Here is a 121,896-nt window from a genome sequence, read left to right on the forward strand (position 1 = left end):
TAAGAGTTATAACCCTAGGGGGAACGGCCAGGTAGAAAGGGAGAACGCCACCAGCTGGAAGACGGTTCGGCTAACTCTCAAAGCAAAGGACTTACTAGTAGCAAGATGGCAAGATGTGTTACCAGAGGCTCTGCACTCCATATGCTCTTTATTGTGTTCCACGACCTACGTGCCACCATATGACCATATCTTTTCTTTCCCAAGGAAAGCTGTGACACCGTGTGACATCTAGGCACCGTGCTGCCTAGATGGCTGATATCACCGGGATCGGCCCTCCTCTGCAAGCATTGCAGATGCCACAGGATGGACCCGCAGATGGAGCCCGTGGAAGTGAGGCAAGCGAACCTTCACTACGCCTACGTCGTGTTTGAGGGTGGACGGGAAGACTCGGTGGCCACCAGGGACCTCGCACCAGCAGGAGACGAGGGCGGTGCAGAAGAACTACAGACCCCTTCGGATCGGCAGGATGGGACGGCAGATGACGCAGGAGCACCACAGGCTCCGGAGGATCAGCAGGAAGAAACCACGGACGACGCGGGAGGGTTGCGGACACCCGTGGAGCAGCATGAAGAGCGGCAGATGAATACACCTCCATGGGCGGAAAGCCCTTCACCCACGCACCATACCCTTGCCCAGGGCCAAGACCCCCAGGCCCTGGCATCCCACACCTCCCCCGCCCCGGCCCCCCGAAGGTCCAGAAGGAAGAGGAAACCATGTCAAATACTGGACTTATGAATGGGTGCAAAGAGACAGGGGGTGGAGGTGGGGAGGGTCAGTCAAAATTTTTTAAGGGGGGGTGAACGTGGTAGTATGTTATGCATGATGTCATTTCACCACTAGATCACCAGGTGGCTCACCTGGTGACTTTGTATATAAGCCCGGGGGGGAATCTCTTCCCCTTCATTCTGGACTACGCTTGTACAGAGGCAAGACCGAGGCCTCAAAGCCTAGCTGTATACCAGTCTATTAAAACTAGTGTTTTACCTGCACTCTTCCTTGTGTGGTTTGATACTAGTAGCCTACACCCCTCACTTATCCTTCCACTTCCCTTTTCAGTATGTGACGTGTTGAGCATGTATGAGTGTTCTAATTGCACAGCAGTATCATGACTGCAGTTGAGTGAAGGGCCAAAGTTTGAGCATTTGTGAGATTTGCATAGTCTTAAAGCTTCAAATGCATTTGATATTTGCACAGAGGACTTGATGTGGGGTGTACAAAGTCCCAATCTGTGATAGTACAAATTCTATCACCAATGTGTATATGTACAGATTGTAGAATAGGGTGACTGTGATTGGCTGAGAGTGTAGCCACACCTACTGGCAAGTCTTAAAGGATTGCTCCGAGCCAGACCAGATCATTCTGGAACTGGTCGACCTACTTGTGATATGCTCCAGTCTTTTAGTTAATAAAAGCCTTGGTTTGGATCAACAAGTCTTTGGTTCTTTCAACGCGCTCTACACACTCTTTGGCAAACTGTCGGAACTTTAAATTGCAAAACTGGGATCCATTGTCTGTGAAGACCTCACTTGCATGCCATGTCTGGAGAATATGTCTTTCATACCTGTTATTACAGCATCTGCAGTGGAGGTGTTCAGCCTACACACCTTTGGATGCAGGGAGTAAAAGTCTGTGACTACCAGATAGTCCTTCCCTTGATATTCGAATAGGTCAGCACTTACCTTCTGGTAAGGTCTGTATGGTGCTGGGTGTGGCTTTAGTGGTTCTGCAGGATTGCTTTCTTGATATTTCTGGCATATTGTACAGTTTAACACTTCATTTGTTATATTATTGTTGATTCTTGTCCAGTGCATCACCTCTCATGCTCTTTTCTTACACTTTTCGATTCCAAGATGTCCTCCATGGATCCTTTTTAGCATCTCTTTTCTCATACTCTTTGGGATAAGGATTTTGCTTCCTTTGTAGATGATGTCTTCAACCACTGATAGATCCACCCTGCAGTTCCATTACTCTGAAACATCATGTTGGGCTATCCATCCAAGATGTTTTTTCTCAGTTGTCTCAGTGTTTCATCTTTGTTTGTCTCTGACTTTATGAGCTCCATTTTTGCATCTGATATGGGCAGTGGACTTGTGATCATGTCCATGAAAGCATTCATGACTTCATCCATTTTGGTGTTTGCGGGCTGTTTCATGTCAACTGCTCTAGATAACATGTCTGCTGTGTACATTAGCTTACCCGGAGTGTACGCCACATTCAGTGTATAGCGTTGCACCGTAATTATCACTCTTTGTACTCTAAGTAGACAATGGCTTTTGGAACAATGCAATCAATGGCTTATGGTCAGTCTCTACACTGATTGCTTGTCCTGACATAACCTCATCAAATCTTTCACAGGTGTATGTGATGCAGAGCAGCTCCCTTTCAATTTGAGCATTTTTTGTCTCCATGTCTGTCACTGAACATGATGCATAGGTGTGATAGTACAGACCTATCACCAAATGTATATAGTTACAGTATCTAGAGTATGACTAGCAGAGAAGGGATCGGACGGAGTCAACATGGATTTACAAAAGGTAAATCGTGCTTGACAAATCTATTGGAATTCTTTGAGATGGTGACAGGTAAAATAGATGGGGGAGAGCCAGTGGATGTGGTGTACCTGGACTTCCAAAAGGCCTTCGATAAGGTCCCGCATAAATGACTGGCTTCCAAAATCAAGGCTCATGGGATTGGGGGCAAAGTATTGATGTGAATTGAGAACTGGCTGGCAGGTAGAAGACAGAGAGTTGGGATAAATGGTTTGTTTTCTGAGTGGCAGGCGGTGACCAGTGGGGTGCCACAGGGATCTGTACTGGGACCCCAGCTGTTCACAATTTACATTAATGATCTGGTTGAGGGGATTGGATGTAATATCTCCAAATTTGCAGATGACACTAAGCTAGGAGGGGTGGTGTGCACGGAAGAGGGGGGTCAGGAAGCTCCAGTGTGATTTGGATAAATTGAGGGACTGGGCAGATACATGGCAAATGCACTACAATGTGGATAAATGTGAGGTTATCCACTTTGGTAATACAAACCGGAGGGCAGATTACTATTTGAATGGCAATAGATTAAGAGATGGGGAAGTGCAGAGAGACCTAGGGGTACTTGTACATCAGTCTCTGAAGGCGAGCATGCAGGTACAGCAGGCGGTTAAAAAGGCAAATGGTATGTTGGCCTTCATATCAAGAGGGTTTGAGTATAGGAACAAGGATACCTTACTGCAGCTGTACAGGGCCTTGGTGAGACCACACTTGGAGTATTGTGTGCAGTTTTGGTCACTTTATCTAAGGAAGGATGTTCTTGCAATGGAGGGAGTGCAGAGGCGATTCACCAGGCTGATACCTGAAATGGCAGGAATGACTTATGAGGAAAGATTGCGCAAATTGGGATTGTACTCGCTGGAGTTTAGAAGATTGAGAGGGGATCTCATAGAGACATATAAAATTCTGGCAGGACTGGACAGAGTGGATGCAGGTGGGATGTTTCCAATGATGGGAAAATCCAGAACCCGGGGCCATGGTTTGAGGATAATAGGCAAACCATTTAGGACTGAGATGAGGAGGAATTTCTTTACCCAGAGGGTGGTGAATCTGTGGAATTCATTGCCACAGAGGGCAGTAGAGACAGGTTAATTAAATATATTTAAGAGGGAATTAGATATATTTCTTCAGTATAAGGGTATTAAAGGTTACGGAGAGAAGGCGGGGACCGGGTACTGAACTTTAAGATCAGCCATGATCTCGTTGAATGGCGGAGCAGGCTCGAAGGGTCGAATGACCTACTCCTGCTCCTATCTTCTATGTTTCTATGTAATGACTGTGCTTACAGCGATTGGCTGTGAGCTTAGCCACGCCTACTGTCTGGGCCTTAAAGGGTTGTGTCCCTAGCCAGGTTGGATCATTCCGGACTGGTCGGCCACCTGTGAAGAGCTCCTGTCTTTTGCTAATAAAAGCCTTGGTTTGGATCAACAAGTCTTTGTTTCTTTCGACGAGCTCTACAATTTTATTAGCAAAAAGAATTTTTTTAAAAAGGGATGGAGCGTCTGACTCGGCCAGAAAAACTTGACATCGACCCACAGTCAGCTACAGCCTTCAAAGCCTTTAAGTTCTGGCTGTTGAACTTTGAAAACTTCCTAAGGCTCATTGAGGTGGAGGAGGATAACCAGCATCTAACAGCATTGCTGTCTATGGTGTCCTTGAGAGTCTACGAGAACATCCAGGATGAGACCACTTACACCGCAGCCATAAAGGTACTGAAAGAACTGTATGATCAACCAATGAACAGAGTTCATGCCCGGCTCGTGCTTGCGTCGAGGAAGCATCAGCCCGGCGAATCCAACAGGGCATATTTACAAGTAGTAAAGGCATTGGGCCAGGACTGTAATTGTGTGGACAAAACTGCTGCCGAGATCACAAACGATCTCATCCGGGATGCCTATGTGGCTGGACTCCGATCGAACGAAGTGAGGCTGTGCTTGCTCGAACAAGGGGTAGAAAAACTAGAGGACATGGCCCGGATTGCAGTCACAATGGAGGATGCAGCCTTAAAGTCAAACGAGTTCTCTAGGGACTGGACCCCACGTTCTGATGTGAGTAGAGTGCCCTTCTACCTTACCACTCCCCGATATACTGACGGCCTGTCGGCTGCTGCTACACTGCCCCGTGCGAACCCAAAATGTTATTTCTGCGGGAGGGACAAGCACAGCAGGTCCCAGTGCCCAGCAAGAAAAGCCAGGTGCCTTAAAAACAGCCACTTTGCTGCAGTCTGTAGGTCTAAAATGGCCACTGGCAAACACAGTGCCTCGTGTGAAGCCCAACCGCCACTATCCCATTCAAACTCTTCTTCCCCAGAGCTCTCGTCCAATGAGAGTGAGGGCTCCCCTGCACGGCAATGCCTGACGTCACGGAGACGTCAAACCCAGAAGGGGCAGCCCACCCTCGCAACCTTGATGTTGGCCCGCCTCTCGCCCCCGTGCGGAACACTCGACCTGGCCTCGGTCCCGACTGTAGCGCTCGCTATTGCCACGGCCACGACCACCCCCGGGGCCGACGCTACCACTACCACTGCCTGCTCCCCTGCTGCCGCTGCCCACGCTGTCGCCGGTGCGGCCACCACGACCAACTGGGGACCCACCACGGCCAACCAGGCACTCGCCCTAGCGTCCATCGCTGACGACCGCTGGGGTCCAACCGCCGCGACCAACGACCTACCCACCGCCAACCGCGAGCAACAATCCCCACTACTTATAAACCATATAACCATATATAACCGTATAACCACTTACAGCACAGAACAGGCCAGTTCGGCCCTACTAGTCCATGCCGTAGCAAATCCCCACCCTCCTAGTCCCACTGACCAGCACCCGGTCCATACCCCTCTAGTCCCCTCCTATCCATGTAATGATCCAGTCTTTCCTTAAAAGACTTACCGTTCATCCGCCGACGCCGCCACAACAGCACCTCCAACCTGCTCCTCCAGCGCTGACTGCGTCTATGACGTCATCCCATTGCGTGACGTCATCCTGTTGCGTGACGTCAACTCATGGAACTCCGCTGTCAACAGGATCAGTGGCTGCTTCTATAACACTAAATCAGCAATGCTCTCATCCCCTCACTAAGGCAATGGATCTGATTAAAGTGCATGGACACTACACCAATTGCTTATTTGACTCTGGGTCAACTGACAGTTTTATCCGGCCAGATCTGGCCCTCTGTTGCGGACTTGACATTATCCCCACTACCCAGAGGATCTCATTAGCGACTAGGTCGCACTCGACCGGGATAAAGGGGTATTGCATCACCACGCTGGAAGTACAGGGCGTAACAGTCACCCACTTCAAATTATTCATCCTTCCTTTCATTCTCTCCCTCGTTTTTTTTTCCTTCCCTTCTCCCTCTTCAGCCCTTCCACCCCAGGGTCAGTTCTCCAAGAAGGGGTGAATGTAATAGTACAGACCTATCACCAAATGTATATAGTTACAGTATCTAGAGTACGTAATGACTGTGCTTACAGCGATTGGCTGAGAGCTTAGCCACGCCAACTGTCTGGGCCTTGAAGGGTTGTGTCCCTAGGCAGGTCGGATCATTCCGGACTGGGCCACCTGTGAAGAGCTCCTGTCTTTTGCTAATAAAAGCCTTGGTTTGGATCAACAAGTCTTTGGTTCTTTTGACGAGCTCTACAATAAGCAATGGGTGGCCAGACATCATATTTTTGCAAAATCTCACTGAGCCCACTGTGTGATGCATCTGATGATATCTTGATGAGTCTCACTGGGTCATAAAACGTCAGAACTGGTTCTTCTGTGAGCAGTTTCTTTAGTTCGCTCCATGACTTTTCATGCTTATGGTTCCACTCCCATTCAATGTTCTGTTAGTCTTCTCAATGGAGCCATCTTTTCTGAGAGGTTGGATATGAATTTACCCATATAACTGACCACGCAATTAAACATCTGTATGTCCTTTTTGCATTGGTGGCCTTGGCATGTTCCCAATGTCGGACACCTTTCTGGGATCTGGTCTGATGCCCTCACTGCTAATAATATCTCCTACAAATGTTAGTTCTGTCACCCCAAGCTGGCATTTCTCTCTATTCAGCTTCAACTTTGCTTCCAGCACTTTCCTGAGTCTCTCATCATGCTCCATTCTCATAGTTCCCCATACTATGATGTCATCCATTGAGGTATCAACTCCAACCAGGTGCTCATAGACCATATGGATAGTTTTGTGATACACTTCAGGAGCTGAGGCAATTCCAAATGGTAACCTTAGGAACCTGTATCTACCAAATGGACTATTGAACGTGCACAGTCTCGAACTTGCTTCATCCAATTTTAACTGCCAAAATCCTGATGATGCATCTAACTTGCTGAAAAACTTTGCATTTGCAAACTGTGACATGTTTTTTCACACATCGGAAGCTTAAATTGTTCTCTCTTTATTACTCTGTTTAGATCTCTTGGATCCAGGCAAATTCTTAGCCTTCCATTCTTTTTGTCAACAACAACAAGTGAACTCACCCATTCCTTTGGCTCATCTATCTTCTGAATCACATTCAGGCTTTCCATTCTGTCCAACTCTGTCTTTAGTTGCTTTTGAAGTGCAAATGGAACTTTTCTGCATGGATGTATTATTGGTGGCACAAGTTTATCCACTCTGATCGTGTGTTCTCCAGGAAGGCAGCCTAGGCCCTCTTTCATAAGTTCATCATAAACTGTCTCTCCTTCGCTTTCCACAATTAGGTCTCTTTTTACCATGTTCAGTTTCTCACAGGCTGTTAAACCTCCTTGCACTGGTTTATCGGTACCTAAATATCATGTCACCTTCACTTTTGTTCCATACATCTTTGGACTGGGTCTAACCTTCTTAAAATCAGTCTCTGATATTACATTAATTTGTGCTCCAATCCAATTTAACTGAAATGTATATGTCATTCACTTTTAATCTCAACATCCAATCTCTGTTTTCTTTCTTGTTTTCAGTCACAACATCTACATAGAATTTTTCTATCTCCATTTCATCTACTGCATGAACCTTGCTTTGTTACCCTTGGTTCCTACAGCAATGGGTATAATGGTTGTTTTTGATGCACATATGCTGGACACAAATGTGTCCCTTTCATTTTTGTTTGCTGGCCACGCCTCTCTTTCCACTTTGGGATGCTTTTTGTTAAATAGTTTATATCTGTTTTTGCTCACTGCATCCACATTGCAGCTAGTTTCACTGAACAGCTCTTTTGCCTGCGTTTTTACAGTTTCTGCAGCTCTGCAGAGTGATATGGCTTTTTCGAAGTCATATTTGCTCTCTTAGGAGTCTTTCCTTTAGACTATTATCTGGAATACCACACACAAGTCTGTCTATTATCAGCGAGTTGGTCAGTCTACCAAATTCACATGTTTTGCTTCTGTTTCTCAATTCAGTCACATACTGATTAATACTTTCTTCCGTTTTCTGTACATTTGAAAAATATGTGCCTCTCAAACATCATGTTACGTTTAGGTATGCAATGTGCCTCAAGCTGTTCCTTTATTTTTTCCAGTTTCATTTTGTCTCTTTCAGTAGCAAATGTGAAGTTATTAAACACCTCCAGGGCTTCATCACCCATGACAAATAGGAAAACTTATGCTTTAACTTTATCAAATGCTGTTTAAATCTTCAGCCACATTACCTGTCAGCTGAAGATTTGCTGGTGAATGTAATCCTTCCATTTTTCATTGTGTTAGCTTCTCTTCACTGATCTGTTGCTGACTTTAGACTTTACCTTTTAAAGTATTTCCTTCTAATTTCCTTCATCCCACTTCTGACGCCATGTTTCGTCTTGTATTTGTATGTGTGAGTTCTTAGACAACACATGGATGAAGGAAAAGATTTTTTACTTTAAAGTTGATGTAAACAACACCATGAGGCTGCAAACCTCCATTACAGACCTTGCATACTGTGTGTCAGCTCCCTGCTGGCAGCCAAGTCTAATCAAACAATAACTATAATCAAGGCCTTGCTAGTGGCCATACAACCATGATCACTATCATTACAGTCTTCCAATGAGGAAGTCAGAGATCCAGTTGCAGAGGCCCAGGGTTTGGAACTTCTTGACCATCACTGTGATTCTTTGTTTGACAGTGTAATGATGGCTTCAATTACCTTTCTGCTCTATTCTGGTGATGGCTTTCTTTTGCAGAGAATGACAAGGAATCAATCCACGGAATGTGTCCCGTTCTCTGGCCAGGGGTTTGGACCATCTTTGTTCATCTCCGCCACTTATTAATTGTCTGGACATGGACTGTCTGGAACAAGCTCCTCATGTGTTCTGTAGGGTTAACGGTTCTGTCTTTTCTGGAATTTCTTCCATATCAATTTTTTTAATGGCATTCTGGTGCAGACTCACTTCTTGGGAGCTTAAATCACATAAAGAGGTTATCAGACTTCACCTACTCCCAACCCCACAAGGCCTTCAGATATATTTTATCCCAAAAAATTCCCTTTAACCCATTCTTGTTCTGTGTTCCCATTTATTTTACTTTCCTTTTTTCACATTCTTCTTTCTACTTCTCATTTTTATTTTTTTTAGGGTTAGTTCAGTGAAGGATGGTTCTGGGGAGGACATCACCTTGCTCACAGCTTCTATGTAACCCACAGTTCACCTAATTTCTAAGGCTAGGTCAGAGACCAGCACAGTCCATAATTCACCCCTTGAGTTAATTCAGTGGCAGGCACAGCCCATGAAGGGCGGGCACAGCCAACAACTGGTAGCCTACAGTTCATGGTGTAATGTGGTGGTCTGTTTTGTGTGAGGAAATGTGCCCCCCCCCCACTCTCTGTCTTCAATGTGTATATTGTGGGTGGTCACGTGTCCCCTCCCTGTCTGAAATGTATTTGGAAGTCACGTCACCAGTCAATCAAGGTTGGGCTGTTAAAGTCAGTCCCCACTGTAAAATAAATTGTGAACAGAGAACACCAACTGCTTCATATGAACCACGAGATACAGCAGAGATACAGAAAAGGGTTTCTTTACTATGCATTTAAAATCATGGTTGGAGAGGCCAGATCACAACTCAAAGTATATCTACATATACTGCAAGCTCTGAAAGTACCTCTCGAAGTAGATAATAAGAAGACATACATTTCTACAGTTCAAGCACTCAAACGATTACACAAAGGAGCTTGTTTTTCACTACTGATAGCATTACAACAGACCGAAAATTGACTCATAGTTTAAGATGAGTACTAACTGCCCTTACTTCCTCCACGGCTTAAAAGTGTCAGCAGAATAATTTTTATCTGGTCTTAAGCACAAGAACTTTAGTCAAGTATTTCTCAATGCTCTTCAGATTCTAGCCAAAGCGTAGCTAACTTCTATCGGGCTCGGTTGGGCTCTGGCCATGAATTAGTGCACATCTTGCCATTGGCTAATTCAAATCACTCAGTGTCACTATTGGCTAGACACATAGATTCCCAACCAGAGCACATTGCCCTCTCTCTGCCGTGTGGTGATAGCCTGGACACTGCTCTTTTTTTTATAATTTTTTATTTTTCACACTGTGAACCATATCAACCAAAATGTGTACAAGCGTTTCTCATTAAATATACACAGTGGGGCATTTTCTCCCTTTTCCCCCCTTCCCTCCCTCTCCCCTTCCCACCCCCTCCAAAACCAATAAATATTTAACATATACAATACAATAAAACCGTAAAACAATGTCTTCACACAAAGGAAAATAAACAAAAATGCGTCATCTACTTTTACACACTGAATCAAGTCGTTTTGTCTTCTTATCATTTAAGGGATGGAGGTCTGAAGCAAGCTCTCTCTGTTATGTTCCATGCATGGTTCCCAAATTTGTTCAAACAATGTGATTTTATTTTTTTAATTATGTTATTTTTTCCAATGGAATACATTTATTCATTTCCATGTACCATTGCCGTATTCTCAGGCTCTCTTCCATTTTCGAAGTTGACATTATACATCTTTTTGCTACTGCTAAGGCTATCATATAAATCTTTTTTGCGCTTTATCAAATTTGAGGCCTAATTCTTTGCCTCTTATGTTACTTAAAAGAAAGATCTCTGGATTTTTTGGTATGTTATTTTTTGTGATTTTATTTAATATCTGATTTAGTTCTTCCCAAAACTTATTCACTTCCGTACATGCCCAAATTGCGTGTATTGTTGTTCCCATTCCCTTCTTACAGCGAAAACATCTATCTGATAATGTTGGAACCCATTCTTTTAATTTTTGAGGAGTGATATATACCCTGTGTAACCAATTATACTGTATCATGCGTAACCTTGTGTTTATTGTATTCTTATGTTCCAGAACATAACTTTTCCCATGCTTCATTTTTTATCTTTATGTTTAAATCCTTTTTCCACTTTTGTTTAGGTTTATAGCTTATTTCATCATTTTCCTTATCTTGCAGCTTAATGTACATGTTTGTTATACATCTTTTAATTATCATTGTGTCTGTAATCACATATTCAAAGCTGCTTCCTTCTGGTAATCTCAGTCTGTTTCCCAATTTATCCTTTAAATAAGTTTCAGTTGATGATATGCAAACATTGTACCATGAGTTATTCCATATTTGTACTTCAACTGTTCAAATGTTAATAAATTATTACCCAAAAAACAATTTTCTATTCTTTTGTTTCCCTTTCTCTCCCATTCTCTAAAGGAAAGGTTGTCTATTGTAAAAGGGATTAGTGGATTTTGCATCAATAATAATTTTGGTATTTGGTAATTCGTTTTTTTTCCTTTCTCAGTTGATCTTCTTCCATATATTAAGTAAATGATGTAATACTGGTGAGCTTTTATATTGCACCAAATTTTCATCCCACTTATCAATTATATGTTCCGGTACCTTCTCCCCTATTTTATCTACTTCTATCTTAGTCTAGATTGGTTTTTCCCTTGTCTGGTAAAAATCTGATAAATACCTTAATTGTGCGGCCCTATAATAATTTCTAAAGTTTGGTAACTGCAAACCACCTTGGTTATACCTCTCTGTTAATTTATCTAATGCTATCCTCAGTTTCCCCCCTTTCCACAAGAATTTCCTTATTATTTTCTATAGTTCATTAAAGAATTTCTCTGTTAAGAGAATTGGTAACGTTTGAAATAAGTATTGTATCCTTGGGAACACATTCATTTTAATGCAGTTAATCCTCCCTATCAACGTTAGCGGTAATTCTTTTCAATGTTCTAAGTCTTACTGCAATTTCTTTATTAGTGCCTGATAGTTTAGTTTGTACAAGTGGCTTAAGTTATCATCTAACCTGATACCTAGGTAGCGGATTGCTTGTGTTTGCCATTTAAATGGTGATTCTTTTTTAAATTCTGTATAATCTGCATTACTCATTGGCATCATTTCACTTTTATTTGTGTTGATCTTGTACCCCGATATTTCTCCATATTCCTTCAATTTCTTATGTAATTCTTTTATTGATATCTCTGGTTCTGTTAGATATACTATAATGTCATCTGCAAATAAGCTGATTTTATACTCCTCCTTTATTTTTATCCCTTTTATTTTATTTTCTATTCTTATCAGTTCTGCCAATGGTTCTATTGCTAAGGCAAACAATGAGGGGGACAATAGACATCCCTATCTAGTTGACTTACTTAATTTAAATTGGTTCAATACATATCCATTTACTGCTACCTTCACCAAATTGTCCATTATGCAATGCTTTAATCCAATTAATATATTTTTCTGGTAGATTGAACTTCTGTAATACTTTAAGTAAGTAGTTCCACTCTACTCTGTCAAAGGCTTTTTCTGCATATAAAGCAACAGCCACTGTTGGCTTCTGATTTCTTTGGACTGCATGAATTAGATTAATAAGTTTACATACATTATCCGCTGTTCGTCTTTTCTTAATAAATACATTTTGATCTTGCTTTACTATTTTTGGTACACAATCGGCCAATCTGTTTGCTAATAATTTCGCTATTATCTTATAATCTGAGTTAAGTAGAGATATTGGTCTATATGATGCTGGTGTTAATGGATCCTTCCCCATCTTTGGTATTACTGTAATTGTTGCTGTCTTACATGAATCTGGCAAGTTTTGTGTTTCTTCTATCTGGTTAATTATGTCTAGGAGAGGAGGAATTAATAACCCTTTTAAATGTTTTATAAAGTTCTATTGGAAATCAATCCTCTCCTGGTGTTTTATTGTTTTAATATATCCTGTACTTCCTCTATTTCAAATGGTTTTATTAGTTTGTTTTGTTCCTCTTCTTGCAATTTCAGCAGTTCAATTTTAGCTAAAATCTCTTCTATTTTATCATCTTTCCCCTCGTTCTCAGTTTGGTATAATTGTTCATAAAATTCCTTGAAGTGTTAATTAATCTCTGTTGGGTTATATGTAATTTGTTTGTCCTTTTTCTTTGATGCCAATACAGTTCTTTTACCTTGTTCTGTTTTAAGTTGCCAGGCTAATATTTTATGTGTTTTTTTCTCCCAGTTCGTAATACTTTTGCTTTGTTTTCATTATGTTCTTCTCTACCTTGTATGTTTGTAATGTTTCGTTTTTTTTTTGTCCGCCAATTCTCTCTTTTTCGTTATATCATCCCTTTTTACTAGTTCCTTCTCTGTACTTACCATCTCCCTTTCCAACTGCTCTATTTCCCGATTGTAATTCTTTTTAATCTTAGTTACATAACTTATTATCTGTCCTCTAATGAAGGCTTTCATTGCATCCTATAATATACATTTGTCTTTCACTGATTCTGTGTTTATTTCAAAATATATTTTAATTTGGCATTCAATAAACTCTTTAAATTTCTGCCTTTTAAGTAGCATGGAGTTTAACCTCCATCTATATGTTCTTGGTGGGATGTCCTCCAGTTCTATTGCTAATAGCAGGGGTGAATGATCTGATAGTAGTCTAGCTTTATACTCCATTTTCCTAACTCTCCTTTGAATATGGGCCAACAACATAAACATATCAATCCTTGAGTATGTTTTATGCCAACTTGAATAATATAAATATTCCTTCTCTCTTGGGTGTTGCCTCCTCAATATATCCATAAGTTTCATTTCCTGCATTGATTTAACCATAAATTTGGCTACTTTATTCTTTTTGCTTGTCTTTTGTCCAGTTTTATCTAACATTGCATCCAAATTAAGGGTAAAATCCCCTCCTATCAATATATTTCCTTGTGTGTCTGCAATCTTCAAAAAAAATCCTGCAAAAACTTTCGATCCTCCTCAGTAGGCGCATATATATTGAGCAAATTCCAAAATTCTGAGTATATCTGACACTTTATCATTACACACCTCCCTGCTGGATCTATTATTTCCTCCTCTATTTTGATTGGTACATTTTTGTTAACTAATATGGCTACACCTCTAGCTTTTGAATTATGTGATGCTGCCGGTACGTGTCCTACCCAGTCTCTCTTTAATTTGTTATGTTCCACTTCAGTTAGATGCATTTTCTGCACAAATGCTATATCAATTTTTTCTTTCTTCAGTAAATTTAGTAGCCTCTTCCTTTTAATTTGGTTATGTATTCCATTAATGTTTATAGTCATATAGTTCAATGTAGCCATCTTATATCTTGTTTACACCTCTTTTCCGCTTCCTAGCCACCTCCATCCCCTTTATCCCATTTTCATCTCTTAGTCTTCCCTTTTTAAACTCAATGTACGACAACACATTTAAAACATAAAATACTCCAACAATTCCCACATCCAATAATACCTTAACCCCAAATGCTCACCCCACTCTGAGTTTCCCCTTGCTGGGCAACAACAACTCCCCTTTCCATTTGGATTGCAATCTTGCTTGCAAGTGTCAACTGATTTTGCAGTGATGGTTATTCCCTCCCCCCCAGCTCCCCCAGAAAACACTTTTTTTACACATATAACAAAGCTCTCTTTTTTCCCCCTTACTTCCTTCCTTCCCTTCTCTTTTCCCTCTTTAGTTCTTTACATATACATTGTTTTTACATCTTTATATATACTTTATCGTCATTCTTCATTCTTGTTACATCTCTTCATCTCTCCTTCTGTCCTGCAAACGTTCTGTGAATTCTTCTGCTTCCTCCGGATCCAAGAACAGCCTGTTTTGCTCCCCAGGTATAAATATTTTAAGCACGGCTGGATGTCTTAACATGAATTAATAACCTTTTTTCCATAAAATCGTTTTTGCTGTATTAAACTCCTTCCTCTTCTTTAAGAGTTGAAAACTGATGTCTGGATAAAACAATATTTTTTGTCCCTTGTATTCCAATGGTTTATTATCTTCTCTAATTTTATTTCTTGCCTGCTCCAGTATATGTTCTCTTGTTGTATATCTCAAAATTTTACTAAGATGGATCTTGTTTTTTGATGTGTCTGCGGTTTTGGAGCTAGTGCTCTGTGTGCCCTTTCTATTTCCATTTCTTCCTGCATTTCTGTTGTTCCCAGGACCTTCAGGATCCATCCTTTTATACATTCCTTCATGTCTATGCCTTCTTCACCCTCCTTCAGGCCCACTATTTTTATGTTGTATCAAAAGCTCCTGTACTAATCTATAGAAATAATGTATAAAAAACAAAAACAACATAAAAAAAATTGGAAAGCCTCGGAACAGCATTTATCAAACATAAGAAGCCTGGTCCTCACCCACAAGAGAAAATTGATGGTGTTGTAGCAACTGTGTCACAGAGTGAAACGAAGAACAAGAAAATGATCAGACGTAGTCGAGTTGAGGTTCAGTAAAAGTCATTTAGCTTTTTAAAACCCCATGCGTTCCAAACGACGTCATCGAATTGTGACATTAGGATGCCACTCAGAACCTCCCAAGCAGGTTCAATTAAGCCTCCAGTGATCCGCTACAGTATCAGGAAAGGACAACAACTCCAAAAGAAAAATGTTAGAACTTACTTGATATGAAAATATTGTAGGAATAGGTGCCAGGTTTCTTCAAATTTAATTGAAGAATCAAATGTGGCTCTTCTAATTTTTTCTAAATTCAAACAAGCCATGGTTTGAAAAAACCCTTGGACTACTGTAGGAGGAATTGGGTCCTTCCACCTGAAAAGAATGACTCTCCTAGTCATTAGGGTAGTGAAAGCTATCACCCGATGAACAGAAGCTGGACAATGACCTATATCTGCTCCGAAAACTTGAAAAAGAGCAGTGAAGGGATTTGGCTCTATATCAAATACAAGAATTACTGAAAGAGTACCAAAGATATCTTTCCAAACTTGGACAAGGCCAAAACATATAGGTCAATGAATAATGTACTTATTCACAACTTGTGAATTACACCTGTCACAGATTGAATTAAAATGAGGAAAAATATGGGCAAGTTTGTCCTTAGATATATGCATTCTGAGCCCTACCTTAAACTGAATAAGGGAGGTCAAATTATTTGATCTCTTTCCACATGCGTCTCTGTGGAAGAAAAAATTAGTAAAGAAAGTTTTAGTGGGTGACAAAGAGTTAAAAGTAAGCTGTGTGCTGCCACTTTTCAGTCTATTAATCATTACAAGGACGCTCAGTGCGTTAAGCTGTGCGCTGCTGAATAACACAGTAAACCCTCTTTATTCCGCCACAGACTTTGAATTGTTTCTTTTTGAATCAACCAATGACAATTGCTTTCTCCCTTTTATGTGTGTTGATATGTAATTACAGCCTCTAACGAGCCTGCAGCTGATGTGGACATTACCCCTCCATAAATCTTCGTCCGCGAAGCCAAGCCAAAGAAGAGAAAAGAAGACACCACTGCGTCACCAGGGGTCATCCAGAGCTACAGTTTAGCCTTCCAGGTTCGTCTTGTAGAGAGACAAGACCTCTTAGTGTACATATTAGTTTATTAAAGCTGTCTTATACTCGCACTGCTGTTGTGGTTATTGTCAGTACGATATGGTGGACGCTCTCAGAGCTTCAGTGTCTATTGTTTGTACCTTTGTATAAATTAAACCAGCTGGTCTGTGCTCAGGCAGAGCAGCACCAGTATTTTGGTGGGACTGTTCTCTAAGATATCTTGGAAATAAAAACTCCTTCTGAAGCGACTCCTTGGTGCCTCGGCCGAGTTATTTCATTATAAAACATTTTTCTCCGCAATAGCCTCATGTTGCCGATATTGCACAGCTATCTGTGGATCCTCAGTACCATGTGTTGCCTTTCAGATTGCACAGGAGAGTTCAGCCCTGGCTGATCTTGGTGCCATCTTATGCCCTCTCCTAAAGGCAGCATCACGAGCTCTGAGAAGTGCCCAGACCTTCATGTTTTCTGGTTAGCCCTGATTGTAAAGCATTTGATCTCAGTGATATCCTCAATGCACTTGCTGATGTAGCCAGTCACTGAACTTGAGTACTCTTCTGTTTATATGACTGTTGTAGGTGGCTGCCCCCCAGTCTGTGATCTCAAAGCAGACGTGTAGTGCCTCTCTCTCTGGAGGTGGGGGGAGGGGGGGTGGGGGGGGGGGAGAGATCCTGATTTCCCTGCAAACTGGCCTAGCTTGTTTTGCCAGTGGTCCCAACGTCAGGGTTAGCAGGACAGATATGTGATCTGAGTCACCAAGGTGGGGGTAAGGGGCAGCCTTGTATGCACCAGGGTGTTCTCACCTCTTGAGGCAAACTTGTTGAAACAATGGTAATTAAAGAGGCCAATGCCTGTCTTTATTCAGCATTCACTTATTGCCAGAGAAAGTGATAGAGGGTTAAAATTACTATTTTAAAAGATATTTAGATAAGTTTATGGATTGGAAAGGATTGAAGGCAAATGGCACCAGCTAATGGAGACAACTATTGGGTATGAGCCCACCCTCTGCTGGACATCATGAGATCCATGTCTCCCTTCCATATATATAACCCTGTGTCTCAGTAGCCATGTTTGTCTAATAGAATTAAAAGAAGAGAAAGCATCACATCTCCATCTTAATTGTGTGAGTTGTGACAAATTACATTATATTTTATATTGTATATAGGTATGTTTTAAAGGAGATAATTTGTGGCAGGTTTTTTTTAGTGTAGGTCACAAAAAAATACAAACACTTCAAAACAGATTTCATTAAAAATGCAAGAGATTGGCTCAAGTCAGAGAGTCCATCCAGGCTCTGAGTGCCTTTGCAAAAATTTTGAAGAATGCCTTTAAGGACCTCACAAATAGGTGTTAATTGGACATGGTGTGGAGTAATGGATTATTGTTTTGGAAAGCAATGAATGAACGGACTTGAAGATTGGTTCTGGTGCCGCAATCTGTCTGAATGCAATTTACTGTTCTAGGAAGGTCATGCAGTTTTGGAAGCAGAGAGAGTTAAACAGGTTTTTCGCTGAGAGAGAGAGAGAGAGAGAGAGAGAGAGAGAGAGAGAGAGAGAGAGAGAGAGAGAGAGAGAGAGAGAAAAAATTCAGTTCTACAGCAGAACATGACAAGCTGGCAAACTTGTGGAAAAACCCCTTTTTTAAGATGGGTTGTGAGTTCTTAGTTCAACCTAGTCCAAGCCCTTGTGATTCATACACCCTGTATGACTGGCTGTATAATGTTTCACTTGAAATAAGGGAAACAAAAAGAAACTCTGTGGTGACCTGAAAGAAAGAAGTTATCATCTGGAAAACCCTGATGGGACAAGTTTCTTCGGCAAGACACTGAAGTTGCTGATTAAATGGAATCTGCTGTGGTGTCCCACAAGCAACAAATCTCCCTCTGAAAAGCAACAAGAACCTTCCTGAATGGTAACCATTTACCTTTCAAGCACCAAAGCCTGGTGAACTTCATGAATGTTAAATTCTGTGCACAGTATAAGAATTGCCTGCAACCAGAAAACTTGGAGGAATGAGAAGTGAGATTGGACTGTGAATTTAAAAACATTTTTGTACTTATACACACAATGCATACACATGGCTTAGAATTAGAAGGTGGTTAAGTTAATAGGTTAGTTTGATCCTGTTTTTATGTTTAAAGAAAATTAAAAGCAACTTTTGTTGGCTGCATTGTCTGACATATTTTGCATTCTCTTACTGTTGTTTCAATGTCTGTGGAGGGCCACGCATCCGGGCCAGTGCCTTCATTTGTACCATTCCCATATGATTGTGGTGCAGTTCTGATAACATGGTAGTATGCCATTTGGCTGGAATAATTGTACAGGTACCCTATAGTAAACATCCTTCTTCAACTGATAGTTCATGGCGGTATGTGTGGTAGGTTTTAGATCTTATGCAATGATTTCAGATTCAGGCCATCCATTAAGGGTAAAGTATCGGATCTTGCTTAATATTGCCTCTTTTTGGCTTTCCTTTGCGATCATCTGGGCTGTAATGGGCAGTTGTTGAAGTTGTTCTTGGTTGGTGGCTCCTGCCTCTGCTGTCTATTTAATATTTCTTCTTGTTGTTCTGTCTTAGGTAGCGGCATGCGTGATAAGGCATCTGCATGGCTGTTGAGTGTTCCTGGTTTATGTTTTATATCATATTTATACACCGCTATTAGCATGGCTCATCTCTAAATTCTGGCCGCAGCTAATACTGGTATACCTTTGTGTGGCCCCAGGATTAAACTAAGAGGCTTGTTATCTTCTGTAAATATATTGGTGAAATTTTTTTACACCTAAAATTATTGCCAATCCTTCTTTTTCTAGTTGGGTGTAATTGTGTTCACTTGTGGTTAATGTTTGTGAAGCATACGCTACTGGTTTCTCACCTTTTTCTGCGATTTGGGATAGTCTCGCTCCTAGTCCCACTGGTGAAGCATCCAAAGCTAATGTAACTTCTTTACTAGGGTCATAGTGGATCAGCACCTTAGTTGTTGACTGTCATGATAATGAATATATATGAGATGTACCGGAAGTCACGTGGTATGAGAGAGAGATAAGAGCACAAGCAGGAGAACAAAGGAAATGGGAAAATAAAGACCCTGAGAAGTTTACCTGATAAAACTTGTGTTTAATGTTTTATTAACTTCACATTTCAGGCCACAAATGTGACATTGGCGACGAGGATGAAAGAAGCTTGAAGAAAATTAAAGACTAAGCAAGATTACAGAGGATTACAGACAACTTCAAGGTGATAAGAATTTTCTCTTTGACTCAGTACTTTTGGGGCTGGAATATTTCCTCATGGCTGGGCAGACGGTGACTTTCTAACACATAGTGGAATTGCTCATTTTGACCCAACGGGTGATGCAAGCACTGTAAGTGTGAAGTGGAAGGCATGGCTGGAAGAATTTGAATCCTATGCCGACAGTCGTGGCCTATTTCTAGATACCGGTACAATTGAACAAAAAGCGCAGAGAAGGGCGTTACTTCTTTTCACTGCTGGTCCCGCTGTTCGGGAAACATTTAAGACACTTTTGAATACTGGAAGAAAGGATGAGTACCAGAAATCGGTAGATGCATTAAATGCACACTGTGTAGTGACACCAAATGCTACATTTTAACGCCATTTGTTTCGGAGAACGAGACAAGAAGATGGCCAGACAATTGCTCAGTACATGACGAGACTACGCCAGCTAGCTGTTGGATGCAATTACATGCCAGCTGATTTGGACAACCAATTATTGGATCAAGTCGTACAGCACTGCAGATCAGATAAACTCAGAAGATGTCTACTGGAAAGAGGGAGTGAGTTGGAACTCACCGATGCTTTAACCATTGCTGCTGCATTAGAGGCTGTTGAAGGGCAATTTCATACCATGACCCTGAAAGACAACTCAAACCAGCAAATTAAGAGACTCTCACATCGCCATAACCAGCCAAGATATACGTCGACACATGATGTGGAGTGTTATAGATGTGGAAACCGAGGTCACTTTGGAAAAGACCCATATTGCCCGGCCAAAGGCAAAGTTTGCAGAAAGTGTGGAGGTAAGGACCATTTTGCAAAGAAGTGCAAAAGCAAGTCCAATGCAGACCAGAAGAGGAAGAGTACAACTTCCAAAGGCAAAGCCTGGGGGAAAGGAAAGTATCCTGGAAAGAAAGATACCATTCGCCAGATAGACGGTGACGATGATGATACCCAGGAGGAACAGAGTTGTTACCAATTTACGTTGAATGAAGTACATCATGAGAAGGTCCCAGTGATCATTGGTGGAGTGACAGTGCAGGTCATTGTAGACTCAGGCAGTGACAGTAATGTGATTGATTGACATTTATGGGAGAAGTTGAAAAGGAAAAAGATCATCCGTACCTCAAAGAAGTGTTCCAAGAAACTGTATCCATACACAGCAACCAAGCCATTGCAGACCATTGGATATTTTACTGCAACTGTTGAAGCTGGAGATAAGTACACCGAAGGAGAGTTTATGGTCATAGAAGAGAGGGGAAAATCATTGCTGAGTAGAAGCACAGCGCAAGACCTGGCAATACTTCATACTGGAGCTTGTGTCAATTCAATTCAGTCATACGAGGATATGAAGCAAGAATTCCCTGCAGTCTTCCAAGGAGTAGGAAAGCTGAAAGGTCGACAATTGAAGCTAGCGGTAGATGAAACGGTCAAACCCAAGGCACAACCAATGCGCCGAACTCCGTTTGGACTTCGTGGGAAAGTCGAAGCCAAAATTAAAGAATTGATCGAACAAGACATTATTGAACCAGTGGAACATTCGACACAATGGGTTAGTCCCGTAGTGATTGTGCCCAAACCAAAGGGTGACATAAGACTATGTGTTGACATGAGAATGGCCAATGAAGCTATAATTAGAGAACGACACCCTATACCAACAGTGGAGGAAATACTTCAAGATCTAACTACCAGCAAGGTATTCTCAAAAATTGATCTGAAATGGGGCTATCATCAATTAGAGCTGGATCCAGGTTCCCGAGATGTAACAACATTTGTGACTCACTGTGGATTGTATTGTTACAAAAGACTATCATTTGGAATTAATGCAGCTTCGGAGATCTACCAGTATGAAATCCATCGAATGATTCAAGGCATTCCTGGAATTGCCAACATTTCTGACGACATCATAGTCCATGCACCAACGAAGGAAGAGCATGACAAACGGTTGAGGCGTGTACTATCTAGACTACAGGAGGCAGGCCTTACCGTGAATGGAAACAAGTGCCAGTTCGGTGTGTCAGAAATGGACTTCATGGGACACAGACTTACACGGGAAGGACTAAACCCTGCAGAGGCCAAGGTGAAAGTTATTGCAGAGGCACGTGCACCTCAGAATGCAACAGAGGTGAGGAGTTTCCTGGGATTGGTCAATTTTTGTGCAAAGTTCATTCCTAATTTTGCTACAGTGGCAGAACCACTAAGGAAACTAACCAGGAAAGGTGTACCATTTCATTTTGGATCTGAGCAGAAGAAAGCGTTCACAGCGCTGAAGCAAAGCCTGACAGATGCAAAAACTCTTGGATATTACGATCCGGCGGCATCAACCAAAGTCATAGCGGATGCCAGCCCGGTTGGTTTAGGAGCCGTGTTGGTCCAGATGCATGATGGAGGACCAAGAATCATTGCCTATGCCAGTAGATCGTTATCAGATGTGGAAAGAAGATACTCTCAGACAGAGAAAGAAGCACTCGGACTTGTATGGGCCTGTGAGAGGTTCCATGCATATTTATACGGCATTGAATTTGAACTCATCACAGATCATAAGCCATTAGAGGTGATCTATGCACCTAGATCCAAACCATGTGCCAGAATAGAGAGATGGGTACTCAGACTACAACCCTACAAATATAAAGTAATCCACATTGCAGGGAAAGCAAACATTGCAGATCTGCTGTCCAGATTGGTGAAGGATGGTGGTCCACAATCTAAGTCAGAATTGGGAGCAGAAACAGAGAGCTTTGTACGCTTCGTAGCTATTCAGGCGACACCGAAAGCTGTGACTACGAAGGAAGTCGAGAGAGAATCCGAACGTGATCCAGAACTCATGGAAGTAAGAGAATACATACAGAGTGGACAATGGGACAAGTGTACTCACAAGGCTTACATTCCCATTAGAGACGAACTTTGTTGTATCGGACAGTTTGTCTTGAGAGGTTGCAGATTGGTGATACCGCAAAGATTGAGACCGAAGATCGTATCCTTAGCGCATGAAGGACACCTACGTATTGTTGGTACCAAGCAAAACCTCAGAACCAAGGTATGGTGGCCAGGTTGTGATAAAGACGCAGAGAAATTTGTTAAAACCTGTCATGGATGTCAAATCACAAGTAGGAGTAACCCGCCAGAGCCGATCCGGAGTACGCAACTCCCGACAGGACCATGGATCGACGTAGCTGTTGATTTTCTTGGACCTTTACCGACGGGTGAATCAATTATGGTAGTGATAGATTACTACAGCAGATACTATGAGTACGTGGTGTTGAAGTCCACAACCACTGAAAAAACAATACAAGCGTTAGCAGAGATATTCGCAAGATATGGATTACCTGTTACATTATACTCTGACAATGGTCCACAATTCATTTCAGAGACATTTGCAGAATACATGAGGACCACAGGTATCCACCATCATAAAGTAACTCCGAAATGGCCGCAAGCCAACGGAGAAGTAGAGAGACAAAATCAGTCCATTGAAAAACGATTGAGATTGCACACGCAGAAGGACAAAATTGGCGAGAAGCATTGCTATCTTATGTGGCTGTCTATCGAGCAACGCCTCATGCAACCACTGGAAAAAGTCCTGCAGAAGCATTTTTTGGGAGAAAAATCCGTACAAAAATGCCAGAAATAAAGGAAATCCGAGACGACCAGGAGATGAGGGACCACGATGCTGAAAAGAAAGGTGCAGCAAAGCTGTACACAGATTTGAAACGTGGAGCCAAGTACTCAGACATCATGCCAGGAGATAATGTTCAAGTGAGGCATGAAACTGGTGGTAAGCTAGACACACCTTATTACCATCAACCCTATACTGTCGTATCCAGAAGTGGCAGTATGGTGACAGTCAAGTCTCCGACTGGAGTCCTGTATAAGAGAAATGTATCAGGTGTAAAAAGGTACCAGTCCAGAGATACATCGAGCGAAGAGGTTGAAAGGCCAATACGAGATGCTGAAACTGAGAGACCTGATGATGTTCCAGAGGCAGTTACCAGCACTCCTGATGAAGTGACTAGAGCGCCAGAAACACCCGAAGCCGTGGCGAGCAGTATTTCCGACGCTGAGAGTGAACAACCGAGAAGCGACGACAATATCGCAGGCAGGCCGAAACGAAACCGGAAAGTCCCCAAACGATACGAAGACTTTGTGCCATAGTTTTAATAAGAACTTTGGGACAGTATTTTAATCTTATATCATAAAGTGCATGTATGAGTGCAGTAGGAAGTAAATTTTATGTAGTTGAGTTATAGTATTACCATTAGTTACGATGTTTGTAGGTTTCCGAGGGATATTGGTAAGTGAAGGTAAAGTTTATTTCTGATTAAAGGAGGGATGTCATGATAATGAATATGTATGAGATGTACCGGAAGTCACGTGGTATGAGAGAGAGATAAGAGCACAAGCAGGAGAACAAAGGAAACGGGAAAATAAAGACCCTGAGAAGTTTACCTGATAAAACTTGTGTTTAATGTTTTATTAACTTCACATTTCGGGCCACAAATGTGACATTGACGTTAGTATTTCCCTTTGTTGATCGACTGTGTTTTTAGTTTTGATGTTCTGATACCATGTTTGATCTTTCTTGAGTAATTGGTTCAGCGGGCGGCATAGGGTAGACATATTAGGGATATGTTTTCAGTAGTGATTAACAAGTCCCAGGAAGGACTGTAATTCCGATTTGTTGGTTGGATATGGGGCCTTGTGAACGGCTTCTGTTCCTGCTGGATCCATTTGCACCCCCTCGTTGTCTATTGTAAACCCAAGGTATGTTACTGAGTGGTGCATGAAGACACATTTGTCCTTTCGTATTCATATATTAGCCTGATTTTTTATATAACCCTGTGTCTCCCTTGATTTTTTTTGTTCAATCCTATCTGTTGATATACTTGTGACAAATCTAGTTTTGTGAATTTTTGCCCTCCGTTTAGTGCTTGGAATATTCTTTTGCCTTGGGCATGGGATGTTTGGGTATTTTGAGCAATTGATTTATGGTGATTTTGTAATCACCATAAATGCAAATTTCACTGTTTGCTTTTTGTACGGGTACGATGGGCACTGCCCAATCACTGTATTGTAATGGTTCTAATATGCCTTCATGTTTTAGTCTGTTTAACTCAGCCTCAGATTTCCCTTTCATAGCAAATGGGACTGTTCTGGTTTTGAAAAATTTTGGTTCTGCATTATCTTTTAATCGCAGTTTGGCTTGAAAACCTTTGACTTTCCTCAATTCTTGTCGGAAAACCACTGCATGGTTGTTGAGGATTTGGTTGAGTTCTGGCTGGCAGTTGTTCTAATGGTTTACATTTAGTGTTGAACTGATTTCCAGCCAGTCTAGGGGAATGTGTTGTAGCCAGTTTCTTCTGAAAAGTGCTGATCCCTGGGTATCTACGATGTAGAGGGAGAGTGTTTTTGGTTGCTTTTGTTTGTATTGTTCTTCGACTGTACATTTTCCAAACACTTTGATTCTGTCTCCTTTAAAAGATCTTAGAGTTATTTAATTTGTTTTTACCACGAGGTGTGGTAGCAAGCATTCTTTTACATTGTAATGGCATTAGGGATACCTCTGCCCCTGTATCTAACTCTATTTTCAGGCGGTGTCCATTTATTTTTAACTGTATAAAGATTGCTGTGTTTCCTCTGTTTATTCCTCGTATGTGTAATATCTCAGGAGCTGAAATTTCAGGAGCTTGAAGGTCAGCTGTTGAGCTGTTATCGTCATCGTTGCTAGGTTACCTCTCTCTCTCTCTCTCTCTCTCTCTCTCTCTCTCTGTGCAGTTGTTTTGACTTTAGCTGCCTGCTTATTTGCAGGCCACCTGCACTTTAGAAGTGGAAATTTAGCTTTGATAGGTCCTTCTATTTTGCAATAGTTGCATTTAGGACTTTTGAAGAAACAGTTTTCTGGTCGGTGGTTGTATTTCCTACAACATTGTTGGGGGGAAGACCTCTGGACCAGTAGGTCTGGTTGACCCACATCTAGATTTTTATCAGAACTGCAGGCATTTCTGTATGCAATTTGTAGTGTTATGTTTTCATCCACTGCTAATAAATTTTGCTTTGCTTGCGATTTGCCAGCCTCACCACTAATCTGTTTTGCAGTGCCTGATTTAGAAACTGCTCGAAATGACAGTCGTGACAGATTATAGATATGATTTTGGGAGATAAATTGGGGCAGATTTTTTAGTGTAGGTCACATACAAACTAGATCTCATTTAAAATACTGGAGCTCTGCTCAAGCTAGACAGGCCAGCTCCAAGAGCCTTTGCAAAAGCTCTGTAGAGTGCCCAAGAGACTTCACTAATGGATTGTTGTTTTGAAAAGCAACAGATGAAAGGTGTCGGAGGAGTCGGTTCGGAGCTGAAGGCTGTCTGGGAGTGCAGTTTGCTGTTCTATGAGGGTCATATGTTTTTTTTTTGCAAGCAGAGAGGAAGTAAAACAGGCTTTTCTCAGAGAGCGAGAAAGGGAGATCAGTTCTGCAGTTTTACAGTTAGCAGCAGCAGCTGGGACTGGAACAGGACAAGCTGGCAAACTTGTGGAAAACCCCCAATTTGAAGACAGGCTGTGAGTATTGGTTATAATTTTAGATTGTGGTTTATGATACAAAGTTCTTAATCAGTTTATAAATGTTCTGCTTATGCCAAATATTTAGTGTTTTAGATAGAAAGGATCATTCCAAACAATCAGATGCTTTTTACGTGTCCAGGGAGACTGTAATACTTAGATTCTGTTCAAACTTTTCCCTTCCAAAACCAAATCTTGGACAGAGACCCCACTCAAGTTTGGTAAAGTTGGTGTTCAACCTGGTCAAAGCGTTTATAGTTCATACAAGAGGAGAGGACTAGCTGCCTAATATTTCATTTGAAATAAGGGAAAAAAAGGAACTCTGTGGTGACCTGAAAGGAAAAGGTTATCGTCTGGAAAACCCTGATGGGGCAAGTTTCTTTGGCAAGACACTGAAGAGACTGATTAAAAGGAATCAGTTGTGGGTGTCCCACGAGCAATAAATCTCTCTCTGAAAACTGACAAGAACCTTCCTGAACGGTAACCATTTACCTTTCAAACGCTAAAGCCTAGTGAACTTCATCAATGTTAAATTCTGTGCACAGTATAAAAATTGCCTGCAACTAGTAAACTTGGAGGAATGAGAAGTAGGATGGGATTGTGAATCAAAGAACTTTTCTAAACTGATACACACCTTACATACATGTGCACTGAGAATTAGAAGGGAGTTAAGTTAGGTTAGTTGAGTTAATAGTGATAAGTTAAAGTGTGATCCTGTTTTCATGTTTAAAGATCATTAAAAGCAACTGTTGTTTTAGTAACCATTTGTCTTGGTGAATATCTATTGCTGCTAGGTTTTGGGGTCCTCTGGGCTTGTCACACAGTGCTCCACCAGTTTGCGCAATGATGCCACGTAGTCACTTACTGTTTCTCCTGGTCCTTGTCTTCTTTCATAGAATGGTTGCCTTTCTGCAATCACTGGTGGTCTGGGGCTTAAATAGTTCCTTAGAGCTGTGCATAATTCGTTAAATGTCTTCATCCCTGGATCCTCTGGGCCAGCAAGGTCTTAAGGACATTGAATGTTTTGCTGCCCATTCTACTGAGGAAGAGGCCACGTTTGCAGTTTACTGGACCTTCCCCAATATTGTGGGCTACGCAGTAGTGGTTAAACCGTTCCACGTCGTTATCCCAACTCTCTTCTACTTTGTTGAATTCCCCGAACCTTCCCTCCCGTCATCTTGGCGCGCTTTCGCCTTGATCTTTTGGCGGGAATTTGTTGGGGTTGTTAGGTCGTCATTTTCTTCTGTTGTTTTCATTCTCCCGGTTGGTGCATGGAGCACATGTCGGGTTTGTTTCGTTCCTCGTCGCCACTGTTGCATATGCACTCACACAATTAAGATTCGGAGACGTGATCCTTTACTCACCCGGCGGCTGAAACACAGGGTTAAATTTATGGAGGGCGTCATGATGCCCACCAGTTTAAACTGTGCAAGACTCCAGGACAGCCTCGCTGATAAAATTCCACTCGCCCTTATTCTTCTGAAATCATTTGACCTACAAGAATCGGGGGAAGTGAAACTGAAAGGACCTGGTTGGGGGAGGGAGCCAGGTCCACCAAATATTGCGACGTTGCGTAGCGGCCTGATGCCAAAATTGCTCTATACTTTTCAAAGGCTTTCCAGTTATTTCCCCCGACCAGTTTCCCTTTTCTGACCCTCCTGGTTATTTACCGTGTTGCTAATCGAACTTTCTCTCTTTAACTTTCCGAATTTGCCCTTCCCCAGCCAGACCCCACCCCCCTTCCCCAATTGAAATGTTAAGCCGTGGCTGCGTCCCCGCAGCGTGTATCAGAACACCCACCCAACCAGGATCAAGCCCTCGACTCTCCGCGACGAGGAGGCAGTGCGTGGCATCCTCTGATCAGGTCGCCTCGCACTTGAAACCATGGACAGGGAAACTCCAGGCAGTCGCCTCCAGGTTTTCCGAGGGACGTTCATTCACCCCACGGACGCGACCCCGGTGGAGAGTTTGGAGGCTTGTACTCTGGGAGTAAACGATGCGGGAAAGGTACCGACCCCGTTTCACAGTAACGTTGTTTATTGTTAGACACGGGCGGGGGACGCAGTTATTAAATGTGTTAAGGTGTTTGCTCCATGGGCAAAGTGCTCCCAGGGAGTTGCCAGATCCCTGCAGCGGGGCGTGAACGTGGATAGGGAATGACATTTTTACTTTCTCACTGAAAAGAGCGACGTCGAGGTCCTTTCGTATGAAATGAGTAAGCAAATGGCTAAAAAGGCAATTTAAACCAGGTACCAATAAGAATAAACTGTTGGGGGACTTCGGCGGCTCCATGTGTTGGAGGGAAAGAAACGTTTCGGTTCTGAATCCTTCCTTGAGCTGGTTAACGATTAAAAGTCAGAGGTTTTTTAAAAAATGTGAGGCGGTCAGGGTTGGGCAGTGTACAGCTGCGGTTCCTGGCTCCACTTCTATCCACACTTCATAAGCTTTTGTCACACCACCTATTTAATATTCTATTGCCCATGTTCACATTTTTACACATTGGAGCTTTTATTGATGTCCCTACTTTTTTCCCCCTACACATTCATTAATTTCTTGCCACGTTCTGATCATATGTATTAGTATGAGATTATCTGTCTTTTTCTAGAGATTTGACACTTCACTTAGAGATTAAAAATCCCTTGCTTCCCCCTCCCCCGTTGAGTGCATTCCCATCTGAATGGCATCTTCCACAAAGAAGGCTGCGAGAAATCTAGCCTGTGCAGCCAAGTCGTTTTTTTTTAAGTCCTTCCAGCTCTTAGTCCCATGTCAGTTTTTCCAGTGCATTTCTTGATACCTTATTATTCCATGGAAACTCTCTAATGATTGTTTAATAATTTAAACGATTTTTTAGGTAAATAGGCAGTGATTGAAAAATACACTGAGTCTTGGTGTTACTTTCACTTTGACACAATTAACCCTTCCCTTGAGAGTAATCAGTAAATTTCTTCATTTCTGTTGGTCCTCTTCTATCTTCCCCTAAAGAGGAACATAATTATACAGATTTTGTAAGTTGTCAGTTGGTATAGTGTATTTTATCTGTTTTCCATTTAAATTTACTTTTTTTTTGTATCTTCCATTTTCAAAATGAGTCATTTTTGCAGTTTTACAGTCAGCTGGCATGATCTCATTTTTGTCCATGTTTTTTTAATAACCAGATATTTTTCCATATTTTTCTAATGTTCCTTGTAATTTTTCCAAAATTTAGTATTGGGTATAGTAGCAAATTGATATCGCCTCAAACCGTACATCTTGGCGCCTCACAGTTCGGCGGGCAGCAACCTCCTTTGAAGAAGACCGCAGAGCCCACCTCAGTGACAAAAGACAAAGGAGGAAAAACCCAACACCCAACCCCAACCAACCAATTTTCCCCTGCAACCGTGTCTGCCTGTCCCGCATCGGACTTGTCAGCCACAAACGAGCCTGCAGCTGACGTGGACATTTACCCCCCTCCATAAATCTTCGTCCGCGAAGCCAAGCCAAAGACTGGCAAATAGACAAATTTTATGCTCTTCTTGTCCAACTTTGAAGCCTTTATATCCAGATCCCTCCTTATTATCTCTGCCAGCAGTTCAATTGCTAAAATAAAAAGTGCTGGGAACAGGAACATCCTTATCTACTTGACCTACTCAATGCGAACACTGCTGACATCTGTTTATTGGTTATAATTTTAGATTGTGGTTTATGATAAAGTTTTTATTCAGTTTATAAATGTTTTGCTTATGCCAAATTTTTAGTGTTTTAGATGGAAAGGATCATTCCAAACAATCAAATGCTTTTTCCGTGTCCAGGGAGACTGTAATACTTAGATTACTTTTCCCTTCCAAAACCAAATCTTGGACAGAGACCCCACTCAAGTTTGGTAAAGTTGCTGCGTTACCAAGTCAGATTTTTTTTAAAAGCAGTGGCAACCAGTGCGGAAAAGAGGGGAGCCCGAAAGAGATGGGGGGGGGGGGTAAAAGTCTTTTTTTTTTAAAAACCCTGATATTAGTTCAACACTTTTAAAGTCAAGGAAAGAGTTTGAACTGGTCAAAAGGCTGGTTAAAGCAAAAAGGTTATGAATGTGTGTTGCGTCACCCTGCCACCCTCAAAATAGTAATGGCGGGGGGGAGGGGAGGGAGGGAAACGGGGACAGAAAGTTTTTATCTGAGCTGGGAAAGGACAATTTGCAGAGGAGTTGCCAGTCCTGGGGGTGGGGTGGGGTGTAAATAAAGGTAATGGTAAAAATGAGAAATAAACTATGGCAAGTTAAGAAGCTGATGTAAATGGTCACAGTATTTTGGCACAATTACATGATATTATTGGGTTTATGGAAAGGGAAGGGAAAAGGAAAACAAAAAGGTTATGTGGTTTTTTTTTTTTTGCTACTCTCACCCTCGGTCCAATTCTTGCAGATTTATCTAGTTTTAGGTCTAAGCAAAAATTTAAATCTCCTCTGACCAATATGTGTTGTCTTCCCTCTACTGTTTTTAAGACTATATCCTTCATAAACGCTTCATCGTCATAACTGGGAGCATAAATATTCATAAATGTCCATGCTTCTCCATAAATTTTACAAGGTGTCATTACATAAATTCTGGCTTGGTCAATTGATTCATCTTCTATTAATACTGGTGTATTTTTATTAATTAGAAACGCTACCCCTCTTTCCTTTGAACCAAAGGAACATGATATTTGTCCTACCCATCCTTGTTTTAATTTATCATGTTCCAGTTTGGTAAGATGCATTTCCTGCAGAAAGATTATATCTGTTTTTAATTTCTTTAGGTATGCCAAGATCCTCTTTCTTTTCACTTTCCCAGTTAACCCATTAATATTAAGACTAATAAACTTTAGTGTTTTATCCATATTATTTTTCAAACAAATATTGTATAACAATAAAATCTTCCCAATTTTTTTCAGTAACACTGTAACATTTCCCCTTTTAAGAAACATACACATTTCCCCTTTTAAGAAACTCACACACACATCCCAAGACCTGACAGTAATGTAAGCAATTGAACCCTGAAGCCTGCGAAAAAAGCTCACAGAATTATCTGAAGATGAAAAACCCCTCCCTTTAGCAGCAACTTTAAAATCATTTCCTCTTAAATTGGGGTCCCCACCCTGCCACTTTCCTCAACACCTTCCTTTCCAGAGTTCTCCATGTATATCAATGATTTTTTTTTCACAGCAAAACAAGACAGCTCAGTACTACGAAATAGGAAAAAGATACACACTTCAGTTAGTCCTGTTTCAAAATGATCTTTTTTATCTTATCTGGCAGCTCAAATCTCTTCACAACTTTTTTAAAAAAACTCTTCCACTTCTTTATTCTTGAAAATTCATTGATTACCTTCTGGGACGTCAACCCTCAGTGTCAAGTTGGTTTTTGGATCCCAGTTATCTCTTTACTTCATCAAATTATTTTCTTTGTTTGACCAAGGAAGAGCTAAAGTCCTGAAAAAACATTGGCTTTCATTGTCCACCAGTAATGGGTCATTGATATTTTTTGAATATTCATATGCTGCTCAAGATTGCATCCCGCTCCGGTAACTTAAAAGTCTTACCAGGACTGGTCGTGGTTGCAGTTCGCTGGTTCTTCTGGATCCGAGGGTCCGATGAACCCTTTCAATTTGCAGATTTGTGTTTAACTTGTTTTGTCCCAGAATTTGTGGGATCCCTGTTTCAAATAATCTCACCGCGTCTTTCCCCTCAATTCCTTCTCTCAGTCCAATGATTCTTTCATTGCGTCTGGCTGAAGTTTTCCATATGATCAATCTTGTCCATCAGTCCTTTTCTGTCTGTGTCCCAAGTTTGTGCTTTTTCTTCTAAGGCCTTTAGTGTATCTTTTGTCCAGTTCAGCCTCCACTTGCATTATTCGTTCTGTTACAAGCCCAGAGGACCCCAAAATCCAGCAGCAATAGATATGCACCAATAAAAAGGGTTACTTAAACAAATGTTGCTTTTAATTTGAACATAAAAACCGAATCAAACTTTAACTTATCTCTATTGACTTACTTAACCCCCCTCTAATTCTAAGCATACGTGTGTGTAATGTGTATATAAGTTTTTAAAAGTTCTTTGGTTCACAGTCCAATCTCACTGGTTGAAGGCAATTCTTGTACTGTGCACAGAAGTTAGCATTAATCAAGTTCACCAGGCTTTGGTGCTTAACAGGTAAATGATTACCACTCAGGAGGGTTCTTGTTGGTTTTCAGAGAGAGAGTTTTCTCATTCCAGGGCAGCCACTCCAGTGTCTTGCTGACTAAACTTGCCCACTTCAGGATTCTCCAGATGATGACCTCTTTCTTTCAGGTCACCACAGAGTTCCTTTCCATTTCTTCTATTCAAAGGGAAACACCAGACAGCCAGTCTTCTCCTTTCACCAGGCTGTCTTCCAAAGCTTGCCAGCTTGTCCCTCTGCAACTGAAGTCTCTGTCTCTCCTCTCTCTCACTCCCTCCCACTCTGAGAGCAAAGCTTGTTCTCTCCTCTGCCTGCAAAGATCACATGCTCTTCCAAACAGCAAACTTTTCCAGACAAGCTGCTGTATGTTGCTACTTTGTTGCCTTTTGCAAATAGCAGCCCATCATAAGTCTCTTGCAAAAGCTCCTGCAAAAATTCTATGTTTTAAAGTGTTTGTGGGTGACCTGCTCCAACAAACCTTCCAATTTATCTCTCAAACACCCCTATATACTCTATCTCAGTTCCGTTAAATCTTCCATGATTTCTTTAATTTCTATATCATTTCCAATATGTCTCATTGCTGATTCAACGCTCGTAAAATAAATGCGCAAAGTTTCCATCTTATTCAGATTGTTGGCTGTTTCTTGGGTTGATTTCCCCCAGTTCTGTTGGATTCAGCTAGTCCCAAGGCCACTCCTGAGCTGCTCCTCGTTGGTCTTTCACTCGATGTTCCTGGCTGAGCTGAGCTGTTCTTGTTCTGTTTTTCTTTTTGGTTGCCTTGGTCATTCAGTACTAGTTTTATCCATTTTTGATGATGAAATTGATTTTTTTTGAGCTTTCAAACTTTTTTTCATACCTTTTAGTGGAGAGTTCTTTCAAAACAAATCTGCTCAGATTCTATGCATGGCCATGCCCTCCCGGATCTCTTATAATCTCAGCTAGAGGTTCAATAGCTAGGATGAATAATTCTAGTTGGTCGAATGCCTTTTCTGCATCTAAAGAAATAATTATGTTTGGATCAACCTTGATTTTTTTCCATGTGTATTGTATTGAATAATCTACCTAGACTATTTGAAGAATGCCTCCCTTTAACAAATCCCATCTGATCTGGATGTATTAACTTTGATAAATACTCCCCCATTCCATTGGCTCGAGCCTTTGCTAGAATCTTAACAGTCTTCATCCAGGAGTGATGTTGGTCTGTATGTTGAGGTTTTCAAGTGGGTCTCCACCTTTCTTCGGCAGCACTATTTTTCCAGATGAGTCTGGGTCTCCACCACCTGGTCTAACACATCCATCAACAAATCTTTAAATTGCCTATTGAACTCAGGAGGGAACCCATCTTCCCCTAGGGACTTATTAGCTTCTAAAGTACCCTGAGCTTTCTCTATTTCTTCCCTTGTAAAAGGTGCATCTCAGTCATCTTTTTCTCTCTCTTCTAATTTAAGAAGTTCAACATTTCTTAAAAATTCTTCCATCTTGTTTTCATCTCCTACTAATTCTGATTTTGTATAGGTTTTTTATATAGCATTGTCTCAATGTGTTTTTTATTTCTTTTTGATTATATGTTATAGTATCAGTTTCTGTCTCCATTGCATTTATCATTCTGGATGACTCCTTTGCTTTAACCTGCCCAGATAACACATTATGTGCCCATTCTCCTAAGTTCATAATATTTTTGTTTCATTTTAATATAATTTTTTTCAGTTCCATATGTTTGTAGATATTGTATTGTAACTTTTTGTTCTCTAATATTCTATATTTTTCTTGTATTCCTGATATTCTTTTCCAAATTTTTTCCTTCTCTAGACCTTGTAGATCTCTTGCATATTCTCTTAAGGTTTTTAGTATAAGAAATAATTTGTTCCCTCAAATAAGCTTTAAGCATATCCCATATTAGAAAACTGTTGTCAGTGTAAGGAAGATTGTTTTCACAAAATATTTCTATCTGTCTTTTAATAAATTCACAAAAATCCTTCCTATTAATAATGTAGCATTAAGGCACCATCTGTGCATACTTTCTTGCTTTTCCATTATGGTAATCGTTAACGTTAATGGTGAGTGGTCTGATAAAAGTCTTGCTCTGTATTTTTCCACTCTGCATTGCAATTGGCATTAAACATAGGCCAATCCTTGAATGTGAATTGTGTACCCTTGAGTAGAATGAACAGTGTCTTTCTAAGGGGTTGAGATGCCTCCATATATCAATTAAATTTAAATCTTTCATAAATAATAATGTTGTTTTTGCAGCTTTTGCCCTTGTTACTGTTCTTGCAGACTTATCCAATATTGGATCTAAACAAAAATTGAAATCTCCTCCAATCAATATATTTTGTCTTCCCCCTGCAGTTTTTAAAAAGATGACCTTCATATAGACTTCATTGTCATAACTTGAGGCATAAATATTCATAAATGACCATGATTCTACATAAATTTTATAGTCTGCCATTACAAATCTTCCAGCTTGATCAGTTAATGTCTCTTCTGTTGTTATTGTATATTTTTATTAAAATCCATTCACTTCTTGCTTTTGATTGAAATGAAGATGCTAGAACTTGCCCCACCCATCCTCTTTTTAATTTTATGTTAATTTTTTAGGCATGCTGAGACCTGTTTTCTCTTCATCTTACCATTAATTCCATTAACATTAAAACTAATAAATTTTAATGTTCTATCCATAATCTTAAAACTTTTTTTTAAACCGTAAAGTCTCAGAGTAATACGGAGAAGTTTCACGATTTAAGGTTAATTAGGATAAAATTGAAATCATGCCATTGACTTTTGGTGACTATACCCAATGTAGATAAAATACCAAATTTAAATGACCTGAATGTGGGATAAAATATTTGGGCTCAACTTGTGGCATGTCGATCTGAATAACTTGGTTTGTGATTTCCTGTGGAAACTGTTGGCACAATTACAAAATCCTGGTCTCCAATATTACAGGATCAGGAACTTCTTGCTTAACTTTCTCATCAACCGTTCCTCCATTTTAAGCTCAGTGTTTCATTGGAAGATTCTCTTCATTTCATCCTTCGGTGCTTGAACTCTCTCCAGCATCCCCCAGAGCTCAAGTTTTTCTTTCCCCATTGCTAATTTTATTAGTGTCTAGTTGCACCAGATGCTGATCAAGCTTCTCTTCACGAATTCCCAGATCTGCCTTTTGGAAGCATGAGTTTTCTGCTCTTCAGTCTCTGCATGCAATGTGTTACGCTGAGACATCACTTTCTGTCGTTCCTCCTGTTCTTGCTGTTTTTGTCTTTCCCGTTCTCCATGTGCCTTATCTTGTTCCTCTGGCTGATTTTTCATTCGCTCATGTTCCTTGAAGATTTTAAAGTTCATCTCATCTACCTTAAGTGTCCTGAAGCCATTAAATTCTTTGAGTTTCTTCCTTTCTACAAACTTTGCCCTTCTGCATTCCTTCAATGTGCTGCCAAAATGCATCTAGCTATTCCACACTGGGTTTGATGTCCACTTTTTTGGAATGTCAGACTGGATTTGCTTGCCATTTAGTTCCTGTCAAAGTCTAGCAATTTTGTCTCTCATGTTCTTCAGCATCTTTCTTCTTCTTGTGCTCAAATTTCTCTTGCGTGGCTTATTTTCCTGCTTTGTGTTTTTCAAAATCCTGCTCTTCTTCCTGCTTTTCTGTTGCTAATTCAAATTTCTCTTGAGCCATGGAAGGAAGCCTTTCTATTAATGACTGGTCTGCTTTCTTTGGTTGAAGTGGCTCACAATATACAACAAAATTAGGCCTGGCTTCAAAACATGCTGCTGCTTTTTGTTTTCTCATCACTTGTGCCCATTCTTCTTCTGGCACTCATGCATCCAAACTGAGTTCCTGACACATTGCGTGGAGCTCTTTCTGGCACACAGCTGTTGACTTAAATTTTCTTCCTCTGCAATCCAAAATATGCCTTTTAACAACTTCTGGTCTTTGATCCTCTGGAATTCCAGTCTCTTCCAGTAAGTAACTCACTGGCTTTACTTTTCCACGCCATCCTCTAGGCTGGCAGCATCTTGCCCCTTGTTGGGCATCCTGTCCCAGCTGTCTCAGCCTCTCGCTTGGTGTTTGGCCCCTGACTGACCTGGCCCTGACTGTTCCGGTCCCGGCTCTTGGTGTCTCACTTTCTTTTTCTCATATTCAAATTTTGTTGCTTTTCTCTTTAGTTTCTTCCTTTTTCTTGCTGCTGACCACATCCAGCATAGTTCCTTTCATTTATTTTAAACCAAATTCTCACCTCCTCCAAAGTCCATCCCATCCTCGTCACCACTTTGTTTTATATTTGACATTTGGAAATAACATTACTCAGGAGGAGAGGCATCATGTCTTTATTCTTTAATATGGCACCACACACTGAAATGCTCCTTACCATGCAACTCCACATATTTGACGTCACACATCCGTGTTTCCATTCACAACAAGAACCAGCACATGCTACTGGGTAGAGGCAACAGGTGGGAGGGTAGAAGAGAAAAGCTGAGAAGTGATGGGAAGGCAAAGGGCTAAGAAAGCTCAAATCGGAGGAGGAAGGACGAGGTGCGGAGCTGGAGAGAAGGAGATAGAGGGAAAGAGATTAGAGGAGGGGGACTGGTTGGAGACAGCTGAGATGGAATATAAGATGTTGTTCCTCCAATTTACGGGTACCCTCAACATGGAAATACCCAAGGCCGTGGTCGGACATGTTGGTGTGGAATTAAAATGGTTGGCCCCTGAGATCCTTGTTGTGGCAGCAGACAGAGTGAAGGTGCTCAACTAATCAATCTCTCTGATGTAGAGGAGGCCATATCGGGAACACCAGATGCAGTAGCACTTCTTGTGGTCACTTGCTAGGTACGAAGGGGGTGTTTGATGGGAATTGATGAGTAGACGAGGGAACAATCCTGAGGGAAGGTGGAAAGAGGGGGGAAATGTATCTGGTGGAAATTGCGGAGGTTGATATGTTGGATGCATGGGGTAGTGGGGAATCTTTCTGTCCATTATAAAGCTTTTGATTTGTACACTTTGAAGATTCAAGGAACTCCATCCTGAAAGTCTCTGTTGCAATAATTAACATAATTGTGCAACCCAGTCATTTGCTTCTTGCATGTGCCTGTGGAGGTACAGTCAGGAAATTGTGGATTCCGGTCCCGCGCCAGAGACTGGAGCACAAAATTCAACATTACCCTTCAGTCCATCACTTCCTCAGTATCTCTCCCCCCCCCCCCCACAAAAAAAATAATTCTACGACCTTGAGGAGTTAGAGGTACTGTACACCATCTGCGTTCCCCCTCAAAGTTACCCATTATCTTGGCTTGGAAATCTTTCACTGTCCTTTCTTTCCTGGGTCAGCAGACTGAACCAACTGCATGGGACTGTGGTGGCTTGAGAAGCTGGCTTATCACCATTTTGTCTATTGCAATTAGGGCTGAGCAATAAGCGAGGAACTGGCCAGCCAGCTCCCTGTCTTGTGAAATAATTTAAGAATAAATTTGATGTAAGTGTTGCATTGCTGGAGGTGCTACAATTCAGAGCTAAATCCCCACTTGGCCTACCAAGCTGGTGTGAGAAAAAGCGGGTAAATATGCTGCAGTATTTATCCTCTAATCAGCACACTAAAAAAAAACAAATCGTCAAATCATTTTTTACACTGCTATTGGTAGGTGCTTGCATAACTTGTTTCCTATGTGGATGCACCTTGCAGTACTTTATTGGTCATAATGATTTGAGATGATTTGAAAGTGTTGGGAATGCAAGTTTCCCATCCCTGCATTCCAAGTGTGACTTGTGATGAGAATGCAGCAGGATTTTGCAGTACCTTCAGATCTTCTTTCTTTGGCTTGGCTTCGCGGACGAAGATTTATGGAGGGGGTAAAAGTCCACGTCAGCTGAAGGCTCGTTTGTGGCTGACAAGTCCGATGCGGGACAGGCAGACACGGTTGCAGCGGTTGCAAGGGAAAATTGGTTGGTTGGGGTTGGGTGTTGGGTTTTTCCTCCTTTGCCTTTTGTCAGTGAGGTGGGCTCTGCGGTCTTCTTCAAAGGAGGTTGCTGCCCGCCAAACTGTGAGGCGCCAAGGTGCACGGTTGGAAGCGATATCAGCCCACTGGCGGTGGTCAATGTGGCAGGCACCAAGAGATTTCTTTAGGCAGTCCTTGTACCTTTTCTTTGGTGCACCTTTGTTACGGTGGCCAGTGGAGAGCTCGCCATATAACACGATCTTGGGAAGGCGATGGTCCTCCATTCTGGAGACGTGACCCACCCAGCACAGCTGGATCTTCAGCAGCGTGGACTCGATGCTGTCGACCTCTGCCATCTCGAGTACTTCGACGTTAGGGATGAAAGCGCTCCAATGGATGTTGAGGATGGAGCGGAGACAACGCTGGTGGAAGCGTTCTAGGAGCCGTAGGTGATGCCGGTAGAGGACCCATGATTCGGAGCCGAACAGGAGTGTGGGTATGACAACGGCTCTGTATACGCTTATCTTTGTGAGGTTTTTCAGTTGGTTGTTTTTCCAGACTCACCGAAAATCACCAAGTGGAATTTGCCTGGATTTCCAGTTGCTGATCACAAACTGGAAAGAAATTCCTTTTCACTCTTGCTGTGAATGTTCTTTGCAGGAATTTAAAAAAAAAATTCTCCTCTGTTGGCACATTTCAATCTTCCAGACATTTGCTGAGTTCCATGATTTGAAATAGTCAGCTTTTCTGGCATTTTTTAAATTTAAGATTTATTATATTTATCATTTGTTGCATTTATTTCCTGACACCTTAACCATTCACCTCGCACCTGCCTTCCATCTAATCTTAGACCCCCTTTTGTCCAATCACTGTGCGCGTGTAATGGAAGATTTAAACTGTGTTCTTTACTTCTGCAGCTGCAAGGCCGAAAACCTGCTTGTTTTTTAGAATTAGCAGACATAATCCAATTTACACATGAGGCCCAGGATGCATATTTAGTAGACACACTTAAATTCCACCATGGGGCCCAGAATGCAGTTGAATCAGAAGACATTATCTAATTTACACATGAGGCACAGGATGCATATTTAGTAGACGCACTTAAATTCCACCATGGGGCCCAGAATGCAGTTGAATCAGAAGACATTATCTAATTTACACTATGGGGCCCAGGGATGCATATGAATCAGTAGACATTATCCAACTTCCACCACGAGGCCCAGAGATGCAGTTTTCTTTTGTTGGTCGCAGACTGTCAGGAGACCTTGAAGATAATTAAATCATTTATTCAAAGAGATAAACTATGATAAACAATTTTTGGGTAATATAAGCCATGGTCCCACTGCTGAAGTTTGAGACTCTCCAAGAGGTGGCAGCATCTCTCAGCAAGAAGAAGAACTTCAAGAGTCCAGCTAAGGTCCCGGTCGAGGGAGGTAGAGAAGCTGCTACCGGCGCCCCGACAACCTACTACAAGTGTGCAGTCGTTGCCTCGCTTCGGCAGTTGGGACCAGTCCAGGCGTTGATAAGTATAATTGGGAAGGGCTTGCATATTGTAGTGTGAATTCAGCTTTAGATTTAGTAATAAAGCCTTGTATAAACTGAACTGCTCTCGGTGTGTGTGCGTGTGTGTGCGTGTGTGTGCGTGTGTGTGCGTGTGTGTGCGCGCGCGCGTGCGTGTGTGTGCGCGCGCGCGTGCGTGTGTGTGCGCGCGCGCGTGCGTGTGTGTGCGCGCGCGCGTGCGTGTGTGTGCGCGCGCGCGTGCGTGTGTGTGTGTGTCTATTTTCTTTTGGTAGCTCAAACACTGTGACCAATCTAAAATGAACAAAATGAGAGGTATAAGTTTACCAAGACAGCGCGCCTGTCATTTCCCCCCTTCCCCACTCTGCATGCCCATCCCCCGGGGTAGCTATTCAAAGAAGCAGGCATTTTAATTCAATGGTCAGTGGGCAGGCTTTTGCTTTAGACTCATACTTTTAAAGTGGGTCTAAATGGACAGATATGGCTTTAGCATATGTATGTGAAGTAGCTTCGAAAGGCCATTTGCCATGATTCATGCTTTTGGAAAAAATGAAACCGAAATTATGGCATTTCAGAGTAACATATTATTGAAACGAGAGACATTTTGAAACCAGAAGATGCCGCCTCATACTGTAAGGGATTGAAGAGGCTTGACCATCCTGTAAGTAAGACAGGATTGCAATGCGGTAACAAAAGGCTGCTTATGTTCTCCTTATGAAAAAGAGGAGCACTGGAAAAGTGGATTTGAAGATTTTAGCCACTGCTCTCTTTGGAAAAGAGGACACATTCTACTGGGTCCATTTTCATATGGTCACTTCATACAGCCCTTGTCTAGGTTTGTGAAATCATCAAGGAAGAAAATAGCCACTTCACTGTCTCTTTTGAAAAGAATCTCCATGCAAGGAGAGAAAGTCATTCATATGAGGAAACATTGTTCTGAAAACAACTCTCCATAAGAAATTTGTGAGGTTTAAAGAGGCATGATGACTTGATGTTTCGAAATACTTCATTATTGCTTTTAAGCAACAAATTAAAGAAATCTGATGCCTCACACAGTTTTGAACAGCAGTAAAGTCTTTGAGTTTCAACACAAAAGCTTTCTGAGACTGAACTTTAAAATCATCTCTCCAGAATCAAGCTTAAACTGTAATGGTTTGGGTTTTAACGTGTTGCGCAAACACACTGCACATGATAGTTTAAGTTTAGAATTGAGTAAGAAGGGTTGTGTTCTTAATAATTAATAATAAAAACTATTATTTTGAAAATACCATTGTCTGGTTTTTACCATTTGCTGTTGATCTAGTACGTAACAATAGATATTTTCTACAAACCCACAATGATCTCGACTGCACCTCTTCATTACCCTGTGGCCTGTAAGGATTTTATAATTCCTCCATCTCCTTTGCATCTGTTCCCAGGATAGGGTCTTCCATTCCAGAAAATCTGAGATGTCTTCCTTCTTCAATAAATGCACCTTCCTCCCGACTGATATCAACTCCATCCTTACCCGCATCTCCTCCATTTCCTGCACATTTGCCCTGGCCTGCTCCGCCCAAAGTTGCAACAAGGACAGGATTTCCCTTGTTCTCATCTGCCCCCTCACCAGCCTCTGCATCCAACATGTCATCCTTGCAATTTCCTCCACCCATAATGTGATCGCACCACTTGGCACATCTTCTCCTTTCTGCATTCCACTATAAGTAATCCCTATGCCCTAGGTGCTCTGTGATTAGTAAGGGATTGCTTAAGGTGGTATGCGAGTGGAAAGAAAAAGGTTTAAAAACCACTGTTTTAATCTTATCTAATTGATCCATTTTGTGCATGGTTTCAAAACTCCAAAGGAAATGGGCCAATTATGGTTTTTAGACTGCAGGCACGTAACGGCACAATCAAAGAATTTTGCTGCTACACGGACAGTCTAAAAAGGAACGTGCAGGAACTTTGGGTCAGTTCTAGCACTGTGATTTATCCTGCAGGACCCCTGCAACTTTTTGGAAGAAACCTGCAGTGTAAATCGTACTGGAAAAAAATTCAATGTCAGTCATCCACTCTGCTGCATGTCCAACTACCAGGACCATTGGACTCAAGTACTTGCAGTCTAAAAAGGTGCCCAGTGCGAATGACCACACAGGCAGTAATTGTTCATTTTTTCTGCAATTCTTTTCCTGACGTTGCAGTCTAAAAACCATAAATGTCAAATTTTCTCAAACAAAATATTTCAGTGACAATTGGATCTAGAGCAACCACATACCACCTTAAGCAACCCCTTACTAATCACAGGGCACTTGTAGCACAGGGATTGCTTGAGGTAGAATGTGAGTTTTGGGGGGCAGTTTGAAAACCACTGGTGTAAATGCTGCGTAACCTGCTGAGGTTCTTCAGCACTTTTCAGTATTGCATTTTTTTCCTCTTGTTCTTGCATTTAATTCCCAGCACCCAGCACCTGTTTTCTCTGCATCATAAACTTGACTGATTCAGCTATTCCCATTTCTGATGAAAGACCATCAATCTTGAACGTCAAATCTTGTTTCCCTTTCCACAGATGGTGACTGACCATTTATTTTTCTCAAAGCGCTACTCTAGCTTTTCAATGGTTTGGAGACTTGTGTTCTGTGCTGGGGAGTGAAGTGTCTTTAATCTAGCAGAATTAAACCTGATTTTTAAAAAAATTCTGTTGTAGATTGTTTTTATTGACTCTGTGGATAAAGAAGAAGAATTGTCGCAAAAGTGGCATTTCAAGAGAGAAAACATCAGGATTCTTAACCCAAGGTTAGAGTGTGTTGTATGTTATGGAGTCTTTGCCCACTAACTATGTGTTTCATAAAGTAGGGGGTAAATGGGGGGTCCACATTTAGGACCATACCCCTGGGACTTTCTGATTGGCAAAATCACTGATGTCATTTGTACATTTTTAGCACAGGTCTCTCAACCTTCTTGTGTTTGTGGCTACATTTCTCCATCATGCTGTTTTTTTCATTCACTACTAACCTCGACTGCGCATTTTAGGTTTTGCATCAGATGAAATTTAAAGTTTTCCTCAACTATCACCTGACAAGTGTCCTTAATTTTAGATTGTCAACCTTTGAAAGTGTCTACGATGTGTTTCAGTGGCATGTGTGAAACATTTAGGCTCTGCATTGATTCATCAAGTCGCACAGCAGAAAACAGGCTCTTCACCTCAACACATCCATGCCAATCAAGTTGACATTCTGGTCTCCCCATTTGCCTGCATTTGGTCCATAACCTTCTAAACCCTTCATATCCAAATGCCTTTTAAGCCTCATAATTGCACCCAGTTCCTTAGCTTCCTCTGGCAACTTATTCCAAAAATCTTTCTGGAAAGATTTGCCCCAGAGGCTCACTTTTTAAACCCTCCCCTTCATGTTAAATCTGTGCCCTTTAGAATTGTCTATCCTGGGGGGAAAAAAGGTGAGGATTCATGCCATTCACGATTTTATGTGTGTTTATAAGGTCACCCCTCAATCCCCTGTGCTTCAGGGGAACAGTGTCTCCTTATAACTCAAGTCCTACAGTCCCATTGGCATCCTGGTGAATCCCTGCATCCCTTCCAACTTATTGATATCCTTCCTAAAGCTGGATAACCAGAACTGCACGCAGTAGTACCAATGTGGTCACACCAGTGACTTGTACCAACAGCTGTATCATGATGTCCATTCTTTTGCACTCAGTACCCTACCTGGTAAATGGCTTCTTCACCACCCTATCCACCTGAAACACAACATGCAAACATTAAATCACTGGGTACCGTTCTGTCTGGTGAAAAGTGAAAAATTGCCATTTTAAGTTGCTTTAGGTTAAGCCTGAGGTAGAAAATGCCTCAGTGTTGCACTACAATAAATGGATTATTAACTCATTCAATATTGTTTTACGTGGTTTGTATAAAGGATAATCGGAAAGCATACTTGACTAATTGGCATATTTGGCTAACTGAGAACAATCCCCTCTTCCCTCCCCCTCCCTATCCCGTAAGAGAAAGAGAGCAGAGCTTTTATTGGATCTCCTTTTATGGATTAGTGTCAAATTTTGTTTGGTAACCACTCCTGAATGCCTGGGGGTTCCTGGATGTAAGATGGTTGGTATCATGGTGACCTGCACTCTGGGTTCTTCACCTCATCCTGGACCAGGACACTTCTCCTAGCTAAGAACATTTGGCCATGTGTTTAGAAGACATGTATTAAATTCAACATAGAATTCAGGGAAACCTTTCTTTCTGTGGATGCACAACTCGTACCCACAGGGGATGCCTGTGATTAATATACGAAATGCATTTAAGTACAAGCACCTGACTGATGAAGGAAAGGAAGGATATGGTGATCGATGAAATGGGTGGGTGGAAGCTTATGTGGTGGATAAGCACCAAAAGGAACTGGTGGGAATGGTGGGGGGTGTGGTTTACTTCTGAGCTCTCTGTTCAATGTAATTCCAATCTGAGTATTCCTCAAATTCACAGCATAATTAAGTTTTGCCTGCACCAACCCGAGAGATTTATTTTTTAGACATGCAGCATGGTAACAGGCCTTTTTGGCCCACAAGCCCATGCTGCCCAATTACACCCAATTAACCGATACTCCTGGTACATTTCAAATGGTGGGAGGAAGCTGGAGTCCCTGGGAAAACCCACGCAGACACGGGGAGAACATTCAAACTTGCAGACAGCGCAGGATTCGAACTCAGTCCCGATCCCTGGTGCTGTAAATTTGCGCTAACTGATGACTGTATTGATATGATGAGCCTTGGGTCACTGCTCTGCTGTTGTTTGCTAACTGATTATTGGTTTATCAAAGAAAAGTTCTTGCTGTTTGTTAACCTAACTGTATTGCTGTCCTGATGCATAGCAATGAATTAAAGTAAATGACCACAAATAACTTGTAGTAACTGTCCATATTCTCTTCATTCAGGAAGGAATTCTTTATCCCAGGACTGATTGACACCCACATCCATGCCTCCCAATTTCAGAACATGGGAATTGGCCTGGATCTGCCACTTCTTCAATGGTTAACCAAATATACATTCCCCATTGAAGCCAGATTCAAAGACCTGAATTTTGCAGAGGATATCTATACCAAAGTAGTGGTATGTACAATAGTGTTTCCCATGAGAACAAATTCAGCATTAGCCTATTTATCCAAAGATGAGATATGGAAGGAGATGCCAGAAGTTGCACTGTTTTACCTAACTAGCAGCAGGTATTCCTTGAACCCAGTTGCCATTGTTCTTCCACCCTTTCTCCCATAGCCTGTCTTAATTAACATTTTATTCTTTGTATCTCATCACTTGTTTATTCAGCAAGCATAATGCAAAGAAAAATTGTCAATCATCCAGTACCTTAATTTTGTTAATTAATTATCCAACTACTGCAACCGCTGCAACCGTGTCTGCCTGTCCCGCATCGGACTTGTCAGCCACAAACGAGCCTGCAGCTGACGTGGACTTTTTTACCCCCTCCATAAATCTTCGTCCGCGAAGCCAAGCCAAAGAAGAAGAATTTTGTTAATAACAGTTTTATGAACACATTGATCAATTACAATAAACTGCTGATGCTGGGATCTGGAGCCAAAAAATATTTGAAAGCTGGAGGATCTCAGTGGATTGAACTGCATCAGTGGGGCAAAGTGGAATTGCCAATGTTTCAGGTCAGAACTCTTCATCAAGATATTGAGTCTTGTCAAAGAGTTTCAGCCCAAAGCTTTAAATATTGCTTTTTTTTTTTACCACCATTGATACTGCGTTCCCCCAGCAGATTTGTTTTTTGACTAGTTTATATCTTCCAATATTTTCTCCAGTTTTATTGCCAGAATCATATGCATTAGGAGACTGTTACCTGCTGCTTTGCCACTTTTCAGTTGTTCGATTGCCTTATATGTCTCATCCAGGGTGGGAACCTCATCCAGCTCTAGCCTTAGGGGCTGTTGAGGGAGCTGGAGCAGGGCGGAATCTTGGACTGAGCGGTTGGTACTGAAAAGAGATTGGAAGTGTTCTGACCATCGGTTGAGGATGGAGATCTTGTCGCTGAGGAGGACTTTGCCGTCTGAGCTGCGCAGCGGGCTTTGGACTTGGGGTGAGGGGCCGTACACAGCCTTTAGAGCCTCGTAGAAACCCCTGAAGTCGCCAATGTCCGCGCTGAGCTGTGTTCGTTTGGCGAGGCTAGTCTGGAAGGCTGGCGGCAAAACTCTGCATGCCAAACTGCATGAGTTTTTCAAGCTTTGTTGGGACCAAGGTAAACTGCCTCAGGATCTTCGTGATGCCACCATCATCACCCTGTACAAAAACAAAGGCGAGAAATCAGACTGCTCAAACTACAGGGGAATCACGTTGCTCTCCATTGCAGGCAAAATCTTCGCTAGGATTCTACTAAATAGAATAATACCTAGTGTCGCTGAGAATATTCTCCCAGAATCACAGTGCGGCTTTCGCGCAAACAGAGGAACCACTGACATGGTCTTTGCCCTCAGACAGCTCCAAGAAAAGTGCAGAGAACAAAACAAAGGACTCTACATCACCTTTGTTGACCTCACCAAAGCCTTCGACACCGTGAGCAGGAAAGGGCTTTGGCAAATACTAGAGCGCATCGGATGTCCCCCAAAGTTCCTCAACATGATTATCCAACTGCACGAAAACCAACAAGGTCGGGTCAGATACAGCAATGAGCTCTCTGAACCCTTCTCCATTAACAATGGCGTGAAGCAAGGCTGTGTTCTCGCACCAACCCTCTTTTCAATCTTCTTCAGCATGATGCTGAACCAAGCCATGAAAGACCCCAACAATGAAGATGCTGTTTACATCCGGTACCGCACGGATGGCAGTCTCTTCAATCTGAGGCGCCTGCAAGCTCACACCAAGACACAAGAGAAACTTGTCCGTGAACTACTCTTTGCAGATGATGCCGCTTTAGTTGCCCATTCAGAGCCAGCTCTTCAGCGCTTGACGTCCTGCTTTGCGGAAACTGCCAAAATGTTTGGCCTGGAAGTCAGCCTGAAGAAAACTGAGGTCCTCCATCAGCCAGCTCCCCACCATGACTACCAGCCCCCCCACATCTCCATCGGGCACACAAAACTCAAAACGGTCAACCAGTTTACCTATCTCGGCTGCACCATTTCATCAGATGCAAGGATCGACAATGAGATAGACAACAGACTCGCCAAGGCAAATAGCGCCTTTGGAAGACTACACAAAAGAGTCTGGAAAAACAACCAACTGAAAAACCTCACAAAGATAAGCGTATACAGAGCCGTTGTCATACCCACACTCCTGTTCGGCTCCGAATCATGGGTCCTCTACCGGCACCACCTACGGCTCCTAGAACGCTTCCACCAGCGTTGTGTCCGCTCCATCCTCAACATCCATTGGAGCGCTCACACCCCTAACGTCGAGGTACTCGAGATGGCAGAGGTCGACAGCATCGAGTCCACGCTGCTGAAGATCCAGTTGCGCTGGATGGGTCACGTCTCCAGAATGGAGGACCATCGCCTTCCCAAGATCGTATTATATGGCGAGCTCTCCACTGGCCACCGTGACAGAGGTGCACCAAAGAAAAGGTACAAGGACTGCCTAAAGAAATCTCTTGGTGCCTGCCACATTGACCACCGCCAGTGGGCTGATAACGCCTCAAACCGTGCATCTTGGCGCCTCACAGTTTGGCGGGCAGCAGCCTCCTTTGAAGAAGACCGCAGAGCCCACCTCACTGACAAAAGGCAAAGGAGGAAAAACCCAACACCCAACCCCAACCAACCAATTTTCCCTTGCAACCGCTGCAATCGTGTCTGCCTGTCCCGCATCGGACTGGTCAGCCACAAACGAGCCTGCAGCTGACGTGGACTTTTTTACCCCCTCCATAAATCTTCGTCCGCGAAGCCAAGCCAAAGAAGAAGGAGACTGTTACCCAGTGATCAATAACACAACAAATATATTTATGAAAACTTCCCTTGCCACTGCTTTGTCATAACTTCCCAAACTTCTTGTAATACATTTGAGTTGTTACAAGGAAAATACAGTACATGAAGAGTTAACTTGTAACTCATTATCATAAGTAAAATTGCAAAAAGATGAGATATGATGGGTACCCTCTGGTGTATGTTAGCATTTAATGCTTAATTCCATATTTTATCCCACCAACAAGTTCCTTTTAAAGTGTCATCAGCCATAGTGGCATGTTGATTGATGAGCCATCCCAATGTTTATTACAGTATAGATGTGCTGAAGGACCCTGTTCCAAGCAGCCTTAAAATATGGAACTGTAAGAAGGTCAGTGCTAGACAATGTAAAGGCTAAAACCTTGTATTTTTTTTAATTCTTAGTCAATTTTGTGCCTATCACTTTAAGAAAAAGTATTGTTATGCTACCATAGTGACTATGACATCATGTGTTGTATTATCTGAGCAGACCAAGAGCTTGCATCTCATTCTTCGATGAACTATGAAAGAGACGAAAGCTCAAGATAACTTTCTTTGAATTCGTCTTATTTCCTTTTGTATATCTCTTTCAAGTTGAATATCGTTGTCTTTAAATATAACCAAATGTTTTGTTTATTCATCATTATGAAAATCTTAATGTAAAATTATAGCAAAATGTTTATCCATTTTACCAATGGCATCTACAAAATTTAATTTGTTGGATTAATAAGATAGTAATTCAGAATATCGTCCTCGCATTTCCTTGAAGATACATTTTGAAATTAGGATATATTAGAATCTGGAAAGTGTTGTCTATAGACAAGTGTATCGTTAATCAGGACCATCCAGGTAGATAGGGGAACTTAATTAAACATTTGGTTTGTATAATATTTTCCCACTAAGAACAAGGTCCATAGAAGCAATGGAAATAGTGATGTTCACACTCGACCATTTGCATTTAAGAGGAGCTTAAAAATATAGAGTATCCTATCAGAAGTAGCAAAATAATAAACAGTGTTAATTACAGTGAAATTCACCAATGTATCATTGTTAACAGAAATAATAGGGAATAATTACCGATAATCTGAGGTAAGACCAATCTGTCAATCACATGTGCGTCATCTGCACCCAATTTACAGTAAGTCATCACAAATTTAAGAGGTACATTCTGCTTCTGGACGTCCTGAGAGAGCAACTACAAATTAACAGTGAGCATAATCCCAAAGAATAGACTGTGATCTCAATTACTCTGTATTCTTGTACAGAGTAAAGGTTGGGGGTGGGGGGGGGGGGGGGGGTGGTGGGCGGTGGAAGGGAGCAGAGCTATTTCTGTACTTGTCTAACTTATCCATCAAATTATTTCAATTTAATGCTTCCATTTTCTGTTTTAATACTTCACTAATAACACCAGTGGGAGAAAGGAATATTCATGAAGAATCCATAACTCTTCATTGGTGCTTTGCTCTTTCTCAAAGTTTGTACAGAAATGGTTCAATTTATATAGTAATTTGACACCCAAAGTTTTTAATTACTTCGTAGCTTCAATCACTCATTCTAATCCATCACAGTTAATCTCTCTTACAGATGTGGAATGTTGCTCTTTTAAAAAAAAACACCATTTCAACTGATTTATGTGAGACCATATCTGGGGAAATGAAGGCGTAATCACATCTTTGGCAAATGAAACTTAAGGTTCATCTATAGTTACATTCCCATAATCCTTAGCAATAAGAGTTTGCTACGTGGAAAGCAAAAATGCCCAGAATTCTTTATGTCACAAGATAATGCTTAATTACCCACAAATCTTTACAGAGTTGACTGAAGTATCCCTGTTATGGGCCCAGAGGACCCCAAAACCCAGCAGCAATAAAAAGTCACCAAAACAAATGGTTATTTAAACAAAAGTTACTTTTAATTATTTTTAAACATGAAACAGGATCCAACTTTAACTTATTATTATTAACTTAACTCACTTCTCCAAGTTCACCAGGCTTTAGTGCTTGAAAGATAAATGGTTACAGCTTAGAAAAGTTCTTGTTGGTTTTCAGAGAGAGATTTGTTGCTCAATGGACACAAACTGATTCCTTCCGATCAGCCACTTCAGTGTCTTGCTGAACAAACTTGCCCAATCAGGATTTTCCAGATGATTACCTCCTTCTTTCAGGTCACTACAGAGTTCTTTTCCTGTTTCTCTTATTCACCACACAGCCAGCCATCTCCTCTTATGGACCTCAAGGGCTTTGAACAGGCTGAACTAATAACTCACAACCTTTATTCAAAATGGTTTTTTTTCCACCAGCTTGTCATGTTCTGATCCCAGCTGCAACCTATCTATATGTAATATAAAATATAACAATCAGTCATGCCCTGAAATGTACCTGTGAATCTAATTCAAAGTTCACAGAAGGGAGGTTTATCTTTTTGGGTCACTCTCCAAGTAATTAGTATTTAGGTGTGAGGATGTTTAGACCACATAGATGATGTGTATTATTCCCATGGCTCATATTCCATATGGGGGCAAGTGTAGTAAGTATGTGGATATGTCTGTTTGGGGTGGGATGAGGGGAGCCACCTTGCCCCTCGAACTCATTTATGGCATTAAACACCACTATGATTGATGCAATGAATCCTGGCATTCCTGGTGGGGTGATATCTGTTAGGATTTTACATTCCTCTAATATTCCAACTAAGAAATCTATTAAAAAAATCAAAGGTTTTCTCTCATCTGAAGCATTTAAAACCTAGTATAGTATTCTTACAAGAGACTAAACTTTGAGGCTATGGGATCCATGAGTAAGTCAACTTTTCCACTCAAATTTCAGTTCTGAACCATGAGGCGGGGGAGGGGGGAGGAAGAGAGGAGAAAATACTGAAAAAAAATCTATGAAGAATTGGAGGGAGTGGAAGAAGAAGCCCAACTTAGTTAAGGTATGGAGGATGAAAAGTTTGAACACCCTGAAGCTAAGTTTCAGAGTGAAGAATTTTAAGCTTTGAAAAGTTTAATTGTTAGTCAAGTAGAAAATTTGGTTAAATGTATGGATTCACAATTTGGGTCTTCTAAAAATGAATCTAAAATGCAATTTCAATAAAATCAAAGTTAAGCAAGTAATGGCAAAATATGCTAAAATTATGGAGAAAATTGAAACTAAAGTCCAGAAATTGAAGATGATATTCAAGATTACTGTGATGAAGTAAAACAATGCAAGGAAACAGTTAATAAAATGGAAGATTCTTTTATGGCTTGGGAGGTACAAAGAAAAGAACTTTTACATAAAAGATGTACTGAAGTATCATAGTCACAGAAATAACTGTGTAGATGGTTGGCTACCTGAAAATTTTGAAGGCTCTAATTCAGTGCAATTTTTTCAAAGATGGATTCCAGAAATTATGGGTCCTGAAAATTTTCCAATGGATTAGAATTGGATAGAGCGCATAGAGCAAATAGAAAGAAACCATTTCCGGGACAAAGGTCATGCTCGATTTTGATAAGATGTTTATGTTATCAAGATAAAGAAATGCCATTAAGATTGGCAGTTTAAAATGCTCAAAAACAACAAGGCTCCTTAATGGTGGGAAATAAGTGTCTTTTAATGTGGATTTAAGTGTGTCAATTGTTAAAAGAATTTAACCCTGCAAAATCAGTTCTTTGGAGTTTTTTGTTACTCAGCCATACTTAGTGTTCTAAATTCTTTGCCAAATCTGAAGCAACATCAAACTTCAAGTTTCAGTCAGGCTACTCAAGAGGTTTTATTTTATCAAGTGGCAAAAGTACAAGATGTACAACAGTTCTTAAAATGTCAAGAATTGATTGAGATTGATGATGACCAAGTGAATAAAGATCTCGAAGAAGCTGCTTATACCTGAATGAACTATAATTGAAGTTGTGTGTATTCTGCCTGGGAGGGGCAGACTTTTTGTCTTCTCCTTCCGTAGCCACGTGCCACTTTGTGGCGAAGGCCACTTCCCGCACAGTAGAGGAAATTAGTACATTTTTTAAACCGGTATTTTTTTGGGGCTTTTTTTCTTTTTTTCTGGAGATGTCAAATTTATTTGATTATGTTTTTGCAGAGGGGGTCCAGTGGGGCAAGTGGCAAGAGTTCTTTGGCTCTTAGATTTGAATATGATGGGTAATAATGTTTTAAATTTTGCATCCTTTAATATTAATAGTTTTAATAACCAAATTAAAAGGAAGAGGGGTTTCTATATATAAAAAAAAATTAAAGGTTGATGTTGCTTTTTTTAAAACAAGAAATGCATTTACCTAAAAAAAAAATCAAAAATTCAAAAGGAAATGGGTGGGTCAAGTGGTAGCTTTTTTGTTTAATTCTAAAGCAAGAGGAGCTGCTACTTTGATTAATAACAAAGTTCCTGATAAGATACAGTCTGTAGTTACGGATCTGCTGGGAGATTTGTCTTAGTACATTGTCAAATTTATTCAGAAATGTGGACACTTGTGTGTATTTATGCACCCAATGTAGATGATGGAAAATTTATTAGTGAGTCTTTTATGTACTTTGCTGAAGCACTTGAAAATGTTCTAATTAGAGGAGACTTTAAACCACTGATTCTCAATGTTTTTCTTCCCATTCGCATACCACTTTAAGTAATCCCTATGCCATCGGTGCTCTGTGATTAGTAAGGGATTGCTTAAAGTGGTATGAGTGGGAAGGGAAGGTTGAGAATCACTGCTCTGGACCAAATTGTTACTGAAATATTTTGCTTGAGAAAAATTGTCATTGGCCCATTTACTTTGGCGATATGAAATTATGCAAATAATGAGTTGATTATGTACAATTAAATTAATGGTTTTTAAACTTTTTCTTTCCACCCACATACCACCTGAAGCAATCCCTTACTAATCACAGAGCACCTATGGCAAAGGGACTACTAATAGTGGAATGTGAGTGGAAAGAAAAAGGTTGAGAACCACTGCTTTAATTGTTGTTTAGATCCAATTTTGGATAAGTCACAAAAATCAGTTACTAGGACTAAAACTGCTAATAGAATTTTGACTTTGATGAAGGATTTGAATTTGGTTGATAATTGGTGAAAGTTATTCTTTTTATTCTTGTATACATGACTCCTACTCAAGAATAGATAGGTTTTTAAGGTCAGATTTACAAAGAAGAGTTATGCAAGCAGAATATCAAGCTAGGATTGTCATTCTGTCATGTATAATTTCTGAAAAGGAAAAATGTCATATAGATGGAGATTTAATTCTTCATTGTTTTAAAAAATAGTTCATTTTTGTAATTTCATAAGATGACAAATCCAGAAATTTTTACATATTAATTTTGATTCAATGGATAACAAATTTATTTTATGGGATGATTTGAATGCTTATTTAAGATGCCAAATAATTACATTCAGTTAAAATTTAACAAGATTATGTTAAGGCTTTAGATAAATTGGGGAAAAAAAGAGAATTTTGAAATAGATTTACAGAAATATAAATCTGAAGTGAAAGAAGAGAATTAATAAAGAAGAAATTATATTATAATTTTATGCAAATTTGTATAACTGAAAAATTAATTGAAAGATCAAAACAAAAATATTATGAATTGGGAGAAAGAGCACATAAGGCTTTGGCTTGGCAATTAAAAGATGAACAAACTTCAAGAACTATTAATGCTATTAAAAGGAACTCTTTAAAAAAAAAAGTTACTTAAACCTCAATAAATAAATAAATAATTCCTTTGAAGATTTTTATTTTAAATTGTATACATCTCAGTCTGATAATGATAAAAGTAAGATTCAGAATTTTTAACTAAAATTAATTTATCTACTTTAAATTGCCAAGATGCTCCATTTACGGTGAGGGAAATTATTAATGCCCTTAATTCTTTAATTCCTTAATTCTTTACAAAGTGGCAAGTCTCCTGGATAGGATGGTTTTCCACCAGAATTTTGCAAGAAATTTAAAGATATAGTAATACCTCCTTTTATGGATGTATTGAAGCAGGCAAGTAAAACCCATTCTCTACAGGAATATTTTTTTTAATGCAATTATAACGGTTATATGTAAGAAAGATAGGGATCCATTAAAAATGGAATCTTATAGACCAATAACGTTATTAAACATTGATTATAAGATTATAGATAAAGTCTTAGCAAATAGATTGGCTAATTATTTACCAGATTTAATTCATATAGATCAGTCTGGGTTTGTTAAAGGAAGACATTCTGCAGATAATATTGGTAGACTGATTACTTGCATCTCAAAAGAAAGGTGAATTGGCTGTGGCAGTGGCTTTAGATGCTGAGAAGGCTTTCGTTAGGCTACAATGGAATTATTTAAGGTGTTGGAAAAATTTGGTTTTGGATGTTAATTTATTAATTGGTTTAAAACATTACAACCTTGGCAGAAGGATTTTTATATAACGAATGCACAAATTTCTTTTTTTTTCATTGTCTAGATCAGTGGTTCTCAACTTTTTTCTTTCAACTCACATACCACTTTAAGTATTCCCTATGCCATTGGTGCTCTGTGATTAGTAAGGGATTGCTTAAGGTGGTACGTGGGTGGAAAGAAGTTGTTTGAAAATACTGTTTTAATTGTACCTAATTAACTTGTTACATACACGGTTTCATAACGCCAAAGGAAATGGGCCAATTGATTTTTCTCAAGCAAAATATATCTGTAACATTAGAGTCTAGAGCAGTTATTCTCAGCTTTCCCTTTCCACATAAATCCCAACTTAATCAATCCTTAACTAATCACAGAGCACCGATGGCATAGGGAATACTTAAAGTGGTATGTGAATGGAAAGAAAAAGGTTGAGAACCACTGGTCTAAATCAAGTAGAAAAGGATGTCCATCAACTCCAGCTTTATTTGTTTTAGCAATTGAACCATTAATGGAATTAATAAGACAGGATATTAGTATTAAGGGTATAAAAGTTAGTACAGAGAAACAGAAGATTAATTTATTTGCTGATGTTTTGATTTATATGCAAATTTTATGTGTTCTTTGCATACAAGATGGAAATAATATGGTGAAATATCAGGTTATAAAATTAATTGGGACAAAAGTGAAATTGTGGCCTTGGTAAAAGGAGATTATATTCATTGTAAACAACTTACCTAATTTAAATGGTCAGAAAATGGAATTAAATATTTGGGGATAAGAATTGATAATGATTTAAATATTTTATATAAATTAAATTATTTACCCTTATTTAATAAAATTAAGGATGATTTAAATAAATTAAATAATTTGCTTATAACTTTAATGGGTAGAGTAAATTGTATTTAAAATGAATATTTTTCCAAGGGTTCAATATCATTTTCAGTCAATTCCTTGCGGTATATCTAAAAAAAAAGAATCCAAATTTAAGTATAAGGAAGTTTTTATGGAAAGATGTCTTAGAGTTTTAGAGAAATTAACTTGGAAGTTTGAATTAGGAGGTTTACAACTTTCTCATTTTAAGAACGATTATAAGGCAGCCCAACTGAAATTCATTAATGGAATGTTTGATTTGGAGAAATATTTAACTTCAGCTAAAATAGAAATGAGTAAAATAGGTGAAGATCATATACAAGATTTTATTTATAAATGGAATTCTAAATAATTAACAGGAATTAGAGATGCACTTATTTTGAGATATTTGATTGAATTATGGAATAAAATAGATGAGATAGGTGAAAAAGGTTGAATTTCCCGAAGAACATCTCTATATCAAAATAGATTTCTTCCTTTTTCTATGAAAAATCAATTTTTAAGGACGGAGTCAAATGGGAATAAAAATAATAGAAGATTGTTTTGAGGCAGGTCAATTTATTAATTTTCAACGAATGAAGGAAAAAATTAATATCCTGAATAATACTTTTCTCTGTTATTAAGTTAAAGCATTTTTGATTGATAAGTTAAGTCGCAATTTGAGATTACCTAGAAAAAATGAATTTGAATTATTAATTACTAGGGGTGGTATGAATAAATTTATTTTAGAGATGTTTAAATTACTTCAGAAAACAGTTCCTACAATAGGAATTCATAAATTAAGATTAAAATAGGAGGTTGATTTAGGTATACAAATAGATGAAAATGATTGGAAGCAACTTTTTAAGGATGGTATGAAAATTATTAAATAAGATATAGATTAGTTTAATATAATTTCTTGCATCAATTATATTTAACTCCCCAAAAATTAAAGAAGTTGAATTGAGTAGTATCAGATTTATATTTTAGATTCGGTCAAGAAATTGGTTCATTTTTCATTCTACTGGGAGTGTCTGAGAGTAAAACATTTTTGGTTAGAGGTAAAAAAAAATTTGGAGAAGATATTAAAGGTAAAACTCCCACTAGATCCCATGTTATTTTTGTTGGATGATATTAAAGTGATTAGTTTTAGATTAAAATTAACTATGTATCAAATTGAATTTTTACGATTAGCTTTGGCTGTTTCTAGAAAGTGCATTGCCGTTACTTGGAAATCAAATACAGATTAAGGATTGGAAAGATGGCCTGCTGAATTGCATTCTTGTATTCCACTTGAGAAAATAACTTATAATTTGTGTAATAAATATAATTTCTTTTTGAAAATATGGAGCCCATACTTACAATATATAGATTTGAAAGACTCCCTGAAAACTCACCCCACTGGTAACCCTTAGCTCCAGTATTATGTGTAATGAGATGTGTTTTTTTCCCTCATTTGGCAATCTCCTTACTTTTTTTTCTTGTGTAATGTTGGGGTGGAGAGGGAGGGATTAGGGTACATTTATTTTTTATATATATAAATATAAAATGTGCATGCCACATATGTTTTTTTTAAATTTATTCATTTTATAATTGGAGATATGGTTTTAAAATTCATAACTATCCTGTTAACCTATGTGGTGACCTTGAGGGATGTATGAATTCATCCACACTCTTGAACTAACCATTAATCCTGTACTCAGCCTTCTGGTTTGTCCTTCCAAAATGCATCACCTCCCAATTATCCATATTGAAATCCATCTACCACTTTGCTGCCCAACTCTGCATCCTGTCTATATCCTCTTGTAACCTTTGACAACCTTCAGCTCCATCCACAACTCCTCCAACCTTTATGTCATCTGCAAATGTACTGATACATCCTTCCACTTCTTTATCCAGGACATTATAAAAATCACAAAGAGCAAGGGGCCCAGAACAGATCCCTGCAGCACTCCACTACTCACTAACCTCCCCACAGAATTCTTTCCTTCACGACTGCTCTCTGCTTTCTTCCTACAAGCCAATTTTTTTATGCATACAGCATGATCCTATGTCTCATGATTTTCTGGATGAGCCTCTTATGGGATTCTTGTCAAATACCTTGCTAAAATCCATGTAGACCACATCTACTACCCTACTCTCATCAATTTCTTTTGTTACCTCTTCAAAAAACTGTGAGGCATGATATTCCCTTCACAAAGCCATGTTGACAATCCTTGGGTAGACTGTACTTCAAATGTTCATAGATCCTATCCTTAAGAATCTTCTCCATTAATTTGCATACCACTAACATAAGACTCACTGGTCTTTAATTCCCAGGATTCTCTCTATTACCTTGTTTAAACAAGGGGACTACATTTGCCATGCTCCAATCCTCCAGCACCTCTCCTGCGGCCAAAGAGGATTCAAAGATCATAGCTACTGCCCCAGCTCTCTCTTCCCACAACAGCCTGGGCTATATTGTGTCTGGCTCCAGGGACCTATCAATCTTGATGTTTTTAAGAAGATCCAACACTTCCTCTCCTTTAACCTCCACATCATCCAGCAGAAAGGCTTGGTCAATTTTGGCCTTACCATGATCAAGGTCTTTTTCTCTTGTGAATACTGACACAAAGGAAGAGTAGCATTACTGGTCAGGGACAGAGAGAAAGGGAGGGGACAATGTCAAGGGAGTGTCTACTGAGTCAGTGGTCAGAAATAGGAAGGGAGCAATCAATATACTGGGAGTAGTTTATGGCCCCCAAATAGCCCTCGTGATACTGAGGATTGGTGCACAAATTACAAGGAGGCTGTTGTGGGAGATTTCAACTTCCCAAATATTGACAGGCACCTCCTAAATGCAAGAGGGATAGATGGAGCAGAATTTGTCAGGTGTGTCCAAGAAGGATTCCTGACGGTATGCTGTCAAGTCCACTAGAGGAGAGGCCATACTGGATCTAGTACTAGGTAAAGAATCTGGTCAGATGATGGACCTCTTGGTTGGGGACCATTTGAGTGCTAGTGACCACAACTCCCTGAGCTTTAACATCGCTACGGACAAGGATAAAAGTAGACAAAATGGGCAAATGTCTAATTGGGGAAGGATTAATTATAAAGGGATGAGGCAGGAACCAAGGAGAGTAACTTAGGAATAGATGTTCAAGGGAGAAAGCACAAGAGTAATGTGGGGGATGTTTAGGGACCTGTTTGTGCAGGGTTCTGAATAGGTTTGTCCCATTGCGACAGGGAAAAGATGGTAGGAAAAGTGAACTGTGATTGTCAAAATAGGTGAAGCAGCAAGTTAAGAGGAAGAAGGAAGCATACATTAAATTTAGAAAGCAAAAAAAGAGGAAGGCTGTGAGAATTATATGGTAGCCAGGAAGGAACTTGATAAAGGACTTGGGCGAGCTCAAGGGGAGGATGAGAAGGCCGTAGCAAATAGGATTATGGAGAACTCCAAGATGTTTTATGTGTACGTGAAGAACAGAAGGATGACAAGAATGAAGAGAGGGCTACTTAAGGATGAAGAGGCAGTATGTGCCAAGAGGCTGAGGAGGTCCTAATTGAATTCTCTTGAGGTCAGAATAGAACAAGCTTGAGGACTCCTCCATGTTGAGATTAGAAAAGAAGTAGTACTGGATTTTTTTTTAAATTAAGATCACTAAATCCCCAGGTACAGACAAGATATACCCCAGGTTGCTGAGGGAAGGGAAGAAAGAGATAGCTGGAGTGTTGGCCATGAACTTTGTATCTTCCTTGGCCATAAAGAGGTGCAGGAGGATTGGAGAATGGCAAATGTTGGCCCCTTGTTTAGAAAAGATAATAGGGAGAATCCAGGTAATTATAGACCAGTGAGTCTTATATTAGTGGTGGATTCTTAAGGTGAGCATTTGGAGAAGTACAGACTTCTCAGGGATAGTCAGCATGGCTTTATGAAGGAAAGTTGTGCCTTACATGCCTATTTGAGTTTTTTTGAGCAAGTAACAAAAGAAATTGATGAAGTTGGGGCAGTAAATGTGGTCTACATGGATTTTAGTAAGGCATTTGACAAAGTCCTCCATGAGAGACTCATTCAGAATGTCATGAGGCATGAGATGCATGGAATCTTGGCTGTGTGGATTCAGGATTGGCTTACCTTTAGAAAGTGGAGAGTAGTAGACAGAAAGTATTTTGCCTGGAGGTCAGTGACTATTGGAGTTCCGCAGGGACCTTTTCTGGGACCCTTGCTCTTGGTGATTGTTTTTATAACTCACCTTGATGAAGAGGTGGAAGGATGGGTCAGTAAGTTTGCATATGATGCGAAGATTGGAGAAGTTGTGGATAATGTTGAAGATTGTTGTCTGGTTACAAAACAGTATAGACAGGATGCAGAGTTAGAAAAGTGGCAGATGGAGTTCAGTCTGGACAAGTGTGAGGTGATGCATTTTGGAAGTTCAAACTTGAAGGCTCAGTACAGGATTAATGGTCAGATACTTAAGTGTGGAAGAGCAGGGGTCCAAATCCATACATTGCTCAAGGTTGCCACACAGTTTGATAGGATGGTTAAGAAGGCCTATCGGACACTGGGCTTTATTAGTTGGGGGATTGAGTTGAAGAACCAAGAGGTCATGTTGCAAGTCTGCAAATCTCAGGTGAGATCACACTTAGAATATTGTGATCACTCTATCAAAACCTTTCAATATTTGAAATGTCTATGAGATTTCCCTCTCCCCCTCATTCTCCTATATTTCAAGTACAACCCAAAAGCTGCCAAACATTCCTTGCAATCCAGGATTCATCCTAGTAAATTTTCTCTGCACCCTCTCCAACAACATCACATCCTTTCTAAGATAGGGGGTCCAAAACTGTACATAGTGCTCCAAATGAGGTCTCACCAGTGCCCCATAGAGCCTCATCAACACTTTATTACTCTTATACACTATTCCTGTTGAAATGAATGCCAACATAGCATTCACTTCACTACCAATTTCACCTGGGCGTTAACTTTTAGGTTTCCCTGAACAAGGACACCCAGGTCCCTTTGCACTTCCAAGATTTGAATTTTCTCCCCATCCAAATAGTACTCTACCTGTTTATTTCCACTGTTCTAGAAATATTTGCTTTGTAGGGAATGCTTTGATCTGCTTAGGAAAGGAGACAACAATGACCAGAATACTGTTATCTAAACCCACCTCATGAAAGGGTCATTGGGCAGATCTAGTGAATTTGGAGATTAATCCATAGTCTTTCAATAGATCTTGTGTGTCTGAAAGCTGCTTGGTTGGCTTGTGTTGTATACAATTAATCAAATTCTATATCGCCTCAAAATCCTGGCCACTAACAAGTAGTTTTGCCACACTTTAGTGTTGTGTTACCAGTATATTATTGACAGGCAGAGCATGTTTGCCTTCATATAACACAATGCTGTTTTGTGTATGAATATCCTATCTCTACCACATGTACCCAATTCTTCTCTCTTCTGTATCTGAGTCCTGATTCTGAACTTGAGCTAAACCGATTGATACACACTGCTTTGCAGCATGTGCTATCACCCCTTCAACATTTGGGCTCCATTCTATCCCATACCTGGTCCCTAATTTCACTAGCTCTTCCTATTTTGTCCCTCCTGGGGATATCTTTGCATGTGCTAGCTTTTTTCACTCTACAAATCTCACTTTTCACTTCTTCCAGATTGCACTTTTGGAAAGGTGTCCCATCTAGAGTTCACTGTGGTAAGATGCTGACAGCGAATGTTTCCCATCGGACAAGATGGTTTGGATTCCTTTTTGTCATGTACATACTGCACAGTTTCCTTTTGCCCGTAAAGGTGCACGTAGATGTCACTAATCGGGTGTCCCTGCTATGGGTGTCCCTGCCATGAAAAGAACTAATAATATATCAGCTTATCTAATTTATCTATATTTAACCTCCAATTGTGTGTGGAAATATCAAACCATTACTGCTTTGGCACAATTCTGGAAAGTTATTCCAAAGTCATTCTTGGACATCCAGTATTGACAACTCTGAAATTGATTCAAAGAAATCATTACGAATGAGGTTGGAGATTCTGGGTGAAATCCTTGTCGAGGTGCTTCCAGAGAGAATGTCCTTTCAGGTGAGTGGTAGTCAAAACTCCCTTTTTCTTTGCGTAGGGGACATGAAGTGAGTGGTGTTCACAAATCTTTCAGAACCCTTTTGTGGGTCAGCCGAAATGACCGTCACAATGATCACGGTCTGGTACACTAATTCTCCTTACAGGGAGAAAACAACCAAATTGTCCATTACCACATGAGACCACTTCAGCACAGTATTCCTCCAAAGTGAAGATGCTCCAAGCTGCTTCTTTAAAAAAAAATCAAACAATATGTTGGTCACGTGACTCTGGAACCCTTCCTCTCTTTGGAAGTAGTGAAATGAGTACACATTGTCCTAGTCTGCTGTCAGCCACAATCCTGTCCAGGCTTGCAGCTTGATTTGTTAGTTCTTAAAATGACAATTCCATTCAAATGGAAATGGGACCATTTAATACCCATAAATAAAGATCTTTAGAAAAAAACTCTTCAGCTGAGACAGAAAATAATTCCTGTCAGTTGTTCTTGGCCAAGGTACTGATATTGCTCCTCCCAATACATTAAATTGTCAGCAAGCATGAAGGTATTGTTTACAAGTTAACACTATGTTTTGTCTGACCGTCCCATGTTTTATACATCCATCCATCAGTGGGTTTAAGCCTATGATGTAGGCAAAGTGGGTAACTAACTAAAAGTCAGTCAAAAGATGTCCCTCATATACATTGTATTCATATTCTGGTCGACTTTGAGAAGCGTGTGCTGCAGGTTCAACCAGTCATGTGTTCCTTGAAGTAGCATGGCTGAAGTAGTAGTAGTGCAGATATTGCTTTAGTATGTTCTGATCTACATTTCCAAGAAACCCCTTTCTTCAAAAGTTCCATAGGTGATACATCCTTGGTAAGAAACCCATCTATATGATGCCTACAATATACGACCAAGTCTAGAAGAGAACATTAACTCACACGTCTGTAGGTAGTGGTGGTTTAGCAAGTGTCCATCAGTACTCCTGAGTAAATTATACGTTGTTTTATTACCTGCACTTTCTTGGGATGAGCACACAACCCTAACTTGTGCAGTGACTATATCAGTTCCCCTAGCAATTCAACATGTTGTTTTCAAGAGCCAGTCTGAAACAGCAGCTTCACCCCTCCCACATTGTACCAGTGCCTACCAGCTTGCTATTGTGCCAAAGTTGAGCACTGTTTTCAGATAAGTAACTAATGGTATGGATTATAAATGCTAATTGGCTCGGGCTGGCCTGCCCCCTGATGACACTCTTACCTGGACTCCTCCCTGGGACCCAGGCCATAAAGGTCGGGCTATCATTCCCTTCCCTGCACTTCCCTAATTTGGATCCGGTCCAGCTCAAGTCTTTTGTACAATAAAGCCTATCGTTCCCTTTAAGTCTTTGTCATTGCAATTATTGGGGCAACTGATAGTGCCCAATAATCTATCGCACAGAAATTTTAACGTCTCCGGTAATGAAGAAGTTGCTGCACCCTAATCAGCTAGAAGTGGATCCCCAAGTCCCGGGTGCATTGGAGCTCTTCGAGCAGTGGGTCAACTGCTTTAACAACTTCCAGGAGGCCGCTGCTGGAGTGGTCGATTCGGATGAAAAGTGGCTAAAGGTCCTACAGACAAGAGTCAGCCAGAGGGCTTTCCAGGCCATCCGAAGCTGCACGACATACTCCGAGGTGATGGCTGAACTACGGATGCTATGCAAGCCCAAGGTCAACGAGATCGTCTCCCATTACCTCCTGGTGTCCAGAAAGCAGCAGCCTGGTGAGTCATTTGATGAGTTCGTCCGAGCCCTGATCACACTGGGAAAAGACTGTTTGGGGAACCCCATGGTTTCGGTGCCGGGGGCCCAGTGCATGGAAGACCTGGTCCGGGACACTTGCGTGTCGGGGTTGAGGTCAGACTATATCCGACAACGTCTCCTCGATGTGATTCAACTCCCGCTGAAATGGGCAATCCAACTGGCCAGAACCTTAGACTTGCCCCAGCACCATGTGGAGTCTATTGCGGGCAGAAGTGGGCCTACCCAGTACATGCCACCATGAGGGCTGCCATACTGGGAGTTGGCATTGGGGACAGCCAACCTAAGTGAGGCTGCAGTAGCACCGGAATTGTCAAGGTGCAACTTCTGCGGGCAGGCAAGACATCCACGACATCTCTGCCCCGCAAAAGAAGCTACCTGCTCAGGCTGCGGGAAAAAGGGCCACTACCAATGTGTCTGCAGGTCCAGAGCCCCATCTCAGAGCAGCATGGCATGTATGGCCGAGGAGATTCCAGTGCCGACCACATATTCTGTAAGGCGAGAGTCATTTTACCCGCTCCCGTCCTCTGTGCAGCAGCAGCCCTCACCAGCAACATCACTTCCGCCCCCGACGATTTAACTTCTACCTTCTTCACCGGCATTGACAGCGTGATCAACATGGAGGCCACCATCTTGGGCATCAGGTCTCCCCACCGACGACAAAGACTTGAGGGGAACGATAGGCTTTATTTCAAACTAGGGAAGTGCAGGGAAGGGAAAGGTGTCCCGACTTTTATGGCCTGGGACTCAGGGGAGGAGTCTAGAATAGAGTGTCATCAGGGGGTGGGCCAAACCAAGCTAATTAGCATATACAATCCATACCATTACAGTAACAACAAGTGGTTCTTGTCTCAAGCGTGCCGGAGCCTATTTCACTGAATTAGTCCATTCCAATTGGTCTGCAGTGCCTGTCATGACTGAACCTGTGGTGACCCCAAATTCATGAGACCTTCCCCCAGAGTGCTCAATCTTTTCTACTCTGCTCAATTCTCTCTGACCCTTCTTGGATTGATCCTTTGTCCACCTTGCCCTATCATATGACTATTGATTCAGGCACTGCAAGCTCAGATCTGTAGAAAAGATACATTGGTTACCTCGTGTCCACGTTGCCCTTCTTTTGATCTGCCAATGACGTGAGATGAAGGGAGTGGGAAGAGATTTGTGTTGACCATTAACTTCGATACAGATTGTTTGGGCCAAGTAGCCTGTTTCTGTGTTAGATATAAGATGAGGGGTTTAGTTATGTGGCGAGTTCCTAATGGCAGAGGAGTCAACAACCAGAACAACACCAAAGTTAACAGGAGGAAAACATTTTTTCCTCTCTTAGAAGTAATGCAGGAGGGAATAATGAACAGATTCAATGCTTCCTTTCAAGAGGTTGAAGGAAAAACAAATGCAGAGTTACAGGGAGAAGATAGGATAGTGAAACCATCTGAATTGCTCCTCCATAAAACCGATTATGGAATCAGTGGGCTAAATGTCTTCCTTGTGCACTGTAACCTTCCAGTGAAAGCTTGTGTAAATGCAAGGGTCCATCAATTCCTCCCCACTGGTATGTTCAGTGCATTATATCAACAAACCACAGAGAACCAGGGATGGAGTCTACTTTTTGGTGCATTTAATGTTTTGGACAAAGGAAGCATTTCCAGGTAATATTCTTTGCCTATTGGTGATGTTCTGTTTCTCGGATAAGGGACAGCTTAGAAAGAGGAAGAAAAATAAAGTTTTTTAATGCAAAAAAAACCCTGCACAAACTTCACACAAAGATCATCTTCTTTATTCAACAGAAAAGAACATTGAGAAATGGCACAACTACTGCGTGCTACTTTGCAACTATCCACACCGAGTCAACGTTAAAACTCTGTGACATCATTGGTAAGAGGCTTATCCAACTCTATTCATTTTAGACAATCCATGGATATCTGCACTGATCCACTTTGAAAGATGCAAAAGCAAGGCTGAGGACAATTTCCTTTTCTGCGTAATACAGCTCATAACTTTGGTGGTTGGCTCAACCCCCCTCACTGGGGTATATTTTGACGGAGTATCATGAATTACTTATTTAAAATGTCCATTGAATGTGCCTATATCCTTTTCTATTTGCCCACTGTGCTTCAAGCAACTCCTCTTTCTTCTGTAATTGCATTTAGGTTCAATATAATTGTTTCTAACCTAAGTTTCTTGCTCTCAAACAGGATACAAAAGTCTACTATGCTAATACCCAGGAGATCTTTTACTTTCAATTAATTTATTAAATCTTCCTCATTACTCATTATCCAACCTAAGATAACCTGTCCTCTGGTTGCAGCATAGTATATTGTTCTAAGAAACTATCCCAAAAGCAGACGGGTAGGTGAGCAGACAGGAGAAAGAGCTGTTTAACAGGAATACAGCACAAACAACATCAAATGCATGTAGCATTAGAAACAAAGTAGACGACCTGGTTGCACAGATTCAACTAAAAAAGTATGACATTATGGCCATTACTGAAACATGTCTCAATGAAGTGTGTGATTGGGAGCTCAATAATAAGATCAGCCATGATCTCGTTGAATGGCGGAGCAGGCTCGAAGGGTCGAATGACCTACTCCTGCTCCTATCTTCTATGTTTCTATCTGAGGATACACAGTCTATAGGAGTGATAGGCATGAGGGTGGAGGTGGAGGGGGGCTCTGATGATAACTTCCCAACTCCTATATTACATGCGATGACATTAAATCAATAGAAAGAAGGGACATTGGGTCTAAAGCGGTAGAATCAGTATGGGTTGAATTAAGAAAGGGCAAGGGTTTAAAAAAAAACCATATTAGCAGTTATATGCAGGCCCCCACACAGCAGCCAGAAAGAAGACTATGAGATACAGACAGAAATACAAAGGGCATGTCTCAACGATAATATCAAAATAATTATGGGAGATTTTAACATGTCCAGGGATTGGGAAGGACAGGAAATTACTGGATCACAGGAGAGTGAGTTTGTAGAAAACCTAATACATGGATTTTTTGATCAGTTGGTTGGGAAGCCCACCAGGGGATCTGCAGTTCTGGATTGGGTCATGTGCAATGAACCTGAGGTTATTAGGGAGTTAAAGGTCTTAGAACCTCTAGGAGGCAGTTTCAAATTTTGAAAAGGTAAAAATGTTATCAGATGTATCAGTTTTTCAGTGGAATAAAAGAAATTATGGTAGTATGAGAAAGGAATTGGCTCGTCGACTGGAAAAGCAAACTAGTCAGTGGAACAGAGCAGGATTGGAAGATATTTTTGCAAATAATAAAAGGCCTACAGGATGGATATATTCCAAGGAAAAGGAAATTAGTCAAAGGAAAGATGGTACCAATGTGGCTAACCAAAGAAGTGAAAGAAAGCTAAGATGAAAGCAAAGGGGAGGGCAGTCAAGGTAACTAAAACTAGTGGAAAATCAGAGGACTGGGATTGCTTTAAAAACTTACAGAAAGAAATTTTAAAAAGTCATTAGGAAAGAAAAGATGAGTTATAAAAGGAGATTGGCAAACAATATAAAAAAAAAACTAAGAGTTTTTTAAATATATAAAGAGTAAAAAAGAGACACATGTTGAAATAGGACTGATAGAAAACGATGCTGTGGAAATTTTAATGGGTTATAAAGATATGGCAGAAGAATTAAATCAATATTTTATGTCTGTATTCACTGTGGAAGATATTAGTAATATCCCAGACAGACAGAGTTGGATACAGTTAAGATTACTAGAGAAATTGTGCAAGGTAAATTGAATGGATTAAAGATGAGGTACACCCACAGGTTTTGAGAGGTGGCTTTGGAGATTGTAGATCCATTGGTGACAATCTTACAGAAATCAATAGTCTCTGGCATGGTTCCATGGGATTGGAAGGTCACAAATGTGGTTCCGCTCTACAAGGAAGGTGGGAAACAGAAAAAAGGAAACTATAGACCTATAAGTCTGACGTCAATGGTTGGGAAAATATTAGAGTCAATCCTCAAGGATGAAGTTATGAAATACTTGGAAATGCATGACGTGATGGGTCCTAGTCAGCATGACTTTTTAAAGGGTAGATCCTGCCTGACCAACCTATTAGAGTTTTTTAAAGAAATTTCAGGTAGGATAGACAAAAGGGAGGCTGTAGATGTTGTGTATTTGGATTTTCAAAAGGCTTACGATAAGGTGCCACATGCTAGGCTGATAAATAAAATGAAGGCTCCTGAAATTACAAGGACGCTATTAGACTGGATAGAAAATTGGCTGATGGGCAGAAAGCAAAGGGTTGAAATTAAGGGGTCCCATTCAGAATGGCTGCCTGTAACAAGCAGTGTTCTGCAGGGGTCGGTCTTGGGGCCGCTGCTGTTTACAATTTATTAATGATTTGGATGGTGGAATGAATGGTTTTGTGGCCAAATTTGCAGATGACACCAAGATGGGTGGCAGAGGAGGAAGAAACTGTAAAATAGCAGAGGGATATAGACAGATTGGGACACTGGGCAAATATATGGCAGATGAAGTACAATATTGAAAAATGTTTGGTTCTACATTTTTTTGCAGTGGAAATAAACAGGCAGAGTACTATTTGGATGGGGATAAAATTCATTCCTCGGAGAAGCAAAGAGACCTGGGTGTTCTCGTGCAGAGAAATCTAAGAGTTAACACCTAGGTAGGATTGGTAGTGAAGAAGGCAAATGCTCTGCTAGCATTCATTTTGATAGGAATAGTGTATGAGTAGAGAGGTGCTAATGAGACTCTGTGGGGCACTGGTGAGACCCCATTTGGAGTACTGTGTGCAGTTTTGGGCCCCCTATCTTAGATGTTGTTGGAGAGGGTGGAAAGGAAATTTACCAGGATGATTCCTGGAATGCAAGGGCTAATGCATGAGGAATGTTTGGTAGTTCTTGGGTTGTATTTGTTGGAGTATAGGAGAATGAGGGAGGATCTCATAGAGACATTTCAAATATTTGAAAGGTTTTGACAGAGTGAATGTGGATAAAATGTTTCCCTTGATGCGTGAATCGAGGACAAGGGGTCATAGTATTAAAATCAGAAATTATCTAATTAAAACAGAGAGGAAGAAGAACTTATTTAGTCAGAGGGTCCTCATAAAGCAGCGTAGGTCAGATCTCTATTTAAACAGGAAATGGTTAAGTATCTCATTAGGAAGGGGTATGGGGAACTGGAAATTGGAACTAAGTGTGAGCATAGTTCAGCTTAGTGCAGAGTCATGGAACAGACTCGATGGGCCTAGTGGCCTGCTTCTGTTCCTTTATCCTGAGATCTTGTGATCAATTAATCCAATTTACATGAAGATCAACATTTTCCATAATTATTGTTCTGCTCTTTTTAGTTGTCCCATTTTTTTTGTTTGTTGAGTTGCACCTTTCCCTCCCCTTTAGGATCTATGAACTACTCCTACCTATGCCTTTCCTTTGGTATTTTTTACTTCCACCCAAATTAACACAACTACTGCTTACCTGCATCTCATAACTGCAGTTGTTTCATCTCCTATTAATGGCACTACTCCACTTTTTTCTTCCTTCACATGTACCCTTGATGAAAGTTAAATATCTAGTTCCCTGCTTTGATCCATATCCTAATGGTCATTCCCTTACACCTCTGTTTGTTCCATTATTTTATCTTCCTATTACAAACAATTTGTGTATTAATAAATTTGCTTTTTGTCTTTTTTATTTATCTTACATTTTTTCTGTACTCTGGCCTTATTTGAGATGAGTTTATTGTCATACACACAAGTACAAATTACAGTTACATCAAACTTATTACTTGCTGCAGCTATTGATGTAAGATGCACCATCTACAATAGTATAAATTAAGTCACCACAATATGTCAAAGAGAAAAAGGGATAATAAACATATTCACAATTGCAACAAAAGTCATTGCAAGAAAAAGTGATGAGCAGACAGTGTTTTTGGTGGTCCTAGACTAGTTTAGGGTTAGGTTCGTATTGTATGTGAAGGTTCAAGAGCTTGATAGCTGTTGGGAAAAAAATGCTTGCCCTTGATTTATTTTCCTTCTGCTTTTGCATTCAACTATTCTTTCATTCATCTCTTGTTTCTCTCTTCCTAGTCACACTGCTTAGTTGCCATGCCTGTGCTATTCCTGTTAAATCTTGTGCACTTGGACTAAGAGATGGGTCCTGGACAAGTGGGTGGTGGAGATGGAGAAGAGTCTTTAATTGGAGGTGAAAGTAGAAGAAGGGGGTCAGAAAAGAGATGGATTAGTAACTGGCCCAGTATAACCAGCCCTCTCCAGAGAAAAGTTTAAAAGAGTGGTAAATAAGTAAATCCTTGATTTGAAACAATTAAAAACAGAAAGATAAACAGTTGAAGAAAAATATGAAGATGGCACCCAAAAAAAGAAAAACCTACAATGGACAACAGAGAAGAAGCAATGAAAATGATAAAGATAAGGAAAAAGGCCATAGCTGCACAGTGGATCCAGGATCTGTTCCGAAGAAGGTAACCCAATCTGCGCGGTCTGCAATTGAACAAGTTCGGGGCAGTACGGGCTTCACTGGTGGCTCACAGAGTCATGAAAGGAAACGTTACTACACGTGCGTGAGGAGCCGCGCATGCACAGAACTCATTTTAAACAGGACACTGAAGAAAGGATGTTGGCAACAGGTTGTTTCAAGTATAATAGAAGTCGATTTAGAAATATTTGCTGGAACAGAGTCTATATCAAGTGAAGAATTGGACCCAGAAGTATTAGAAGAAATGGAAAAAATTAAGAGGAGAAAGGTAAACTTCAAACTCAAATAGTGGATATATAATATTTTGATTAACAATTAAAAAATTTAATGGAAAGACTGTTGTCTGAAATTTAAGTTAAGAGAAACTGTGTATTGGAAACATGTTAAAATACAATGTGTGACGAATGTAACAATGGATATGAAAAAACAATTTGAAGCGGAGAAAGAGTGAAAGGTGTGGAGGTAGATATGGCTGTTTTGAAAGAAAAAACATATGAATAAAGATGTTACTAAGACACAAAAAATACTGGCTCAGAAAATAGATGTTGTAGAAAACTTTAACAGATGCATTAATATAAAAATAGTAGGTTTGAACGAGAGCAATGAATGCACAGACCTCAAAGAATTTTTAAAACAATGGATCCTGCAAGTCTTAGGAGCTGAAGAGTTTCAAGAGAATGTTGAAATTGAAAAAGCTAAAAGCATCAAATAAATCAAAAACCACGATCTATTTTGGTAAAATTGTTACTCTACCCAGTAAGAGAAAAAATATTAGAACTGGATGCTAGACAAACCAAGGAAAGAAAAGGACCACTGGAATACAATGGAAGTAAAACATTTTTTATCCAGATACAAGTTTTGAACTATTTTTTTATTTTAAAAGTAAAGAATTCAACAAAAAATAGATATTATGGAAGAAAGGCTACAACTTTATCTTGCATTTTCCAGCCACTTTGAAAATATTTATTACTGGCAGAAAAAACATTTTTTTGTTGAACCAGAAAAAGCCATGCAGTTTGCTGAACATTTGCTAGAAAATCAACAAGAAAAAGTGGAATTAATGCAATGAAAGGACAACTGAAATTTTGATTCAAAGTAATATTAGATTGTATATATATTATAGATGTTAAAGACTTCATTGTATTAAGGCTTTCATTTTTTTGGGTGAAAATGTCTATAAATTCTCTTGGGGGGGGTGGGGTGTTGGGGAAGGAGGACAGTATGCTGCAAGTTCATGGGACAATTGTGGTGTATACTGCCACCCAAGATGTTAAGGGTGTTGTGACTGTCTTACAAGTTAATAAAGACAATTCAATTAGGATTTTTTCCTTTCTTTCTCTTAAAAATTCTTATTTTTCTTACTTTTTATGTTACTTAGGTCCTCAAGTATAGTCAAAAATAATAATTTTCGAATAGGTATTTTTAGAGGAATAGAGTTGGAGGATTTGAAATGGGGATACACAAATAAATTGAGATTAATAAAATGAATACATTGAAATTTATAACAATATAAATGGAATACAGAATTGGATTAAAAGGAAAAAATTATTGACACTATATTTAAAAAAAATAAAAAATACATGTAACATTTATACAAGAAACACATTTAACAGAGGCAGAACATCTTGAAGAGAGATTGGGTGGGTTACATATTGGCATCTTATAATTCAATAGCTAGAGGAGTTGCTCTTTTAATCAACAAAAATTTACCCATTAAAATAGAAAAAGTAATTATGGATCTGGCAGGTGGATACATTGTGATAATCTGTAAAAAGATTTCTAAATCTTAGATATTATTTAATATAGATGCACCTAATGAGGATGATGAGAAATTTATGCAAGATGTTTTTATGCTTATCAAATACTCAAGGAGATATTTTGTAAGGGGGAGATTTTAATTTTATTTTTGATCCTTTATTAGATAAAACTGGAAGAAATACCATTTAAAAAAAAATAAATAATAAAGCAGCAAAACTTACATTGCCTAATGCAGGATATGGAATTAAAAGAATAAAATATTGTTTTTGGGTAAAATTTTAATGACATTTCAACAATTAAAAGTTAATTATAAAATATTAAATGACAATATTTTCTTATTATCAACTAAAAGCATATTTAAAAGAGAAGAGAGGATCAAGTTTAAGGCTACCTGAATCAAGTTGTTTTGAATTTATAATTTCAGATACATTGATAGTTAAATATTTATTACAAATATATATATTAAATTACAAAATAATAAAAATTATAAAGAAATGTACAAATCAAAACAACGTTGGGAAGAGGATTTAAATATTCAGATAAAAGTGAAATTTGGTCTGAACAATTTGGTATTATGACAAATACAATAAATACTCAGTATCATACGACACGATACAATCCGTTACATAGATTATATATTGCACCTCAAAAATTAAAGGAATAGAATCCCACATTATCAGATAAATGTTATCGTAGTAAACAAAAAATTGGTACATTACAGCATTTAATTTGGAGATATGAAAAAGTTAAATTTTTCTGGGATGAATTGAATTTAATATTAAATCAAATCATAAAAAATTAAATACCTAAGGATCTGAAAAATTTTCTATTAAGTAATACAAAGGAAAAAGACTTACAATTAAAATTGGATAGGTCTCAACAATTTATTATGATTGTTTTAATAGCAGCAAAAAAATCAATAGCAACAACTTAGAAAATGGAAATATCTTTGAAAATACAGTGCTATATAGAAAAGGATAACTGTATTCCATTAGAATTACCTATAATTTAGAGATAATTTTAGACAATTTCAACAAATTTGGAAACCACATAAAGTTAATTGGTGATCACCAAATTCAATCCTCCAACTCTTAAAGGGATAGAATATGTTATTGAATATATTATATATAATATGATTCATTGAGTCAATAACAGTTTGATAATAATTAGGTGTCACTTTCTTCCTTTTGGGTTTAATTTTGAGGGAAGGAGAGGGAGGAAGGATGGGGAGAAAATGGAAAATGTATGTTATATATGAACTTGTGTATGTATAATTTATAGTTCTGAAATTTTGTGACTTAATAAATAATTTTTTTAAAAAAAAGAAAAGAGATGGATCCCAAAGGAAATGGGAGAGATGGTGAGTGGGGTTGCTCAACAAGTAATTAGTGGAGGGTGTCTGAGAATATTGACAGGGATTGGGAAGCTGGGAGGTGGAAAACATCCTGAAGAGAGGAAAGCTATGCAAGTCACCTATCCAGAAGGTGAAACTTAATGGCACAGGAAATGTTTACTTTGAACATTATAGATGCAGCAGAGAAGGGTGGGGTGGGGGGGTGGAAGGAGGAGGTAAGACAAACACACAAGGAAGAAGGGAATAGCGTTGCACTAGTGGGTTTAAAAGAGCAAGAGCATGAGTAGCTTGAGGGATGAATAAATACTGGATGAGCCAAATAGCCTACTTCAGCAATGTAGACATTAAATTTGGTCAAAATGATGATTAATTTGCCCCCAGCAAGTTGCAACAAAATCTATTTGTAGTGATGAGGGATATTTATTTACGAGGACAGCAAGGAGATCTCTGCCATTTGTGTCCACTTGAGAGGACAAACAGAACCTCAGTTTATGCGACATTTCCAAGTCAATAATACCTTAGCATTGCTCTGAGGTCTCAACTCTGATATGAGCTCCCATTTCTGCAGAATTGACATCGGCCCAGGAGAGACCTGCTACCTAGGCCATATCAATTGGCAACCATGGTGAAGTAGATGAGCACAAAGATATAGTCTGACACTTCAGTCTCGTTAGCTAGATTATTGGAGAGGCAGATTTTCAGACAACAGTTTAAACTGAAATTGTGTCTGTACTCTGAACCATCTTGAGAGAGTGACTAATGACCTAATGTATGCACATTACCAGTGAGTGGCAATTCTGCCTGGCCCTTTCATAAATATGAGTTGTATGTGATGTCATGTATGTACTCTGACAATAAATCTGAAATCTAATCTAAAATCTGATCATCATTGCACTGGTGTGACTCAGTTGAGTTCCAGTATCAAAAAAGTGACATTTGTATCATCCACCGACTTTGAATAATTGATGAATACAAATTTTTCTTTGATGCAGATAAATTTGGCCAGCGAGCTTTTGTGGGTAAAGTTTGCATGGATATTAATGATAATTTTGCTGAGTACAAAGAAACAACACATGAATCTGTGAAGGAGACAGAAAGGTAATGCACTGTTTTTGAGTCTTTCTGGCTTGTCATGCACTGCAAGTTTCAAACCAGACCTTGCCTGTATGTTCAATAACTAAGCAGCAACCATCATAGACTAAAGATTTTCATTGCTGATTCTCACTGCATTGCAGGCCATTTAGTTGATTTCCCCCCCCCCCCCCCCCACCCCCCCACACACTCCTTAACTTAAAAATCATATCAGTTCAATCTCCTGGCAAGAGTCCAAGCTGATCATAGAATGGTGAGGAAAAACCAGCAAAAGTTGACATTAGGTCCCTTTGAGGCTGAAACATTGGAAATCAGACTGAATAATAAAAACAATTGCAGCAAAATTAAATACTCGACATTTGTCTTTGCAGAACAGGTGAAAATTGAGGAAAAATGAAAAGCTCACTCATGCTAAAACTCATTTTTTTAAAAAACGCATTGAGGAATTGATGGGACTGAATATGAAATAAATCAGACCCTGGGGAGCAGGATCCCAAGATTTCAAGGGAGGTGTATGTAGAGATGATGGATGATTGCCATTTCCCCAAATTCTATTTTTCTAGAACACAGCAGAAGAGAGCCAATAGCCACTTTTTCCACTGGCATCCCAGTTAATTGTCCCGGGATAGGATGCCCTTTGTGCCATTTCCACTGGGCCACCCTTAACTGGGACACTAATGGCTTTTCCACTAAACACACTCATCCCCAGTGTTCTACCTTCAACTGGAAACTGATGACTTTCTACTGTCCCTTTTTCACTGGTTTTGTCAACACGATGGTGTCAGCAAACACTGGGGATATGAGTAGGGGTAAAGGGGTTAATCCCCGGTGTGAAATGGCATCATTTGACGCCGGCGTTCAGATATTGTTTCCTTTCTACTGGACCCTGTCCAAGTAAATTCCTGGGACAGGGTGCCAGTGGAAAGTGGGCTGATGTTTCCCCACTATTTAAGAGTGGTTGGAGTGATAAAACCTCAGCACATAAGCGACAGTGGTGCTCTCATACTTTGGTTCCACGCACAGATTGATTCATGGGAAAATACTCCAAATACACAGTTCTTGGTGAGGCTGCACCAAGGGTTAATATCTCCATCTATGGAAGGATGTATTTGAGATAGGATCAGTGTATCAAAGATTCACTAAGTTGATACCTGGAATAGTGCTTTGGTCATTTTAAGAGAGATTAAGCAGACTCTGTCTACACTCCCTTGAATTCAGAAAATAAGAATTAATCTCAGTGAAACATACAAAATTCTTGCAGAGCTTGATTAGAGAGATGTAAGATTGGTATTTGCCTGATCGGGAGTCTTAAAACAGCAGGCAAAGTCTTAAATTAAGGAGACAATCATTCACCACAGAAATTTAAAAAAATCCTTCACCCAGAGGATGGTGGATTTTTTTTTTTGGAATATTTTATTTACAAATTTTAAACCACAGTTTTTTTAAAAAAGCTTTCGAACATTATACAAGTGGTATAAAAGAACACCTCCCACCCCCATAAAAAGAAAGAAAATATAAAAAGGACTGAAGAATGTCAAGAGAATAAACTGTATAATATATATAGTTTATTCCCTTGACATTCTTCAGTCCTTTTTACTATTTATATATATCTCATAAAATCTAATATTAGAGGTTACAGAGAAGTGAGGTCTTCAGAGAGTCTATTAAACATTCATACCCACATTTTGCAAATATGGGCACCATATTTTCCAAAATACATAATATTTATTTTGTAAACTATAAGTAATCTTCTTAAGTGCAACTACAGAGTTCTGCACACCATCTCTCCATCCTCAAGTCTGTATCTGATTTCCAAGTTGTTGCTATACACTTCCTAGAAACTGCTAAAACAATTCTTACAAATTCAGTTATAAGACCTAAATTAAAATTAACCTTGATATTGCCCAACAAAAATAACATCAGATCCTGTGGGAACTTGACCCCTTTTATTCGTTCCAAAAAATTTCCAACTTCCACCCAAGGACACTGCCACGTAGAATGCAAAAATGATCCAACCTAAAGCACAAATGCAATAATATAGGATTCAATCTTTTTAATTTTGTGGAGTCAAATATACTTGATGCAAAAAAAATTCTATTGAACCAGCCTATATCTAACATTTATAATTTTTGTCATATTCTCTTTACATAGTTCAGTCCAGTTTTTCTCATCTATTTGCCCATTTAGATCTGCTTCCCATCTCAATCTCGACTTGTGCATCCCTATTTTAGGGGCTTTCATTTGAAATAAATTATACATTACAGAAATAAATTTATTTACATTACCAGTGTGAATCAATAATTCCAAATCACTTCAACTTGGTAGGATCAAGTTCGGACCTATTTTATCAGTCAAAAACGCCTTAACTTGATAATAGAAAAGTAAGTATTATTAGGCACATTAAGCTTGATGGTGAATTTTTAGAAATAACTATAAGGGCCATAGAGGCACAATTTCTAAGATTGTCCAAGATTCTTAGATATTATCAGGTAAGTGCAAGAAAATGCTGCTGAGATACAAAGTCAGCTATGCTCTTATTGAATGGCAGATCAAGCAAAAGAGGCCAAATAGCCATGTGCCCTTCTGTTTCTTATGGTCCCTCGGCACTGTAATGTTTGCTTCAATATATGCGTTCAGATTTCCTGAGTGGGAGTTGAACTCAAAACCTTCAAAATTACAAAGAGCAATACCAGTGAACTATAGAAGACCAGCTGAGTAAGTGCCTGGATAATGTCAATTTTAGGTGGCATATTAATGGAAGAAAAAAGAGCGCAGTTGTGTGAATAGGGAATGTCCAGATATAGGAAATAAAAACAAGCAATGCTTGAAATGTTCAGCAGGTTAGCATCTGTTAAGAGAGAAATAGTTTCCATTGATCTTTCATCAGGATTTAGAGATTAGGACTCTGGTAAACTTTCATTCACATGGGATTATGTATGATAGAAATTCTAAACTTGTATCTAAATGTGGATTAGATGTTCCCCAAAGGACCCCGATAGAAAGAAATTTGGTTAATTCTGGCTTATAGTATGAAAAGCACTGTTTTAATCATACCTAATTGACTTGTTATGTGCACGGTTTCATAACTCTAAAGGAAATGGGCCAAAATGATAATTTTTCTCAAGCAAAATATTTCAGTAACAATTGGGTCTAGAGCAATGATTTTCAACCTTCCCTTCCCACTCACATACCACCTTAAGCAATCCCTTACTAATCACAGAGAACTGATGGTATAGGGATTACTTAAAATGGTATGTGAGTTTAGGGGGGCAGTTTGAAAACCATTTTGTTTGAGTCAAACCAACATGCAATATGGGCATTGAATTTTTATTCTCCTTTACAGATTTGTTGCTGAACTGGACAAACAGAAGGTAAGATGTACTCATTAATTCCTTATACAATTAATTTTTTTAAGGAATGGGCAAGAAAAGGAATTAAAAGAATAAAAGATTGCTTTTTGGGAAATAATTTATTAACACTTGAACAGATAAAAGACAAATACGGATTATCACATGGTACAATATTTTCATACAATCAGTTGAAAACTTATTTAAAAAGAAAAATTGGGAACTACCTTAAGATTACCTGACAGTAGCTGCTATGAATACTTAATTGCAGACTCTACAATAATAAAAAAAATTATAAATATGTACAGAAAATTCCAATACAAAGAAAATGATGAAGCAATGAACAAACCTAAACAGGGTTGGGGAAAAAAGATTTAAAAATACGAATAAAGAATGAAACATGGAAGGAATTATGCTCAGGAACCATGAGTACAGGTACACAATCCTTTATCTGGACATCTAAAATCCAGAAAGCTCCAAAACTGGCATTTCTTCCTGGTGCTGGTATAGTGGAGGGAGAGAGAGAGATGGCAGCACGATTAGGTTGGGTGGGGGAGAAGAGAGAAGGCAGCATGATTTGGGCAGCCAGGGGGGCGAGAGACGACAGTGCGACTCGGGCGGGCGGAAGAGACAGCAGCATGACGCGGGCAGGCAAAGGGAGAGAGATGGCAGCGTTACGGGTGGGCAAGGGGGGAGAGAGACAGCAGTGCGACTCGGGTGGGCAGGGGGGAGAGAGACGGCAGCGTGACTCGGGTGGGCGAGGGGGAGAGATACGCCAGTGCGACTGGAAGGGGGTGGATACGGCAGCTCGATTCAGGTGGGCTTAAATCTGGGCCAGCTGGCTTTTGTTCTGAAATCCGGATAAATCCAAAATTTGGAACACACTGTCCCCCAAGGGTTCCGGATAAAGGATTGTGTACCTGTAATACAATAAATACTCATTTTCATATGATACAATACAATTGACTATATAGATTATATGTGAGACCACAAAAGTTAAAAGAATGGAATCCAACGATGTCGTCAGATGATTCCGTTGTAAACAAGAAATTAAAACAATATTTCACATAATTTGGACATGTTCAAAAGTGAAAACTTTTTAGGAGGATTTAAACTTAATATTAAATAGAATTTCAAAAATAAGATACCAAAAGACCCAAAAACCTTCCTGTTAAACAACATAAAAAACAAAGATAGGGTTAAAAAAAGGATTTATTATGATTGCACTTGCAGCAGAAAAAAAGTACATGATGATAACTTGGAAAATGGAGGCAACTTGAAAAATACAATAGTACATAGAAATGAACAAGTGTATTCCATTAGAAAAAATTACCTACAATCTAAAGTACAAATATACTTGAACAAATTTGGGAACCATACATAGAGCATATTAGAAACCGCTGATTTCAGACCTCCATCTCTTAAAGTGGTAAGCTACAAGTGCGAAAATACTTAAATATGGAATTTTGGACGACATGATTTTGTTTTCCTTTTCTATTCTTTTATTATTCTTTTTTTTTTCTTTTTATTCTTGCTTTACATTATGGAGGGTGGGAGGAAGGGGGGAGAAAATGGCACCGTATATTTTAATGATGAATATTTGTATATATTGTTATTGACATGGTTCACTGAGAAGTATTAAATAAAAAATTATATTAAAAAAAAGGTAAGATGTATCCGAGTTGTTTTAGCTCATCTTTTTCCTTTCTGTTTCCTTTTTATTTTAATTTTTTTTTGCATAGTCTACACCAGTGTTTCTCAACCTTTTTCTTTCTACTCAAATACCACTTTAAGTATTCCCTATGCCATAGGTCCTCTGTAATTAGTAAGGGATTACTTAAGGTGGGTGGTATGTGGTGGAAAGAAAAAGTATGAAAACCACTGTTCTAATTGTACTTGACTCGTTATGTGTATGGTTTCATAACTCCATAGGCCAATTACTTTTTCTCAAGCAAAATATTTCAGTAACAATTGGGTCTAGAGCAGTGATCCTTACCCTTCCCTTCCCACACACATACCACCTTAAGCAATCCCTTACTAATCACAGAGTACCGATGGCATAGGGAATACTTAAGGTAGCATGTGAGTGGAATGAAAAAGATTGAGAACCATTGATTTACAATAAACTTGAAGGCCATCCTGTGGTGTGACCCAGGTTTTTTGGGGAGGGGTTATGGTGTCGGAGCCTTTATACAGAATCAAGTGGGAGGAGCCATAGGTACAGTCACAGGATGGGGTGGAGCCAGATTAATGAGTGTACAGGAGTTTACCACATTTACCCCTTTTCTTTTGGCCAGCGGGGTGACATGGGGCACAAAGTCTTACAAAAGTCTAGTCTTCAATTGTGACTGGCGGAGAGTTGGTTGCACTGCTGTAGTTGGGGCAGTTGTTTCATCCTGAACCTCCAGCACTGTGCCAACCTGCTAGGGGATGTGGTGACTCAATCGGAGTGACTGGGACAGGGCTAGGGTCCCATGGTACGAAGTGTGTGTCTATGGGAGGGGAGAGTGCTGTTTAGTGGGTATGCTCCTCAGGTGCCCCTGCACGTACGAGGTCCTGGATGGAGACAGTTTCCTTGTGCCCATCCGGGTAGGCCATGAACACATATTGGGAGTTTGCATGGAGGAGTTGGACCCTTTTGACCAGTGGGTTGGTTTTATGGCCCCTCATACGCTTCCATAGCAGGACTGGCCCTGGGGACGTCAACCAGGATGGTAAGGTGGTTCCCAACGTGGACTTCCTGGGGAAGGAAAAAATTGGTGGCAGTAGGGAATCTCTGGACCTCCTGCCAGTGAGGGACTGGCAGCCCCCTAGACTCAAGGGCAAGGAGGATGGCCTTCCATATGGTGGTGTTCTCCCTCTCCACCTGGCCGTTTCCTCTGGTGTTATAACTAGTGTTCCTGCTAGTAGCGATACCTCTGACCAGCGGTATTGGTGCAGCTCGTTGCTCATGAACGAGGACCCCCGATCACAGTGGATATATGACCGGTACCTAAATACAGTGAACAAATTATGCAGTGCCCTGATGACTGGTGATGGGAAACACGAATCCTCATTGATGTCCATGAGAAAATGCACGTTACGGTTGGTCGAGGGAAGGGGCCCTTGAAATCCATACTCCGGCATTCAAAAAACCATGTGACTTTCACTAGGTGCACCCTATCTGGTTAGTAGAAGTGCTCTTTGCACTCCGCACAGAACCGGCAGACCCCGGTCATGTGTCTGACCTCCCTGATGGAGTTCAGCAGGTTACAAGACTTAATGAAGTAAAAAAATCTCATGACACTGTGGTGGCAGAGGTAATTGTGGAGGGTCTTGAGGCTGTCTATCTGGGCATTAGCACATGTTCCTTGGGACAGGGCATGTGGGGGCTCATTGAACTTCCTTGGCCAATACAGGATATCATAGTTATAGATGGAGAGTTCAATCCTCCACCTCAAAATTTTATCATCATCTTACCCTGCAGTCTGTTGTTAGCATGAATGCCATGGCCTGTTGGTCCGTGAGCAGGGTAAAACATCTGCTGGCCAGTGCTACTTTGCCTCAACTATTGTCTGAGCCTCTTTCTCAATGGAGCAGTGACAGATTTCAGGGCCCTGGAGAATATGGGAGAAAAAAGCCACTAGTCAATCTGCCTGTTTCAAGGTGAGGTTGGACGCATCGCTCTCGACCTGAAATGGGGGAGATTCATACACCACAGACGTTGCAGCTTTAGCGATGTCTTATCCGACTGAAGGCTGCCCGGGCCGGCCACTCTTGTTGGGGGGAAGGATGTGGACTTATAAAGGGACAGGCTTTGTCCACATAATTAGGCATTCTCTAGGCATAATAGGAAAAGAACATATTGGGAGTTTGCATGGAGGAGTTGGGGCTGTGGGGAAGGGGGTGCTCTCGCAGTGGGCACTTGCGGTCGGGGTTGGAGCCAATAACTCCATTCTCCACAATACAGCCAAGGATCGGCCAGGTGGGTAGTGCGGAAACACATTTATCCCTGTTGTAGGTAAGGTTTAAGCGTTTGGCTGTTGTGAGGAATCTCTGGAGGATGGTGTCATGATCTTGCAGATCATGGCCGCAGATTGTGACATTATCCAAGTAGGGGAAGGTGGCACACAGGTAATTTTGGTCCAGAATTAAATAAAAATGTAAGGAAATTTATTTGGAGAGGTAAAATGCCAAGAATAGCTTTGGAAACTGACTTGGAAATTTGAACGAGGATTAAGATTACTGAATTTTAAAAATTATTATAAACCAGCTCAATTAAGATTCTTGTCCTCTTGTTATCAAATTGGTGAAAAAACAGCGTGGGTTCAGATTGAAATGAATAAAATAGGAGAAATTAATTCAGAGTATTTTTTGTATAAATGGAATAATGAATTATTAAAAGGGAAAATTTTAATGCACTTATTGAAGGTATGGAATGGAATCAACTTATTCCTTCCACTTTGAATAATTCTTTATTTGATACTTGGTACAGTAAAGGGATACAGAGGAGAAAAGATTTGTTTTTTAGGTTCCTTCTTTATGACTTATGAACAAGCGAAAGAGAAATATGATATACGCTGTACCAAAAAAATATAATTTTTTCATATTATCAAGTTAAGTCATATTTAGGTGTGAATTTAGGACCTCCGGAACAAAGTCAATTTGAGTATTTCATTACAGATATTAAGAAATAAAATTACAAGATGCTATGGGGGAAAAGAATTATATGAGGCTAAACAAAGATGGGGGCAAAAAACTCAAATATACAAATTCAAGAAGTATGGTCAAGACAGTGTGACAAATACAATTAATGTTAGATAACAAATGGTACAATATAATTTTTTAAATCAATTATACTATACTCCATATAAATTAAATGACTTAATTCACATTATTCTGATGCAATAAAGAAATAGGGACTTTTTTGCATTCAGTTTGGTCCTGTGTAAAAGTGGAAAAATTTTGGAAAAACGAGCATACGACTAGAACAAATTATGAAAATAAAAGTATAAAAAGACCCAAGAATATTTTTACTTGCTGATGTATATGAAGTAGATACAAAATTAAAGTTGGATAAATATCAAACAAATTTTTGAGTATAGTGATAGCGGTAGCAAAAAAGTGTGTGGCAGTAACATGGAAAACAGCGAATTTTATAATGATGGACATATGGAATATTGAAATGGAAAATTCGATACAAATTGAAAGGATTACTTATCGTTTAAGGAACCAGATTGGGAATTTTTATAAGATTTGGGAACCATATATGGATTTTGTTAGTAAAAGTCCATCCACATCATTCACATCACCCACTCCTCTCAATTAATATTTAGAAGATAAAATAACTATGGTTGGAATATGATTAGTGATAAATGTATAGATTTAGGTGTTTTTTTTCTCTTTCGTTTGTTTTCTTTTTGTTTTGGGGATAGGAAGGAGGGGGTGGGGGAAGAAAAATTAAAAAATTTGTGTCATTTTGTATTGAATGTTACTGTAGTGTACTATCTATAATTGAGTAATTGTTATTGATACAAGTGATAAATAAAATTTCCAAAAAAAGATGGAATATGGAAATGCAGAGTTGTATTCCCCTAGAGAAAATCACATACAATTTAAGGAGGAAATATGACACAGTTGTTAGGCTTTGGCAACCCTAACTGCAGCACATTGGTACACAGATATAATTATACTCCTTCGGAATAAAGGAATGCAATAATTTGTGCCAGTAGTGAAATGATTGAGATCAATAAAGTGGGTCATGGCGTAGATGGCGTGCTCTTCTATTTTGTTCCTTATCTTTAAGTTAGGTTTTTTTGGGTTTTTCTCAAGTTTCTTTAAGGGTTTGTGACTTTACCGATATTTGGTTCTTTGTTTTTTTAATTTGTATAATCTTCTTTGTTGCATTAAGGTATGGGAGGGAGGGGAGAGGGATAGGGGAAAAAATAATCTCTATATGTCATAGACTATTGTTGAAAGGGATTGTGTTGTTTGTTTAAATTTGTTTGAGTCTTTGAAAATCAAAAATAAAATATTAAAAATAATCTGTCACACTTCCATTTAAGCCTGTTTCTCATTCCATATATGTTCTCTGTCCTGATTAGAATATATCTAGCATTTCAGTTTTTGTTCTGTTACGAGTCCCCATAAAATGTTACGAGCCCAGAGGACCCCAAAACCCAGCAGAAATAGATATTCACCAAGACAAATGGTTACTTAAACAAAAGTTGCTTTTAATTATCTTTAAACATGAAAACAGAATCACACTTTAACTTATCACTATTAACTTACTTTACCTAACTTAACCCCCTTCTAATTCTAAGTGCACATGTGTGTAAAGTTCAGAAAAACTATTTGGTTCACAGTCCAATCTCACTTCTCCAAGTTCACTGGTTACAGGCAATTCTTATACTGTGCACAGAGTTTAACATGTATGAAGTTCATCGGGCTTTAGTGCTCGAAAGGCAAATGGTTACCACTCAGGAAGGTTCTTGTAGGTTTTCAGAGAGAAAAGTGTTGTTCCAGGACATCCACAACTGAGCTACTTCCCTCAGTAACCTCAGTGTCTTGCTGACGAAACTTGTCCCATCAGAGTTCTCCAGATGATGACCCCTTTCTTTCAGGTCATCACAGAGTTCCTTTCTGTTTCACTTATTCCAAGTGAAACATTAGACAGCCAGTCCTCTTCTCTTGCATGAACCATGAGGGCTGCAACTAGGCCATCTTCCATACTGGAGCTTCTGTTTCAGTTCCAGCAACTTCTGCTGCTTGACCATGCTGTCGCTCTCTCTCACACGCACGTCTGAGACTGAGACAGCCTGTTTGACTCTCACTGTTTGCAAAACCATATGACCCTCTTCAGCAAACATTAGGAGTCAGTCTTCTCGTTCATCTGTGGCTTTTAGGTAAACAAGAACCCATCAGTGACATCTCTGAGCACTCTTCAAAAGCTCCTGCAAAAAAGGCGTGTGAAGCCACTGTCTCCTCTTTAAAGTCAATAGTCCATTTACTCCACAACATCAGTCCAATTAACATCTACTTATGAACTCTCCATAGGCATTCTTCAAAGTTTCTGTAAAGTCACTGTGGACATGAAGTCCCCAGTATTTCAAATAAGATCTGTTTTAAAGTGTTTGTATGTAACCTACTTTAACCTTTCCCAATTTATCTCCCAAAAATATTTCTATGTTCTCTGTCACACTTCAAAGAGATCGATTTGATTCTTTTTAATTTTAATTATTATTTTAAAAAATGTTAGCACCCAGAGAAAATCCACACAGGTGACCGGGAAAATGTATAAACTCCTGACAGTATTTGAACCCGGGCTACTAGCTGTGATAGCATTGAGGAAAACGTGTCACTAACATGGCTGCCTGATGTGATCGTGAGGAATTCATTGATTTTTTTTTTTTCAGTATCCTCTGGTGAGACCTATTGTGACTCCTCGATTTGTCATCTCCTGTACTTCAGAGTTAATGAAACAACTGGGATCATTTGCAAGTACCAACAACTTGAATATTCAGGTATGATACTGTTGCTTTGCTGACATTTGTCCAATTCCCTACTATTAACTGTTTCCACCACCCTAACTGACTGCTTTTACAAGAATCCTTTATTGTCATGTACTAACATATGAAATGTAATAATGTATAAATATCATCAACTTTTGCCTGCCATAAAGGTACACAAAGATGTGCCACAAAGATGTGCCACAAAGATGTGCCACAAAGATGTGCCACAAAGTTGTGCCACTAACCTCAGCTCGTGCCCTCAATGATGAGAGAAAGAGACGCAAATGAGACCCTTCAGAGACACCAGATGCCTTTGGATTTGACTCCAGCGCTCTGACAGCCTCTGCAGCTGTATGGCCTCCCGTTTGATCCATTGACTAACCCAAGCTCCCAGATCCAAACTACCAAAGTGAGTGGGTGTTTTTAGTGCCCAAGGCCCTTCAGGAGCCCTTCCTGCCCTCAGGACCCTCACAAATCCCAGTCCTGAATCCTGGTTCCCACAAGCCAGCCTCCAGTGGCCAGCAGCCTGTTGGTCCTCAGCCACTTAGCCACTTGTTGGTCACTGCAATGGTCACCTTCTCTTTAAGGTTGTCTCCTAAGCTTCTCCTTCTCAAAGCCTCCAGGATTTTCTATCAGGCAAAATTTGGCTGAATTTGTAATGTAATTTTGAGGACCGGTCATGTGAGATAGACATGTGGGTATGGGAATGGTTCAAAGTTCAAATTTATTATCAGAGTACACACATGACATCACCTACAACCCTGAGGTCCTTTGTGGAAATAAAATGGTTGGCCACTGGGAGGCCCTTGTTATTACAGAGGACAGAGGAAAGGTGTACAATGAAACCATCTCCCACACTGCGTCCAGTTCAGCTGCTCTTCCCATTAATTTCTATTTCAAAGTTTATTGTGTCTTAAGAATTGCAAATGACTCCACCCTCAATTCAGCTCGCCTGCAGCTGAAATCTTCATACTTGTTCTTTTTTTTTAACCTCTGGACAGGTCCATTCTAATATGCTCTTGACTGGTTTCCTATAGCTTGTGGTTACCTGAACCTCAGTTGCTCTTGTTCTAACTTGTGCACCATCTCTTTGCTAGTTTATCTCCATTGTCTCCTGGTCATGCAAGATATCAGCTTTAATATTCTCACTCTTGTTTATGATTCCCTCATGGTCTCTCCCAGTACTAAAAGCCTCTGATCTCTGAGCGTATTCAAATTTGGCCTCTTTAACATCACAGAGTTTAATCTCCCTGCCCCAGGGAACCTTGTATTAATTTATCAAGATGCAAGCTCTGCAATTACTTCCCTAAATCCATTCATTTTCTGAAGATGTAATTTAAAACCTATCCCTGAACCAAGGCTTTGAGCATCTTGTGTGGTTCAATGAGAGTTTTGATTGGTAATGCCCAAGCTACTTTATTTAAATGCAACCTGTTGTATTTCCAGCGTACAGGTAGAGAATTTTCCATGTGTCTGAGGAAACTTTCCTGGACATGGACCTGCTCCTTCAAATGTCAGAGCACAAGACACCCGTCACCCACCCCCCCCCCCCCCCACCCCAGTTAAGGGAGCCCCCCATTCAGCTGATAGAGAACAGCAAATCCCCAGAGGTTTCAAGTTTTAAACCTAGTTTCCAAAACCTGCAGGTTTTTCTATTTAAACTATCAACCAGATAATTTTATCAATAGCTTAGCTGCACCCCCCCCCCCCCAAGGCAACCCTAACCTCATTCCATCAGGGATATTTCCTTTGTGCTATCCCTCTCATGCCCAGATCTGATGTTATTTATCACTGTTTCTCCTTCAGCAATGCCTCTAACCAGTTTTATGTTTCTTGTACAGGCAAAGCCAGGATATCCGACAATCAAAATTCAATTGGATATTTTAAAAAGCATTTCTCAAGAAAGTAAAAGTATAATAAGATGTTTTTGTGGAAATCATAATTACTGGTTACACTATATTTAATTATTAGTGTAATTAGTGTAGCACTAGGGTATATATTCAGTTAAATTACAGAATTGTAGCAAGTGTGTATGGAGTAATACGTTATTGAAAACTGGAAAACGGATGTTCCTGACAAAAGAGGAATCAACTTACGGACAGTTCTTAGCAACAGAACCTTTACTTAATGTAGGGACTGCCTGTGTCTTCTCATCTTGTTTCAAATTTCCAGCACTTGTGGGTTTTTTTAATATGTATACTTACCTATTAGCTACATTAAGCTCAAACACAACTGCTACAATGAGAGCTGTTACTCTTTTATAAATAGAGTCACATCAGTGAGTCTCAGGCTGAAATTGATGCTGTGAAGAAAATATTTCCCAAATGCAAGAATTATACTGATGTTTATGATACCCACAACCTTCTGAATGATAAGGTAAGTACTCCATGCAGACTTTTGCTTTTCAATGATTATAATATCTAATTCTCACTGTCCTTGTCTCCCTCACCTTCAAAAAAAATATCTGTGGTCCTTCCTTCCAGCTCAAATCTCTGACAAGAAGTGAGAAACAAGACTGTTTAGTTGGAGTGTTCCAAGGCACTGTGTTCACCAAATGTCAGCTGTACTCAATGGGGATGGGGCTCATGCAGCAAACTCCATGGGTAGCAGATTCACGTCGAAATCCAGAGCCCAGAACCAACCACATTATTGAGGGAGTGCTGACCTGAATTGTCCTCTTGTGGATGAACTGAACCCACAATGCTATTTAGCAAAATTTTTTTTAAAAATTTTGCCCTGATGCCTTTAAGATGATATTCATCCCTCAAACAGAATCACCAAAAAGAAAATCCCCAATAATCACCCCATACCACAAATCTATCCTTGTTTGTTTAGTCTCACCCAGAATGTGGGTGGCTGCCTACATGTTATCGAGCCTAGGAGTATGCTGGACCATTTGAATGGATCAGTTGGTACTGTACTCCGTTGTTTGCATCAAAGAATGACACAGATCAAAGGAAGCTATTCAGCCCTATCTGCCTATTTTGATCAAATTGGGCCCCGCGCCTCAAGAGGGTCCTGCGCACGTGTTTGAGCCCAGGCCTTGAGCAGAGAACTCTGTGACGGACTTTGTTTAAACTGGTAAAAAAATAATAATACTATAGGCCTTATAAACTGAGGGATTTGTCAGTGAACTCGTGAAGTTATTGCCCTTAATTGATCGTATTATCTCAGTGAAATATTTTTAGGAAATATGTCTTCGATTAAACTATTGGCTATATAGGCCTCCTTTGTCTCCCTAGCCAAAAATTTCATGTTTCGTATTCATTTCACCCAGTAAGATAGATGTATTCCGGAGCTGATGAACCATCTCTTATTATTATCAAGATCCAAACAGACTATAGGTTAATCAATAAGAGAATGTACTTTAATATAAGATTGAGATAGCTTCATGCTAGCATAGGGCCTAGCCCATAGCCTAGGCTTAAGCAGTTAGCCTGAACGTAAATAGCCTAGGCCCTAAATGTAGAATTTCGAACAATGTTAGCAATTGTAGATGGAATTGGTTCAGATATTCGGGTCTTGTAAAGATGAATAAGTTGATGTTTACTGGGCTAGGTCGCTGTGGGGGTTATAGGCTATATCTTTACGAGCTGGTTTACAAGATTATTCAGCTATAGGGGCATGTACCTTACATCTCGGGGTTATTCATATTTACAAGATCCAGATATTCTTAGCAAGGCTGCCCCTGTCATTGTTTAATAATTTTGCAGTGGTTTGATTTAGTATCAAAATAATACTAGGCTACTGTTACTAACTATGCTATTGCTCTGCCAGGGCTTAATATAGCCTATTTAATGTTTTTGGTGATTTGGAACGGGTGCAGTTTAGCTTGACCATGTGGGAATTGTTTTCTTCGGGGGCGAATTTCATCCATTACACGCATCAGTTTTTCCACCGATTTTCTAGCCAAATATCTAGCGACAAACTAGTGCTAGACATTTGACTAGAAAATCAGCTAAACAAAATGGCAAAATTAAAGTGTGTCCCCCCATTCTGGAATGTAACCTTAACTAACTAACCTAATTGTTACTAAAAAAAAAGGCAATTCTTACCTTATTCGAAGTTGTTGTCATTCAACAAATCCAGAATTGGTCGCTTGTTTTGCTGTTCTGTGGCATTCACAAGTTGAGAGTTGGGTGCATTATTCCAAGGTCAGCAGCTGATGTTGGAACAACGTAAAGCTAATGAGCAAAATGACGTGGGATAGATGTTGGTTTCTTACATTGAACCAACGACATTGACAACATTGTTCCACTGTTGGATGTTGAGTCCAATCTTATAACAAATTGCTAACGTCAAGTTTTTTTTGTGTAATTTTAAGTCTAAACATTTTAAAATATACTTTTTACCTTTTTTACCTTAAAAATATAGCCCAGAGAATTAGCAGCTTAAAATTTATATGTCATTTTACATGGCAAGCACAAGCAGAGATAGAGACAAAGGGCGCAACCAGAAACGAGCACTGGCCAAGGCTAAGGGAGATGAAAATGAAAATCATAGAGGTGCTATCAGAAAATTCCTTGTCACTCCATCTTTGAAGCGCCCATGTATTGAGGATGAAGGAAACAAAAACAATTCAGAAAATGACAATACAGCCTTGAGTCCAATTACAGTTGATGAATACAATGATGAAATTGATAACAAGTTAGAAAAGGATGACGCAGTTGTGAATCAAATTGAAGATGATCTCAATACACCAGAAGACAGTGCCAAAGCGTAAAGTCCACTTATAGCCGAAAAAGACCAAGCCCAAACATCACGCAATGATGGATCATCCATGAGTACAGTTGTAATTAACATTTATGATGACCCAACCAACTGGCCAGCATACATAAATCAAAATGTAAAAGATTATTTAGCAATGAAAGATCCTCCTATTCCTGTGAACAACTTTCCACGAAATGAAAAGGGATTGATTTTTTTCAAAGTTTCACTGTAAGGAAACTTCCAAATGGGGAGTGTGTTGAAGGACCTTGGATTATATACTCTCAGTCTGCTGATAGAATTTATTGCTTTTATTGTAAACTTTTTAGTAAGAACACAACCAGGGCATTATCAACAAGTGGATTCAACAAATGGTCTAATCTTCATACAAGGTTGTGTAAGCATGAAAATTCTAAGAACCATTTGGAAGCCACATGGAGTTTCTGGGAATTAAACCAAAGACTTTGTAGTGGACAGACAATTGACAAAGAACTTGAAATAATCATCAATGAACATGCAAAGCACTGGGAGCAAGTATTCAAAAGGCTAATAGCAATAGCGCAGTTACTTGCTGAGAGAAATCTAGCAATTAGAAGAACAGAGGAAAAAGTTGGTAATGAGAGTGTACACAGTGGAAACTTTTTAGGTCTTGTGGAGCTGTTTGGAAAGTTTGACCCTGTTCTTGAAGAACATTTGTGAAAAGTCAAAACCCACGAAATTCATAATCACTCTTTAGGAAAAGATACTCAGAATGAACTACTAGACATTATGGCTACAGCTATTTTGAACGAGATACTGAAACGCGTAAAAGCAGCTAAGTACTACGCCATAATTTTAGACTGCACACCTGATATGAGTCACCAAGAGCAAATGTCTCTAACGATCGCATATGTGTCTGATGGTAACTTGGCTCCTTCAGGTGTTATGAACATTTCATAAAGTTTATGCAGGTTGAAAGTAGCACAGGAGTAGATTTATATAAAAACATTATTAAACATACTGAGGTGAGCTCAATTTAGAGGTGAAAGACATTTGAGGCCAAGGCTATGACAACGGTAGCAACATGAAAGGTCACACATCTGGAGTACAAGCACGACTGTTGAAGGATAATTCAAGAGCTTTCTTTGTACACTGTACATGTCACAATTATAACCTTTTACTCGGAGATGTAGCCAAGTGTTGTCCAGATGCTATAACATTTTTTGGGATCTTGCAAAGGATCTACATATTGTTCTCAGCATCAACTAAGAGGTGGGCAGTTTTTAACAAACATGTACCTGGGTTATCAGTGAAACCCTTGAGCAACACAAGTTGGGAGTGTCGGATTGATAGTGTTGAAGCTATTTGTTCTCAGGTTGGAGAAGTATATGATGCACTTGTGGAAATATCAGAGATAACAGAAGCTGAATATTTAGCAAACCAGCTAAAAGACTACAAATTTTTAGTTTCTTTGATATTTTTTAAAGTTAACTATGTAAGTAAGGAACTACAAGGTGAAACAAAGGACATTGATGAAGGCATGGAGTCATTTGAAAAACTATTATCATGGCTAAGAATTTATAGAGAGGGCAGTTTTAATGATGTCCTAATAGGCGCAAATGAATTGGCTGAAGCTGTTGAATTACCATTGGACTTTAGACAATTTCAAGGGAAAAAAAAAACTACGTAGAAGGAAGAGAATGTTTTCATATGAGGGAAAAGATCAAGCTTACAGAGTTCAGTGCTTCAGCTTAGTGCTAGACAAAGCTATTCAATCTTTAGAGTCTAGATTTAAACAGCTTAAAAGCCATGTAAAATTATTTGGATTTTTAAATAACTTTCAGAGCTCACAAAAGGCAGAAATGAGGAAACACACAGCAGACCTTGAAGCAGCTTTAACTGACACCATACTAAATCAGAGCACTGATGGAGGGATAGTTACTGAAACAACTAAAGATGTGGATGGTTCTGAAAACTTTTCTTCCCTTCAGTGTCGTTAAGCCTCAAGCTCTGTTTGAATACCTGGTAGTAAACAATCGATTCACAGCATTTCCTGATGTTTTTATTGCTTTGAGGATTTACTTAACAATGCCCTTAACAGTCGCATCGGGTGAAAGAATTTTTTCAAAACTAAAACTGATTAAAACATACTTACGGTCAACAATTTCACAAGAGAGACTAAACAATTTGGCGATGCTATTTATAGAAAATGACATTACTAAAACAAATGACTTTGAAATTATTTTGAAAGATTTTGCAAATACAAAAGCCAGAAAAGTCTGTTTCTAAAAGGCCTGTGCATAAACAGTATGTCTGTAATTGTCTTAACTTGTATTATAAAATTAAAACTTTCATATTGTCTTTCAATATTTAGTATATCAAGCATTTAATGCTTTTTGGCTAAGACTGGCATACTACACGAAATATAAAACATCAATTTCGACTTTTGTAGAGGTCCCGCTATCAATTTTCTAATTGGGCCCCACAATTCCTAGCACCAGCCCTGACCAGAGAGATTGGTGATGAGGGAACCGAGAGCTAGATGACCAAGTCCAGAAATGATGCAAAGCAGTGTAGGTAGTGAGGAGGATACAGACAAATTTCAGGTGACCAGAGATAGGACAAGTGCATGTGCAAGGACATGGCAAGAGGAATATAAAGAGGAAAATTGTGAGATCAACCACTTTGGTGGAAAACATAGAAAAAGTGAAGTAAGTTTTAATTCGCAAGAAATTAAAAGATGCTGGTGTTCAGAGGGACCTTTGTTATCTCTGTTTTTTCAATTGTAAAATCCCCAGTATGACAGCACTTGAAATACTTCCTCACCTAAGTACATCCTTTAAAATGGAGAGAGTGCAATAAAGGCTGGGCAGATTGTTTGCTGATGAGAAACTTAAGCAGATAAGGTTTGCACTCTTGAGTTGAGAAGAACAAGAGATGGTCCCATTGAATACAGAAGATTTACAGTGGTTGACTGGCTAAATGTAGGGATGATGCTTCCCCTATAAGGGGTATTTAGAATGGGGGCCACTGACTCAAAATAGCAGGTTTGCCATTCAGGGTGGAGATGAAAAGAAATGTATTTGCAGAAAATATAGTGTTTTTGCAATTATCTTGTCAAGGGAGCATAAGAGTTTTTTTGATGATTACAATGAAGCCGAGAACTTGAGTATACAGTACTTGAGATTATTGAAAGGTGACGGATGCAGTAGAAGCAGCGAAGCCTACTCCAGATTCTAGTTCCATTCTTACATCTGTCTCTCCATCTTTTGCCTCTTATCTTCTTTCTGGATTTCTCTCACTGTCTCTAGATATTTTAAAGGCTCCTTTGCTCATTAGTTTGTCATCAATTACAGTGTCTTTCCACAGACTATCATGGCTCATGGAGTTTACCTCTCCGACGAGGAGCTTAAACTCTTCAAGAGAAAAGGAGCAAGCATTGCACACTGTCCAAATTCTAATATATCGTAAGTATCCAATAAGTGAACACAACAAGAATTCATTCATACTTGGAGAATTGCCTCCAGACACTGGATCTTAAAAGTCCTGACCAACAATTCTGCACCATTCTGAAGACTTGCTACATTGCCGGAGGTGTCTTCTTCCAGATAAAGCATTGAATTGAAAGCCCTCTACAGCACTGAGATGTAGTTCTCCCAACATTCAACAACCATTCAGATAACATTAGTTGTTGGGCAGTATAGTGGCACAGCTGGGTTCAATCCTGATTTGGGTGCTGTCTGTGTGGAGTTTGCATGTTCTCTTCGTGACTGTGTGGGCTTCTTCCTAGTGGTCTGGTTTCCTTTTTCATCCCAAAGTTGGGCAGGTTGGTGAGTTAATTAGCCTCTACTAATTATCCCTTGTGTGTAAATGGATTTGGGTTAGGTTAATGGAATATGGGAGGACAATAAAATGGGATTAGTGTACGATCTGTGCTTCATGATCAGCATAGCCTCAATGGACCAAAGGCCCTGTTTCTGAACTACATGAATCTTTGAAAGGTAAACAGATGTATAGGCATTATGCAATCTCGTGGTTGGATTCTGCTTGCCCCTAACGTGGTGTCTGGCTGGTCTGTGGGAGTCTCAGGCACTCTCTGTCTAGGCAACAGCTCTGACAGATGTTCCTGTGGATTCCCAACTTGCATGCCAACTCTAGGAGTTGAATTATTTATTGCGTACTAAGATGCAATGAAAAATTTATTTTGCAAGTCAGCCCATATATTAGTACAACTTGTAGTCCAAGAATAAAAACATAAAAGGTTATGTGATTGATCCCGAGCTTGACACCTGAATATTTTAAACCATTTTGCGTCTCTGATAAAAGTATATATTTTAGCAAGAAATGTATAATGGTGCCGAATTGAAACAGGCCATGCAGCTCCATTAGTCTATGCCAATGCTCCACACAAATCCCTCTATACCCTTGCTTAATTCAAATTGGCAAACCATATATTCCTTGATCGCTCATATTTATCCCACATCTACTTAAATCTGCCTGCCTTTCACTTCAGCCACTCCCAGTTCCACTCTAATGGATAAGAAACTTCCTCCTAAATTCCCCGATGGGATACTAAGTGACTAACTTCACTTTAACACACACACAGCAGGGGTAGGGACTGGCATCCAGGGTATGAGGGACCAAGGAGCTGAGAGAACCGATGAAAAGAGACGCTGCCAGTCAGAGGAGGATTTGCCTTCATATTGATAAATGGGATTGTGAAAGCTTGTGCATAGTATTATTCCATGGCTCCAGCAGAGCCTGATGATGTCAATGAGGAGGTGTTAGTTACGCTCCTCGGTATTGACGTCTGTGTGACGGTTGAACACTGAGGGCAGACACTGAGCATGTATTCTCTCTTTCAACCTTCAGATTGTGCAGTGGCTTAATGGACGTGAGAAATGCTCTGAATCACAAAGTAAACGTAGGACTGGGAACAGGTCAGTGAAGTGGTTACTGTTTTGGATAGAGGATATGCATTCTGTTTTCCTTGTTGACTCATTTCTTTCATTTCAATAATTAATAGTACTTTGAAATTGTTTAATTGACTGCAAACCACACTGGGACTTCCTGTGAGGGATGTGGTTGCATCATTTTGCTGGGTGTAGTTACATTTTGCTGCGTCCAATTCATTGTTGAGTCTAAATCTGAGAATTCCCTAGCCAATAGCTCTGTGAATACTTTCACCAAGTTGCAAGGAAGAGAGGGACTTGATTGAAACTGAGAGGACATGGAGAGGATTGACCCGGCAAAGACAGGGTACAGAAAGACTTGTGTGGAATGGAAGGCTTGGGTGATAAGACAGTGGATGGGCTGAGATTGCAAAGAATGAAATGATCTTATAGAGGTTCATAAAATTAGGAGGGGCATGGTTACATTTGATAGTCAGTCTTCTACCCAGGGTAGGAGAGTCAAAAACTAGAAAGTGTAGATTAAAGGTGAGCAGTGAAAGACAAATAGTATCTAAGGGACAGGTTTTCCTACCCAGAGGGTGGTGAGTGTATGGAACGAGCAGGCAGAGGCAGGTTCAATGGCATTTAAAAGACATTTCAACATGTACATGGATGTCAAATGTTTAGAAGGATTTGGGCCAAATGCAGCCAAATAGAATGTCTAGATAGGCATCTTGGTCAGGATTGGATGAGATGGGCTGAAGGGCCTGTTTCCATGGTGTATAACTCCATTAATCTATAATAAACATTTTATCTAAAAAGACTAAATGTTCTTGGAATCCTTCAAATAGTTATGGAAGAAGGATCTTTGAATATTTTTAAGAAAGGGGTGGGTAGATTCCTGACGAGCCAGAAGCAAAAGGTTATTGAGGGTAAACTTGTGGTGGTACACCACCAGCCTACTGCAGGGGGCAACCTCTGTACCTGCAGGAGTGTAAGGGGACAAGACAACACCTGGCCGGCTGTCAATCAGTCGGCTTGAATAGATCAAGCCCCACCCAGTTGGGTGTCAATCACCCTCCGGGATACAAACCTGAGCCAGCCTCCCGAGGCCTCACTCAGAGTTGCTGCAGCCACAGCCAGCCTGGCTCTGTGGAAGTCTTTGTGGATTAAAGCCTGTTGTATAGTCTTACTTTGTGTGTGTCTGATTCTGGCTAACAGTGCACCACAAAACTAAAGTGCAGAATTAAAGTTACAATGAGATTAGCCATGATTATATTGAATGGTAGACCACCACCAACATTGACCCCATCTGAAATTAGTGAAACAGAATGAACCGTCTGGATGGGGAATATGTCCAAATTTATAACACAAATGTACTATGCTCTCCAGAGCGAAAGTGCAAAACCAGGATTCCAGAGGTCGAGTGAAAGATGGGAGTCAGACATGGGTGTGGTGATTTCAGATAGAAGATGGTCAGTGGGCAAAGCGTTGCTTCACTTGGAGGGACTGTTTGGTGGTATGTGTGAAAACGCCGCATTTCTTGCGGTCAGAGTGGTAGGTACTGAGGGAGCAATTCATGGGAAAGGATGAATGAACGAGGGAATCATGAGGGGAGGGCATTTTCAATGCTTCATAACTGCGTCAGTACTTCTGTTCTCCCTGAGAACTTGACCAGTGTCGGCCAAGAATTGTATGCCAAGGGCTCAGGGTCAAATTAAAGTACACAATCATCTGACTCCAAATAAGGTAACCATTATGATGATCCATGGCTGACAGAAGGAGGACTACAGTTCCCACATCTTCATTTGTAGCACCAGTAAGAAATCGTGAAAAAGTATGTAGATTAAACAAAGACTTGACAGTGAGGATTTCATTGGGTGGTGGTGGGGGACATCCTGCAGTCCACCCAACCTTCATGAACCATTGAAGGTCACGTGGACAAAAGTTCATATTCCCGTCCATCAGAAACACCTGAGCTTACTGAATTCACCAGTAAGCCTGGTGTACTAGACCACAAAAGGGCATGCATGGGTTAACTTGGAAAATTTCTGATTGGAATCTTAGTCTGTTTCCACACGAGGAACAGGGAACATGATTCCTTTGCAAACTCTGCCCACTAGAATGACACACAGAAGTGTCTTGCAGTTTGAGAAGTCCCTTGCCAACAAGGAGAAATGCACAGCCTCTCTGTACCCATCCTGAACATTAAAGTTATCTTCCTGACAGCCACTCTGATGTGCAATGATGAAATGTCACAAAGCTCTGTTTTAGATGTTTCAGGTGGTTACTCCCCATCAATGCTTGATGCTGTGCGGAAAGCGGTTGACGTGTCCAATTCTTTGAGCATAAGCAGTCCAGGTTATGAGAGGCTTTCATACAAGGAAGCATTTAGACTTGCAACTCTTGGTGGCAGTAAAGGTGAGAAAATGTTTACAATCCTTATTTTGTAATTTGACTGAATTTATAATGTGATTTTGAGGATGGGCATGACTTGCTCAGTTTAACCTCCTCCATCAGGTCAAATTTGGGCCGAGTAAAGATCCACAGCTTGTTGGGCCTTTCCTGAATATGGTAGATCCTACATGTCATTCTGATATCATACTCGTTTTATCGTCTATAAATCTCAGCCCGTCTCTCTCTCCTGGTCCCAACCCTTGTCATAATGCTCTTTGATTGCTCATTCAGGTCCTTTCCTCAATGCTGAAGAAAGTTGATGAAGGCAGAAACCTAAAACAGGTTTAAATAGAACCTGATGGGTGCGTGACCAACTATACCTATGGGTCAAGAACTGAGAGTCATGCTGACCAAGTTGTCTACCTGTGCTGGTCTAGTTTGCCATTGTTCAGTCCAGATCCCTTTAAACCTTTCCCATCTTTATCTGTGCCTCTACCATTTCCTCTGACAATTCATTCCATATACCCACCACTATCTGTGTGAAAAAAGGTGTCCCTCATGTCCCTTTTAAATCTTTCCCCTCTCACCTTAAATTAATGCTGTTTAATTTTAGAATCTCCTCCTCTGGGATAGTCAATCACTATTTACTTATCTCTGGCCCCTTATGATTTTATAAACCTCCATTAGGTTCCCCATCAGCCTCCTAAGGTCCAGGGAGAAAAGTTCCAGCCTATCCAGTCTTTCCTTATATTTCAAGCCTGTCCATCCCAGTTACATTCTTGTGAATCTTTTGTGCAACTTTTCCAGCTTAATGATTTCTTTTCTATAGCTGGGTGACCCATATAGCAGTTAGACTTTTAACTAGCATGCGGACTTGTAACTTTTGTACATTTGTAATGTGACATCCCAATACCTGTACTGCCTGATGAAGGCAAGTGCGCTGGTCGCCTTCTTCACCATCCTTTATGACCATGTTGCTATCATTAGGGAATCAGAGTAGATAGAAGAGGCGGGAGGCCACTCAGTCCAACAAGCTTGTGCCAGCTCTGGTAGAGCAACCCATTTGGTCCCACTCTTGCAGCTTTACCCCATATTCGTGTAATATTTCCACCATCCAATATTTATCCAGTTCTCTTTGAAAAGTGTCTATTGCATCTTTTTCTACCGTCCTGATCATAAATACTTGATGCATCAAAAAGACATTTAATCCTGATTGGGGCAGTGGAGCTGTCACCTTACAGCTCCAGAGCTCTATCCTGACCTTCATGTGAGGCTTGCAATTTCTTCCTGTGTCTATGTGAAGTTACTCCCAAGTTCCAGATTCCTCTCACAAACCAGATGTGCAGGTTGGTAGGTTAATTTACCACTGTAAATTGCCTCTGGAATGCAGATGACTGGTAGGTAGAATCTGGTGTGGAGGGGGGGAGGGGTAGTTGATGGGCATGCGGGGAGAATGTGTGGTTTTTGTGTGAATGGTTGTTTGATGGTCAGTTCAGATTTGATGGGCTGAAGTACCTGCTTCCATACTATATGCATCTTATTTGTAAGGTTCTTTGGACAATCTCCTTATACCTGAACCTGCAGGTTTACCACCCTGCATCTGTTGGAAGCAATGTCTCTGTGTAAACCTTTCATGAATTTGAACAATCCTCTGACATTGCTATCGGGATAACATCCCTGCCTTCTCCAGTCTCCCCACAAAACTCTGCTCCCTTTTATAAATTAGTCAAAGGCATTATCAAAGACAACTTTGCTTTCTGCAGCTTTGGGCCTTGATAAACTGACAGGAAACTTTGAGGTGGGAAAGGATTTTGATGCTGTTCTGATCAATACCAGTGTCCCAAGTTCTCCGTTTGAGGTGTACCCAGAGGATACTATACTGGTAAATATTTCATGGACCTATTTCAAAACAAAGTTGAAAACCCCTGTTTTTGTGCATTTGCATGTTATTGAAATTCTGTTTACTAATTTTTCAGGATATTTTTCAGAAGTTTCTGTTCTTAGGTGAGTTGTTTGCAGTTTCATGAAATTGTAAGTATTAAATTATTCACTTGCCTATATGCTTCTTAAAACTTGCCTCTTTGCTTAGCTTGCAGTTAATTCCCATGGCTTATTGCCAAGTTTTATTTTTTTAATTTAGAAGTTGTGTCTCAGAGATGATTAAATGAATGAATGAAGTTTGTTATATACAAAAGTACAATGTACAAATGCAATGTAATTCTTGCTTGCTGCAGCTTCCCAGGTACATAAGAGAGTGACAACAAATTAATTAAAATGTATGTTTAATGGGAATGTTTCCAGGGATAACATCACAAGGAAGGTTAGCCCAGCTGAGTTTATTTCCTTTGAAACAAACCAGATGGAGAGGAGATTTATACAAGATGTATAAGATTATAAAGGACCTAGAGGGAATGAACAGCAAGGGCCAATTTTCCTCAGTGGAGAGATCAGTAAGTGAAGGGCATAGATTTTAAAGTAAAAGGTTAGAGAATCAGAGGAAAGTGGATAATATCTTCCCCCCCCCCCCCCCAAAGTAAATTAGATGTTTGGATCTCATCATTGGAAAGGATGTTGGAAATAGCAATCTTCAGGTGTGAAGGGAGGTTCTAAGTATGGAGTTATGAAAGCTGCAGAGGATCTGCAGAAGTGCATTTGTAGCTCACTCATTGGACCTTTGTTGGATGTAAATTTCTGTTATTCTGCAGTTGTCTGAGCGCACTGGTCAATTGCCTTGGGAAGTTTTCCAATTAAATCCCCAGACATTATTCCATTGCATTTAAGTGGGAGCCTTCTGCCTTGTTTCTCCTCTTAAGGAGAGCTTCAGAAAGTACTTTATTACTTATAAATCACATGGAAACATTCAAAGGTTGTCAAAGGTGCTCCAAAGCATCATGTGACTGTAACTGTGACAATTTAACAAGTTTTAATGCAAGTCATGAAAACATTGTTTTGTGATTTTTGTCTGGACCACTTTATTTAAAACCTGCACCTGCAAAATGGAAAAGAGAAGTCTCCCGGGCCTGTAGACAGTTGCTAGTAACCTAAAAGCCTCTATGGTTTTTTCTTTAAAAAGATAAAAACCACAATAATCCAACCCCTCTTTCTAAACAAAGTTAACTTGTTTAAATTGTAGAGATGTGAATTAAGTAACGACCGTCAGATACCAGACAGGAAGTCTCTGGCGTATCCGAACGTCATAAATCTTCAAGTTGTGATAATAATCCATAAATGGGCCCCACATCTTATCAAATTCAAACTTTACATCTTTGATGTTGTATCTATTTTTATTCCAAACTAGGGAAAGCATGATATCATGTTACCACTGAATATGAGTGGGTGAAGTTATCTTTCCATTTCTTCAGAATTGCTTGTCTTGCTATCTGTGAGGTAAAAGCTAAGATTATCTTTTGGGTTGAGGTCAAGGATGTATTTTCTTCTAGAGAAAAACTAAATATAGCAATTAAAGGGCATGGTTCTAATTTAATCTTAAAAATAACTGATAAAGTTTAGAAAATATTTTCCCAAAATTTTTCTAATTTAGGACACTTCCAAAACATATGAATCAATGAAGCTTCAAAGATTTTACATTGATCACATAATGGATCAATATAAGATAATTTAACTTTAGACATGTGTATTCTATGTACCACTTTAAATTGTAACAACATCATGCAAAATGAGGACTCATTAATCAAATTAAGAGTGGTGTCCCAGTCTTTATCTGAAAGTGATATATTCAAATCATGTTTCCATTCATTCTTAAGTCCATTAAGTTATTATAAAGAATTGATATTAATCCACCATGGGAAAACCACAAATCAAGAATATTTGTTTTGGGAATTTGAGGGAAAAGTTTGGACTGAACAAAATGCCTAATTTGTAAATATCTGTAAAAATGTCTATTCAGAAGTTTAAATTTTGTTGTCAATTGTTCTTGAATAAAACGATCTTTAAAACTTTTAATATCTAATCTATACCACTCCTTGAAACCAGTGCCTAACAAAGAAAGTTGGAACAAAAAATTGGGTTTATTTTTAGCCTCTGTTCAAAGTTGAGTATAGAATGATATTCTTTACCCAAGCAAAACTGAGGAAAAATCAGGATATTTTTAATACCTTTCTAGCTTCTAGTCGCAATTTTGTTTATTAATTTTAACAAAACTTTGGCAGTAAGGAGGAATTTCTGGTTTGGTTGAACTTATGCACCACCTTGTTGGATAATGAAGGATCCGCTTCCTTTCCAATGGGAATTCTGTTCCGTTGACCATTTTAGCCAGAAGGCCTGTTTCATTCCTTCCATATTTGTGTTCTTTCAGGAGATGATCGGAACATGGAAGAGGTCTACGTGGCTGGCAAGCGAGTATATCCATTTCCCGAAGTTTCACAATCCAAATCCACATAAAGTTCACTGACCTGATTGAATGGATTATACATCAATTCATGGAAAACCTCTGGCACAAAAGGCATTGTAGTCCTGCCTGCAAATGCTGGCTTGCTGGTTAGGAAGTTTTAAAAAAAATTAATGGCAATTCTGCTTCTTTCAGCCAGACTAATTTGCACTTTCACCTTGGGTTTGGAACCCAGCAAGGCTTTGGCTGTAGCATCTGTCCTTCGCCTTTTCAGGTAATTTTGGTCTTCCAATGGGGTTTCCTAATTACCCTTGGAAATTTGGAGCAGTAAAGTCTGCTGTTCCTGAATCGAGGGACCTTGATCTTGGCATTCTCTAACTCCAAAACTGCAATCTTAGCTTTCCCTAATCCAGGTTGTTGAGACCAGTCACTGAGGACTGACTGCCTTGGTTAAGAAGAGTTGGCTCAGGACTGATGGAGCCACTGATTGATGCAGCACTTAAATCACTATTCTCCTGTTAAGGAAATCAATTAAATGCACTTGCTTCCTCTTCAGTCTTGCAATTTATTTTTCTGTTCAAGTCTTTAAGAAAATGAGAAATTGGAGCAGGAGGAAACTGTATATCTGTGATTGACTTTGAATATGGGCATGGAGCCAGACCTTCAGCCACATATGCCAACCCAAGTTCACTTTCTCATTTGTTGCTCATATCCTACACTTCCTTCAGAATCAAAACAAACTGCCTATCTAAGCCTTCATTACACTCAATAATGAAGCATCTCGAGCCTCTGGGGGAGAGAATTTCATTTCTTATTAAAGAAATGTCTTCTCCTCCCTGTCATAAATGGTAATGAGAGAACCCCACTGCTGCTGCTCTGGAACTTCTATTTGGCGTCTGCACCATCAGGATTTTATTTGCTTTATCATATTTCTCGTACAATTTTAAGGATTAGTTAAATCTGCTTTACCCACCCTTTCAGGCAACTATTTCTGATTCACAAATCAGTGTTCTCCCTACAGCTTTGTAGATTGTCCTGCCACTTTTTTTGATGCCTGCATAACCTCCAAGTTGATGGAAATCTTCTTTTCTGCAGACTGTCAACCATCCTCCAGTCATCCTCCCTTCAACCTTTCCCAATTCGCTTCAAGTTGCCTAGGTAATCAAACCTCCTCATCCCTGGAAACATTCAACAAAACCTGATCTGGATCTCATTTAAAGCTTCTGTATTCTTCCTAAAGTTTAATGCTTGGAATCCGAAAACAGGTCTGACTGCAATTCTTGTTTCAAGTTTTAAATGATTTTTCCAATTCTACAGCAGGTGTCATAAAACATTACAGACCCTTCGGCCCACGATGCGTCAACCAATGTAAACCCACTCACACGCGTAAACTTTCCTCCACTTACCTTAAACAGATGTCCTCTGGTATTTACTATTGTTGCCCTGAGTAGAAGGTGCTGGCTGCTCACCCTCCCTATCTAAACACCTCATAATCTTGCATACCTCTTAAGTCGCCTTTTTTTCTTTGACACTCCAAAGAGAAAAGCCTAGTTCTGTTCATAAGACATAACCATATACAGGCCAGTTTGGCCCTACCAGTCCATGCTGGAACAAATCCCCACCCTCCTAGTCCCACTGACCAGCACCTGGTTCATACCCCTCCAATCCTCTCCCCTCCATGTAATTATCCAGTCTTTCCTTAAATGTAAATAATGTCCTTGCTTCAACCATCTCTGCCGGAAGCTTATTCCACATCCCAACCATCCTTTGCGTGAAGAAATTTCCCCTCATGTTCGCCTTATAATTTTCTCCCTGCAATCTCAAACCATGGCCTCTGGTTTGAATATCTCCCACTCTTAATTGAAAAAGCCTATCAATGTTGACTCTCTCTGTCCCTTTTAAAATCTTGAACACCTCCATCAAATCCCCTCTCAATCTTCTACGCTCCAGAGAAAAAAGCCCCAGGCTGCTCAACCTTTCTCTGTAATTCAAACCCTGACATCCTGTCAACATTCTCGTGAACCTTCTCTGCACTCTCTCTATTTTGTTTACATCCTTCCTATAATTTGGTGACCAAAACTGCACACAGATTTCCAAATTTGGCCTCACCAATGCTTTGTACAATTTCATCATAACATCCCAATTCTTGAATTCAATACTCCGATTTATGAAGGCCAACATTCCAAATGCCTTCTTCACCACTCTATCTACCTGAGTATCAACTTTGAGGGTACTATTTACCATAACTCCTAAATCCCTTTGTTGCTCTGCACTCCTCAGTTGTCTACCATTCAATGTATATGACCTATTTAGATTTGCCTTTCCAAAATGCAACACTTCACACTTATCCATATTAAATGCCATCAGCCATTTCTCAGCCCACTCCTCTAGCTTTCCTATATCTCTTTTTAAGCTACGGTAATCTTCCTCACTGTCCACAATACCACCAGTCTTTGTATCATCTGCAAACTTACTTACCCAATTCACCACCCCTTCTTCCAGATCGTTAATATATATATAACAAACAATAGTGGACCCAGGACCGATCCCTGAGGAACTCCACTAGTCACCGACCTCCAATTGGACAAACAATTTTCTACCACTACTCTCTGACACCTCCCATCCAACCATTGCTGAATCCATTTCACTACCTCCTTATTTATACCTAATGCCTCTACCTTTTTTCCTAACCTCCTGTGGGGAACTTTGTCAAAAGCTTTACTAAAGTCTAAATAGACAACATCCACAGCCTTCCCTTCACCAATCTTTTTTGTAACCCCCTCGAAAAACTCTAAGGTTTGTTAAGCATGATCTACCCCTGACAAAACCATGCTGACTACTAACTATCAATCCCTGTTATTCCAAATATTTTTAAATGCCATCCCTCAGAACACTTTCCATTAACTTACCCACCACAGACGTCAGACTCACAGGTCTATAATTTCCAGGCTTACATTTGGACCCTTTCTTAAACAGTGGAACAACATGAGCCACCCTCCAATCCTCTGGCACTACCCCCATGACCAGTGACATCCTAAATATCTCTGCAAATGGCCCCACTATCTGTACACTATCTCCCTGAGTGTCCTTGGGAATACATTGTCCGGACCCGGAGATTTTTCCACCTTTATCATTTTTAACACTGCCATCACTACCTCCTTGGTTATCCTTATATGATTCATGACCTCCCCATTATTTTTCTTTACTTCAACTGGTACAATATTTTTTTTCCCTAGTGAATACCAAGGAAAAGAAATCATTTAAAATTTCCCCCATCTCCTCTGACTTTTCACATAGCCTACCCTTACTATCTACAAGGGGTCCAATTTTATCCCTCACTAATCTTTTACATTTAATGTACCTATCGAAACCCTTTGGATTTATTCTTACTCTGCCTGCCAAAGCCTCTTCGTGCCTCTTTTTGGCCTTTCTAATTTCTTTCAAGAATTTTTCTACACTCCTTGTAGTTCTCTTTCAATTTCTCATCACCCTGCTGTTTATACCTCTTGTACACCTCCCTCTTTCTCCTAACCAAATTTCTAATATTCCTCGTAAACCAAGGCTCCCTATGACTTCCAGCCTTTACTTTGATCCTCACTGGGACATATCTATTCTGTACTCTCAAAATTTCTTCTTTGAATATTCTCCATTTTTCATTTACATCCTTTCCTGAAAAAATCATGTCCCACTCAATACTCCCCAAAGCCATTCTCATTCCTTCGAAATTCGCTTTTCTCCAATTCAGAACCTCAACTTTAGGCCCTTCTTTGCTCTTCCCTAAAATGACCCTAAAACTAATAGAGTTATGATCAATACACCCAATTTGTTCTCCAACATTAACCTCAGACACCTGACCTATCTCATTCCCTAACAGGAGATCCAGTATTACACTGTCCCGAGTCGGTTGCTCTACGTATTGATTAAGAAAACTATCTTCCACACATTTGACAAACTCTAGCCCATCCAGCCCTCTTACTGTATGGGTATCCCAATCAATGTGAGGGAAGTTAAAATCTCCCATGATCACTACCTTATGTTTATTACACATATATGCTATCTCCTTACAAATTTGTTCTTCCAATTTTCTTGGCCCATTTGGTGGTCTATAATACACTCCTATTAGTACCCTCATGCCTCCTTCACCCCTCAATATCACCCAAACAGCCTCACTGGATGATCCCTCCAAACCATCCTGCCACCTCACGGCAGTAATGTCCTCCTTAACAAGCAGAGCAACTACTCCCCCTTTTATACCCCCTGTTCTATCACATCTAAAACATTTGTATTCTGGAATATTTAGTTGCCAGTCCTGATCCTCCTGTAACCAGGTCTCACTAATTGCCACAACATCATGATTCCAAGTGCCAATCCATGCTCTAAGCTCATCTACCTTGTTCACTATGCTTCTTGCATTAAAGTACGTGCATTTCAGAGAATGACCCTCACATATATTCCCTATTCTACCTTTTACCTTAACCTCCATCCTTCCTTTGTTTGCCTGGATTGTTCTCCAATCCAGGCAAACACCCTGGTAAATCTCTGCACCCACTCTAAAACATCTTCATCCTTTCTGTATTGAGGAGACCAGAAATGAATCAAATCTAATACTCCAAGTGTGTGCGATCTAACCAGAGTTTTGTAGAGCTCCAACATTATCTCATGGCTCATGAACTCTGTACCCTACCTAATGAAGGCAAGCACATCATATGTCATATTAATCACCTTATCAAAATCAAAACATTACATGTAAAATGTAACTGTTGAGGATATCCTGATGGGTTTAGCAAAGAGGTTCCTACATAAATAACAACATCCATGTGTACAGCACCTGTAATATCAAGATGCTTCACTGGAGTGTTATCCAAAAGCAATGTTGCTAACCTGCAAAAGACTTGATCTAAGTCTGGAGGTAGATTTGGAAAGTGAATTCCAAAACCTGGGTGGCTATCAATTATTTGAGTTTCATAGAAGCTTGTTAAAGTGGGACTGGTTTATAGGGTGTTGGATCAATGATATTTAATGGCAATTAAGACGTGAATGAGGTTTTTGGCTGCATGTGAACTGTGGTAGGAGCAGAGTCTGGTAAAGACACGAACATGGAAATGGAGTGTGCTTTGTGGTAGTGTGAATGCAGGTCCGAAGTTCAGCTTGGTTGGAATGTGACATCAAGCTGTGAACAATCATTTCAATTCCTCAGCTATTGTCGGACTCTGGCTTTACCTTACTCTTAATTTAGTCTATGTGTAGTCTGAGTCCAGCGTGTTCTTTGAATGAAGTGATAGGAGAAGGTATTCGGTTCAACAGTCAATTTATTACACAGCACAAGAATAAAACTTAACAGAGCTCTGGGTCACTCATTAGTTCATAGGTCACCTGCACAGTGAGCTACTCCCCAAGACTGACCCCTATTGTCCAGTTGGCTCAGTTTATATAGATCAACCTTATCATACAGAACAAAAGTTGGCTTCCTTTGCTAGATCTTTTTGCATGAGGGTTATCACGTCATCTCCTGTTTTGCAGATATCTGGGGTGTAGCACTCCCATCTTAATCCTCCAGGCCAGACTATCCTGTTGTGTTGATCAGAAATTAATTCATCCCCAGATATTTCTAATCACCATTCTGTTCTTGTCTGGCCAATTTCTGCTGTTCTCTTTAACACCTCCTCCTGCCTTAATCTTCCTCCTAGACTGGTTTTCCATTCCCTTTGTTTCTTACAGGCCATTCTTTGTTCTGATCTGGCCTGTGTCTCCTGTGCTACTCACCACCTCCTTTAGTTTGAGCATTCCTCCTAAATCGTTTTATGCATTTCCTCTCCCTGTATTTTGGAGAGACAATTTTGTTCAGCCAACTTTGCTCCATGCTGTGATTGCCACTTAATCACATTCCTTTTTCCCTGAACCATGCAGTAAATATACACTCATTAATTAATCATTTATTTCATACTGTTTTAACCCCAAGATTCCAACAGTCCCCCTTTTGGTCTCATGAAAATGAGACCAACCACCTGTTACCTTATTAGACCGAGACCTCAGGAGTTATTGCAAGGGCCGGCATCTCTGACCTCTTGTAGTCACTATACTCTTGGGAGGACAGTAGTGACAAATACATGCCTTGGGGTCTGGGGATGTCTCTCTGTGACAACGCTCGTTGAATCAGGCACTGGAGGCAGGGAAGGATGCACGGGATCAGGACCAACGCCAACACCACAACTCCAGCAACTAGCACTGCAGTCTGTATATATATTGACCTCCTTCCCTTCTGCCCATTCTAATGCTGCTATCATTCCCTGTAGTTCTGCGAGTTGTGCTGACTCCTCTCACTGTCCCTGTAATGATTTCTTCAAATCCTCCTGTAGTTTTTCGTACCACCGCATAGGCAGCTTTCAATCCATCTGTGGGGTGTCTGTAACAACACCCATCTGTAAACAAGGTTTCATCTGGTTCTCTTAAGGGTGTAGCCTGTAAGTCAGGTCTTATTTTAATATCCTTCACTACCCTCTTCTCACAACAGTGTGGTTCTCCCTCTCCCATATTGTCTGCCATGTTAATGCCTTCATGGGTAAATGTAACATTTGGAGCATTTAGGATCTTTTCTAGTCTCGTCTGCCTTAGCGAAGTCATTGTAAATGCTGTCGAGCTCACAAATGCTACAATGCTATGTGTTGTTAATACCGTCAGGCCATGTCCCATTACTATGTGTGCCACCTTTTGTAGAATCTTTGCTACTCCCGCTGCATGTCTCGTACATGGTGGGTGTCTGTCTTCTTTCGGGTCTAGTGTGATACTCACATACATGAGCACACATCTTCCACCCCCTTTTTTCTGAAAAAGAACACCATCAATTGTGTGTGCTTTTTCAGAAACATCCAAAAAGAAAGGTAGTTTATAATTTGGAATCGCCAAATCTGTAGCTGTTGTAAGAGCTTGCTTCAATAGAATAAAACTCATCTCAGCCTGTGCAGTCCAATCAAGTGTAGCTCCCAGATTCCTCATCCCCTGCTCATTCACCAAAGTTCGCAGTGGATGTGTCAACTCACCATACGATGGGATAAACTGCCTACTATAACCTGACAAACCCAAAAACGAAAGCATCTCTTATACTGTCCTTGGTTTTGTATGATGTAGTATCGCTGTTCGATGTGCAGGGGAAATCCCTGTGCCTTTCGCTGAGACCATTCTCCCTAAAAAGGTGACCACCTGCCTGTAGCATTGCAGCTTTGAGCGAGAGACTTTAAAGCCTGCCTTGAACAGCTGCACTAGCAGGAGACAGGTGGCCTCCAAACAGGAAGTATGATCAGGTGCTGCTAATAGGATGTCATCTACATACTGGATCAGAACTACCCCACCTGGCAGTGCTAGCCCCCCCCAGCTGTTCTTTCAAAACCTGATTGAAAATCCCTGGGGATAAGATAAAGACCTGCGGGAGTCGAGTATACCGCAACTTTCTACCTCTATACGTGAACGAAAACACATCTCTTAATGGTTCTGCCAGCGGCAAGCAAAAGAAAGCATTCGCTAAATCTATGCAAGAGAACCACTTGTGGTTAGGGGTTAAAGCAGTCATGGCAGTATATGGGTTTGGTACTGAAACTGTGGGTGTTCTCACAATACCATTGATGCGCCTTAAGTCATGGGCCATCCGATATTTGCCCGTGTCTTGTTTAGGAACAGGTAAAATGGGTGTATTCCAACTAGAACACGAATGTTCCAACACCCCTGAATACATAAGGCCATCAATGGTATCTGCCAAACCTTCCTCAGCTTCAGGTTTGTGGGGATACTGCATCTGCCAAATAGGGGTGTAATCTGACAGTTCGAAGGTTATGGGATCAACCTGCTGACAAAAACCCACATCTGCTGGTCCCACTGACCACAGGTTCTCAGGGAGAGAATCTAGCATAGGGGCCGAGTCGGGGTGATCCATCTTCTCTCTACCATGAAAGCGTTCAATCTGTCTATGCTTAAGGAGGACTTGATCATATGTCGGAGACAAAATTTTGTATGCCTGACCAGATGAGGAGAACTGCACTGTCGGTATTTGGGTGTCAGACCAGTCACTAAGGGACCTCAAGTTCCGACACATCGGTCCCAAATCTTTTGCCTGATGAGTAGTGCCAATTGCAAGGGTGACATGAGGAATGGCCTCACCTGCCATCTCTCATACCATTCCAGCTGTTCAGATGTCAGTGCCACCGCAGCGGCCACTCCCTCCTTTCCTACCACTATGTAGTCCGAATTAATTTCCCATTGCCTGCCCTCTACCTCTTCATAAAAGGCATGCTGATACATTTCATCCCCATCCCTATCGTAAAAGAGGGTCATATGGGGAGGGTCCTAGGGAGGGGTATATGGGTGTAACGTCTGGATCCACGGCTTCCATTGATTATAAAGCTTTAGCAGCCCTCCCTTCTGTGGGTCCTCTGGTTGCAACAGCCCCCAGTAAATGTCAGCCCATTGTCCCTCAGACGCGGATCCTCCAGCTGCCGCCAACAACATCTGAGAACTGGAATGCAGTGTAGTTAATGAACAGTTCATAGAATATCCATTTGGAAAGGTGACCTCTATTCCGCTGGGTCCACAAAGGATCGATGCTCCGCACCTGACCAACAGGTCTCTGCCCAAAAGATTGGTAGGGCACCTGGCTGACAAAATGTATTGATGTGTAAAAGTCTGTCCCGCAACAGAAGTGACTAGTGGTGTAGAAAACGGCAGATTTTCTGGTGTACCCGAGAACCCTATTAGCTGGACGCAAGAGGATGATGTTTTATCTTGAAACTCAGTGCCAGTGAGTGTTGAAAATCTGGCTCCCGTATCCACTAAAAAGGATACTTCCATGTCCATTACTTTAATCTGCAGGAAAGGGTCTGCCAACCTAGCCTGCTCGTGGGTGCTCGGGCTCCGTCACTGTGGGCAATATTGCTCCTCCTCTGTCAGCAAAGGGAATTGTCTCTTCGGAGCTAGAGCTGCATAGGGTGCCTGATGTACTGGGGGTGGCACTGACGATCTCTGGGGCTGGACCCAATGCTCATTTTGTGGAGGTCCATATCCCCTTCCCCCAGTGTCCCGAGGATCCCATGCTAGGGGGCACTCTCTCTTCCAGTGTCCTGGCTGACCGCATACAAAACATACGGCTGGTTGCATTCGTGGAGCACCCCGACCTCTCCCTCTTACTCGGAATCCCCCCATTGGACCTCCCATTCTGGCCACATAGGTGGGACCCGGTGCCCAATATGGGGCCAACTCATATTATTCCCTTGTGGTGGCTGCGGTGGCTGCTGAATCATCTGGTTCACACCCTTTGAGGAAATCTTTTTTGCCTCGTTTGCCTTTTTCCTAGCCTCTTCCAATTGAAGCTTAAGGAGTTGCACTTGTGCCGACTCCATAGTTTGTTTGTCCTCCTTTTGCTTAGCCCTGTAACGCTTCATGTGATGGGTCAAATGTTTTTCCCATTGCTCACTCGAGCAGCCAGGAATATCAGGGTTATTTTCTAATGCCTCCCTAACTACAGCTGGCAGTCCACTCGTTACTGCAGCCCTAAAGAGTGTAGTCTGCAAGGGATCTGTGGCTGGGTGTACTCCTGCTTTATCCGTCCAACTCTCCTTACACTGACTCAAAAAGGTCAAGATCTCCTCATCCTCTGACTCCTTTTGTCTATTGTGAGGAGTGGGGGTGGAGTGATCCTCTGACATTCCTACCGAGAAGGCATTCTCAAGTGTCTGTTCTTGCTCTCTCTCATTTGTTTTTTCCAGTCGCATACTAGTTTCCCTCACTTTACATACATCATTCTGTATTTCCTTTGTTAACTCCTTCATTTCCTCCACCCTTTCCTGCCTAACTCTCTTAAGTCTCTCCTTTGCCTCCTGGAGTTCGTGACCTGCTAATTCAGTGACATTCACTATTCCCTCATTTATCTGCATCACTGGCATCTGTGGAATCGGATAAGGTGGTGGCAATGTCTCTGGTAACTTTGGATATAGCGGGGCTGACGGCTTCACCTCCCCCGTATTCTCCTTAGTGTTATGGGATCCCTTTTTAATATTATGTTGAAGGTTCGCTTCCACAGCCATGCAAGCCAATGTCATAATGTGTAAATCTGCCCTTCTCTGTTCCTTCACTTCTCTCTGTTGTTTAAACCTTCTATTCCATATAGATCCTTGTCCTTTTGCCTCATGTTCCTGTACCTCCTTGGCTGCTTCCCTCTCTGCTTCTCCTAAGTACAGTACCAGCCGGATTTTTTCAAACCCTAGCGGTACCTTCCCCTGACTCTGCAGCTCTTTCCATATCTGTTCATACCGTTTCATAGCTTGTACCTCCTCTCCCTTCGGTAATCCTCCCAGTAATTGATTCCTTGTTTTTTCCCACTGTCGGTTTACAGATGGGGGAACCCCTCTGTCTCCCCCGAGCTCTTGCCCTACTTCCCTATTTACTCCTTCCATCTCCGTTCTGATCTTTAACCCTTTAGACTTCGTACTTCACTGGGTCTCTTCCCGGGTAGGATTTTGACACCTTGCAATCTACTTCGACCCTTCCCACGTTATTTTAAACACCAGCGGCACACTGTACACAAACCTTAAACAAATACTTATTATAAACTATTATGATACACTATACGATTCTTAAACAGATACTTATACACTATAGAAGCAAATAACTATAACACAATACACCTTATACAGATACTTATTATACACTACTATGGTATACGATCCTTAATCAAATACTTATTACACACTACAGAAACAAATAACTATCACAATGCACCTTATACAGATACTTATACACTACTATGGTACACGATCCTTAATCAAATACTTATTACACACTATAGAAGCAAATAACCATCACCGTACATCTTATTCTAATTGGCCAAGTGTCTAAACCTATCTCTCGAGATCGCTACGAGGGGACTCCAACCCCGTTCTACTAGGAGGACTCCAACCCCCTTTTTACTACAGGGGACTCCAACCCCGTTCTACTAGGAGGACTCCAACCCCCTTTTACTACAGGGGACTCCAACCCTGTTCTACTAGGAGGACTCCAACCCCCTTTTGTTTTATTCTTTGGCTTTAACGAGGGCTTTTGCAGAGTAGTGACAACACACAATTTATCTTTGCCAATAGCAGAACTTCGTTAAAACAGGCTTCTGCTTACCTCCCTTTGTAGGATGGTCACTTGTTGTTATCACCACAATCGACCGGTGTTTCATATCTTTTTCTTCCGTCACTTCTCCATCTTCATCACGTCGGGGTCACCAAATTGTCGGACTCTGGCTTTACCTTACTCTTAATTTAGTCTATGTGTAGTCTGAGTCCAGCGTGTTCTTTGAATGAAGTGATAGGAGAAGGTATTCGGTTCAACAGTCAATTTATTACACAGCACAAGAATAAAACTTAACAGAGCTCTGGGTCACTCATTAGTTCATAGGTCACCTGCACAGTGAGCTACTCCCCAAGACTGACCCCTATTGTCCAGTTGGCTCAGTTTATATAGATCAACCTTATCATACAGAACAAAAGTTGGCTTCCTTTGCTAGATCTTTTTGCATGAGGGTTATCACGTCATCTCCTGTTTTGCAGATATCTGGGGTGTAGCACTCCTATCTTAATCCTCCAGGCCAGACTATCCTGTTGTGTTGATCAGAAATTAATTCATCCCCAGATATTTCTAATCACCATTCTGTTCTTGTCTGGCCAATTTCTGCTGTTCTCTTTAACACCTCCTCCTGCCTTAATCTTCCTCCTAGACTGGTTTTCCATTCCCTTTGTTTCTTACAGGCCATTCTTTGTTCTGATCTGGCCTGTGTCTCCTGTGCTACTCACCACCTCCTTTAGTTTGAGCATTCCTCCTAAATCGTTTTATGCATTTCCTCTCCCTGTATTTTGGAGAGACAATTTTGTTCAGCCAACTTTGCTCCATGCTGTGATTGCCACTTAATCACATTCCTTTTTCCCTGAACCATGCAGTAAATATACACTTATTAATTAATCATTTATTTCATACTGTTTTAACCCCTAGATTCCAACACTATACAAGCTTTGTTTTTAAATAAATCTAAACCCTGTTAACAAAATTTAGAGCAAATTTAGTGTTCAACTACATAAAAACAGAGCAGAGTTTATATCGCCTTCCACTTTTTTCAATAAAATGTCATCATGTACTAAACCAGGTGACAGATTATGACATTGTATTGAAGTATGTGGGCATCTGTGCAACTACCCAGTGGCACTCAATCCCATGACTAATTAAGGCCAACACCATAAGCCTTATTAACCCCCCCTATCAACTTGTATGTGTCAGTTAATCAAAACATTTGAACGAGTTTATCAAAGAGATTCCTACCACAATAACAGTAGCAACAGATTATAACATTGTATTGAAGGACATGGGCATCTGTGTAATCATAGGAAAACACAAGAACCTTCAGATTAAACACAAAGGTGGAAATATAAAGTGAAAAGCTGTGACATAGAATGACTGGATAAAGAGAAAGCAAAATTTTTTAAAGATCAATATAATCACTGAATTTCTGATGAAAATTCAAGTTGTCAATCAACAGAAGAAGTAAAACAAAATTCTGTAGACACCATGGTTGAAGTAAAAATGCAAAATGTCTGGAGAAACTCAGCAGGTCAAACAGTGTCTTTTATGTAGCAAAGGTGAAGATACATCTACGTTTCTGGCATTAGCCCTTCATCAAAGTATGAGAAAATGCTTGCAAGTGTCCAAACAAAAGGATATGATGGGGGATGGGGGGTGCAAGGCAGGAGATGATAGGTGGAGAAAGGAGGGAGGAGACAGCAGCAATGAGGGTGAGGGGGATGGTTGGACTGTGTGAGTGAAAGAACTGGAAGGACAGGAAAGGGGAGGAGAAAAGGCAAGCAGGTTTAATGGAAAGCAGTAGGTAGTTCCATTGATTATAAAGAAATGGAGATGTATTTGAAGGGAACTACAGTTAGTGGTTTTCCTATGATTCTGCTGCCCTTGCTTTTCTAAACTGCAGATGAGTTAGGAAGCATGGAAAAGCTCGAGTGTTGATCATGAAGCATTTACAGCCATGCTGTTAAAGGTAATGAATTTTTAGGGTTGTGGATAGGGTAACAATCCAGACATCCTGACAGGAACATACAAACTACCCTCAAAATGTTACCTTTGAAGGTGTTCCACTTACTTCACACATCCTTGCCCGAAAACAACTTATCCTAATGCACGCATTCTGGATCCTTTCTCATTTCCTCAAAATCAGCCGTTCTCCAATTTAGAATCTCAACCTTAGGCCAAGACCTGTCCTTCTTCATAATTTAACTTCAAACTAATGGCAATATGATCACTGGACCCAAAAACTTCCCCTATGCATACTTCTGTCACCTGATGTTGGAACCAAGGGGTTAAGTAATCATAGAAAATATGCCTATTAAATATTCATTATGTATTCATTAATCCATTACTATGTAACAATTTACTATTTACTTCAATTATACAGTTTAAGGGAAATAGGAATGCAATTAAGTAACAGACACAGTATGTAGAAAAGTTGGCTGATTATAGTACATGTAGAATTTGCTGCCTCCAAATACAAAAGAGAGAAAATGTATTAACCAATTTAGTAGGAATGCTAAGGCATAAGGAGGTGTTGAGTAGAACAGAAGACTATGGCCAGACGAGAACAAAGAAATCATTAGAAATATCTGGGGTATGAATTGATTTCTGATCAAGATAACAGGATGTTCTGGCCTTGAGGGTTAAGATAGGAGGTCTTCTTCAGCTTGGCTTCGCGGACAAAGATTTATGGAGGGGTATGTCCATGTCTGCTGCAGGCTCGTTGGTGACTGACAAATCCGATGCGGGACAGGCAGACACGGTTGCAGCGGTTGCAAGGGAAAATTGGTGGGTTGGGGTTGGGTGTTGGGTTTTTCATCCTTTGTCTTTTGTCAGTGAGGTGAGCTCTGCGGTCTTCTTCAAAGGAGGTTGCTACCCGCCGAACTGTGAGGTGCCAAGATGCACAGTTGGAGGCGATATCAGCCCACTGGCGGTGGTCAATGGGGCAAGCACCAAGAGATTTCTTTAAGCAGTCCTTGTACCTCTTCTTTGGTGCACCTCTGTCTCGGTGGCCAGTGGAGAGCTCGTGATAGAACACGATCTTGGGAAGGTGATGGTCCTCCATTCTGGAGGCGTGACCCACCCAGCGCAGTTGGGTCTTCAGCAGCATGGATTCGATGCTTGCGGACACTGCCAGCTCGAGTACTTCGATGTTGGTGATGAAGTCATTCCAATGAATGTTGAGGATGGAGTGGAGAGAGCGCTGATGGAAGCGTTCTAGGAGCCGTAGGTGATGCCGGTAGAGGACCCATGATTCGGAGCCAAACAGGAGTGTGGGTATGACAACGGCTCTGTACACGCTGATCTTTGTGTGTTTCTTCAGGTGGTTGTTTTTCCAGACTCTTTCATGTAGTCTTCCAAAGGCACTATTTGCCTTGGCGAGTCTGTTGTCTCTTTGTCGATCCTTGCATCAGATGAAATGGTGCGGACGAGGGAGGTAAACTGGTTGACCGTTTTGAGTTCTGTGTGCCTGAATGAGATGTGGTGGGTGGGGGGGTGGTCATGGTGGGGAGCTGGCTGATGGAGGACCTCAGTTTTCTTCAGGCTGACTTCCAGGCCAAACATTTTGGCAGTTTCCGGAAGTCAGATCCTGACAATCTGCCTTAGACAATTTGCCACGCTGATCTCTGATTCATCTTTAACTAGAACATTACAGCACAGTCCTGGCCCTTCCGCCTACAATGTTGTACCCACCTATGTAAACCGACTCCACAACAACAATCTAATCCTTCTCATACCCATAACCCTCTATTTTTTCTTGCATCCCTGTGCCTATCCAAGAGTCTTTTAAATGCCCCCTATTGTAACAGCCTCCACTACCACCCCCAGCAATGCATTCCAGGCACCCATCACTGTCTGCATGAATAACTTATTCTGACATCTCCCTCTTTCACTTACCTTAAACAGATCCCCATCTCATACTTGCTATTGTCATCCACAGAAAAAGGTGTTGACTGTCTACAAGGTTCCACTTCAACGCACTTTTGTTGGTCATTTTAAAATGCCCTCTGTAATTCCATGGAAATAACATTTGTAGATATTCCCCAGAGCATGGTCGTGACAAGTTCATCTGGTTCAGCTGAAATGGAGATGATTTCATAAATGACTAAGTCAAAGATGCTAGAAGGCACAGAAATTAATGGAAAAACATAAAAGAAAAAAAAAATACAAAAATCCTACATTAGAGGAACCCAGAGATCAGAGTTTAGAATCAGGATTTATTTTCATGAAATTTGGTGTTTTGTGGCAGCATCATGGAGTGAACATTCATATTATAACCATCTTGCAACATTTTGATCCTGTCTGCATCAGTGATACAGAGGTGGAGATAGTAGGCAGCTTCAAGTTCTCTCATTACCTGCCTGTACCAATTACCTCGACACAATAGCCAAGAAGATGCATTAACGTCTCCACTTCCTCAAGACCCCGAGGAAATTTGGCATGTCCTGGTTTTCCCTCAACAAATTCTAGAGGAGTACTGTGATGGATTATTTGGAAATATTTTTGGGAGATAAATTGGTAAAATTAGAGTAGGTACTTACTTTAAAATAGATCTTATTTGAAAATACTGAAGAATTCATATTCAGTGTCTTTATAGAAACTAGAGAATGCTATATACATTTCACAAGTAGGTGATAATTGAAATGACGTTATGAATGAAATGGAGTGTTGTTTTTAAAAGCCACAGCAAGAGACCAGGTTCACTCATACCTCTTCACAGAAAGGTCACTGAGAGGTTATTGTTTACCTAAGTCAGCAGATGGGAGCAGAAGACTAACTCCTATTGTTTTCTGGAGAAGGAGGGGATTTTGCAAGTGAGAGAGAGAAGGACATGTGGCTGGCAGTTGGTATCTCAGAGAGGGAGAGACTGAACAGTGTCAGCCAGAAGAAGCTGTTTGGAACTGAAACAGAAGTTCCAGAGTGGTGGATGGCTGGAAATGCTATCCATCTGATGTTTCTCTTGGAATAAGAGAAACCGAAATGAACTCTGTGCTAGCCTAAAAGTAAGAGGTTATCATCTGGAGAACCCTGATGGGGCAAGTTACATCAGCAAGACATTGAGATGACTAATGGTGGTACATCAGTTGTGGAAATCCTGGAATAACAAATCTCTCTCTGCAAACCTACAAGAACTTTCCTGAGCGGTAACCATTTACCTTTCGAACACCAAAGCCTGGTGAACTTTTTACATGTTAAATTCTGTGCACAGTATAAGAATTACCTGCAATCAGTGAACTTGGAAGAATGAGAAGTGAGATTGAACTGTGAACCAAACACCTTTTCTTAAATTTACACATACATTACATGCACATGCACTTAGAATTAGAAGGGGGTTAAGTTGGGTAATTAAGTTAATAGTGATAAGTTTGATTCTGTTTTCATGTTTAAAGACAAAAACAACTTTTGTTTAAGTAACCATTTGTTGTGGTGAATATCTATTGCTGCTGGGTTTGGGGGTCCTTTGGGTTCATAATAGTACCCTCAAGTGTACCTTGTCAGGATGCTTTCATGATATGGAAGCTGCTCCACCCGAGATCACAAGAAATTGCAGAGAATTGTGAATGCAGCTCAGAACGTCACACAAACCATTCTTTCCTCCACCAACTCCATCTGCACCTCTCGGTGCCTGAGAAAGCAGCCAATACATTCTCAATGGGGGCCCAGCACATTTACATCAAAGCCTTCTTTTCTTTGCACCTCGCTTAACATAAATGTCTTTTATGTAGTCAGTGGGGGAGAAGTACAGAGGAAACCAAAAAGCCAGCTTCACAAGGAATGGGGCCCATAAACTTTGAGCAGCGTCCTGGTTGGGGGTGGAGAGAGGGGACCTCTCTCACCCTGGCCACATTCCTTCTCCCTCTTCTGTCAGGAAGAAGATTCAAAAGTGTAGATTCAAGGGCAGTTTCTTTCCTGCCACTATCAGGTGACTGAAGAAACCTAATCCTAGGAATGTAGTATTGTTATTACTTCTTTCAAGCTGCCATCTCACTGTGATCGTACTCTCCGTTTTGTGTTTTGTTCTGTAGTATTTATTTATGGATAAATTTGCTGGACAGTACAGAAAGCAAATATTTTAATGTGACAATAAATGTATACATTTTATATTTGGAGATAGTGACAGGCCCTTCCAGCCCACGCCACCCAAAACCACCCATGTGACCAATTAACCTACTAACCCCGTATGTTTTTGAAGGGTGGGAGGAAACCGGAGCACTGGAGAAAACCCACCCCGTCCCATGGAGAATACACAAACTCCTTACAGACAGCACCAGAATCAAACCCAGGTTGCTTGCCTTGTAATAGTATTGTGCTACCACTAAATTTGAATCTGAATGTATTGAATTTATTGTTATCACAAAATGTGTTGTTTTGTGGCAGCATTACAGGTGCAAAATTGCTATATACTGAGGAGATGTTGCTACAGCTACAGCAAAGTTATAGCTCTTGGTTATAGCCCTAAGGCTGTAGCTCAAATCCACAGGAGAAGAAAAACACACATACCAGTAGAGTATATTTGACACTGAGTTTATTCAGTGGCAGCTTTGCCTTTTATAGTCAGCTTGGCTGCGTCACCACCAAGACGTGGCTTGAGTGGGCCAGGTGCCAATTGATTATCTCAGATGCCTGGGTCCTGATTGGCCAGTTTCACCACTCTGCTGGCAGCCTGTGGAAACGGGCGTTTCAGCCCACACGATGCTTTGCCAGTTGCCGCGTTCGACAGCCATTTCCTGTGTCAGCCCGAGATGCGGGCCGCTGCAATATTACTTTTTTAAAATATAAATAAATTAGTGCAAAAGAGAGAAAAAAAGTGAGGACGTGTCTGTGGTTCATTGTTCATTCAGAAATCTGATGGTGGTGGGGGGAAAGCGGTTTTTGTACCACTGGGTGTTCAACTTCAAACTCCTGTACTTCCTTCCTCAGGGTGGCAGTGAGAAGAAGGCATGGCCTGGGTGGTGAGGCTCCTTGAGGATAGAGGCTGCTTTCCTGAGACACTGGCTCCTATAGATGTCCTTAATAGAGTGAAGACTAACGTCCATGATGACGCTGGCCAAATTGACAATTGTTCGTAGCCTTTTCCTGCCCCGTGCATTAGCACCTCCAAACCAGACAGTGATGCAACCAGTCAGAATGCTCTCCACGGTAACCCTGTAGAAATTTGCAAGAGTCTTTGGCAACATCCCACGAAGTAGAGCCACTGGCTGACAAGGCTTCTTCATGATTGCATCGACATGAAGGCCCAGGATAGTTTCTCATAGATGTTTACACCCAGGCATTTGAAGTTCTTTATCCTTTCCACAACTGACCCGTCAATAAGGGCTAGTTTGTGTTCTCTTAATTTCATCCACCTGAAGCCCACAATCGGTTCCTTAGTTTTGCTAACATTGAGTGCAAGGTTGTTGTTCTGACACAATTTAACGAGCTTATCTATCTCATTGCCATCTTTGATTCAGCCGATGATCTTGGTGTCATTGGCAAATTTGTAGTTGATATTTGAATGGTGCTCAGACACACAGTCATGGGTGTAGAAAGACTAGAGTAGCGGGATAAACACGTGTCCTTAGGTTCACCTGTGTTGATCATCAGTGAGGAGGAAACATTTCTAATTTATACTGTGACAGATTATAGATATGATTTTGGGAGATAAATTGGGGCAGGTTTTCATCTAGGTCACATACAAACACTTCAAAACAGATTTCATTTAAAATACTGGAGCTCTGCTCAAGCTAGACAGTCTGGCTCCAAGCGCCTTTGCAAAAGCTTTGGGGAGTGCCCAAGGGACTTCACTAATGGATTGTTGTCTTGAAAAGCAACAGATGAAAGAACTCGGAGGAGTAGGTTCAGAGCCGCAGTGCTTCTTGCTGTTCTAAGAGGGTCATGTGGTTTTTGTAAGCAGAGAGGGAGTCAAACAGGCTTTTCTCTGAGAGAAAGGAGAGAATTCAGTTTTACAGTCAGCAGCAGCTGAGACTGGAACAGGACAAGCTGGCAAGCTTGTGGAAAACCCCATTTTGAAGATGGGTTGTGAGTTCTTAGTTCAGTCTGGTCAAAGCCCTTGTGGTCCATACAAAAGGAGAGGACTGGTTGTATAATGTTACACTTGAAATAAGAGAAACAAAAAGGAACTCTGTGGTGACCGAAAGAGGTTATCATCTGAAAAATCCTGATGGGGCAAGTTTCTTCAGCAAGGCACTGAAGTGGCTGATTAGAAGAAATCAGATGTGGGTGTCAAATCTCTCTCTGAAATCTGACAAGAACCTTCCTGAATGGTAACCATTTACCTTTCAAACATCAAAGCCTGGTGAACTTCATAAATGTTAAATTCTGTGCACAGTATAAGAATTGCCTGCAACCAGTGAACTTGGAGGAGTGAGAAGTGAGATTGGACTGTGAATTAAAGAACTTTTCTGAACTTAGACATTATATACACATGATCTTAGAATTAGAAGAGGGTTAAGTTAGATAAGTTGATAGTGGTGTCATTGTTTGATCCTGTTTTTATGTTTAAAGATAATTAAAAGCAATCTTTTTTGAAGTATCCATTTGTCTTGGTAAATATCTATTGCTGCTGAGATTTTGGGTCCTCTGGGCTCGTAACAGTACTAACTGTGGCCTTCCAATGGGGAAGTCAAAGATCCACTTGCAGAGGCCCAGGTTTAGAAGCTTGCACACCAGTTCTGAGGACGTGATGGTGCTGAAAGCTGAGCCGTCGTCGATGAAAAGCAGCCAGATGCCCATGTTACTCTTGTCTAGGTGATCCAGAGCTGAGCGGAGAGCGAATGAGATTGCATCTGCTGTTCAGTACTTGTGACGGTAGGTGAATTGCAGTGGGTCCAGATAACGTACTTGGGTACGTTTATTCTGGTTATGACCAACCTCTCAAAGCATTTCCATCACTGTAGATGTTAGTGCTACTGGGCAGTAGTCATTGAAGCAGCTCACCCTGCTGTTCTTGGGCACCAGTGTGATCGATGCCCTTTTGAAGCAGGTGGGAACCTCCGACTGCAACAGGGAGCAATGAAAATGACCGTGAAGACTCCAGCTGGTTGGTTGGCACAGATTTTCAGTACCCTGCCAGTTATGCCATCAGGGCCTGACATCTTGCAAGTGTTCACATTCTTGAAAGATCATCTGATGTCTGGCTTAGAGACAGTGTAGCTGAAGTAACTTACCCAGTTTACACACAATTTAAAAAAAACATTCAGTTTTATTTTCCAGCACAAAATGGAGTCACTCTTTTTGTTCCTCTCTGACCCAAAACTGAATTCTTCATCCCAACAAACACCACCCAGCCAAACACCTCTGACCTTCTCATTGGTTCTCCACCACTCGGGTAATTTTGATGCTCTCACACTCCTCCTGCATCCGTGATGCATCACCACATATGTTGCAGCCTTCTACATTAACCCACGTGTGCATGCTATTACTCTGGCATGTCGGCTCGGATGCATCATCAACAGTGACCAGCATTAAACTTACCATTAAAGGTAAGTTCATGACCACCGATATTACAGGGTTGTCAGCTTCTGCAGGGATTCTCAGTGGTACCATTGAATTTTCCTTTTCAAAGTGAGCATAAAAAGTATTCAGCTCATCGGATCGTGAAGCATCACAAGCTATTTATGAAGTTAGGCTTCGCCTTGTACAATGTAATGGCCTGCAATCTCTGCCATAACTGGCAAGTATCTGACTGTTTCCAGCTTCCCCTGGAATTACCCCTTTATTGCTAAGATAGCCACTGTAGGTTTACCTGGACTTCCTGTAGAGATCTGGATCCTCCGTCTTAAACACCATTGACCTCGCCCTCGTCAGGTTACGAATCCTCAGATCCATCCACAGAATTTGGTTGGGGGTACCCCCAGTGCGCACACATGGCACACAGTCATCCATGCTTCGGGCCTGTGATTGTGTAAGTAGACAGGTTTAGAGGACAGGTGTGATTGGGAGCAATGGTCCTGGGGATCACCTGGTCAGTAGCTCAAGCCTGTGAAGGGATTAAAGACCTCGGAAGTAAATATTGTTGTTTTGATCTACAAGGTCATAGAATCTGGTTTTCTTAGCACATTGTTCTCATGAGTTCTTAAGATGTTCAAAGCAGCAAAGAATCCATAGTCATATTTTATTTTCAATTAAAATCAATTTCATTTTGTAAAGAATCGCACTTTGCTTATGTAGAGCGCGTCGAAAGAACCAAAGACTTGTTGATCCAAACCAAGGCTTTTATTAACTAAAAGACTGGAGCATATCACATGTAGGTCAACCAGTCCAGAATGACCTGGTCTGGCTAGGAGCAATCCTTTAAGACCTGCCAGTAGGTGTGGTTATGCTCTCAGCCAATCACAGTCATCATACAC

The 121,896-nt window shown here is 40.4% G+C and overlaps 1 protein-coding gene and 1 long non-coding RNA gene across 3 annotated transcripts; one reads left to right on the top strand and one right to left on the bottom strand.

Annotated features, from left to right (window-relative positions):
- The first annotated feature begins 27,589 nt into the window (after positions 1-27,589).
- On the top strand, positions 27,590-101,005 carry gda (guanine deaminase). 2 transcript variants are annotated; one of them, XM_069922702.1, is made up of 14 exons: positions 27,590-28,047; positions 42,336-42,424; positions 44,575-44,749; positions 64,399-64,486; positions 73,191-73,296; positions 76,634-76,661; positions 84,032-84,139; positions 86,396-86,503; positions 92,183-92,280; positions 93,686-93,753; positions 95,980-96,126; positions 97,866-97,984; positions 98,079-98,106; positions 100,418-101,005. In XM_069922702.1, exons 1-14 carry the CDS (start codon positions 27,925-27,927, stop codon positions 100,501-100,503), a joined length of 1,371 nt encoding a protein of 456 aa, XP_069778803.1. In that variant the 5' UTR covers positions 27,590-27,924; the 3' UTR covers positions 100,504-101,005. The 2 variants fall into 2 exon arrangements, with proteins under 2 accessions (XP_069778803.1, XP_069778804.1); XM_069922703.1 differs by lacking the exon at positions 42,336-42,424 and having other exon boundaries at positions 27,959-28,047.
- Positions 88,189-121,436, bottom strand: LOC138755979 (uncharacterized). Its single transcript, XR_011352679.1, has 4 exons — positions 121,293-121,436; positions 115,445-115,625; positions 111,602-111,770; positions 88,189-88,289 (listed from the first exon to the last, which is right to left on the bottom strand). It is a non-coding gene; the product is annotated as an uncharacterized lncRNA (long non-coding RNA).
- Between the last annotated feature and the right edge of the window lie 460 nt (positions 121,437-121,896).

This window comes from Narcine bancroftii, chromosome 1, assembly GCF_036971445.1.
Source record: "Narcine bancroftii isolate sNarBan1 chromosome 1, sNarBan1.hap1, whole genome shotgun sequence".
Classification (NCBI taxonomy): domain Eukaryota; kingdom Metazoa; phylum Chordata; class Chondrichthyes; order Torpediniformes; family Narcinidae; genus Narcine; species Narcine bancroftii.

What these genes read in the sequence shown, in the direction of transcription:
- gda (XM_069922702.1), top strand. Translation starts at nt 27,925, where the DNA reads ATGGACAGGGAAACTCCAGGCAGTCGCCTCCAGGTTTTCCGAGGGACG. An exon ending in ATATCTATACCAAAGTAGTG is followed by an intron (nt 44,750 to 64,398) that starts GTATGTACAATA and finishes TTTATTCAACAG; the next exon opens with AAAAGAACATTGAGAAATGG. An exon ending in TCTGTGAAGGAGACAGAAAG is followed by an intron (nt 73,297 to 76,633) that starts GTAATGCACTGT and finishes TCTCCTTTACAG; the next exon opens with ATTTGTTGCTGAACTGGACA.